Genomic DNA, 144,179 nt, shown 5'->3' on the forward strand with positions numbered 1-144,179 from the left:
TGAGAACACAGAAATGCTGGACCACTCTAACAACCACTATATGTCAAACTACACAGGGAAGCCATTGAAATCCACAAGCGTGTGGACAATTTCAACAAAAGGGAGGAAACCATGAAAATGAACAAAATCTGTCTACCAGTATTAAAAAAAAAACCTCTAAAATCAGAACAGTAAATAAAAAAAATGGGAATTCCAGACATGAAACAATCAGGGCCAACCGCCCAAGAAAAGGATTCCCCCAGACAGGAAGCAGCCAGGCTTTGAAGGTGCAAGGATTTTCAGTGCTAATCAAGGTGATTAATTGCACCATTCACACTTGCCTCCAACACACAAGAGTTATTTCCCCCACCATGGACCTTCCACAGGTATGTAAACCCCACTGACCTGGTTTCCAATATATCACACAACCTCTAAGGATGTCGGCCAGAGATGTGGGTTAAACATCAGGAGAGAATGCTTCTGAAACATGGCCTTACAGCCCAGAAAACTCACAGCAGCCCAATGTATAGTTCCTTTAGTGTTGTCCTGTCCCCTTTTTAATATTTATAATAGCTTTTTACTTATGTTTTGTGTTTAGCCCCTGAAGAAGGTGTTTCCTTATATAGCTCGAAATATATTGAGCTTTATAAAGGAATAAACACTAAACAGTTGTCACATGAGTTATACATTTTCCAGGCTGTATGGCCATGTTCCAGAAGCATTCTCTCCTGATGTTTCGCTCACATCTATGGCAAGCATTCGCAGAGGTTGTGAGGCATATTGGAAAACTAAGCAAGGGACTTTTATATATCTGTGGAAGTTGTCACATGGTTTGTTTGTTTGTGTGAGAAAGAATTCTTGTCTGTTGCAGCTAATGAATGTTAATCAAGGTGATTAATTGCAACATTCACATTTGCCTCCAACATACAAGAGTTCTTTCTCCCACCCTGGACCTTCCACAGATATATAAACCTCCCTTGCCTAGTTTCCAATATATCTCACAACCTCTGAGGATGACTGCCATAGATGTGGGCGAAACATCAGGAGACAATGCTTCTGGAACATAGCCATATAGTCTGGGAAACTCACAGCAACCCAGTAGTGCCAGCCATGAAAGCCTTCCACAACACAGTAATATTCTATTTTCCCAGATATTCCTTAATGCGCATCAGCATACTGTTGTGTAAAGGATACCACACTGAGAAATTGGCTCTGCAGAATGCTAATATTGGCAGCTGAAGCACTCCACTGATGTGCACATTGTAGAGGAGTGAGTTGCAGATCCTGGAACGGGTTCAAGGCCAGGCTGTGCGGTGTGTGTCATCACCATCCAGGCCTGGAACTGGTTCCAGGATTTCCAATTTAATCATCTGCACAATTGAACCACTTTCTTCTGTCCTGGTTTGAAACTGACCTGAGAGGTCGGGTGTAGATGTGCCCCAGTTTGTACTCTGGCCAAAGAAAATGTTGGTCCAGGTTTTCCATGGAGGCCTCTTGCATGTGGAGGCACTTATCTGTGCAATTTTCTCTCTTTTTCTGTCGAGGCATCTCCCGGGCGTCTTCTGCCACCCCCCCCCCCAGGCCACCCACCCATCAGCAAAACAAGGGCTGCCTTACAGACACAACAAGCCCTGTTGTTAGGGCTCCGTCTCCCTCCCCTCCCGTCCCCACTCTCTCTTCAGAGGCTCCTCTTGGCTTGCCTGTTGGTGGCACTGGCCTGTTTTCTGCCCCCCATCGAACTGGGGCTGTCCAGCCCAGAGACCCTCGGCCCGTGACTCCTCTGAAAGGGGCAACCGCCGCCCCCAAAGCCCCCTCCCCTTCCCCTCCTCCTCCTCCTCCTCCTCTGGGCCATTTTGTCCTGCCGTTTGAAAGAGCAGGGATTCAACTGAACTAGCTTTGTTAGCCTAGCCATTCTTTTGGAAAGGGCTTTGGAAAGGAGAGGGCCGGGGGGTTAAGGAGCCCCGCGGTGGCCCTGCCGTTGCACACAGCAAACCTCCCATCTCATCATTTCCACCTGCATTTTTGCTTAGTTTTTTCTCCGTTTCCTTCCCTCTCCCGCTCCCTTCTTTCCACATCGCCCTGCCTGGGGAACTGGGAGGCTTCTAAAGGCGCTAAAACCAGATTTCTCCTGATTTATGGAGTTTACAAATGCCGAATTCGTCTTGTCAGGGGCGCTGAATAGCTTTGCCTCAGAGCGCAAGAAAAGGCTGTGTGTTGCTAAGCGATTAGATCAGATGTAATGAGATTTGCCTCAGTCCTGCTTTGCCCTTTCCTATCTCCAGCAAACGGGGTGTCTGCCTGCGTGTGTCTCCCCCATACTTTGGGACAACGTTGCCTCTGGCTTCATAAAGTGGGGCATATGAGAGTAAGGAAACAGTGGTCCGCATTAGACTCATTTACACTGCAGAATTAAGGCAGTTTGACTCCACTGGGTTGCTGTGAGTTTTCCGGGCTGTATGGCCATATTCCAGAAGCATTCTTTCTTGACTTTTCACCCACATCTATGGCAGGCATCCTCAGAGGTTGTGAGGTCTGTTGGAAACTAGGCAAGTGGAGTCTATATATCTGTAGAAGGTCCAGGGTGTGAGAAAGAACTCTTGTCTGTTGGAGGCAAATGTGAGTGTTGCAATTGCTTACATTGATTAGCATTGAAAAGCCTTGCAGCTTCAAAACCTGGCTGATTCCTGCCTGGGGGAATTCTTTGGGGTGTGTTAGCTGGCCCTGATTCTTTCCTGTCTGGATTTCCCCTGTTTTCAGAATGTTGTTCTTTATTTACTGTTCTGATTTTAGAGTTTTTGAATACTGGTAGCCAGATTCTGTTCATTTTCATGGTTTCCTCCTTTTTTGCTGAAATTGTCCACATGCCCATAGATTTCAATGGCCTCTCTGTGTAGCCTGACATTGTGGTTGTTAGAGTGGTTCAGCGTTTCTGTGTTCTCCATAATATGCTGTGTCCAGGTTGGTTCATCAAGTGCTCTCTTGTCTGTTTGAGGCAAGTGTGAATGTTGCACTCAGTCATCTTAATTAGCATTGAATAGCCTTGCAGCTTCAAAGCTTGGCTGCTTCCTGCCTGGGGGAATCCTTTGTTGGAAGAAGCCAAGCTATTCAATGCTAATCAAGATGATCAATTGCAACATTCACACTTGCCTCAAACAGGCAAGAGTTCTTTTTTTTTCCACCCTGGATATGCCACAGATATATAAATAAATCTCACTTGACTAATTTCCAACAAACCTCACAACCTCTGAGGATGCCTGCCATAAATGCAGAGGAAACGTCAGTAGATAATGCTTCTGGAACATGATCATACAGCCCGGCCATGAAAGCCTTCGACAAGTTTGACTCCACTTTAACTGCCTTGGTTCAGTGCTATGGAATCCTAGGATCTGTAGTTTGGTGAGGCACCAGCCCTTTTTGGCAGAACCTTGTAGAACTACAACTCTCACGACCCCATAGCATTGAGCCCGGGCAGTTAAAGTGGGGCCAAAGTCTATGAATGTAAAATAGGAAGGGAAACACTGCTCTCCAGCATCCTAAGGAAGCATTCACCTTATGCTATGTTTATTCAAAGCTATAAAACACCGGCTTAGTTTTCTTTGCATACCTTATCTCTCTAGACTTGTAAAAAACGAAGGAACAAATCACAATTCGGGGGCCCGCCTTTTTCTTCCTTCCTTCCTTCCTTTTTTGAAAACACACACGGAAAACGGAGGCCTGCTAACCGTTATGATTTCCCTAATTAAACAATAGTCCCGAGATGGGCTGCAACAATGCGCGCTTGTCTTGAAGTCGTGGGCCATCGAGGGATGCCTTTGGGCTTCCAGACCCTCCCCGCCAACGTATTAATAGGGGAAATGAGGGAGAAGGGGGGGGGGGGCGAAGAATGTATGGCAATGCGATGCTGACACATTAAATAAAATTCCGCTATCCTCTCTGCGCAAACAATGCGGGCGTTTTAAAAACAGCGCGGGATTGCAGGGGCATTTTTTAAAAATCTGATTTTTTCTTTTCTTTCTATTTTTTTAAGGGTGCGTTTGGCATTTTCCTTTCCGCCTGGTTTGGTGCACGCCAACTGCATTTGCAAGCAAAGGGGTGGCGAAAGGGGGGGGGGGGCAAAGGAACCCGAGGCGGATTCTAGTCACGTCTTTACTAACCGACAACAAGGAGAGTCGCCAGAAAAAGAAAGAGAGAGAGAGATGGAGAGAGAGAAGGGGGAATAGGTGCGGGGGAGGGGGAAGAGACCCAATTTCTTTTTGAATCTTGGTAATTGGGTACTTTTACACGCAGATCACGCTGTTGGAGGAAGGTAAAGGGGGGAAACTCCCCTCTGCGTTTTGAATCTGAGCGCACATTTCTGCTTCACTGCCTACTGGCTTTGGCTCGGCTTCTTGTTTTTTCTCTTCCCTCCATCAAAAAGCACTTGTGTAACCCGAATTGTATGTGCGTTGCCTGATAACCCCCCCCCCCCCACACACACACACACATACACACACATGATAGGATGATCGGATAGTGAAATTGTTAGATGTAACAGTCCTATCTCCTCTCCTGCAGGACCAGATCTCCTCCTCATTCTCTCCTGCTTTATCAAAAAGATGGCCCAGTGGTCAGTACTGGAGAAAGGTGTATGAAAGAGCTCCCTGGCTTGCTGTGAGTTTTCCAGGCTGCATGGCCATGTTTCAAAAGCATTCTCTCTTGACGTTTCGCCCATATCTATGGCAGGCATCCTTAGAGATTGTGAGGTTTGTTGGAAATTAGGCAATTGAGGTTTATATGTAGAAAGTCCAGGTTGGGAGAAAGAACTCTTGTCTGCTTGAGGCAAGTGTGAATGTTGCAAATGGCCAGCTTGATTAATCATAATAATCATCATCATCCTCATCATCAACAGCAACTTTATTTTTATCCCACCACCATCTACCCGAAGGGACTCTGAGCATGTTACAAAGGCTCTGCAGGGTGCAACATATAACAAACAGCAAATAAAAATTGTACATAAGTATAAAACAAGTCACTTAAAATTATAACAACCCCTGTCAGCACAGATAGCATAAAATCAAAATAATAGAATTTTAAAAACAACAGTAGATAAAGCTGCCATCAATTCACAAAGTGCCAAGTGATTAGCATTCAATGGCCTTGCAGATTCAAAGACTGGCTGCTTCTTGCCTGAGGGAATCCTTTGTTGGGAGGTGTTAACTGGCCCTGATTGTTTCTTGTCTGGAACTCCCGTTTTCTGAATATGTTTTTTTTTTACTTACTATTCTGATTTTGGAGAGCCCGGGTGGCGAAGTATGTTAAAGCACTGAGCTTCTGAACTTGCAGACTGAAAGGTCTCAGGTTCAAATCCTGGGAGCGGAGTGAGCGCCTGCTGTTAGCTCCAGCTTCTGCCAACCTAGCAGTTCAAAAACATGCCAATGTGAGTAGATCAATAGGTATCGCTCTGGCGGGAAGGTAATGGCACTCCATGCAGTTATGCTGGCCACAAGACCTTGGAGGTGTCTACGAACAATACTGGCTCTTTGGCTTAGAAATGGAGATGAGCACCAACCCCCAGAGTCAGACATGACTGGACTTAACATCAGGGGAAACCTTTACCTTTACCTATTCTGATTTTAGAGTTTTTTAAATACTTGGCGCCAGATTGTGTTCATTTTAATGGTTTCCTCCTTCCTGTTGAAGTGGTCCACATGCTTGTGGATTTCAGTGGCTTCTCTGTGTAGTCTAACATGGAGGTTGTTAGAGTGGTCCAGCATTTCTGTGTTCTCAAATAATATTCTGAGTCTTCATCAAGTGTTTTGCTATGGCTGACTTCTCTGGTTGAACTAGTCTGCAGTGCCTTTCATGTTCCTTGATTTGTGTTTGGGCAATGCTGCATTTAGTGGTCCTTATGTAGACTTGTCCACAGCTACATGGAATACAGAATTTGAATCTGCAAGGCCATTAAATGCTAATCAAACTTACCATCTCAATATTCACATTTGCCTCAAAAAGACAAGAGTTCCTCCTCCCAACCTGGACTTTCCACAGATATATAAACCCCACTTGCCTAGTTTCCAACAGACTTCACAACCTCTGAGGATGCCTGCCATAGATGTGGGCAAAATGTCAGGAGATAATGCTTCTGGAACATAGCCATACAGCCAGAAAACTCACAGCAACTCAGTGTTTCCAGCCATGAAAACCTTCGACAACACAAAGAGCTCCCTCTTTGTTAGGAATTATTCCTTGGAGAAATGTGTTCAAGGGTACAAAATACTACACAATCCACAAAAGAGTAATGTAGGAATTGTATAATCTCTTCTGCAAGTCTAGAAATCTGCATAATTCTCTCCTATATGCCCTATTTTTTCTCTCAAAAGGTGGCCCACATCAGCACCAGTAAAGATGTAGAAAAGAGCTCCCTCTCTGTTAGAAACCATTCTTTGGAGAAATATAATCCAAGATCCACAGAAAGTGATACCTTATCACATAGGAGAGGGGGGAAAAGTGAAGATATTAGAGCCACAGGCCTACATTCTGCCTGAGATGTTTCTCTGTTGTCAGTTAAGAGTGTACTAAGGGATTTCAAGGCAGGCAAAGGCCACTCCTTCTTGGCCATGTGAGGCTTGGAACAAAGGGCAATAAAAGCCAGGTAATAAAATTTCAATTCCATTAGCAACACAAAAGTAACTTCACTTGCAATCCAGCTGTCCTTGTTCCTTGAAAACTGGTTGCTGCTTTCTTAGAGAAAACTGAATTTCTCAAGGAGTCTCTGTATTGGTTGGCTTATAAAAGTATCATTCTTCTTTGTGGATTTTGTTGCATTCTTGGAGGAAAGCACTCTAAACGCACAGCAGGACGATGAGACAGGCTTCGCTTAAGCAAATTCACATTTGGCAAACAGAAAAACAAAGAGTTTATTGCAAGATTTTTAAAAACTGTGTTGTTGAAGGCTTTAATGGCCAGAATAACTGGTTTGTTGTGAGTTTTCCGGGCTGTATGGCCATGTTCCAGAAGCATTCTCTTCTGACATTTCATCCACATCTATGGCAGTCATCCTCAGAGGTCATGAGGTTTGTTGGAAACTAGACAAGTTGGGTTTATATATCTGTGGAAAGTCCAGGGTGGGAGAAAGAACTATATCTGTTTGAGGCAAGTGTGAACATTGCAATTGATCACCTTGATTAGCATTTCATGGCCTTGCAGATTCAAAGCCTGGCTGCTTCTTGCCTGAGGGAATCTTTTGTTGGGAGGTGTTAGCTGGCCCTGATTGTTTCTTGTTTACTTTAAACTTCCAGATGAATCCTATACACCCCTCTGCACATCCCACCCTCTGCTCTCAAAGGGCCTTTCACCTCCTTGACGTTTGCCTTTTTTCCTTCAACATACCATTCATTAATGACAGAAAACAATCTTATACAAGATACAGAATCAGGAAGACATTTTTAATGGAAAACAAAAGTTTTATTACCAAACTAGCTTGTATAAAACATGGTTATACATGACTTTTTGTAAGTTTGTAATAAAACCACATTGAAAAGGCAGTGGTAAATGTTTTTCTTCCCCCCCATCTTTTCTTTTTCTTCAAAAGGCAGCAGCTTGTAAAATAAATAGCTGCCATTTTGTGTTTGGACAATAGCTGCATAAACTTTGTTCACTCTGAACATTGTTTAATAACATTATTAATACATTAGCAAAGTTGCTTTAAAAAAGTAAGACACATTGGTGCTAAAGTACATCTGGAGGCATTTCCAAGTCCTTTACAAAACCACATAACAAAAACATGGCAGTTGTAAGGTCAAGTTGACTACGCATCTAGATATGAAGAGGTAATAAGCATTACATATTTGTAAAAAGTTATCAAGATATACACATTTTAAACCATTTGTACAAAAAGGTCTATAAATTTCTCTGTCTCTTATATACAAAAATAGCTTAATATATCCCCCAAATTGGTTAGGATTGATACAAATAGACTTTTTATATAATAAAAAGTTCACAAGAAAAATTGGAAGCATTTTAAGCTGGGAATGGTAAACAGGAGAGTGGACACTTCAGAGGATTCTTTGAATACAGGGTAGATTTGATTTTCAGAATCTCCACTATATTAGGCAACTAGGGTTCCAATTCTTTTTACATTTGCTTAAGAATAAATCTTACTGAATGTAGTAAGTGTGCATAAGATCAGTCTGTACGACCGCAATCCTAAGGTCACTTACTAGGAAATAGTTTCCATACATCTGCTTGAGATTGCACTGCAATTTGGGAATATAAAGCAGTGAGCAAGCCCCTTTGACAAAAGGGGCAATACTGTGTTTATTTTGACAGGAAGGGAAGCTCATGGCTCTACTGAAGACTGATATGGAACAGGCAGTGTTCTTTAAAATTTTGCAATAGAGACTAGGCAGATCGATGCTCCAACATATCATTGGTCCCTTGTTGGTTCTAATGCAGCTGAACCACTGCATGTTTACTTGGGAGTAACACGAATCCCACTGAATTCAATAAGGCTTACTCCTGTGCAAGGTTGAAGCCCTTAAGCTGAACACTTGTTATGCACATTTATTTGGAAAGAGGAAGCCCCATTCAACTCAGTAGGCCTTGTTCCCCAATAAACCTACAAGAGATTGAGCTTCATGCCATGCCAAACAGCAGGGAGTGCAAAGGCAGAATCCCGGAGTGCTTCAGATTTCTTGGAGAAGTCCAACTCCTTCTGTGCTTCACTGTTCGACTGTATGCTCCTTTCCACAATGAAAAGGAGAAAGTGGCAGTTGAGATTTTCCAACAAGTTCTGTACAACCAAAAGAAAGAGAGAAGGGGGAGAAAGGTCAGTGTCAAAGCTTAATCCAAGATGAAAGGCAGCAACTTCCAAGAACAGTAGTATTTGGACAACGACACAATTGGGTTTGGCTTGTCAGCTCCCTTAACCACTCAATGAAGCAAACTAGTTTCATAGCCAGGTCCATAAGTCAGTTTAGCTGACTAATGATACTTACGGTGGGAGTAAGTCCTAGTGAACAGTGGGCCCTATTTCTAAGCAGAAATCTACAGGACTGTACTGCAGGTTGGTATGTTTGGATTTAATTTAGGTATGTTCAAGGAAGCTGTTCAAAACTACAGTCTAATTCCCAGTGAATACAGTGTTTCCACATCAAATTTCTATCTTAAAAACACTTGACAAACCAATCCCATGAATATTTACTAAAAGAGAAGAGTCATTGGGTTCAGTAGGGCCTACTCCTAGGAAAATGCCTATAAGACTACAATCCTAAATGTGTTTCCTTGTGTTATCCATTGATTTGCGCCCTATAAAGGACTTACTTAATTAGGAAGTAATTTATGTGTTTCTCTTACAGAGGTCCTCAAGGTGGTATGCATATGCACAGTGTTCTCAAGCACTGACCAAACCCAGGCTGTAAGTTATCTCTCTCTCATACACTGTGCTTATGATCAGCACTTGTTCTGCTAATGCTAGCAGGGGAAGTATTCAGGATGCTGAATGCACTGGAGTTTGTATTATCTATATGGTTGTGGATCCTTTAAGTTCAATATTCTGTTCAAGTAAATGGGTTTGTTTGGTTTTTGGACAAGGATGCTAGTCAACAGGAATAAAGATATGTCTACTTATGATTTATGGGTTTGTTTGTTTTTTACTTCCAGAGTGCAAATGATGCACTCTATGACTGAACCAATGTCTTATTGATTGACTAAATGGTTGTGATACACTTCTTGTTTAAGAGGAGATTGGGAAATCAATAACATGTTTAACACATTTCAGACTATTGTGGGCCTAGCTTTCAGTCCAATCCACAAGTTACTCTACACTAGTTTCACTGTTGTTCCCAATGGAGCATTTCCAGGCCTACTGTCCATTTTGTGGCATACAGAAACCCAGGGTCCTGCTGTTTTACTGATTGATCCCATTCAATCTACTTCAGCAGTACTTCCAGAAGGCTTACTGGTTTACAAAATTTCACCACAAATGAAGGCCAAAAGTTGACTTCTTTCCCACAAATTACACCTAGAACACTAACCAATTGACCCTCCTTACAAGCTTTGGAAAATTGAGCCCACCACCATTCCATCCAATGGGCAGAGGAGCTTTTGTGGAATACTGATCTTTCAACCTCCATGGAAATTAATGGAATGGCAGTCTCCTCATGCTAAGGACCCATAAAGACAGCCTTTGCTGGGCTTTATGATATATTTTACATTAATTGTTGTTTTAAATAAAATTGTTGGGTAAATTTTATTGTTACTGGTTTTTATCTTTTTGTATCTTGTTGTATTTGTATATTGTTGTACTATTGGGTGCTTTTTGTGAGCTGCCTGAGTCCCTTCAGGGAGATGATGGTAGGATATAAATAAAGCTTTATTATTATTATTATTATTATTATCATCATCATCATCATCATCATCATCATCATCATCATCATCATTTGCACACGGGTGTCTTGTCCCATAGTGTTTTTGGATTGTAGGATCCAAGCAGAGACCTTGAAAAAGCAGTCTCCCCAGAATCCTGTATATTGGTATTCCCATGTTTTTCCACACAATACTGTCAATGCAGCCCTCAACTCCCACTTCCACCTGCATCTCACCCAAACTCTGCTATTTGTCCCATCATGTTTTGGACTGTAAGACTCTCCAAGCAGAGACAATTTCAATAGTGTCTTGTGCACTGGTAGCTTTATGCATCTCCAGATAATATTACCAATGGGGCCCTCAATCTACTCTTGTCTGCTTCCCCCTTAAACACCAGCATTTGTCCTATCAGGTTGTAAGGTTTTCGAGAGGCACTTTCCCCAGCGCCCTGCACATGGGCTGTTGGAAATAACAACCTCCCAGGCCTTTCACTATTCATTTGTTAATGTATATATTTGCTAACCTGTATTCTGTGTGTATGTTGATTTGCCAGTTTGACTGTACCACTTTGGTGTGGGTGGGATTATAGACATGTGATTATACTGAGCACGTTCAGACTCAGGACTCCATTTTGTGTAAGCTTGGTGAACACTTAATTGGAAGTGGATGTGTCTGCTTAACACCTCAGCAGAGATGGATGTATGTTGCTGTTTTGAATTTCAATAGAAAAATATGACTTATGGACTTCAGTGAGTACAACTATACCTAAAGACTATGGACTATTGATTAAGAGTGATACGCTGTGTACTCAAGACACAGAGAAGTACATCCTATCTATAACTGAACTTTAATAAGAAATGTGCCTGTATGGTGAATTAATACAAGATGTTTATGAGTAAACAAGATATGTTATTTTTCAAAGAAGACTTTGTTTTTTTATCTCTGAGTGCATATTTTAAACTAAGAGGTTTCAAGGGAGTGTATATGTTTTGGGCAATTTCAGCTTCAAAGAAACAACCATCCTCTGCTAGCCAAATATATTTTGGTAGTGACATGTCTTTGTCCTTGGCAGTTCAAAGACATGGTTCTTCAGTTTAACAGCTGGGTTACCTGTGTGCCATTGCATGAATGTTTGTGAATATCACTTGCTCAAAGGGTTGACTTTTAACAAGGTCATGCTTTTCTTGCTTTTCTCCCCCTGAACATTAGGAAGAACTTCCTAACTGTGAGAGCTGTTAAACAGTGGAAGTCTCTGCCCCTGAGTGTGGTGGAGACTTCTTCTTTGGAGGTGTTTAAGCAGAGGCTGAGTGGCCATCTGTCGGGGGTGTTTTGAATTTGATTTTCCTGCTTCTTGGCAGGGAGTTGGACTGGATGGCCCACGCGGTCTCTTCCAACTCTATGGTTCTATGATTAGTGGTTTTCAGAAGCTGGTCTCCACATGTTCATGGAGATTCACAGATGTGACATCATTTTTTCCTTTTCAATAAGGTTATGATTGCCAATTATTTCCATAAGATTATGCCGCCAGAGAGTGGTTGCGGTTATTTCCGAAATGTATCTCCAAATGATATTGTCCAGAATTCCCCCTCTACCTGCATCTTCTCCCACCACATGCACCATAAGGGTTTTGATTGTAATGATGGCGACCTCAACACTCAAAATGATGGCGACCTCAACACTCAAAACATACAAACTCTGCCACGTTTACCATCATGTTTTGGACTGTAAGGTTCTCCAAGGAGAGACACTTTCCCTTGAGTCCTGTGAAGTAGGCGCTCTATGTGCCTCCAAATCAGGCATGGGTCAACTTGGGTCTTCCTGGTGTTTTGGACTCCAACTCCTACCATTCCTAACAGCCTCAGGCCCTTTCCTTTTCCCCCTCAGCCGCTTAAGCGGCTGAGGGGGAAAAGGAAAGGGCCTGAGGCTGTTAGGAATGGTAGGAGTTGGAGTCCAAAACACCTGGAGGGCCCAAGTTTGCCCATGAGGCTGTTATGAATTGTGAGGAGTTGAGGAGTGGAGGGCCCAAGTTGGCCCCTGGCTGCTCCCAATGCTCTTGCCCCTGGAAGAGCCCCCCAGACCCACCTGCTCAGAACCAGTTGGTGAAGTCGAGCAGCTCCTGCTCCTCGGGGCTGAGCGGATCGTAGGAGGCCTCGTCGGAGGAGTAGGAGGAGACGGGCGAGGCGGCCATGGAGTTGAGCCCGTGGGGCGGCTGCGGCTGCGCCGAGTAGCGGGAGGGCGAGGCGAGGGCGGCGGGCGAGAGGACCCCGGCCTGGAAGGCGGCGCTGACGGCGTCGTGCTCGTCCAGGAGCTGCTGGAGGGCGCGGATGTACTCGACGGCGGAGCGCAGCGTCTCCACTTTGCTCATCTTCTTGTTGGCGGCGCCGTTGGGCACGTGCTCGCGGAGGGTGGCGAAGCCCAGGTTGACCAGCTTGACCCGGTTCCGCTCCCGCTCGTTGCGCCGCGCCACCGCCGCCGGCTGCTGCTGAGGGAGGCTGTAGCCGAAGCCGCTGAAGTTGAGCCTCCGCTTGCAGCGCATCAGCTCCGGCGAGGAGGAGCGCGGGCGCTTGAGCTGCGCCGCCGGAGGAGGAGGTTGAGGCTGCGGCTGAGGCTGCTGCTGCTTCGGGGCCGCTTTGCAGGAGGCGGAGGAAGAGGAGGAGGAGGAGGAAGAGGGGGAGCCCTGGCTGCTGCTTTGGCTGCCCGCCGGGCTGAGCTGCGCCTGGGAGGCGAAGAAGCAGGCGGGCGGCAGGAAGGAAGAGGGCGGCGGCGGAGGAGGAGGCTGCTGGAGGAGGAGGGCGCTGTCCATCTCGGAGGCTCGTGGCGCTCGCGTGTGGGGAGCCCGCTTTTGCCAAAAGAGCCTCGGAGATTGTCTCTCTTATAAGGGACGGGGCTCCCCGCTTTGCCTTTTCACACTCCGGCTCCCCCGCCCCCTCCTCCTCCTCCTCTTCCTCCCTCCCTGATGCACCTTGCGCCTTCCACACTCCCTCCAGACCCCCCTTTTCGTGAGGGGAATGTATGTTGGGGATGGATGGACGTTCTCTTCCTCTCCCCCTCCCTCCCCAGAACCGCCGCACGAGGCCCCTCCTCCTCTCCCCCCTCCCTCTCCCAAGGTTTTGTTGTTGCAAGTGCGTGCGCCCGGCGCGTGCCGTTGGCCCAGCTGCTGAATAAACAATTGGGATGGGCCACCGCGTGGGGAAGGGAGGGGGGAGGGGGAGGGAAGAGCGCAACGGAGAGCGCTCATTGGCCGAGGGGGAGGGGAGGGGGGAGGGGCCGCCGAGGTGCGCGGGGTTGTCCAGGGTGCAGAGGAAAGAGACCCGGGTCCGGCCCCGGCCCCAGACGCCTCCGCCGGAGAGAAGGAGGAGAAGGAAGGAGAAGGGACGGCGCCCGTGGGGCAGGAACATCCTCCGGAGTGGGAAGAGGCCCCAAACAACGCTCTCCCGACAGTGAGGCATCCGGGCTCCATTTAAAAGCCTCCAGAGAAGGGAACAGAAGTTCTAATACCTCATAGAATCCTAGAGTTGAAAGAGATGACAAGTGCTGTCCAGTGCAATCTTTCTACCATGAAGAAACACAGCATCTAGACTAGTGGTTCTCAACCTGGCGTCCCCAGATGTTTTTGGCCTTCAACTCCCAGAAATCCTAACAGCTGGCAAACTGGCTGGGATTTCTGGGAGTTGTAGGCCAAAACACCTAGGGTCCCCACAAGTTGAGAATATTAGGAATATTTTTATTTATTTATTTATTATTCAAACTTATATGCCACCACTCCCCTGGGGCTGGAGTGGCTTACAAGAATATATATTCATAACCTGTTAGGATTATGATACCAATATGGTTAGATATTGGTGCAGAGTAGCAAAAACGCAGAAGACTAGGGGCTTATGTGAGCAGAGGTGAGAAAACGCAAAATAGCCAGCCTCCTTTAAAAGAGTCATGTGCATAAAATAAGCATCAGAGACATCAAAAGTAAAATAGCAAAAAATATGTTTACTCACAATATTGTATGATGATGGTCATACAGGTAAAAACATCTTAGTTCCAAAAGAATACAGTTCAGGATGCTACATATCTCTTAACAAAGAGTAACTTCAGCATGGCATGGCAGGATGAGCATGAAGAGCCAAAGAGAGCCAAAAAGAGGAAGAACAAAAGAAAGTCTCTCCTTTTATGCCCCAAATTTTAAAGGCATATGTCACTTCCTGTAAGTCTCCAGGAAGTATACTCCTATTTCCCACATTTCCCATTTCCCTAAAATAGTACCATCAACTTTGGAACGCAGCTTGGCTCAGGTTACTAAGCAACAAACAAAACTAACTACACAAACCATCCCACATTTTAAATGCATGCATGATTGCTTAGATAACCCAACAAGAACCACTGATAAACACTCCTGATAAACGTCCATCCAGCCTGTATGAGACATCACCAGAGAACTTGTCCATGAGGAGACCATCACCCTCCTGGGCACCATATCCCACTGCTCAACAATTCCACCCCTCAGGAAACTCAGAATCATGGATTCATAGAGTTGGGTGAGACCTCATGGGCCAGGCCTGTAGCCAGGATTTTGATGGGGGGGGGGGAGGGGGGCTGAGTCTGGGTGAGACAGGATCTACCCTAGCAAACATTTTGTATTGTTATCCCAATACCCCCTTGCATATGGGATATATTGAGCATGGTGATCAGATCATGATATGAATAAACATAACAGTTTAAATAATACCAGTAAGGCCTTCTCGCCGACCATCCTGAGAATTTGGGGGGGAAGGGCTGAAGCCTCTCAAGCCCCCCCACCCCCCGCGGCTACATGCCTGTCATGGGCCATCTAGTCCAACCCCCTGTCAAGAAGCAGGAACATCGCATCCAAAGCACCCCCAAAAGATAGCCATCCAGCCTCTGCTTAAAAGCCTCCAAAGAAGGAGCCTCCACCACACTTGCTTTATTGTTGATTGATTTGTTTTATTGTTGTGTTTTATATTGTCTGTTTTGCCTGGGCTTGGCCCCATATAAGCCAGATGCGGTGGGGTATAAAAATAAAATTATTATTATTGCAGGCCAAAATTCCATTGGCTTTTTTGCCACTGGATCACATTGTTGGCTCATGTTTAACTTCTTGTCCATGAGGACTCCAAGATCTTTTCCACGTGGAGAGAGAAGGGAGACTGCGCTAAGAGTGCCAAAGAAGTTCTAATATTTCATAGAATTCTAGAGTTTAAAGAGACCACAAGGGCCGGTTAGTGCAACCCCTTTATGCCATATAGAAACACAGCATCTAAACCAGGCATGGGCAAACTTGGACTCTCCAGGTGTTTTGGACTTCAACTCCCACCATTCTTAACAGCCTCAGGCCCTTTCCTTTCCCTTCTTAACTGCTTAAGCAGCTTCAGCAGCTGAGGGGGCAAAGGAAAGGTAATGGAAGGTTTTTATATTTATTTTACCACCTCAGTATTCTCATCCTACTGCCTGTGTGGTGTATGTTCTGATCTATCACAGAGAGGCAACAACTGGGGTGAGATGAAAAGAAGCCAAGCCTTGCAGTCTAATCAGGAACAGGTCCACACAGTCAGGACTCTGGACAAGACTAGAGATGCTGAGCCAGTTGCAAAGTTTCAGGACCATAGCTAGCAATTTTGCTGCTGAAGCAAGCAAGAAAAGACTCACCTGGAAGAACAGGCAAAGTCTGATTCTCTCCCAAAGAGCACAATAACTCTCTACCCTTTCCCCTAACTGACATCTGGCTTTCATTAAAGGGCTTGTTCTTTTTTGCACAGTCTCTTGGTTTGTTTTTGGAATGTATTTTAGATTTGTGGTAGCTACGTTCAAAGCAGATAATCTGGATTTTATATGGCAGTGTAAAAGGGGCCTAGGATAGAGGTTGTATATATGTGGCTCTCCCAACATTGCTGGACTGCATTGTCCATCTTCTCTTACCATTGGCTATGTTGGTGGAAGGTGATGGGAGTTTCAGTTCAATCCAGCAGAAATCCCATCTATTACCTCCTTCAGCCTGGAATAAGTGACCATACTTAGAACAAAACAGGAGCAAACTTGAGAGATCCTTGATTCTGACATCTCCAAAGTCTCACAGCCCAGGTCATGCCAGAACAGAATCTAATATGCATACAAAATATTTGGTTTTAAACTATACTAACATGGATCAAAATGCCTGTTTGTAATAGGATTAATATATTATTGGTCAGCAAAGAGCCTTGTTAATATACATGATCAAACTGGGGTATTCTGAATATGAACAAAACACACATATTGGCATCAGGTTATAATGGATGGCTGTTGTGGTCTCTTCCAACTCTACGCTTCTGTGCCCATATTCATAGCAATATTTATTTATTTTATTTATTTGCGACATTTATATACCGCCCTTCTCACCCCGAAGGGGACTCAGGGCGGTTTACAAGTATATATACATACAATATATTATATTATACAACTATATCGCAATATTATTAGTAATATTGCATGTAATATAAATATACAATTATAATAGTGAATTATAATAATTATTACATTGTATTACATCATAATATTATTATTAATATTACATGTATATACAATGTATTATAATATTAGTATAGTATAATATTATTATATATCATTATATCATTAAATTGATACAGGAGACATGGTGGAAAGATGTCTTCCCGGCCCCGCCTTCTTCATTCTGCTCCAGATATAAAACTAGCATAGCATGTTATTGCGGATAGGGGCCTCTAGCTGATGTAAAGAGGCAAGATGGAAGTCTCTTCATGGCCCCCTCTTAGCTCTGGCACCCGAGCGTCAGTTGGAGATGGTGAGAGAGGCCTCAGCCGATGCAAAGAGACAAGATGGAAGTCTCTTCATGGCCCCCTCTTAGCTCTCAATATACCTGTCTGTTCATGTGGATGGGCAGAGTACCAGCACAATCCATGAAAAGAGAGTGACAGTGTAATTCTATGTGTCTCTTGTTATTATTAACTGCCTTTAAGACATAGTGACCCTATGAATAAGAAACCCAAACCACTTTATAATCAATAACCGTACCCAGGTCTTGTAGATTCAGTCTATCCATCTTGAATGCAGTCTTCCTCTTTTCCTGCTTCCTCCTAGTTACTAAGCATGCTAGCCTTTTCTAGTGAGTCATGTCTAACCAGTATATGTTCAAAGTACAACAGCCTCAGTTTACTCATCTCAGCTTCTAGGAAGAGCTTAAGTCTGATTTGTTCCTGGATCTTTTTATTTGTCTTTTTTTTAAAGAGTATCTGCAGAACTCCTCCCATGCAACACATCTCAAATGAGTTGATTTTATTCCTATCACTTTTTTTCACTGTCCAGTTTTTACAACTCCAGATAGAGAATACAACAACATGGACCATCTTAACATCTTAACATATTCCCAGATTTTGTCTCTACTTAAAAATAATTTCCACTGAGTTCAAGAGATTTACTTCTAGATAAATAGGACATGTGATTGTAAATGGGATTCTAATCATGTATTTAAAATTTACTATTATTGTACATGTTGCTGTTTTTATGTGTGATAGTATGCATACCATCAGCTAAAATATCAGGAGAACAGTAGTTTGAGACTTCCAGGCTACGTCACTGTGCAATATTAGATTTATTTTTTAAAATGACATAGGGAGTAATTTGAATGGAGGAGCCACGCAGTATTTTCAAAACATAAGAACTTTAAGAATCAGGAATGATTAGCGTATGCATCCCATCTCAATACCGTAGGCAAATTATATCTCAATGTGATAAGGTTCTGGGACTTATTTTTAGTAGAAAACACGGCTACTGCAATTGCACTGTGAATGTGCCTGGGGACTGCAGGCTAATATGCATTACCTTCATAAATATTACAAAGACAAGTGATTTATCCCAAGAAAGTTTTGTGCCAGGATCCATTGCAAACTTTTACTGATGGAGAAGTTTTCAAACATCCATTATTACTTTGAAATTCTGATCTCCAGTAGGTATATGAGCCACCAGTTATCTTTTTTTTCCTTCAAAATCCTGCTTCTGAATTAGTTTGTTTGCTGTTTCCTCCTCAAATGACTGATGAGCGTGAAGTAGCTATTGGAGTTGGAAAAACATCATTTCTCTCCCTCTCCCCTGTAGGACCCTTTCATTAGCTCTGCACCTGCAGTGAAGAGTCCTTAATTTTCCCATAATGATAAATTTTCCTCTCCTGCTTCCCTTAAAGAAACCCCCTCCTCATTATTTTGCTGTTGTTTCTGAAGGGTGAAGTGCAACCAGGGGCCCTTGCACTCTTCTGCACCCCCTTCTCTCCCCTCTGCTTTTGATTATATTTTAAAGCTGCCCTCTCTGTCTTAACTTACTGCATGATGATTAAATGCCCCATCACCTCTGGCAATAAGTCGTTAATCTATAAGAAGTTTCCAAAAGCACAAGCCAACAAAATCAAACTTTTTGTAATCATCAGAAATGAGAGTAGCACAGTTTAAATCAATTTTATGCTGATTTTAAATATGTCAACTTTTAAAAATATGACAAATGTTACATTAGAGCAGAATACTGTTAGGCCTGCACATTTCACATCATATTTGTGTAACACAAGCCAACAAGAATTTTTCTTCAGATATAATTTTAGGTCATTCTAATACAGTTTTTTGTGCTGAATTCAGATCTGTGTTTATGTTTCTCTATCACGTGTAGCTTTGAGATTTTTTTCATGTCAGGAGCAACGAGAAGCTTCAGGTCGCTTCTGGTGTGAGAGAATTGGCTGTCTGCAAGGACGTTACCCAGAGGACACCCGGATGTTTGATGTTTTACCATCCTGTGGGAGGCTTCTCTCATGTACCAGTTTTTGTGATGAGGCTAATTGAATAATTAATACACTTACACACTGATACCAATAGAATCTAATTAACCACAAGCCCACAAGTATTTTTCACCAGATATAGTTTTAGGTCATTCTTATGGAGGTTTTGTGCCAAATTCAGATCTGTGTTTTTTTCTATCATGTGTAGTTTTTGCAATGAGGCTAATCAAATAATTAATGCATTTACGCACCAATATCAATAGAAGCTAATTAACCACAAGCCCACAAGTATTTTTCATCAGATTTAATTTTAGGTCATCCCTAGAGAATTCTTTTGCACTGAATTCAGATCTGTGTTTATTTTTTCTCTATCACATGTAGTTTTTGCAATGAGGCTAATCGAATAATTAATATTATTTTTTATTATTATTGACTTCATTTCTATCCTGCCTTTCTCCACCCCAGAGGGGACTCAAGGTGGCTTACAAAGTTTAAAAAACATCTCAACAAAATATCAAAAATCTAAACATGAGCAATTAAAACACATATCAATCAATTAAATAGATTAAAACCAAATAAAATGCCGAGTCATGATCTCATAACCAAATCATTTTCCAAACTCCATAGTTCATTATTCAAGCTGTTAAAGTCTCATTTAGTAGTTTCCTATTCACCAAAACACCTGTGAGAAAAGCCAGGTTTTAAGATTTTTCTAAAAACCAGAAGGTATGGGGCCTGCCTGATGTTGCGGGGGGGGGGGGGGGAGTTTCACAGCCAAGGGGCCACCACTGAGAAGGCTCTGTCTCTTGTCCCAACCAGCCGTGCTTGCAAAGAGCTTGAGACAGACAGCAGGGCCTCCCCAGTTGATCTTAAGCTCTTATAGGCTCATAGAGGGAGATGCATTCAGTCAGGTAAGTTGGACCAGAACCGTATAGGGCTTTATAGGCCAAGACCAGCACTTTAAATTGGACTTGGTAGCAAACTGGCAGCCAGTGGAGCTGATGTATCTGAGGAGTAGTACGCTACCGTTGGACTAATTGAAGCTTCCAAGCTGTCTTCAAAGGAAACTCCACGTAGAGTGCATTGCAGTAGTCTATATGAGATGTTACAAGAGCATGGACCACTGTGGCCAAGTCTGACTTCCCAGACATAAGCAATGATATCAATAGAATAGAATCAATATCAGTGCATAAATGCATTAATTATTTGAATAGCCTCATCGCAAAAACTGCACATGATAGAGAAAAAAAATAAACACAGATCTGAATTCAGGGCAAAAAAAAACCTCTCTAAGAATGACCTAAAATTATATCTGATGAAAAATACTTGTTGGCTTGTGGAATCAATAGATTGGGAGCTTTTGGAAAGGGGCGGGAGGGACGATTTGTTACACTGGGTTTTGTTACAGTAGGCCAGGCAGCTTGGGACTGAGGCACATGCCCTTTCCATCCATCCCCCCATCCTTTAAGAGTGAAAATAAAGTAAAAGGTTTTTCATGGTAAACACATACACAAAACCCCCGCTTATTCTGCACATAGAAGGCATGAATAGCTGGGTTGGAGAGAAGAGAAGAAGCAGTAGAGACTGGGTGGGGGGGGGGAGGCCGTTGACAATGCCCAAGACATTTTCTCCCTCTCCCTCTCCCTCTCTGCTGGGCAGAGTATTGAAGAATCGGTCCATTTTTTGCTCAGCAAGAGCGTTTAGAAAAGAAGCGTGGGGGTCCATTGAGGGAGCCGTCTCCCCCTTGGCAATTGTGGGCTTTATGAAACCTATCTTCCATGCCTTGTCAGGGCATTTTCGGGAGCCCAATTAGTGCTTTGTTGCGCACAGGAAAAAAAAAGCTCTTTTGCTGAATCTTTGAGCGGGTAAGAAGAAGAAGAAGAAGGGGGAAAAGAGAAAGAGGCGGGGGGCAAGGCGAAGGCGAGCGAGGTCTCCCGCTTCTCCCTCTTATTTTGACGATTTCGGTCATTACTCCGTGCAATAATTAATATGACAACTGGACGCCGGAGTTTGTATAGAAACACCTCGGCAACAGGCGAGGGCGCGCGGGGTGGGTGGCAAAGGGACCCGAGAGGGAGAAGAAAAGGGTGAATGAATGCCCCGAGAAGGAAGAAAGGGGGACGGAATAAAGATAAATAAATAGTGGGCACCGCTCGTCGGAAGAGAAAGGCGAGGGGAAAAGAGAGAGAGAGAGGCCAGGGAGGGACGCAGAGAAGAGAAGTTAACTTATTTTGGAATCCGTTTCCCTGCTAAAAGCCCGGATTCCCCGAACGTCGTCCAGAAACAAAGAATGTTCCGGGCAACTTGCCCTGCAGTTGGGTTTTGTAGCGCGCCTGCGCGTGGGTCCCTGTGGGGATTTATTTTAACTTTATGAAAAATCTTGCAAAAGTTGGGACAGAGTTTGCGCCGGCGTTGGGTTGAGGTTGTACAACTTCACTAGAATTAAAGCACCTAAACTGGGCTCTCCAAGCCAATGGAGACTCCACCACAGACACCAGAAGAGCTGCAAGGCCAAGAACAAGCCAGGAGAGTAAAGACAAAGATCCACCCAGAGGAAAAGTGTTCTTCCCATACATCAAGGGAACCACTGACCACGTAGGGAAGCTGATGAAGAAACACAAACTACAAACTATCTGCAGAAACTGAGAAAATCCAACAAATGCTACATTCAGCAAAGGACAAGAGGGATCCTCTCACCTTTGGAAGAGTCTACCCTATACCATGCTGCTATTGGCAAGTCTACATAGGGACCCCCAAATACAGCGTTGCCAAAACATGAATCAAGGAACATAAAAGACACTGCAGATTAACTCAACCAGAGAAGTCAGCCATAGCAAAGCCCCTGATGAACCAACCTAGGCACAGCAGATTATTTGAGAACATGGAAATGCTGGACCACTCTAACAACCACCATGTCAGACCACATAGAGATGCCATTGAAATCCACAAGCATGGGAACAATTTCAACAGAAAGGAAGAAACCATGAACATGAACAAAATCTGGCTAACAGTATTTTAAAAAGCTCTAAAATCAGAACAGTAAATAAAGAGCAAGACACAAAAAGCAGGGAAATTCCAGACAAGAATTAATCAGGGCCAGCCAACACCTCCCAACAAAGAATTTCCCCAGGCAGGAATCAGCCAGATTTTGAAGCTGTAAGGCTTTTCCGTGCTAAACAAAGTGATTAATTGCACCATTCACACTTGCCTCCAACAGACAAGAGTTCTTTCTCCCACCCTGGACATTCCACAGGTGTATAAACCTCACTCACTTAGTTTCCAACAGACCCCTCAACCTCTGAGGATGTCTGCCATAGATGTAGGTGAAACATCAGGAGAGAATGCTTCTGGAACATGGCCATACAGCCTGAAAAACTCACAACAACCCCGTGATTCTGGCCAAGAAAGCCTTCGACAACACAATCTTGCAAAAGTTGGGACAGAGTTTGCACTGGCGTTGTACATCTTTAGTGTAGAATGTATTGGAAATAACTGCACCCAGTCTCAGCGAGTGTCTCTATATATCTTAGGTAGAGGTAAAGGTTTTCCCCTGACGTTAAGTCCAGTCGTGACTGACTCTGGGGTTGGTGCTTATCTCCATTTCTAAGCTGAAGAGCCGGCTTTGTCCGTAGACACCTCCAAGGTCATGTGGCTGGCATGACTGCATGGAGCGCCGTTACCTTCCCTGCCGGAGTGGTACCTATTGACCTACTTACATTTGCATGTTTTCGAACTGCTAGGCTGGCAGGAGCTGGGGCTAACAGCGGGCGCTCATTCTGTTCCCAGTATTTGAACCTGGGACCTTTTGGTCCGCAAGTTCAGCAGCTCAGCGCTTTAACACACTGTGCCACCAGGGGAAAAGTGTTTTTTTTAATTTAAGGCATTGGTTTGTTGGTTGATACCCGAACAGGGGATAGGCTGGAGATGTCATTGCCTTGGTTCTTTATTGGCTGTTATTCCCAGTGGATGCCAGGTGGTGCATTATCAGCTAAACAGGATAATTTTCCAGTGGTGTGGGACACAGAATACCTCAGCAAAAGTGGCAGGCTAAAACCCAGAACCAAAAGCCATGGCTGATACCGAATGAGAAACTCCCTCAAGGGCATACAGAAGACTGGGCGACTTGGAAGGTACTGAATAGACTGTGCTCTGGTACCACAAGATGCAGAGCCAACCTTAAGAAATGGGGCCACAAAGTGAAGTCCATGACATGCGAGTGTAGAGAAGAGCAAACCACAGACCACCTATTACCATGCAACCTGAGTCCAGCCACATGCACAATGGAGGACCTTCTTAGAGCAACACCAGAGGTACTCCTGTTAAACTGAAGAACCAGGTCTTTGAACAGCCGAGGACAAAAACATGCCACTACAAAAATATATTTAGTTAGAAGAGGATGGTTGTTTCTTTGAAGACGAAATTGTAGTTGCAGTTGCCCAGAAGATAAACACTCCCTTGAAACCTCTTAGTTTAAAATATGCACTCAGGGATAAAAAACAGTTTTCTTTGAAAAATAACACATCTTGTTTACTCACAAACATCTTGTAATAATTTACCATACAGGCACATTTCTTATTAAAGTTCAGTTATAGATAGGATGTAGTTCTCTGTGTGTTGAGTACATGGGGTATCATTCTTAATCAATAGTCCATAGTCTGTAGATATAGTTGTACTCACTGAAGTCCATAGGTCATACTTCTCTACTGAAGTCCAAACATGCATCCACCTCCACTGAGGTCTGATGCAAACATGCATCCAACTCTTCTGAAGTGTAAAACAGACACACATCCACCTCCAATGAGGTGTTAAGCAGACTGAATACAAAATGGAGTCCTGAGTCTGAACATGCTCAGTACAATCACATGTCTATAACCCCTCTCACACCAAAGAGATACAGTCAAACTGGCCAATCAACATACACATAGAATACAGGTTAGTATATAACAGCCTACCGGCTGTTAGGGATTGTGGGAGTTGAAGTCCAAAACACCTGGAGGGCCGAAGTTTGCCCGTGCCTGCTCTAGACCTTGTTGAGAACCCCAGGGGCTTGGTTCGTCTTCTGGGTGAAAGAATGTCTCTCCTCCTCCTCCTCCTCCTCCTCCTCCTCCTCCTCCTCCTCCTCCTCCTCCTCCTCCTCCTCCTCCTCCTTGCTGCCTGCCTTCAGGAGCTGAGCTGGCGGCCTCAGGCGGCTGATGGACGCGGGGCGCGTGGCCGCACAATGGAGACACACGACTGACCTCCGCCAAGTCGGCCAAGGAGGGAAAAGGGAGGTGGGCAAACCTTCAGGGTCGGGACCACTTCTACTCCCAGCGGCAGACACTCGGGGAAAGAGAGAGGCAGACAAGAGATACTGTTGCAAGCGCTTCTAACGCGGGTGGGAATGTCATTATTCAATTGGAGTCCAATTGCTTCCCTTGCACCCCAAGACTCATCGTGTTCAGGCTTCGAACCACAACACAGAAGTATGTGCCAAGGTCTCCCCCATTAACATCAAAAGAAGGAAGGAGAAACGATCCCAACGCCACTTGCTTCTGAGAGAGGAATTGTCCCCGGTGGCTGCACTGAGGTCAAAGTCACGGCCACCGGCTTCTGGCAGAGTCAGCTCGGGAGGGCGAGAGCAATTCTAATCTCGGTGGAGAAGGTTGTGTGGGTATTGAGTGTCCACGCGGGAAGGGGAGGGGCAGGGTTGTTGTATGTTTTTCGGGCTGTATGGTCATGTTCCAGAAGTATTCTCTCCTGACGTTTCGCCCACATCTATGGCAGGCATCCTCAGAGGTTGTGAGGTATGGAGTGGCACTTTGGAGGGTCTCAGCTGCCCTTTCTACCTCAAGGCCTTTCTCACCTTGAACGGCCATGGCTCAGTACTATGGAACCCTGGGAGTTGTAGTCCGGTGAGGCACCAACAGTCTTTGCAGAGACGTACACAATCATGTGAAACGACAACTTTCAGGATTCTGTAGGACTGAGCCATGGCAGTTGAAGTGGCGCCAAACTACACTAAATCGACAGTTTAGAACAGGCATGGGCAAACTTCGGCCCTCCAGGTGTTTTGGACTTCAACAGCCTACTGGCTGTTAGGAATTGTGGGAGTTGGAGTCCAAAACACCTGGAGGGCCGAAGTTTGCCCATGCCTGGTTTAGAATGATTTGGCCATGTGTTGTCGAAGACTTTCATGACCAGAATCACTGGGTTGCTGTGAGTTTTCTGGGCAGTATGGCTATGCTCCAGAACTCTTTTCTGTTTGAGGGAGGTGTGAGTGTTGCAGGTGGCCACCTTGATTAGCACTGAACGGATTTGCAGCTTCAAAACTTAGCTGCTTCCTGCCTGGGGGAATCCTTTGTTGAAAGCAGTCAAGTTTTAAAGCTGCAAGGCTATTCAGTGCTAATCAAAGTAATCACAACTTTCACACTTGCCTCAAACAGATAGAGTTCTTTCTCCCACCCTGGACCTTCCACAGATATATAAACCCCACTTGCCTAGTTTCCAACAAACCTCACAGCCTCTGAGGATGCCTGCCATAGATGTGGGAGAAACATCGGGAGAAAATGCTTCTGGAACATGGCCATACAGCCCAGAAAACTCACAGCACCGCAGTGATTCTGGCCATGAAAGCCTTCGACACCACTTTGATTCCACTTTAACTGCCTTGGTTCAATGCTATGGAATCCTGCTATCTGTAGTTTGGTGAGGCTCCCAGCAAAGGATTCCCCCAAGCAGGAATCAGCCAGGCCTTGAAGCTGCAAGGCTTTTCAATGCTAATCAAGGTGATTAACTGCAACATTCACACTTACCTCCAACATACAAGAGTTCCTTCTCCCACCCTGGACCTTCCACAGATATATAAACCTCCCTTGCTTAGTTTCCAATATACCTCCCAACCTCTGAGGATGCCTGCCATAGATGCAGGTGAAACATCAGGAGAGAATGCTTCTGGAACTTGGCCATACAGCCTGGAAAACTCATAGCAACCCAGTAAACATACCCAGCTCCCCAAACTGCTCTTCATTGGGCTTGGCTTCCAGAAAATTGACTGTTTTAGCCACCCCTCCCTGGACATGTTCCAGCTTGTTAATATCTGCTTGAATTGTGGTGTCTTCACAGAATTGTGTCTTCATGGTATCATAGGGTTGAAACAGACTACAAGGGCCAACCAGTCCAATCTGCTGCCATGTAGGAACACGCCAAGTTGACCCCAGTCTATGAAGACCCTATTTACACTGTAGAATCAATGCAGTTTGACACCATTTTAACTGTCATGGCTCAATGCCAGGTAAACCATGCCCTGAAAAGTCACAAATTTTGATTGAAGTACCTTTATCTTCCCTCAGTGCTATTACAGCAGGTTTACATGAACAAGAACCTCTAGGTTTGGGATCAAAAAGTTGATTATTGGTCATGATATCTCTAAATGTCAAAGTCAGAAGCATTATATACTGGGAGTATTTATTATTTATTTATTTACAGTATTTATATTCCGCCCTTCTCACCCCGAAGGGGACTCAGGGCAGATCACATTACACATATAAGGCAAACATTCAATGCCTTGACATAGAACAAAGACAAAGACAAACGCAGGCTCCGAGCTGGCCTCGAACTCATGACCTCTTGGTCAGAGTGATTGGTCTCAGCTGGCTGCTCACCAGCTTGCGCCACAGCCCGGACCTAGCGACAAGAGATGCAAAATGGGTCCATTCCTCCCCACAAAATCACCCCCATATAATTTTCTTTTAGTCTCCAAATTTGAAGCACTGCAGAAAGTGAGATACTAAAAATCATTCCTCTTTAAAACTTGTATCTTTGCTGTTCTCTCCTCTTGATAACTTTACATTTTTTGATATCTAAACCCATTTCTAAATGCTCAACTGAAGTTTTAAATTACTGCAATGCTAGATATATGAGTCCTGTTGAAAGACTTATTTTAGGAGGGAAGAAGTCTTATTTGGGAGGATAGTGTTCTCCATTTTATTGCACTCACCTGGAAATTATACCCCCTTAAATATATTATCTCTGGGAGACATGAGCAGCAGGTCCTGTCCAGTTTGCAGGCTTCCAAAGATTTGCCTACACAGACCTTCAGTTGGATCTAGCATGGATCCTCCTCTGCTCTTAAAGGGTACCTTGGAGCAAAGGTTCAAGTTAGGAAATAGCTTACCTACATGTAACAAACTGTTCATGTCAGCTTGGTCTCTCCAAGTAGTGTGACTGAAGAAACCTTTGTATTCCTTTACACTGTAATCCTGTATGATGCACCGGATTAAAATTTAATTGTCAGATTCCAGAGGGTCAAAAGCATTAAAGATTCCTAATAATCTACTACCTTAAACTGTAAATAAATCAAGATACCTGCTAACTTAGTGACCCTCATTAATTTCAAGGGGTTTTCTTGTGCAAGGAATAATCAGAGGTGATTTTCCTGTTCCTTCCACTAAAATGTAACCACCCTGAGTCCCCTCAGGGAGATAGATACAGGATATAAATAAAGTTTTCTCCTCCTCCTCCTCCTCCTCCTCCTCCTCCTCCTCCTCCTCCTCCTCCTCCTCCTCCTTCATCATCATCATCATCATCTTCATCTTCATCTTCATCTTCCTCTTTTAGACCCAGACACATAATATTTGTTGGCAGTCTTCCATCCAACTATGAACCCAGTTTATTGTCCATGATCAGATGAAATTTGGTGCATTTATGATATGTACTTGTTTACTAAATCCAATTGTAGTCCCAATTAAATAGTGTCACTGCATCAAATGAGAATTTTATGAGTCAGCATTTGATTAAGTTGGGTTGATTCAATGGGTCTAATCTAGTTGGAACTGTCAGTTGCATTTGGCCCTTAACTTGTGTATAAAGCCAACACTGTGTGCACAGTACAATTCATCTGTATGAGTGAAGTGGGCTACATACAGAACTGAAGCTTTGAATTATTAATCTGAGATGAGGGAATAGAAGGCCCATTAGGGAACACAGCTTTGCAGGTCTTAAGATCTTCTTTGCTGAGGATCTCAGAACAGATTGGAGTTGTGACATCACATTAGAGTAAGCACATCAGACTTGTGAATGAGCCAAGGCTAGAATTGCCTGCTTTTGTTCCTGATCTATTCTTTGTATGGCAATTTGATCTGTGGCAATTAGAAGGTGATATTAACTCATGTCATGAAAACTTCCACCTACTGATATCTCCATAGTAAAGGTGACAGGTTGCTGTTGTTTTCAATCGTGGCCACTTGGCAAAGCTAGCCAAAGCTGGCCTTGTCAGAGAGGTGAAGTTGGCTGTGTTTGGTATCTTATCTTATTTCAACAAAATACTGGATTAAGGGACTTCCATTGCTGTAATTATTTTTCAATCAAATTATCTTTGCAGGAGAAAAAAGGCACATGTACTTCTTTAGTTCTTTGAGAGTGGGAAGAAGAGAACAAGGGATTATTCAGATTTTCAAAGTGATCTATGTAACAGCATAGTGTAATTGTTTGAGTGTTAAACCAGAACTCCAAGAGACCAGGGTCCAAATCCCTAGTTAGCCATGGAAACCCACTGGATGACCTTATGCAAGTCACATACTCTCAGCCTTAGAGGAAAATAATGCCAAATCTCCTCTGAATAAATCATATCCCAAATCCTTCAAGTTGATACTATGTATTGGAGTCAACTTGAAGGCAGAAAAGCACTGTTAAACCAATGTCCTTAGCCTCTGCCACATTTTAGACTTTGAATACTCAGATTCAGGGAGAGTCATGCAATGTTTGGCATGCACCTAACAGATAAAAAGCAAGGACCATTGAGATGGAAGAGGGGGAGAATTGTACGGGTTTTGCCACTTCGGTTTTAAGGGTTATAATAGAGTAGCTATACCACTGCTTTCCTCCTCCTCCTCCTCCTGGTTAGTAATGGAGGCTAATGACTCAAATGCCATATCTGGGTTTTAGTCTAATGTTTAAAGAAGCCATTCAAAATGGCTTCTTGGATAACTTCATCAGATTGAATATAGACTGAATCCCAGCATGGATTCATCAGCCATTGGTATTGGAACCACCAGTTACCACTGTTTTTAGAGGGTATGCAGGCTTTTGTATACAACAGAAGAAGCATTCCTCCTAGAAAGCGCAAACTACCAGAGATGTTGAAGCTGGCCGCTTTAAGAGTGGTCTCTACCAATTTGCTGAGCCAAAATCAGAAGATTATCCACCAGGACTGATATTGACATAACATTTATTGTGTTTATTTTGGTCATGTTAGCCAGTTTCCACTCCTACACTCAGTACTCAATCTTTGCAGAGTACTGAGTTCTAGTTCACAGCATTCATTAGGCTGTTAAGCTAAGAAATAGGACTCTTGATATCATTTCTAATTTCTCACATAAGTTATGTCATTCATCTGTGATGGCATATTCAAATAGCAGAACCTTAAGAATTGGAAGGGACTACAAAAACTATCTAAATTCCCTGCAATGCAAGACTTGTGTTGTCGAAGGCTTTCATGGCCAAAACTCACAACCTCTAAGGATGGCTGCCATAGATGTAGGTGGAACATCAGGAGAGAATGCTTATGGAACATGGCCACACAGCCCGGAAAACTCACAGCAACCCAATGCAAGATTTGTTTAGAGGAGATTTGTCTTTGGTTCTCTTTGAGACTCAGGGCCCATCCAGAGAGGCCCAAAAACTGGTACCTGTCTTGGTTTTACCGGAGGTATCCAAACAACACTTCCTGTAAAACTGAATTAAACACCTGGTAAGATCCAGGTCTTATGATAAGATCCAGGTCTTACCAGGTGTGGGTCATGTGTGGATTGAGCCAGGGAACTGCACCATGTGATTCCCTGGGTACAATCCACACAGCCATCTCAGTTTGTCAGGCTCCAGGAGCCCGAAAAACCAAAGGGGCACCCACCCCCTCTCCCCTAACACAAATGTACCCCTAAAAACAAAATAGACCTTACTTGGCCACCATTACATTCCTCCTCATGCCCTCCTGGCACAAGGAAATGACATTCCAGGAGACCCGGGGAGGGGTACATTTGGGGGACGTTGATGTGTCTGCATGTAGCCACCCCGCCGGAAAGCCCGGGTTTTTTGGGGGGGAGTGAGGATGGTAATTCATGCCAAAGCAGATTTAGTGCCTGTCTGAAAGTGCCCTGAGAGAATGTGATGTGCCTGAGATCACTAGTGTGTTTCTATGACTGAGCTGGATTAAAACCCTGGTCTCCAGAGTAATAGTCCAACATAGTCCAACATTCAAATCACTGGCTCTCTTTCTCTATGATTTGCACAGGCCATATTTATTGAACATGTTGTGACTACCTACCACTGAAGTGTCAAAACTAATGCACCAATAAGACCATGAACCATGCAGGGATTCACAGCCAAATTCCAAAGAATTAAGTACTCAAAGTTCTAATGCAGGATAACAGTAGCAACACTGATTTTTAAATGGATTGTTTACATCTTTAACATCAAGGAATTTGTGAATTTGATAAATTCTCATAGAACACAAAGCTCATCCAGTTTAACCCCATTCTTCCATGTACATCACTCCCAAAAGATGGCATCTAATCTTGGTTTCAAAATCTCCAGAAAAAGAGACTCCAACACATTCCAAGGCAGCATATCCCATTGTTTTTTAAAAAAAATTCCTAAAGATCAGTGAATGACCCCAACATTTTGAAACATGGGGGGCTTACAGTTGTAAATGTGTCCTCCAAGTGTGGCCATTTTTGTCCTGATAGCCCTAAAAATAACGGAAAGAGGAGCCTCACAAGTTCCCCCACTGTCATCAATGGGCCGGATCTTCCCAGAACATAAACAGAACTTCTAGCTGCCAGATCATGGAATGAACCAAAATACCTTGATAGTGGCATCCCGTGGTATGGATGGAGATCCTAGAACAGCGGTTCTCAACCTGTGGGTCCCCAGATGTTTTGGCTTTCAACTCCCAGAAATCCTAACAGCTGGTAAACTGGCTGGGATTTCTGGGGGCTGTAGGCCAAAACACCTGGGGACTCACAGATTGAGAACCACTGTCCTAGAAGAAGTGTCCTGTCTTAGCTTAACACAATTTACAGTCAACGCATGCCACATCTCTCATCTGTGTTGTATTAAAAAGGCTAAGACAACCCAGAATCTTATGTGGACAGAGCACCATCTACTGGTTGGTGATCATATTAGGAAAAAGCCACATCTAACATGTCAAAGTCAAGCGCAGGTTTGGAGGCCAAAACTATGGATTTTGCTATGATTCATTGATAAATTGAGTGAGCTAGGTATGTTTATAAGCAGAGGCTGGATGGCCATTTGCCGAGGGTGCCTTGATTGTGCTTTTCCTGCATGGCAGGGGGTTGGGCTAGACGGTCCATGTGATCTCTTCCAGTTCTATGAGCTGGTGCTAGAAGGAAGTAGTACTAACAATGCAGTGGTCATAGGTTCTAGATGACAATGCGGTTGCTGTTGCCCACTTTTGGTCTAAAACTATTTAGTTGCTTGTGATTTCCTTTTTCCCCCATCATTTTAAAATGTATTTGTTTATCCAATGCTTTTGACACGAAATAAATAAAAACCAGAGAGTAAAAGGGGGACAGCAGTGAAAATTCTGATAAAGCTGAGTGAGTATGAGATTTTTGGTGAACATAGTCTGCACCAGCACCAAACCCTAGACTCACCTTGAATGAAAGGCTTGCTGTATTAATGATGCACAGCTGTTTCCAGTGAGAATTCCAGGCATTTTGTTTGTTTCTTGTTTGTTCAAATTAGCTTTGCCCTCCAGAATTTGCAGGAACCTCTACAGTACCCTGTGGCTTTGGGGCAATCTGGACAAATAAGATTGAGAATGATTCAGCCCAACCCATTCTCCAGACTGGACACTGGCACCACCACCCTTTCGTCATCAGTGCAGGGAAAAGAGAAAGGGATTGTGCCTGTGTTGCTGCCTCTGCCACCAACAGAGCTGTGTGTGTTCTCCTGGCCCTTGCGGGTGCCTCTTTTAACATCAGAGCAAAGATTCTGGATCACCAGCATGATGAGGTATGGTTCCCCCTCATAGGTACTTTCTTCAGGCATCCACAGAGGTGTCCACATAATCAGACAACCCCCCCCCCCCCCCCGTTCTTATGGGTTTTACATGAAAACTACTCATATCTTCATTTTAGGACCCAGTGCTGTTGGGATATCTTGATTTCTGTGTTTTGACTTTTGTACAACCCCAACAGCAGCCGTTGATGTGGCTATATATTACCACAGCATCTGGTAGAGCCTAATTTGAATCATCCTGTAGCATCCCAAACTTGCCAACCCTGAGCAGCCTTTATCTCTAGCATATCAGCAGGACTATCACTAAAGGCAAACTAGAGGGTTTCAGCACTAACAACCCTATCTTTGGGCCCTTGCACACTGCTCTTTATCTCAGAATCTGATCTCATATTATCTGCTTTAAACTGGAATATATGAGTCCCCATTGCCAGATAACCTGAGATAATCAGATATTCTGGGATCAGATCCTGGGCTAAAGGAGCAGTGTGGAAGGGCCCTTAGTCTGAGCCCTTCTACACAGCCATATATCTTATCAAGGCAGAAAATCCCACAATATCTGCTTTGAACTGGGTTATCTGAGTCCACATTGCCATATATTCCAGTTCAAAGCAGAAAATGTGGGATTTTATTCAGCTATGTGGAAGGGGGCTCAGGCTGCTTTTAAAACCACCTAGCTTAATGAGCTCTGGAGAACTCAAAAGTTTGCATCCCATTTTGCAGGTTTTTGGAACTAGCCTAATAAAATTTTCAGCCATATATGGATTTTGGGGCCCTTTTTCTTCCGTTCAACAACATGGTTATCTTTTTGTTTTGGCCTAAAAACAGTGCCTCTAAATGTTTAATAGAAATGTTTGCATGTTTCTGCATGTGGGCAATGACAATAGAAGGAAGAAAGCTCTTAATGGGGTGTGTGGTGGGGGGAGGGAGATATGCCAATTAAAACATTGCTGTTTCTTGCTCATGTATTGCACTTGGTGTTGGACTTTTCTTATAAGATTTTACAAAAATGGCAATAGAAAGAAGGCATTATATGATGGCCCTGGATAGTCTATTTTTCTGTAGCACCAATATGATTTGGGCCTTAGTGCTTGTTATACTTAAATGGTAGTTTTGCTGGCAGGGTTATGGTCAGCCAGTCCCCCTGCCTTTGCCAATCAGTGGTAATCTCTGTGGTTATTGCATTAGACACAGTCTCAAGTAATCCTGCAACTCATGTCACATTTTGGAAAACTTGGTAGTACTGGTTTGCAAACACCAGTACACATGGTCATTGTTGTAGTTGTGTGCCTTTAAGTAATTTCTGACTTATAGCAACTCTGAGGCAACTCTTGGTTTTCTTGGCAGATTCTGTTCACAGAGGATTTGCCTTCTTCTTCCTCTTAGGATGAGAGTGACTTGCCTAAGAGAGTGATGTGCTTAACAATACACAGTGGGCTTCCATGATTCTGCTACTGTTCAACACTGGAACCACTACACTACGCTGGCTCTCTACCCCTCCATTACAATGCATCAAATTACATAATATAATCAGATATCCCTGTCTTTAACATCAGATAAATCCAGCCAAGCATATTCATATCAAATCCAGATGGTATTAATAGACTTTCTTTCTCAATTGTGGTTTGCAGTTATAAAAAAGTACTCGTCCAAAAACGTTAGTTTAATCATCAACAGTTGTTTTGCCAACACAAGAAGTTTTTTTTTAATGGAGACAAATAAGCACACTAGTGGATAGAATGGTTAACAGATTTATTAATGAGTAGGTGAAATTTGCAAAGATGGAAGGCTTAACAGAAATTAAGGAGCAAATAAAAATTTACATTTAAACCAAGTCCCACTGAGCAATGTACAACCCTGTTCTGTTGTTGATAGCCTAAGGAAAGAAATGGCAAAGACATTCCCAGCTAATTCTTCTGGTGTGCACTGAACTCTTCCAGGGGCAATCTTAGAGGCTTTTTTATACACAGAACTTCGGATCTGTTTGTAACCCTCCACTCTCAATCTAGCACAGCTGGGCACATCAATACTGACCCTTAAATTGGACCCAATACAATGTGTTAGATTGCTCTCAAGAGGTGTCCACAGAGGGACTCCCCCAGCTACCATGGCTATCCTAAAAGCCCCCTCTCACCCCCCTCATGTTTCAATGGTCTCTGACTGCAACATAGCAGCTACCTGTTCCTGGTCACTTACTTTGATATTAGTCAGAGCGACAGGAGGGGGGGGGGGGAAAGAAGAGGAAATCCCTTTTCTCACCACCTTGCTTTCCAGCACTCCTGTTGCCCTTTCCAGCACTCCTGTTGCCCGCACTGACATCAGGGTAAGCAAGAGGGAATGGGTAGGTGCCATGTTGTAGTCAGAGAGGAGACTACCATCCCATGTCCCCAGGCTCACTGAGTCTGGGGAACCTGAGCTGGCAGTGGGGACAGTTGTGGCTGGTTCTGTTTGGGAATCAGTGTAACTGTCCCCATTAGCCTTAGGTCAGAGGACAGCCCAAATTCCAATACCACGATGCTAAACAAAAATGAAAACGTTCTGAACCAACTGCAAAGCAAAACCCTATTATTGTTTGTTCATGGGGGTGGTAACAGATTTTCAAAGCGCTGAAATTGAAGTATTGCATGATGCAAAATCCACTGGAAGAAAATCAATCCATGCTGCCCTCCCAAACAGCAAACACATGTGAAGCTTGATGGTGTTCCAGTTTGTGCCCCGTATTGCACACAGGGAAGCAATCTGGGCCTCCAGAGTTTGAAGGGGGTTGATTGGTGCAAAAGAGGGATGTGTCAAGAAAACTCCACCTCTGTCCAAACTCGCCAAAGAAGAGAAAAGATCAAAGAAGGGGGCTGATCCTTCAGCTGCTCATTAAACTTTATATATCTGTGTATGTTGTGTACACAGACATTTCTGCAAACACAGGAGGATCACATTTCCCTGTTCCCTGCAAGCAAAGCCTGATAATTGGGGTAAAAATGGCTAAAGAGGTCCACATCATGAATGGAGATGCTTTACAGGTAAGTCCCAAATAAAAACTGAACCTGGTTACAGGGTGGCATATGAATGCAACATAAAGTATGACAAGTAGCAGTTTGCTATTGGTTTTACACTTTTTCAACCTGTCTCTGTATCTTTGACATTAGTGATGACTCGATGTACAACAGATGTGACAAGCATGCAGCTTCTTGGTATTATTGGATTCTAAGTCCAGGCTTTTACTTAACCTGTAAGTCCTTAACTTAACTTAACCAAGGGTGAGGAATGATGGGATTTGCATTCCAACATTTGGAAAGTTCCACGAGTCCCATGCCTGATGTATACCAATAGGTAGGTTTGTCAGAAGCAAGCTGAGGGTACAAGTTGTAATGTATTTGAAAAAACAAAGTTTTTAAATAAAACTTGGCATTATACTAAATGTCCTTTGACCAGTAGCTGGCCTCTTGGAGTGTCTCTAGTGTGGCATGTTTTTGTCCTCAGCTGTTCAAAAATCTGGTTCTTCAGTTTAACAGGAGTGCCTCTGGTGTTGCTCTAAGAAGGTCCTCCATTGTGCATGTGGCAGGGTTCAGGCTGCATTATAGTAGGTGGTCTGTGGTTTGCTCTTCTCCACACTCCCATGTTGTGGATTCCACTTTGTAGCCCCATTTCTTAAGGTTGGCTCTGCATCTCATGGTGCCAGAGAGCAGTCTATTCAGCGCCTTCCAAGTCACCCAGTCTTCTGTGTGCCCAGGAGGGAGTCTCATCCGGCGTCAGCCACTGATTGAGATTCCGGGTTTTAGCCTGCCACTTTTGAACTCTCATTTGCTGAGGTGTTCCTGTGAGTATCTCTGTAGATCTTAGAAAGCTATTTCTTGATTTAAGGCATTGATGTGCTGGCTGATACCTGAACAAAGGATGGGCTGGAGATGTCAATGCCTTGGTCCTTTCATTGCTGGCTGCTACTTCCCGGTGGATGTCAGGTGGTGCAATGCTGGCTAAACAGTATAATTTCTCTAGTGGTGTGGGGTGCAGACATCCTGTGATAATGTGGCATGTCTCAATAAGAACCACATCCACTGTTTTAATGAGGTGAGATGTATTCCACACTAGGTATGCGTATTCAGCAGCAGAGTAGCAAAGCGCAAAGGCAGATGTCTTCACTGTGTCTGGTTGTGATCCACAGGTTGTGATGTAGGTGATAACAATTCTCTCCTTCCAGAGGAAAGATTTCATCACCAATCCCTGTATATTTTTTGCTGTTAAATTCACAATTCTAGAATGTGGTTCAATTTTTCCTATGGTTCATAGCATTTTTCCTATGTGAAAAATTGTTATACTGAATGGGCTGGATGGCGAATAAATGATGGGGACATAATTGGACACTTTCCCGCCAGCCAGTAAGTGATTGTTTTGGTGATGAGTGGCCACCTTAGCGCATAGTAACACACCTCTCATCTCTGTTGGAGTCCCATGATCACAACAGGACTTCTGAAATTCAAGAGAGACTTGTCTCCAACCTTCTCCTACATCAGAAATCTGTCAACCCCTGTAAATAAACATGCATGGCTTATTTTTCCTTCTCATTTCTGCTTTTTGTTCTCCAAACCATTAAAACGGTCAGGTGAGTTTCTCTTTTGTTCAGCTACAGTTTGCTCTGAAAAAGTATTCCTTTCCCACGACCCAAGTGAATGGTCTGAAGTTAGAAAGCCCTAGATTATGTACTGCTAATCATAAAAACAATGGGCTACTTACTTAATAAACTCAAGTAGTGTACAAGATATCAAATCCACATGGAGCTAGGATAGATGCCCAAACAAACGTTTTGTTGATGTATTTAAGGTTTTCCAAACAATATTGTATAACCCAACCTCAGTCTTTGGTTGTCTTTGATATCCCACTCATTTCTTTAGCAAAACTGTGAATGGCTTTTATTAATTTTGCATGCCAAAGTATTTCTTAATCCTCATACCCTCAAACCAAGATCAAAGTTTCCATAATACAGAGTTTGGCACATGTTTGCATTGGCCAATTTTCCTCCTTATAAGAAACATTTCACAGGAAAAGAATTCTAATATTTTAATTGTTGATGTTATGTCCCTTCAAGCTGATTGTGACTTATCCTAGAGTTTGAGAGGCAGGATTTAGTCAGAAAAGGTCTGTGATGCATTGTTTTTCTCAAAAGCTGAGAGAGTGAGGCTTGCAAAGTGTTTTTCCTTGGCTGAGCTGAGATTTGGACCTTTGTCTCTCAGAATGCTAGTCTGGAATTTAGACCCTTACATCACACTCTTTAATTACACTTGTTAGCCATCTAATCTGGCTCAGCAGACACTGTTCCAATTGCTACTATACACAAAAGAGTCAGTAGTTAGAATCAGAGCTTGGAAAAGTTACATTTCCCAATGACAACACCCAGATCTACCCCAACCCCCATCCATCCAACATTACCACTGGCCACAGTGACTGGAGGAATTTTTTGGGTAGTTCCCCCCAAAGAGCTTTTTCAAACTCTATCACAGATATTGGCTGTACCTTTAATACATGTGAACAGGAGGATAGGGTGCTGGATTTTAATGCTGAGCTATGACTGGAGTCTGGGGGTTCAATTTCCTGCTTGGCCATGAAAATTCACTAGATGATCTTGGACGAGTCACATACTCTCAGCCATAGAAAACTTCATGACAAGTTGGAAACATAACAACAATGGTGTTTGCTTTTTCTTGTTGCTGCAAAAAAGAGATTGCCAAAATTTAAAATATTGAATATATTTTACAGATGCATCACTACATCAGTGGTTCTCAACCTGTGGGTTCCCAGGTGCTTGGCCTACAACTCTTAGAAATCCCAGCCAGTTTACCAGCTGTTAGGATTTCTGGGAGTTGAAGGCCAAAACATCTGGGGACCCACAGATTGAAAACCACTGACCTACATCTTCAGAAGAATCCCCTCTAAAACCACGCATCCTACTTAAACAATTAATAGTCAGAAATATTTTATCTCGTGTAAGACATTCAGATATCTACCATTTGATCCAGAAGAGACCTTTCTCCCATTCACTTGTGCTCTTGCTATTGGTTTCACTAATTTACAAGACATGGAACAAAGTTAACTATGCATTTGTCACATAGGAATCCAGCTACATTGAAGAAAGCAGTACCCAGTGTGATGCCATCTCCTTGATCTTTTCTCTCAAAGAAGAAGTTGGAGCTTTAGCAAAAGTTCTCCGCATATTTGAGGTATGTATTTTATTATGTGAGTATTAGAAAATAAACCACTGCTGTTCCAGAAGCAAAGTCTTCATGAGTTGTGCACAAATTTCCCCAAAACACCACTGATTTTGTCATGCATCTACTTTAATAGTCACAAAATTGACAGTTAATTATGTTCCATTCTGACTTGCTGGAAATTTTGAAATACCCAGCTTTACATGTGGCTTTAGGTTGTTTTCTTTAATAATGCCATGTCTGCTCCTAAAAGAATACATCTGGAAAGGAAATTTGTAAACAGCAGCAAAATGTGGAATTAAACTCTGCCCCATTTTGGAGGAAAAAATTAAGCTAGTAAACAATAGAGAAATACAGTAGGAAAAATACCAAAAGCTGTACCAAGACATCTTCTATTTGTTAACCGAGGGGAAAGTTAATTATTACCACAAAGTATGAGAATTCTGAAGTGTTTTTCCATCATAAGAGGGTTTTGTGTATGTGTGTGTGAGTGAATAAGAGAAAGACAGACAGAGATAGAGTGCATGCATGCACTCACACACATATGTCTGAATGCAATAATTCCAGAATTATGCAAAGACTACACACCGCATTTTTCTACATATGGCCTTCTGTGCTATATGCTGCTTCAATCTATTTTTAAAGGATGCCAAAATGGCAATTGCCTATTAGTATACAGAAGGGGCCCTCTTTTTTTGTTCTAACTATGAAGGCAACACACTTCTCTGTTGTGGCATCCAAATTGTTGAATGCCCTTTTCATAGAGATCTGACTGGCACCAATATTGGATTCATTTTAGTACCAAGTTAAAATGTGGCTTTTTATTAAGCCTTTAATCCCTAATGATTTTATCCATTTTGGACGCATAACTTGTTGCATAATTAACATGTTTTTAGGCTGTATTTTAATTTTTTTATTGCAGTATGAATAATTACAGCAAGAAGTATTAAAAAAATCAGCAATCCAACAGCCATGGACAGTTAAATTTCTTCAGTAAAACAGATATTACAATGCAAAATCCTTCCGGGGGCATCTACACTGCAGAATTAATGCAGTGTAAAATGCTCAGTGCTATGGAATCCTGGAAGTTATAGTTTGGCGAAGCACCAGCACCTTTTAGCAGAGAAGCCTAAAGGCCTTGTAAAACTACATCTGCCATGATTCCATAGCAGTGAGTTGTGGCGACTAAAGTGTTGTCAAACTACGTTAATTCTCAGGCATAGATGCACCGCTAGAAACGAGTAAGCATTTCACAGACTTCTGAAAAGGCAAAATTAAGCATCCCCCAGGAAGAAGTTTCAGGTCCTAGACACTATTAATAAAAGATATGGAAAAGGGGGCAGGGAAGAGGAGATTTGAGACCCCAGGGCTGTAAGCAACCAATGGCCCAATATCCAAAGGCCTCCTCAAACAAACAGTTCTGGTACCTATCAAAGAAATTTGTCCTGTTCCCTCCTCACCTGTTCACCCACTTGGCAAAAAGGAAGAAAAAAGGGATGGGAGAAGACAAGAAAGGGGTCAACCAATTGTGACTGACTTTCAGGCTCCACCTAACATTCATCTGGCACCACTTACCAACTGTGAACCCCACCACTGGTAGCATACTGTTCCCGACAGATGACTCCAGTGAGGTATCCAGACGTTAACACAAAAGAGCACTCTCACATCTAACACAGAAGCTTCCAGTGTGCAGGATAATTGTTAACAAAGGTTGTTTCCCCCTGACTTCAAAGCATAGTCTATCTCTTCAAATATTTTGGATGCGCTAACTCCAAGCTATGTTTGCTTTAGTCAGTGAAAGCATTCTAACCAGCTTGAAAGAGTCATACGTGCAGCATGGTTTGGCATCAGGAACACCGGTAACATTGGGTCCCCTCCAAAGGGGAGTGGTGTTTGTATATCGATACAACTAGCGTCATCATTTGCTGTCAGGTATCTTTTTTTTCTTTTGATTAGCTAATAATTAACTGTGTCGTATTTCTAAAGTTGGAATGTATCTATAATTTAAAAAACTCAATTCAACTGTAGTCCCAAGAAGAACAGACCAATAGCAACAGAGGGATTTATATAATAGTTGGCTTACTGTTCAGTAATTGGTTCAATTGGTTTGTGTCACTTGCGATTAATTGGATTTAGGCAATTGACTTTTTAAAACATAGGACAGCATTTTTATTAGATGCAAATGTTTAAGTGGTTATATGTAACTGCAGGATGATTCCTAAAAGAATAGAATAAATAAAATCTTCCGAAGCATTGCACTAAAGGTTTATAGACAGTCATTTTGGTTTCATTCCCTCTGATGGTGTTACTTGGAGCAGTCTGCCTCTCCTGTGCCCCCCAGTGACACTACTGAAGTGTTTTTCTCTAATCCAGTGGCCTTCCCCCTCTCTTGGAGAACAGTATTGTGTTCATAAAGCAGCCCATTCTGCATTTTCTGGACTGGTCTGATGCCTTCAGTTGTGGTGTAGCCCCTTGGACCTGTATATGTAAGAGAGGGGGTGCTGTCTTGTCCTTTGCCTTAAAAAGGAAAAGGTTTCCCCTGACGTTAAGTCCAGTCATGTCTGACTCTGGGGGTTGGTGCTCATCTCAATTTCTAAGCCGAAGAGCCGGCGTTGTCCGTAGACACCTCCAAGGTCATGTGGCCAGCATGACTGGAATGCCGTTACCTTCCCGCCAGAGCGGTACCTATTGACCTACTCACATTGGCATGTTTTCGAACTGCTAGGTTGGCAGAAGCTGGAGCAACAGCTGGCTCTCACTCCGCTCCCGGGATTTGAACCTGGCACCTTTCGGTCTGCACGTTCAGCAGCTCAGTGCTTTAACACACTTCACCACCAAACACTTCGCCTTATACTGCAAATATTTTGGGCAGGCCAATACAATCTTGTTTTCTTAGAGCGGTGGTTCTCAACCTGTAGGTCCCCAGAAATCCCAGCCAGTTTCCCAGCTGTTAGGATTTCTGGGAGTTGAAGGCTAAAATATTGGGGACCCAATGGTTGAGAACCAGTGTCTTAGAGCCACGACTTCCCAGTTTGAATAAAATGAATAAAATGAAGGAAATACAGATACTGGAAGAGTTCATGATTTGTTTAGTCAGTTGTGCAAAGGAAGATCAAAGAGGTTGTTTGTGTACCCCAGAGGTTCATTTGTTTCGTGGTTTATTTACCTCAAGTAGAAGTCTGAATGCAGTCACTATGTAAAGTTAATAAAGAACATGGGGATGGTTACAATCAGCTAGGTGCAATCAGTATTGCACGCCTTTGCAATTCCCAGAAAACTTTGTGAAGGCATCTATTGTGAAAGATGCAAATGAAGCTGTTTAGATGGGGGCAGATGTCAAGAGGTTGAGGTGCTTTTTGCTGTTTCCTCTTCAATATCCAAACTACATCACTGTGATCCTGGATTATTTTCTGACAGTTTCCAGTACCAATTGCAACATTTTATTCTCACCTCTGACTATATATATTTTTAAATTCTGACACAAATCAGAACTATTTTTATTTCTCTTTCTCTTCTTTAAAATTCAGTGAAATTGCACTTCTGCACTGTTAGTCTCTTAAGTCCAATATATATACATATATATTAAATCAGGGAAGATAAATTTGTTTTTAAACCATAGGATCACTTCTACAAAGTGCAAACCATAAAAAAGACTTTGGAAGAACTAGTAGAGAGGCTACATTCAGTAACACGGGTGAACAGAGGACACTGTGATGGCCCAAAGAGACAGCTGCAGTCTCAGCCTATATAAGCACCTGCATTGGAGTCAGCACATACATGCTGGATCCAGAGCTTGTTGAGGGCAGATTTAGACCAGAGTCATCTGCCCAATGTAGATGAAGCCAAGAACTTGGAAGGGCAGCTATGAAGGAACTAGACAAGACTCTCAAATGTAAAGATATATCACTGAATACTAAAGTGATGACGTGTTATATAGTCTAAGCAGCTTCACAATATTTTTGATAGCTTCAGCAAGGAATGTAAAGAGGACAAGGTCCCACTGGAGTACTGGTGAGGTGTACATGTCTGTAAATAACTTTGACACTGGCTTGAAGGAAAAAGCAATTTCTTCTTTCTCAGGTGCACAAAGACATCTGACTACGTGCAGAAGATTCTCAGAGTAAATAAGTGGCCAGGAGAAGATCTGTGCCAAGCTACAGTCTGAAGGCCTTTGGGCACCCATGGCAAAGACTTTGCACAAGGAAATGCAAGCGAAGCTAATGAATGAATAACCTGTGTGCCAGCTTAGTCCCCAGAGTACAGAAAAACAGAATGGTTTCCAATTGGCAAGGGGTCAGGCAAGGTTACATATTACCACCCTATCTAATTCATATGCTGAAAATATCATGCATTAAGCAAAATTATATTTGGAGGAAGAAAGCAAGAAAACTGGAACAGAATAATCTAAAATAAGCAGATGACCTCATAGTAGTAGAAGAAATAGTAAAACCTAGGAACTATTACTGACTAAAGTAAAGGAAGAAAGTGCAAAAACAGGTTTATATTTGAACATTAAGAAAACAGAAATAATGACCACAGATGAGTTACATAACTTTAAGTTAGATGATTAAGACACTAAAGTAATTCAAGATTGTCCATATCTTGGCTCAGTCATTAATCAGAATGTAGACTGCAGTCAAGAAATCAGAAAAAGACTAAGACTTGGAAGAGAAGTTATGAAGCAACTAGATAAGACCCTGAAATGTAAAGATATACCATTGCATACTAAGGTTAGGACTGTCCATGGCATTGTATTTCCAAGTTTTGTGTATTGTTGTGAAAACTAAACAGTAAAAAAGCCGATAGAAAGAAAATCAATTCATTTAAATTGTAGTGCTGGAGAAAAAATTACAAATATTGTAGACTGCTAAAAAAAAACCCCCAAAACAATAAATGAGTCATAGAGCAAATCAAAACTGAATTATCCCTGAAAGTCAAGAGGAGGCCATCATACTTTAGGCATATGATCAGAAGACATCACTTGCTCAAGATATGATAGTGATTAGTAGAATGGAGGTCAGTAGGAAAAAAGGAAGACCACATTTCAGATGGACAGATTCAAGCAATAAAGCTGTGACCTGAACAGAGCTGTGAATGATAGGGTGACCTTCAAGTCACCCTATTCATAGGTTCTTCATAAGTCAAAATCAACTGAATGGCAGATAAGAACAACAACAATCAGTAGGATTTTGGCCATTATCTCCAGCATAAATACATTACTCCCAGGATGATCAACACTTCGAACAGACTGTGGCTTACTGGGTCTGGTCTCAATCAAAATACATTTTTGCTTAGAGCAACTGTAACTTTCCCATCTTCTGGAGTCCTTCAGCAATTTGTGAGTACCTAATTAAATGGTTCATACAATGCATTGTCTGTTTGCTGTACAGACCTTTAGAGAGCTAAAACAACTTGACCTAAGGGCTCAGTTGAGTTAAATGCGTTCTTAGCATGGAGGCTGGTTCAATTAGGAGAACATCTTTCCTGAGACACAGGATTTGAATGCAGTCCTGACCTTTTCAACTTCTTGTATTGGTATGTGTGGCCAAGCAATTTCCGTTCATCTCTAATGTCCATTGTAAGGACATAAATAAATGACTGCCCCATGGTATTCTTTGCTGCCTTGGAGGGTAACATTCCAGCTTTCTGTCTCTCTCTCTCTGATTGTATATTCTCAGCAATGTGCAAAGGTCTTTGGATATATTATAGGGTTGGCGTCTCCCACCTTCTGCTGTATTGATAGATAAATCTATCCGTTTTTCTTGTCCTACATTCACATTTTTTTAAAAAAAATCTCATTCTTTTGATTACAATTCTGAAGAAATCTGAAGATTTGAAATTTTTAAAAATAAATAATAAATAATAAAATTATATTCTCAGCCTTCTTCTCTGAACAATTTCAATGAATCTAAATATTCTTAGTGCAGCACTGATCATACTGTCTCATCTATATATATAAAAGAGTGATGGCATCACGGCGACTCACAAAACAACAAAAGTACAGGCCCCGTAACCTCGAAATTTGACAACACAACCCATCATCCATGCCTCCAGGTTGATACAACAAAAAGAAAAGAAAAATCCTAATTAGAGGGAGAGCAATAATTTTTTTTTATCCAATTGCTGCCAGTTTAGAGGGCTAATCTCTGCCCACTTCGTCTCCTAGCAACCCACTCCTAGCAAGCCAAGGGACAGCCAGGGTTCAGTTAGGGGACAGGCAGACTTAGGCTATCTAATTTGCACTGGATTATATGGCATTGTAGACTCAAGGCCCTTCCACACAGCTATAGAACCCATTTATAATCTTATATTATCTGCTTTGCACTGGATTATCTTGACTCCACACTGCCATATAATCCACTTCAGTGTGCATTTTATACAGCTGTGAAGAAGGGGCCTCATATAATCCAGTTCTAAGCAGATAATATAAGATTATCAATAAACAGTAGACTCTCACTTATCCAACATAAACAGGCTGGCAGGATAAGTGAATATGTTGGATAATAAGAAGGGATTAAGGAAAAGCCTATTAAACATCAAATTAGGTAATCGTTATACAAATTAAGCACCAAAACATCATATTATTCAACAAATTTGACAGAAAAAGTAGTTCCATGTGCAGTAATGCTATGTAGTAATTACAGTAGAGTCTCACTTATCCAACACTCGCTTATCCAATGTTCTGGATTATCCAATGCATTTTTGTAGTCAATGTTTTCAATATATCGTGATATTTTGGTGCTAAATTCATAAATACAGTAATTACTACATAGCATTACTGTGTATTGAACTACTTTTTCTGCCAAATTTGTTGTCTAACATGATATTTTGGTGCTTCATTTGTAAAATCATAACCTAATTTGATGTTTAATAGGCTTTTCCTTAATGCCTCCTTATTATCCAACATATTCGCTTATCCAATATTCTGCCAGCCCGTTTATGTTGGATAAGTGAGACTCTACTGTACTGTATTTACAAATTTACCACTAAAATATCACAATGAATTTAAAACACTGACTACAAAAACATTGATTATGAAAAGGCAGACTGCGTTGGATAATCCAGAACATTGTATAAGTGAATGTTGGATAAGTGAGATTCTACTTTAATATGAAATAATTACTGGGATAGAATAATGCAGAACAATATAATCTCTAAAACCAGGACAGTAAATAAACAGGGGAATTCCACACAGGAAACAATCAGGGCCAGCTAACACCTCCCAACAAAGTATTCCCATCATCAAAGTCTGGCAAATCCTCTGTTTTCTCAGGGCCACAGACAGTAGAAGCACATAAAATATTGCAAACAACACCACTCTGAAAACAAGGGAATTCCAGACAGGAAACAATCAGGGCCAGCTAACATCTCCCAACAAAAAATTCACTCAGGGAGGAAACAGCCAGGCTTTAAAGTTGCAAGGCCATTACATCCTAATCATTTTTCCTTATTGCAGCATTCATACTTGCCTCCAACAGACAAAAAACAAAAACAAAACCCAATCAGAAATATTGTATATTCACAACCTTTAGGAAATAATATCCCCTGATGGCGCAGCGTGTTAAAGCGCTGAGCTGCTGAACTTCTGGACCGAAAGGCCACAGGTTTGAATTGGGGGAGCGGAGAGAGCCCCCACTGTTAGCCCCAGCTTCTGCCAACCCAGAAGTTCAAAAACATGCAAATGTGAGTGCATCAATAGGTACTGCTCCAGCGGGAAGGTAACGCCACTCCATGCAGTCATCCCACATGACCTTGGAGGAGTCTACGGACAACGCTGGCTCTTCGGCTTAGAAATGGAGATGACCACCAACCCCCAGAATCAGACATGACTGGGCTTAATGTCAGGGGAAAACGTTTACCCTTGACCTTAACTACCACCAATTCCTCAATACTTTATTTCCCATACCACCAAACTTCGCCACAGCAACGCGTGGCTGGGCACAGCTAGTCCTTCTATATAGCTTTTCTAGAAGCAAATATGGCATCATCCTTCACTAACATGGTTGCATGTGCAAAGATTAAAAGTCAGACTTAAGCATTTGAAGTCATCTGACTGGATGAAAAAATATATCAGTTTTTCAAATTCCCAATAATTGATCCTTAAGTTTGGGGATTGACCTTTTGGTGAATTTATGAAGAAATGTGAAGATTTGGATGGTTCCTTATCATAAGGACAAATCAACTTAATAAAGAAATAATCCAGATCTTAAAGCAAAACATTTTTCTCAGTCACTTTGTGGGCTACCTTGAAAACAGTGACATATTGACATGTTATTTTGTTCTAGGAAAGGGGGATAAACCTGACCCACATTGAGTCCAGACCTTCGCGACTGAACAAAGATGAATATGAGTTTTTCATCAACGTGGAAAGCAAGAACATACCTGCTCTTGAGAAAATCATCAGGACTTTGAGAGATGACATTGGAGCAAATGTTCATGAGCTCTCACGGGAAAAGAGGAAAGATGCCGGTAAGAATATATTGTTGAAAACAACAAGGTTCCTTTTCAACAACATACAAGTGCTGAGCAAAAATTACCACCAGGATACTTTCTGGAGGGCTAAAATGCCCATTTTAAAGTAAAAATATGAAGGGAAATTTGGTGAGGGATTATAATGGAAAGCTGGGAGCATGACCCTACCTGATGGAGCCCATCATGCAGTTTCCAACAGTAGCAAGACAGACTTCTGAGAATCCTTCACATGGGTCCATAGGATCACCTGTTTGTAATCAGTACTAAATATATGAGATTTATTTATTCAGTGCAAAGAATAAATAAGCAGGCACTACAAAATGATAGAGAAGTCCTCTGGAGAGAGCCAAACAGCTACCAAAGCAATCATTTCTGGATATAGAGTCTGAATGCTCAGTGCAGCCTCTTCTTGATTTCACCCACATCCATCCCATTCTTATGAATATAGCTTTTGGGACAACAGATGTGATCCTAATAGGATTTCAGTTAAGGCTGACTTTCAGTGCTTTAGGTCTGCTGCCTCTTCTTCCTTCCTGGGAGGAACATGAAAGGGCAAGAATATCTCCCTGAAGTAAATCCTGATAATCTCCTTACCCTTTCCTTTGTGTCCTACCCATGACATTGCAAAGGGGAAGAGAGAAATATTTGGAGGAACTGGACACCATTATCCAGGAAAGGAAAATGAGAGATAATACATTATGGCTTGGCAGGGGGTCACAGTCACCTAAAAGCAAAGGTTTAATTACTTTTCAAGTTAGAAGGATTTAAAAAAACCTCCTTCTTAGTTATAATTTTACTGCCTCCTTCAAAAGGGAAGACCAAAGTTCTACATCATTGTCATTGTCAAGCATCCCAGGAATGTTTATTTGGCAACAATACAGTTTATTTGTCAACAAGAAAGCCTTGGCTTTTAAGCAGAGGCTGGATGGCCATCTGTTGAGGGTGCTTTGAATGTAATTTCCCTGCTTCTTGGCAGGGGGTTGGACTGGATGACCCATGAGATCTCTTCCAACTCTGTGATTCTATCATTCTATTATTCTATGATTATTTGGTTAAGATTTGCACACTATTTAGTCAATCGTGAAGTTTCTATAAGCAAAGCCAATCTTATTTGGAAAAGGTGCACAAAGTGGCAGATTCCAGAACTGATGTAATTTTCCTCCCTGTTTTCAAATGCTGTGGTTAATCTTAACTGTGTTATGAAAGAGGAAATCAAGGTCAAGCCCTGGCTTTAGAAGCTGGCTTGTAAATCTAAGTTTTGGTTAATCAAAAACATCTTTGGATCAGTGGTTGTAAATGAGGGGGGAAAGGAAGTGCAGAAGTACAACATTGGTTAAGTTGTTGGTTAAGGCTGGTAACACCCAGCAACTAGAGCAGGAATAGAAAATGGTGTGGAGATCTGGGGCTAATTCTACCTTGATCTCTTTGTGGCATTAATCTCACTGCCAGTGGTCTAAAAACTTTAATCCTTCAGTAATTTTGGACTTCTGCGCTAAGTAGCTGCCCAGTAGCTCCAGCTAGTTTGGCCAACAGTCAGGAAATCTAGGAGGAGAAGTCCAAAACACCTGGAAGATAAAAGTTTGGGAAACTTTTGGGATGTTTAGAGTCTAAACCACTGGTTCCCAACCTTTGGGCCTCAACTCCCAGAAATCCCAGCCAGCTTATCAACTGTTAAGAACCGAAGTCCAAAACCTTTGGAGGCCCAAAGGTTGGGAACCACTAATTTAAACACTCCAAACAAAATCATATCCTGGCAAAAAGGCAAAATTTTATTATTTCTAGCCACAGTATTGATATTTCCAGAAAAAGGAGTTAGAGGAAGGCAAGAGTTCTAGATAAAGGTTGGGGTTGGCATTGAATCTTGTTTTCATGGGGGCAAAATCATCTAAAATGACACTTGATATTTTTGTAAAAATAATAATTCAGAGAGTTGTGTAGAGCAGGATGTGGGGTTCTGATACCACAAAACTGGAGTCCAAAGATTGCAAGTGGCCACATACTGCACTTTCCCCACTCTTGACCTAGACAGATGGATATTCTCTGTTTCTCTGACATCTGAAAACAGCCACGGTATCTGCAAAGTTACACTAAATGCAGGATTTTTAAAGAAAGAGTTCAACAGATATGTCATGAAAACAGTATATGGGTTTTTAAAAAGTCCTTTTGTAAAAAATTGGGCAACTGCAAAAATAGTGTTAGACCCATTGGAGCCCTGAATATAAGGATTAAGTATAATTTAGCTTGAGTTTAGAAAGGAAGAGATGATTTATTGCTGCTCAGAGACAACCAGCCTCTGTATAAGTGTTGTTTGCTGGAACCCTGGGGGTGACCAGAGCAGTTGGCTCTGTTATTTTTTTTTTAAGGACTCAGACCTGTGCCTAAGAAACACAATAAATTTTCAAGTCCTACCTTTGACCCCTCCCCAGAATGGGTAGAGATCTGCAGAATTTCTGGAGCCCTTTGAATTGGTGGTCCCTCATATAAACTGCTAATTAGCATCCAATTAAGCATCTGACCCCCACATTAAACTGGTCACTACTTGGGTGTCCTCAGCGGGACCATAAAACACGGCTGTTCCTCCAGCAAGCAAATCAATATTTATTACTGATCAGCCCGGCGTGTGCCCTGCAGAGCTTCACAAGGGGTCAGCATTGCAACAGCACAGCCTGGCCATTCATTAATAGCAGCAGGAAGGGACGTCGCCACAGCCACGTCTGGTGAACTGGGGCACAAGAAGCCATGCTGAAGGGCCTTGTATCTCACCATTCAAAGAAAGTGACACATTTTATCTACATATTTATTTATTTATTTCACATATTTGTATCTCACCCTTCTCACCCAGAAGGGGACTCAGGGCAGCCTTACAGCAAGCAGCAATTCAGTGCCAATATGTATAAATATAAATATAAACAAATACAATTTAAATCATGCAATTGAACATTAAGTATTAAAGCATTGATTAAAATCACATATACACCTGCTGAGGAATTTATTCTCCAGCCACCTATCTATTGATCAATTTGGCTATAAGTAGATATAAATTATATTGCTATAGTTATATATTAAAAGGTTTGCTTGGTTTTTTGTTTTGTTTTTTGCTATGTCACTGCAACAGGATTTGGGCTTAGAATGAGCCACATAGTCCAAATTAGCCTTTGTACAAATTGACAATAATAGAGTCCAGCCTTCCCCACCAGATATGCAGAACTACAACTCCCATCATCCTCAGAACCGCAAAGCTCCAGAAAGCTGAGAATTGACAATGCCTGGAGGTGATAGCCAATTCCTAACTCTATTTTAGTTTTAGCTATATCTTGGAACCTGATGGCAACTACATTTAAATATAGAGACTCACATATTTACATTGAAACTCATTTTCATGAAAGTAAGTACTGATGAACCTAATGGTGCTTGTACATATATGTACTTATGCTTAAATGTGTATTTATGGCTTTTATGGTATCACTTTATATACCATACAATTGTATACCTCATACAAAGCATTTTATGCAATTTTAGATAGGAAGACACAGACACAGGCTCGATTTACACTGACATAGCCACAAACATTCATATAATTGCTAAGTGGGCTCCATTAAAATGCATATGTAATGCAATGCAAAAACAACATTTAATAGGTTTTAAAATTAAATGTAAAGGTAAAGATTTTCCCCGACATTAAGCCTAGTCATGTACAACTCTGACAGTTGGTGCTCATCTCCATTTCTAAGCCAAAGAGCCGGCATTGTCCATAGACACCTCCAAGGTCATGTGGCCAGCATGACTGCATGGAGCGTCGTTACCTTCCCGCCAGAGCAGTACCTATTGATCTACTCACATTTGCATGTTTTCGAACCACTAGGTTAGCAGAAGCTGGGGCTAACAGTGGGAGCTCACCCCAGAAAGAACTGGCAAAACCACTGCTGAGTATTCCTAGCCCAAGAAAATTCTACAAAAATGCATAGGATTGCCACAAGTCAACAGGCGAATTGAAAGCACATGGACACACACATCAATAGCTCCCTGCTGCTGCCCTCTAGTGATGGAATCATACATATTTTCTAATTTTCAGAGGGACATTCTTTTTTAAAAGCATGGGTGCTCTCAGCAGTGTTTACAAACAAAGGCTTTTAAGGGCTATGTAAGAGAAAGAAATTCTCTTTCATATCACAGATATAATGCATGTAAAACATCTTGAAGAAGTGCTAAAATGTTTTTATAAATGCTCTCTATAAGTCTCCCTCTATTATGCTTTGGTCAGACCTCACCTGGAATACTGTGTCCAATCCTGGGCACCAGAATTTAAGAGAGATTATGGAATAAATATTGGGAGGTTTAGTTCAACACACCCATTAGAGAAGTCTTGCTTATTTAATTATTTAAGCAAAATTACATAAAATAAGACATTTTGTCCTTATGTTGTATGGGCCTCTGCCCCATGTAAGCTGCCCCGAGTGCCCGCGCGGAGATGGTGGCGGGGTATAAATAAAGTTTTATTATTATTATTATTGTTGATTCCATAAATACTAACACAGTTAGAAAAAAGTATCCCAATACATTGGCCAGTCTGAAAGATGCTAGAAGATCTGTCCATACCATCTCTCCTGGTTAGATGCCTATTTATACATGATATATTTATTGAGAAATAGTGTGATATAGTTTATAGTTTATTTTAATCCTTCCTTCTTGTCAGCATTTGTTTCATTGAATTGTCAGGTAACTACTAATCAAATGGGTAAAGATTACAGCAGTCGTGGCTGGAGGTTTTCGAGTCAATAGGATGGTGATGCCACTCCAGGTTTTGCAACAAGCATAAAAAGGGGTATCCAAGGTGCTGAACATATTTGGCAGATAGAGTTCCAAAGCCTTGACAGATCCATTATAGTCTGCTGCAAAATCTGGTGCAAATTTACCACCTTGTTTACATATCAGACTCCACTCCTCACCAGATTAGGCTCTCATTTTCTTTTTATATGAAGTGGTCAAAACAACAACAACAACAACAACAACAACAACAACAACAAAAGAAATTTAAGGGCAATTCATGTTTCTTTCTTCTTCCTAGTACCATGGTTCCCAAGAAGCATACAAGAACTGGACAGATTTGCAAATCAGATTCTTAGTTATGGAGCAGAACTGGATGCTGATCACCCAGTAAGAAAAATAAGTTTGATATATCTCTAAATCTTTTTGTGCAAATTCTGATATAGTGAATGCAATGCACACTACCTGACTGTATATAGCTGTTCTTGCCTATGTGTGCTCTAGAACAGGTTACTTGTTCTAGAGCAATGGTTCCCAACCTGTAGTCCTCCAATTGTTTTGGATTTCAACTCCTAGAAATCCAACCGGTTTACCACTTGTTAGGAATTGTGGGAGCTGAAGTCCAAAACATCTGGAGGACCAAAGGTTGGGAACCACTATTCTAGAGCATACAATATGGTTAGTTGTTGTGTATAGAAAATAGTCATGATTTCAATGAGCAATGACAACAGATCACCTTGTGAACACATTTAATGAGCCTGAACACATTGCTTTAAGAAATAACTTTCCAGACTTCAGGGATGTTTCTCGCCATCCTACAACAGCCTACAACTGTCAGACAAGCTAATTTTAATATGAATAAATGTTTAATGGAACTCAATTTAGTTAGAAATCTGTTTTCTTCACTAACCTTTCTTTCAGATAGCAGTTGTAAAATATCTATAGATGGTCTTGTAAAATAAGGAAATGTTTGATCTGCCTTTTATTTCTGTGTCATTGTCTTCTTTTTATTGTTATATTAGCATTTTATTGTAGTTTATTATTTTAGGCATTTGTGGTTTCATGTTTTTCGGTAGATTGTTAACCTTGCTGAACAGGATATAAATTGAAATAATAATAATAGTAAAAATAATACCCAGCATCAGCATCATCCCTTAACACTCATAAAGACAGGAAAGCGTACTTTATTTTGATGTCAGGAGATGCAAAATTACTGCTATTGATTTAACCAAACCTGAGTACTTGAAAATAAATTACATGCCCTGCAGAAAAAGAGAAATAATAATTACTGCTATTACACTAATTGATGCAGAGTGATTAGCCGTTCGGTAGCTCATGAGTTTCATCTAAAATGAGCGACATGTTCTCTACAATTATTTAGTGTACGATATTTTGGCAGAATCCTAGAAGAAAGCATGTGAAATGAAAAGACCCAATTGCTCTGAAAAACAGAGTGAATCAAAGAGCCCTCTCAATGCTTCTCTCGGGGACAAAATAATGCAAGCAATCCTTGAAAGCAAAATAAAAACCATCAACAAACCCAAACCAAATCTCAATGAACTGAAAGGAAATGCGTAGTCTACATCCATCTGCTAGTATTAATTAGGCAACAGTTATTTTCCTCTGGTTTGTGGGAAGAGAGAATGCAAACACACGTAGACTGAAATAACATTTAAGATGTCAAAAAAACTATCAAGGTAACATCACTAATTTTGTTGTCTACAATGCTGAAGACCTTTCATCAGCCAAAGAAGACTGATTTTGTGTTTTTAACTGGACACTTGAAAACCCTTCTTGGTTAATTTGGATTGAACACTAAATTGGTTTTATAATGGTAATAAGTAAAATGAAGTAAGTAAGCTTGAAATACTGTACTTGGTTTCTGAAGTGCTCACAAAACAATCATTTTCATAATATTTCTGCAGGGGTTCAAAGATCCTGTTTACCGGGCCAGAAGAAAGGAATTTGCAGATATAGCATACAACTACAGACAGTGAGTATGAACATTTGTGAACATGTATTGTGAAAAAAAAACTTGGGTCATTAATAATAATAATAACAATAATAATAATAATCTTTATTTATATTCTGCTCTATCTCCCCGGAGGAACTCAGAGCAGATTACAGAACACATATAAGGCAAATATTCAATGCCTTTTTACACAATGACATACAATACAGACAGAGGTAAAGATAAAGGTCTTCCCCCTTTTTTCATCTCCGGCGTCTGGAGGCAATGCTCAACTTCGGGCCATGAGGAGTTGCTCTTGTTCCATTTTTCCATGCCTAGGAGCCTGTTATTTGTAGATTCTCTGATCTGTTGCAGGCATGTTTTTGCATATCTGCACAGGGCTCCCTTTTACCTTCCTGCTGAGGCGGTACCTATTGATCTACTTGCATTGCATGCTTTCAAAATGCTAGGTTGGCAGTCGGGAGCTCACCCTGACTCACGGCTTTGAACTGCCAACCCTCCGGCTGACAGATTTTCAATCTTCTCATTCTGGCAATAATGTAGAAATTGATCTGGGAATCCAAGCAATTGTAAAGATGTCATATGCTTTCATTTACTCAATGATGTCAGTTGATCACTGTCTCAGCCATGCAGTGGTCTTTACTTACACATATTATAGGATTTGAAACAGAGGAAAGACCTTCTGTTTTACTTGAGATAGTTAATGGAAGTTCTACCCCTCAAAAGGGTGCAAGAAATCTAGACCTGGAAGTTCCATGCCAGGTGGATATTCATCCTCGGCTTGATAATGTAACAAGTTAATTGGTGGGTTAAATCCAACCTCTATCGAATGGAGGGAGACTTTCATTGACTGGCTTCTAAAACTCTGCAACAAGTTTTTATAGTTAGTCTGTGTAGTGCAGGAATGAGCAAACTTGGACCCTCCAAGTGTTTTAGACTTCAATTCCCACAATTCCTAACAGCCAGTGGGTGTTGAGGTCCAAAACACCTGGAGGGACAAAGTTTGCCCATGCCTGGTGTAGTGGTTAGAGTCCTGGAGAAAGCAGGATTCAGGTGCTTTTTCAACCATGGAGGAGGTCATTGTAATGACTCCATATGTCTCCTTCTCTCAACCAAAGTCTTCATAAAGATTCCTAGGTTGGCTCCTAGGTGTCTTGAATGAGGGCTGATATAAACATATCAGGGCTGATATAAACCAATCATACTTCAGCATTCATTCTGGATTCATAGTGTTATTTTAATTGGCATATTTTGTAGATGTGTTGCTGAAACAATTACCAACCTGAGCCCTAACAGAGGAAGCCGTTTACAAAACAATATTACTTGTTAAACCATTATAGGGTTTGTAAAAGTCTAGCCTTATTGAGGTTGGTCCTTAGAAAAAGAAGGAAAAATTAAGAAAGTGCTCCATGAGCCCCCTTTAAAAAAATCCCTTGGCCATTCATCTTTATCTCCCTGTACCATTAGCATCTCTGATTTCCTGTCTCCCTCTTCTCACCTGCTACTCCAAGCAGTGGTCTATTGATCTCAGCTGCTTTTCAAATTGGTGTCTGACGGTGTTTTAAGCCCCTGCTCTTTTCTCCAGGCCCATGAAGGTGGCCTAAGGATTAATTAGGAAAGGTCAATGCTATAGAAACCAAAGCGGACCCAGTTTCCCCTTCTCAATCATTCAAAATCACGTTTAAAGCTCCAGAGATCAAGGAGGACTGGTGCAGAGACATAGAAAATTGCACACTTATTGGGGGGCTGCCTCCGGACTAGGCTAAAACTGAAGGTAAAGGGAATGGAGGGGGTATCACTTATATTTTGACAAAGGCCCTGCCGCTCTGGAAATCCCTCACATTATCTCAGCAGTGCTACAGACCGTATTAAATTGCTGGAAAAGACCATTTGAATTTCAGGGAGCAGGGTGTTGAATAAGAAGAGATATCCTAGTAGTGTTGCCTGTCCATTTTTTAAAAAAATACATTTTTATGTAGAATTAAGCTCCCTCAGTTCTTATGTCAAGGCAACAAAAGCGAGAAGGTCAAAAGACTTTGGCCAGACTGGCAGTGCTGTAACTGTATTTAGAGTAAAAGACAGATTTTGCCTCCCCTGCTGGGCAATTGCCTTAGCTGATTCTTAGGAGCACAAAATTTTAGGGCCAGAAGCGATCTAAAGAGCCAACTGCTTTATGCTTTCCCCCTATTTTCTACAGCCCTTTCATGTCAGATTTATGGTTTTCCAGAGTACCAAATCCGCAAAGCAAGACAAAGAAAGAATGAAATCCACTAATTAGGTTGTTGTTGCCAGTCAAAGGAAAAACAATAGTGTAAATGGTTGTGTAACTTGTTGCAGCGTTCTGCATTGGGAAGGAGCTAGTTACAAGTTAGTTAAATTTAATTAGGCCTTTCGCCAATTACTCTACACTAATTATAATATGTTTTGATGATTACCAAAAGAGGGGTATCTTCACTTCTTTTTCTGTGCGACTGTTACTTTATAGCAGCATTATTCCAGAGGTGTTGTGTTGTTTCTGGGCTGTATGTCCACGTTTTAGCAGCATTTTCTCCTGACATTTCATCTGCATCTGTGGCTAGCATCTTCAGACGATCATATTATTCCACTTTAACTGCCATGGTTCCATTCCATGGAATCCAGGGATTGCAGGATAGAGAAAGGCTTTTTGAATTCTCAGCCCAAACTATAAGCCTTAGGATTCCATAGGATGAAACTATAGCAGTTAAAATGAAAATAATAGTGCTATAATTATATAGTGTGAGTGGGCAAAGCTTACTCATTCATAATCAAGTAACTCCACAAGAATAAATTGTTGCTGGGAATATTCAAAGTCACTAACTACTGTAAAGATTTCAGATGAATTCAGAAAGTTTCGGAAACCTGAAATTGTGGGGGACTCAAAAAATGGGTGACAGAGCACATTGTCTCAGCTAATAAAAAATCCCCTGGAGTTCTGACCCTGCAAACCCATGATCTACACCCTACTCATTTTAAGTCATTTATTTGTTTTAGTGGCCAGCCTATCCCCAGAGTGACTTACACGGAGGAAGAGAAGAAAACATGGGGAACAGTTTTCAGGGAGCTGAAGACTCTGTATCCTACACATGCTTGCTATGAACACAATCATGTCTTCCCTCTCCTGGAAAAATACTGTGGTTACCAAGAAGACAATATTCCACAGCTGGAAGATGTCTCCAACTTCTTGAAAAGTAGGTAGTAGTGCAAAGTTAGGCCTTATATCATCTTATATCATTGACAAACATTATCAATATAAATCCTGCTGCTTAAATTGTAAAATACTACATCGGGAATGGGACTCATGCAGACCTTCAAATGTTATTGAACTGAAACTCCTGGAGACTGTTGGCATTTTCAGTCTAGCCAAATCCAGAAGATTGTATAACTCTCTCCCCTGAGTCCAATTCCTGGTCCCCCACTAAAGTAGACCCCTTGTTTACTGAGGTATTGACTTACCACTCAGTAACTCAAAAAATCAGCATGATGTAGTGATTTGAGTGTCACACTAAGACTCTGGAAACCAGGGTTCAACTCCCTACTTAGCCATGGAAGCCTATTGGGTTATCTTGGGCAAGTCACACACTCTCAGCCCCAGAAAACCTTGTGGTAAAAACTTAGGGTCACCATAATTTGGAAATGACTGGAAGGTATACACCAGCAGCAGCAGTCATACAATTCAGTGCATCTGCTATAGTTGGAACTAGAAATTGGATTTAGATTTAGAAACCCAGTTGTATTCATACTTATCTGGGAATAAATCCTATGGAACATGGACTTTTGAACAGATACATATGTGATTGTACTATGTAATAAACCAGAAAAGTCTAAATCTGTCAGGATGTAATTTAAGCCAGGCTCTAACCTGTCTTTCTGTTTCTTTAAGGCTGCACTGGATTTCGCCTACGTCCAGTGGCTGGCCTTCTCTCATCTCGGGATTTTTTGGGTGGCTTGGCTTTCAGAGTGTTTCATTCTACCCAATACATTCGTCATTCATCAAAACCAATGTACACACCAGAACCGTAAGTATTTGGGCTAAGAGGTGTTGCAAACCTGAAATATTTTATACAGTCACAACATTTTATTTTATTTGTATGGCCTGAGGCAAAATAAATGTGTACAACACAAGGGATTATTCTGGGTACTAGCATTTTATTTATTTACTCTCTTTTGAGATGTAGGCTCACAACATTTTTTTTCATGTCAGGAGCGACTTGAGAAACTGCAAGTTGCTTCTTGTGTGAGAGAACTGGCTGTCTGCAAGGACGTTGCCCAGGGGATGCTCAGATGTTTTAATGTTTTTTCCATCCTTGTGGGGAGCTTCTCTCATGTCCCTGCCTCGAGCTGGAGCTGATAGGGGGAGCTCACCCACGCTCTCCCCCGGTTGGATTCAAACTGGCAACCTTCAGGTCAACAACCCAACCTTCAAGTCAGCAGTCCTGCCAGCACAAGTGTTTAATCCACTGCACCACCGGGGGCTCCTACAACAAATTGAAAGAACTAAAATCTTATTATTCATCTAAAAACACAATTAAATGAAAAATTATTAATAGTACAAAGTTTAAAAAATTAAAACATTTTTAAAACATAAAAAAGAAATTAAAGCACATCATACCACACAAAATAACTTTTCTCCCATATGAGGTAATAGTCAAAACCCTGTCTGGAAAGATGCTGGAAAGAAAGCAAAAGACAAACAACTAAGAAAGAGTTCTGTAGTGTTGGAGAAAGGCACTAAGAAGACTGTTGTCTACTCTTCCCAAATGTGATGATCTTGGAAACAAGGGAAAGCCTCTCCCCACAAGGATCTTTAAAAACTTTGCATCCCCAGGATCCTCCAGAGGTGCCTCTAAAGTGTCTCTAAATGCCAAGATTGGCTCCAATTCAGACTTACTTTGGAATGGTCCAAATTGGCTTAATTCATTGACGGATTCAGAACAGTCAGTTGCATAACTCTAGTCCAAACCTCAGCTTTTCAAACTTTTTGATATGCATATGGTTGTTGGTTTTTGTTTTTTTTTTAAAAAAAAAAACTTGCACAATCCATGCCTTTTTATTTTTCTTTTAGTGATGTTTGCCATGAACTTCTAGGTCATGTTCCTTTGTTTGCTGATCCCAGTTTTGCTCAGTTTTCCCAAGTAAGTAAAGGCTTTATTTTATTGATGGCACCTAACAGGAAAGATCATTCAACCATACATGAAACTGTCTAATTCTGTGATTCTTACAGTCATACATGCATGCAATAAAAACCCCATCCTTCAACATGCGGTTACTGAGACTTAAGACTACAATCTTAGGAATTTTTAAAGGTGTGCTATTTATGTACCCATTTAGGTCAATGTAAGTCCTGATGAACTCATGTATACACACATTGTTAGTTATTTTTTAAACCATAGAAGCTATGCAGTCAAATTAAATTTCAAAATCTTTACTATGAGCTCTTGCAAATGAACTCTATTTCAAAATGTATTGTCACATTGAGGTCATAGTGTCACTGATATAGCAGGATTTCAACCTGCTCATTGATAATTGCAATGCATTGTTTGAAAGAGTCTCAATATTGGGTAGACAAATTTTAGATAGCTTATGCAAGGGAGGGAGCAATGAATCAACCTGTTTTTGGTTTGTGCCAGTTGTTTATTAATTCGTTCCACTGGTTTCTGCATGTATGTGTGTTTTCAAGCCACATAAAAATTAATATATAAACAGCAATGAATGGTAGCCTCCATTTAAATGAGATGTGAATGTGTTCCATTTTATCTGTTTTCAACAAATTTTCAGCACCATGGATAAGTTCCTTAAAGTCAGGACCAAGAACTGGAAATGATTCACCATCTCACTTATGCAGAAACTACTTAACTGCCATTATATACAAATATGTATTTAAATTACATGTATCTTTTCAAAAAACATCAAACAATAATACATTTTCATTTCTACAGGAAATTGGATTGGCTTCCCTGGGAGCTCCAGATGAATACATTGAGAAACTTGCTACGGTAACTGTTTGAAGAAAGGGGCACTTTTAGAATGGCTCTATCCCAAATTCAGGATAAACATTGTACAAATACTGAATGCTGAATATGGAACGATGTTGAAATATTTCTATACAACTTGGGAAATAACCTCAGAAAATGTATCCACAGTTTTGCTTCCCTTCACCTGGGGAAAAATCGTCTCTCTACCCATTATCTAGGTCCTCCGGGTAATTTGATCATATTTTTTCCCAGAAGTTACCACCAAGTTGTGCTAAAGGACCTAGCAAATTCCTGGAGGGGTCACTTTGCTAGGAATTTCTAGGTCCTCTAGCACAACTCTATGACATGGTGGGGCAGGAAGTCAGGTTATATAATGGTATTTAGTCATATTCATATTTTCATGCAACTGACTATTATGTGATGAAATACAGTAATTTATGTTCATAGACCATGTATGGCTACATTATATCACTAAAGCAGTTCACAGATTTAATCTTATTAATGTTTGTGGCATTAAGATGTTACAATCACGGGAGTCTTAATAATTTATGATGTGTGCAGCAGCCTGCAGTTAATGGTTACACACTGGACACGTGCAAAAAGTAGTCATTTACTATCCGAGTAGAAGAGAGAATTTTAAGAAATGCAGCTTTTTGGATTCATTTGAGGATACAGGCAGTCTCCAAGTTACAAACATCCAACTTACAAATAACTCATAGTTAATAATGGGGGTAAGACAACAGGAAGTGAGAGAACTCTACCCTTGCGAAGGGAAATCCACTCCTGAAAGAGTTATCATGGGGAAAAGATATCTCCATTGAAATTTTATCAGCAAGCTTTGTTTCCACAACAAGTCAAAATTTTCAAAATCAAATTCTCACAGGGACAGAAAGTGAGGTGAAATCTTCTGAACAGGGGCACAGACAACAGAACAAACACCACAAAAGTGTTAACCCCTCCCTGTGCTATCCAAAGCTAATATTTATATAAATATGGCTGGAGTTACATTTAAAAACATACCTGTTTGGACATACAAATCCAACTTAAGAACAAATCTACAGAACCTATCTCGTTCGTAACTTGGGGACAGCCTGTATAAGAAAATACCTCCTTCTTTGTGATCAGGAATTCCTTGCAGGTAGGCAAGACACCTGGGATGGAGAGACTTCCCCACAGCCAGCATGGAAATGCAGAGAACTGATCACAAAAAAAGGACTAAACAAACTTTTCAAGCATCTTCAATTTAATGCTATGACTAACTTTAATTGCTGCATAAATATCATATCTGGCTGAGGTTTGTCATTGCATTGTGAGGTTTTACAGCCATCTTCCTTCAAATTCCTGGATGTTAAAAAGGGAACAAATATTACCTGCATTTCATATTTATTGAAATAGCAATTCATTACTCATTACATCATTGGAGCAGTGAATCTACAACAGATTTTGATTAGATAGCAAAGAAGTGGTCCAGAGTACTAAATTCTACCTCCAAAATATGGTTAGCACCTTGAATGCCTCTTTAACAGTTTAGGCTAAAATCTGGGGTGAATTAATTGTCCTGAAGACACAGGAGCCACCAATTGCTGCTTGTTTCTTGGAAAGTGATGGTGTGCGAGGTGGCATATACTAAATAGAATAGCATTCTTATCTTTCAATTGTTCAATCTACCAGAAGCCCAACACTGAGAGATTGGACATTCCTGTAGTGCCCTAACATAAGACGCTTTGGTTTAGCTTAATCTGGAATTTTGTACATAACCAACAGAAATAGTTTCTTCCCTTACTTTATACTAGGTTTACTGGTTTACAGTTGAATTTGGGCTGTGCAAAGAAGGCAATGCTATTAAAGCCTATGGAGCTGGTTTGCTGTCATCATATGGTGAATTACAGGTATGGATTTCTGAATGTTTTTGGTGTTTTTTCAAATCAAGCACACTTTCCCCACCCTTTCTCCTCTCTCTCTCCCTTTAAAGGATTCAAATGAAATTTAGCACTTAGGATAAGTAAAGGTAAAGATTTTCCCCTGACGTTAAGTCCAGTCATGTCTGACTCTGGGGGTTGGTGCTCATCTCCATTACTAAGCTGAAGAGCCGGCGTTGTCCGTAGACACCTCCAAGGTCATGTGGCTGGCATGACTGCATGGAGCGCCGTTACCTTCCTGCCGGAGCGGTACCTATTGATCTACTCACATTGGCATGTTTTCGAACTGCTAGGTTGGCAGGAGCTGGAGCTAACAGCGGGCGCTCACTCCGCTTCCGAGGTTTGGACCTGGGACCTTTCGGTCTCCAGCTCAGTGCTTTTACACACTCCGCCACCGGGGCTCCCTAGCACTTAGGATACCTCCTTTAAAGCTAGAGCTCAAACCTTGTGGAGCTTCACCAGCTACCACTACAGTAGAAATGTAGCTGTGATGACTAGCCATCATGAACAGCCTTAACTTTTATGGATTTGTCTTACCGTCTTTTGAACTCACATCCACATTGAAGAGTGCAGTGAGTTATTTGATAGGCATAAATAACTACTGTTTGGAACTAGTTACTTCTAAGCTTTTGGGATCTGGTCTGGTTTGACATTGTATAGCTGTGCTTTTAATTTTAAATTTTTGTTATATTTATTTGTTTTTTGTTTATCATCACTTTGTTGTTATTTTAAGAGATGACTATATTTCATATTTTCCTTTTAAATGTGTAATGTGAAAATATCTCATTGCACACAGGAAATAGAGAATTGAGAGCCAGAATGGTACTGTATAATGGTTTGTGTGTTGGTGTGTTGGAGACCAGAGTCTGAATCTCTGCTCAGCCTGGGTGACCTTAGAGAAGTCACACTCTTTCCGCCTCAGAGAAAGGCTATGGCAACCTTGCCCTGAATGAATCTTGCCAAGAAATCCCAATTATTGTGTCACCATCAGCCAGATTCAGCTTGAGGGCACATTACAATTACAACACAAAGGAGAAATTTCTACACATATTGCCTGCTTCTTCTACTTGTACATAGTAAGCCTGATCAAGATTGCTTTGGTATTTGCTTTGGTCAAGTGAAGAATAAAATCTCAGATGCACATTTGACATAGACGTGAAGCCTATTGATCAGTTTTAAATATAGCAGACCCACTAACCTATACAATTCATTCGTTGTATGGCAAGCCACCTTGTCGGTAAATCCCATTGATTCATTGGGTCTGCTCTTTTTGAGACTAGTAATAGGAAACAGACCATAGTGTGCAATTTAACCCTTGGTGGTCTTGGCTTAACTACTATCCTGATGGCCCTCACTATTTGACCTTCCTGTCAGAATTAGGTATTAACTTATGCTATAGAAAAAAATAATCCTAATGTTTTGCTAATGTTCAAAATCCTCTGCCTTTCTCATTTAGCATTGCTTGTCAAATAAACCAGTGATTGAACCTCTCAACCTAGAGAGGACATCCATTCAGAAATATCCAGTCACTGAATTCCAGCCTATTTACTATGTTGCTGAAAGTTTTAAAGATGCAAAGCAAAAGTTAAGGTAATTATTTAATTTCTATGAAGATTTATATCTCTAGATAGAGATGGTCCTGGATGGAGATATGCACTGCTACTTAATAAACATACAAGGTTAGGTCAAAACGTTTTGCCTCCTGTGTCATAAAAACATTATGAATGAACATATAGCAGCAGAAGTTGCTACAGATCATAGCCTGAAATATTCTCTACACAAAACTACCATTCAACATAGTCACTATCAATTTGTACACATTTGCGCCATTGTTTAACCCAGGCATCACAATCATTTTGGAAAAATTCAGGGTTTTGCTTTGTGACCCATGATTTTAAAGCCATTTTAACGTCATTCAAGTCATTGAATCTGAAACTACGTAGGTTGTCTTTTTGGACCTCTGAAAGACAACCTACGGGATAAAGGACTAAATGGAAAATGCCACCAGAGGGTGCCAAAGAACATATGAGAGAAGCCCAAGAGCATTATACACCAAACAACACATGGAACAGCCACTCTCCAAGTGATCTCTCATCCCAAATCAAGCAGGGGATGTGGATGCAAGCATGTCACCAGCCACAATTGCTTTCAGTGTTATCTATTGCACACATTTTCTGTTCCATCTTACATCCCTCCATTTCATACTAGGCATAAAATAACTTTGTATAATTTAACTATGGTATCCAACAAAAGCACATCCATCTGGATGCATTAAAGTTTCTGTTTTTTCCTTCAGGAAATATGCCTCCATCATTCCTCGTCCATTCTCAGTCCGGTACAATCCATATACTGAAAGGATTGAGGTTCTGGATAACACCAAGCAGCTGAAGAATTTAGCAGACGCTATCAACAGTAAGAACCTGCACTGATTTTTTCCCCTTCAGGCACCAAATCCAAAGCTCTTTGTTGGCTTGCTCTGATGTCCAAAAAGAACTCTTGCATGCCCCAGTGTCTCAGTCTCTGCACACCAGAGCTACAACCATCAGATGAAATTGTTGAAACAGAATTATTTCTATGTTCAGAACAAAAAAGGCATTCAGTATTCCAGTAACAGTAACAGTTTTATTCACAGTCTACCAGTGGCATCAATAGAGGGGTGCAGACCATACTGGGTAGCATAAAAATGACTTGCAAATTTTGTGCAGAAATTTATTATTAGATATTACCACAAAAATGAGCCTACCTTATTATAACCACAAAAATATTCTCCAGCACTGTGTCAATATATCTACAAGGCTAAAACACCGTGCTAATTAACTCTCTTAACTTTCTAATAGCATACATATGATCCAGTCAGATATATCATTATTACTCAAGTTCTATGACATTTCTATTGCATGATTTCGTCAACATGCACCAGAAGTCCACACTGTTGTTTTAATTGCTACTGGGTTCTTTTACAGTCATTGATTTTGTCAATTTTTCTTGTGTTTTTGCTACAAAATTCTGGCATGGTCTGGAATGGGAAGAGGTCCATGGAGGTGATAATGAGTTACTACACTTGTTGGATACCAACCCTATTGATGCCACTGAGATTTTGGTAATCTATACCACAGGACAATATCTTAGGTCTTCCAAATGTTCTTGGGCTATAAGTCCCATAATTTCTGGCCATTGCTCATGCTGGTTGAGACTGATGGGACTTAGAATCCAACTGCTATTTGAAGGCCACCACAATTACTACAGAAAATACATAAATTTGGTTTGATTTCACATTAAATGTGCCTGTTAGGGGAATTGCATTTGTCCTACACATAGAAACACAAAATTTCAGGGTAGAAAGGCCAGGCTAATGCTGGTGCACTATACCACAGCAAACTGCAGAAGAGATGTGCAGAACTCATCTAATCCAGTTTGGCAGCATTAAGACTTTGTAGGTGTTATGTATTCTAGTCCATGTCAATACCATATTTGCTGTTAGAGGCAGGCTTAGACTGAACATAGAACTTTCATTGGGGAGACTGAAATGGAAATCCATGTGCTGCCCTTTTGAATAATGAAATCTAACTGCTAGTGCTATTATGAAGATACAATTTGAATGACTCCATACACCTTGCCTCGTGTTTGTTGATGGAACATAAATGAACAAAAACAAAGCAAAACATAGAATTTCTTTTTTTCTTTTTAGATGAAATGGGACTTCTTTGCAATGCTCTTCAGAAGATCAAATGAAGAAAATGATCTCAGACTTCTCGCATTGGTTCTGAAAGCCAAAAGACCAACACTGAAACAAACATCAAACTTTTAAACAATCATCATGCCAATAATTAACACAATGTAGACATGTATCAGATATATCATTTGCTTACTATATGTATCATATTAACATATTTGACAAATTAATTAGCAAATTCTTCCATTGTTACCTGTAACAAAAAATGCCAGGTTTAGTTGCTAGACATTCACACTTTGACAATGCCCTAATATGCATGCCTATTTAGAAGCATGTCTCATTTGGTTCAGTGGGACTAATGTCCAAGTAAATGGGATTGCAGACTTGTAAACTATCAGTGGTAGGTAATTCTCCAGTTCTTCTTCAGCTGCAGCTCCCATAAGTTCTTGTTACTATAACCAATGACAAGGGATGACAGGAATTGCAGTCAAGCAATATCTCATGTGCTCTCCACCAACTGCAGAATGGCTGTTCAGATGAACTATTGCAGCAAAACTATGGGACAGAGGAGAAGAAGCATTGGTCCTTGCAGATGGTGGAAGAGAATGCCACCCTCTACAATGACCAAAACAAGGTCAGTGTCACCTTCAGCACATCACTCTTCTGTGTTTTACTACTAGTTTCCCCTAAGAAAACCCTATGAAATTTATAATATTCTCACAAATTGACTGTTATCACATATGCAGGAGATTTGAAAGCATATAAGACTTTGGGAGACATTTTAAGCTTTTAGAAGAGGCAAAAATAAACATCTGTACAAATGATGGAATATGGTGTGACTATCTGCAAAAGCCCAGAGGGCACAACCACAACTGAAGGAAGGCTATACTCGGTTTTAGCCTTCCTTCAGTTGTGGATGTGCCCTCTGAGCTTTCACAGATAGTCACACCATATTCCATCATTTGTACAGCCGGAGATTCCTCACCTCTGATTTAGAGAATAAGATAGCAGATCCATAAGCGTAAATCAGTCTTATACTTTTCCTCTCCATCGGATCTTTTATAAAGTTAGTCTCACAGTACATCAGAAAATATTCACAACTATATCATGGTGCTCAGAAAATCCAACCCTCCCATGCACTTGCAGTTACTTCAGATACTGCAGGAAGGATCAGAGGGAACAACGGAGCTAGTGGGGAATGGGGAATGATATTATGTATATGTGGGTACATACTTCAAGTCAACTGTTGAATTATAGTGACAAGGTGGAATCCTCCAAGTGGGTTTTGCCAGTTCCTTCCTCTAAAATAGTTTCTAGCACCTGGTACTCATGATCTCCTTTCCAGATACTAACTAGGCCTGGCTCTGCCTGGTTCCAAGATCAGACAGTACTTGGTGCCTTTAGGGTATTTAGGCTGACTGAAAAGATGTACTAATTTAATATTGATCGTTCTAATCAATTTTATCATCTTATTTGCTCTATGAAGTCTGGATCTAAAGAAATGCACGTAGTTCTATATGTAAAAGGGAACTCTTAAACATGTATCTTAAACAACAATCTCAGAAAATTACAAATCACTTTTGATATACAAGATATCTAGAAACTATCCAATCTGCTTATGCATAGTCCGAGCACTTATAGTAATTTATATGAATTTCACAGGCGTTTCTTCAAGATGTTGTAGGGTTTGACAAAAATCCTATCATGCTATCACAATTTGAGGTACCCTGGTGGCATTAAAACATCACCAGTAAAAACTGTCTAGATATGTCAAAGAAATGCACTTTCAATGGAAATGTTTCACCAGAAAAAAATACGTCAGTATAACTGGCAAAACAGGAAGAGAATGAGTGTGGGGTGGTGAAGAATACAAGAGGAGGCAAAGCTAAATATTCTGAGCAAATGTAGCTTCATGTATATCTCTAATAAAAACCAGGATAAAAAATCCTTGTATTTTTTAAAAGTAAAATTAAAAATATATAATTATTCCATGTAAATAAAATACATTTATTGTCCCAATTGTTGGCATTTGCATTTTTTCAAGGTGAGCTTTGATGCCAGTACATACAAACACACACAGAGACTTGACAGATTTGAGATTCATTTGAACAGAAATGCTGATGGCTAATTTTAAAATTACCTTTCCCCACTACCATTTCAAAAGGGATAGCCCTTTGTGGTTGAGCCCCTTCATTGTGTATATCTGGAGGTGGCTTTAAATGGTAGATTGAGAGTTAATAATTGAAAGATGGAGTGCCATATTCCAATTCAGCAACAGAGGAGGAGGAAAGGCTTTGAAGTGCAAGTCCTGTTTTTGTTGATACTAAACATGTGCTTTTCCATCTGTGTTAATACAATTGAAATGAATCATCTTAATTATAGGTATTGGTTGAACAAAGCCTTTGAGAGAGAGTACAGAAAGGGATGATCCAGGCAAAGCCTTTAGACGGATTTAGAAAGTAATTTCCTGGCAGTAAGTTCAACAGAATTTAGAGTGTGTCTCCACTGTGGAATTAATGCAGTTTAACACCACTCTGATGGCCATGGCTCAGTGTTATGGAATCATGGGAGTTGTAGTTTGATAGTCCACCCACAGACTTTGGAGGACTTAGAGAGGCCTATAAACACTTCCAGGAGGGAATATTTTTTGGAGTGTGGATAAATAAAACCATGGCTATCAAGCCCGTGGATAAGGGGGTCATACTGTACTTTCACATAGAGAACTGTATCACAGCTAGTCATTCATAACCTGGATTTAATTCTCCGCCCCCTCCCTGAACACAGATATTTATGCTGGCTTTAGCCTATAAAGCTTTAAACGGTTCCGGTCCAGCTCACTAGTCCAAACGTATCTCCCTCTATGATCCACCCCAAAGGTTAAGATCATCAGAGGAGGTCCTTTTCTCAATCCCACCACCCTCGCAAGCATGATTGGTGGGGACGAGAGACAGGGCCTTCTCAATGGTGACCCCTCATCTGTGGAACTCCCTCCCCAATGAAATCATGTCAGCCCCTTCCCTTCTGTCCTTTCAGAAAAAACTCAAAACATAGTTATGGGACCAGGCATTCGGGCAGAAAATGCAGCAATAATAATATGTATTTATGTGACTGATAATGGATAGACCCCAGACTATGATTTAGACTTGTGTAATTTTTAAATGATGTTTTGTAATTGATGTTTTAATTATCTGTTTAAATTGTAATTGTTTTTATAACTGTGTGTTTTTGGCATCTAATGACTGCTGGTTGTGAAGCCGCCCTGGTCCCCCCCACCCCCACCCCAATGGTGAGGACAGAATACAAATGTATGAAATAAAAAAAAATAATGTTTTAAAAAAACAAGAAGAAATGCTTAAAAATATTATTAACCCATAGCTTAACTTGTTTTATATTTTACTTCCAAAGAATTCATGAGAAGCTGCTCACTAACTCCCATGTATGTTACTTATCTCTAACTCCAACATGTGGTATTATATATAGATATATATATATATAGATAGATAGATATATAGATAGATAGAGGGGCCTCTAATGACGCAGTGTGTTAAAGCGCTGAGCTGTTGGAACTTGCAGACCAAAAGGCTGCAGGTTCGAATCCGGGGAGCGGAATGAGTGCCCACTGTTAGCCCCAGCTTCTGCCAACCTAGCAGTTCAAAAACATGCAAATGTGAGTAGATCAATAGGTACCGCTCTGGAGGGAAGGTAACGGCGCTCCATGCAGTCATGCCAGCCACATGACCTTGGAGGTGTCTATGGACAACACCGGCTCTTCGGCTTAGAAATGGAGATGAGCACCAACCCCCAGAGTTGGACACAACTAGACTTCATGTCAGGGGAAACCTTTACCTTTATATATAGCTAGATAGATAGTTTAAACAAGCAAAAGAAACAAGATAATTCTATAAAATATTTGCGTATTCTTAGGACCAACAATGGGAAGAACACAATGTCATACTTTCTGTCTGAATCCTATTACATTCTATCCCACTCATACAACTGCAAAATTATCATTTATACTTGAGGCCTTAATACCACTTGGTACTATACCCACATAGGTGAGTTTATAGGCATTAAAGCTCATGCAAAAATAAAATAAAAACCAGTCTTAAGGGAGCTGTCACATAATCTTAAGGGAGCTGTCCCTGATTATGTTAAAGATTCTTATTCATTATTATTATTTGCTTCATTTTTACCCTGCCTTTCTCGGAGGAGGGGGGGACCCAAGCTGGTGTACAAATCTGGCAAAAATTCAATGCCGCACAGGTAAACAATAAAACACATCTCTTCACAATGTAAGCAATCTAAACATATAAGCAATTAAAACACATATCAATCCATTAACAGATTAAAACGATATAAAATTCCATATAAAAGATTATAAACATGCTTTCAGTTTACTCAATCCCAAATGGCAAGCAGGCAAAGGTGAAAGACTAGCAACACTTTCAGAAGCATTCCAAATTGGAGAAGCACAGAATGAACAACTTTGTGGGTTTCAGCCTCTGAATTTGAATTAGAGGTCTGCGTTTCAGTACCTTGGACAGCAACTCCACGGTGTTAAGACCACCTAGAGCAGGGGTCCCCAAACTAAGGCCCGGGGGCCGGATGCGGCCCTCCAAGGTCATTGACCTGGCCCCTGCCCTCAGTTTACAACTTAGGCTCACCCAGAGTCTGAAATGACTTGAAGGCATATAACAATAGCAATCCTAATTAACTTGACTATCTCATTGGCCAGAAGCAGGACCACACTTCCCACTGAAATCCTGATAGGTTTATGTTAGTTCAAATTGTTTTTATTTTTAAATATTGTATTATTCTTTTATTTACTTATATTGTGATATGGTAATAATAATATGTATTGTGTACCTATATACATATAATATTGATAATAATAATATAATGTAATACAATATAATACTAATAATAGTAATACAATATAATATTAATTATATGTTATATATTTTACATGTAATATTACAGTATAGTGGTATAGTTCAATATAGTAATATATAATGCTAATATTGTGCTAGGCTAATAATATAATATATTGTATGTACATACAACTAGTAAACTGCTCTGAGTCCCCTTCGGGGTGAGAGAGGGTGGGGTATAAATGTAGTAAACAAACAAACAAATAATTGTTGGGGGTTTTTTGCACTACAAATAAGACATGTGCAGTGTGCATAGGAATTTATTCATTTTTTTTCAAATGATAATTCGGCCCCTCAACAGTCTGAGGGACCATGAACCGGCCTTCCACTTAAAAAGTTTGAGGACCCCTGACCTAGAGTAAATGTTGAGTCTTTCATAATGGAGTCTAGACAGGGAACATGATAGCTGTTTTAATCTTGTGTTGTGGAAGGCTTTCATGGCCAGAATCACTGGGTTGCTGTGAGTTTTCCAGATTGTATGGCCGTGTTCCAGAAGCATTCTCTCCTGACGTTTTGCCCACATCTATGGCAAGCACCCTCATAGGTTGTGAGGTGTTGGAAACGAGGCAAGTGGGGTTTGTGGACAGTGGATCTGTGGACAGTTCAGAGTGGGAGAAAGTGTGAGAAAGAACTCTTGTCTGCCTGGGGCAAGTGTGAATGCTGCAATTGGCCATTTTGATTAGCATTGAATATCCTTTCAGCTTCAAGGCCTGGCTGTTTCCTGCCTGGGGGATCCTTTGTTGGGAGATGTTAACTGGCTCTGATTGCTTCTTGTCTGGAATCCCCGTTTTCTGAGTGTTGATCTTTATTTACCGTCCTGATTTTAGAGGGTTTTTTTTGAAAAAAAAAATTCTGGTAGCCAGTATTATAAATGAATAAAATTTGGATACCAGTACAGTAGAGTCTCACTTATCCAACATCAAATTAGGTAATCGTTATACAAATTAAGCACCAAAACATCATATCATACAACAAATTTGACAGAAAAAGTAGTTCCATGTGCAGTAATACTATGTAGTAAGTAATTACAGTAGAGTCTCGCTTATCCAATGTTCTGGATTATCTAACACATTTTTGTAGTCAATGTTTTCAATGCATTGTGATATTTTGGTGCTAAATTCGTAAATACGGTAATTACTACATAGCATTAATGTGTAATGTGTAACTTTTTCTGTCAAATTTGTTGTATAACATGATGTTTCGGTGCTTAATTTGTAAAATCATAACCTATTTTAATGTTTTTCTTAATCTCTCCTTATTATCCAACATATTCGCTTATCCAACGTTCTGCCGGCCCGTTTAGCTTGGATAAGTGAGACTCTACTGTATTTTTAAAAAAGCTCTAAAATCAGGACAGTAAATGTATACTATTTCAAAGGCAAAGCAGGAAAACGAACATAAACGAATGAACTGAACATCAGACATTGAGGTGACATTATGTTTTGCGGGTTGAGGCGAAAACCAACGGGGAAAACGTTCACTTAAGAGGAAGAAACACTATGAGAAACAAATCCGGAGTGAAGCAAGCGCGACATCGACGCCTGGATGCAAGCGAGATTTCCCCTCGGGAAGCAATGCAAAGATTTCGTTTCTCTTCCTCTTGCTTTTAAAGGAGAATGGCCTTTCAGAGCAAGAGACAGGTGGAGGGGAGAACAAAGATAGTAGGTCTATGATAGCTAGATGAACAGCTGGGGAATATATTTGGCATGAGGAGCTTCCCATCTTTTCGGTAAATACCAAATGATCCGCGAGGTTTCATAATTTGGATCAGGCATGGGCAAACTTGGGCCCTCCAGGTGTTTTGGACTTCAACTCCCACAATTCCTAACAGCCGGTAGGCTGTTAGGAATTGTGGGAGTTGAAGTCCAAAACACCTGGAGGGCCCAAGTTTGCCCATGATAGATAAGTCGATGCTATATTTTGGACGAGGACTTTCCTGTTTTCTGGGGAAATAACATACGGTGAGATTTTAAAAATCTGGAAGGACAGAATTAAGATTTTCCCTGAAAGATACTGGGAAGGCAGAAAATGTTGAAGAGAGATATTTATATGAAAGTTATGGATGCTGTTGACAATTCCTCACCATGTGCTATTTTTACACTCGGACTGAAGAGAGATATGGACGGTATATCGTTTGAAATTTTGAGGGTTTTTTCTTTCACGTGATAGCTAACATAAATGTTTTTTAAAAGTGTATAAATTCGGGTTTTAAGTTGCATCAAGTGCTAACCTTGTTCTTTTAAAATGTCTTTACCTGTCCTGCACTCTCCCGCGTGGGCTGGGAGATAATATGTAAATAATTATTGAAAAAAGATGAAATAATGTTGTCGAAGGCTTTCATGGCCGGAATAACTGGGTTGCTGTGAGTTTTGCGAGCTGTATGGCCATATTCCAGAAGCATTCTCTCCTGACGTTTCGCCCACATCTATGGCAGGCATCCTCAGAGGTTGCGAGGTCTGTTGGAAACTAGACAAGTGCGGTTTATATATGTGTGTAATAATGTCCAGGGTGGGAGAAAGAACTCTTGTCTGTTGGAGACAAATGTGAATTTGTAACCGGCTAGCTTGATTAGCATTGAATAGCCTTGCAGATGTGGTGTTGGAGGAAAATCCTGAGAGTGCCTTGGACCGCAAGGAGATCCAACCAGTCCATACTCCAGGAAATAATGCCTGACTGCCCATTGGAGGGAAGGATATTAGAACCAAATATACTTTGGCCACATCATGAGAAAACAGAAAAGCTTGGAAAAGAGAATGATGCTGGGGAAAATGGAATGAAAAAGAAAGAGGGGCAGAGAAAAAGCAAGATGGATGGATGTTATCCTTGAAGTGACTGGCTTGACCTTGAAGGAGCTGTGGGTGGCGACAGCCGACAGGAAGCTCTGGCGTAGGCTGGTCCATGAGGTCAGAAGAGTTGGAAGTGACTGAACGCATAAACAACAACAAGCTTTGCAGCTTCAAAGCCTGGCTGCCTCCTATCTGGAGGAATCCTTTGTTGGGAGGTGTTAACTGGCCCTGATTGTTTCTTGTCTAGAATTCCCCTGAATTCTGAATGTTGTTCTTTATTTACTTTCCTGATTTTAGAGTTTTAAATTTTAACAGAAACGAAGAAACCATAAAATGATCAAAATATGCTTACTAGAGGTGTTGGGAGGTGTTAGCTGTCCTAATTGTTTCCTGTCTGGAATTCCCATGTTTTGGGTGTTGTTCTTTACTTACTGTCCTGATTTTAGAGTTTTAAATTTCAACAGAAAGGAGGACACCATAAAAATGATAAAAATCTGCTAACCAGTATTAACAAACTCTAAAATCAGGGCATTAAATAAAGAACAACACTCAGAAGACAGGAGTATTCCAGACAAGAAACAATCCGGGTCAGTTAACACCTCCCAACAAAGAATTCCCCCAGACAGGAAACGGCCAGGCTTTGAAGCTGCCAGGCTATTTAATGCTAATCAAGCATTCTCACTTGCCTCAGGCAGACAAGAGTTCCTTCTCCCACCCTGGACATTCCACAGATATATAAACCCCACTTGCCTTGTTTCCGACACCTCACAACCTCTGAGGATGCTTGCTATAGATGTGGGCGAAACGTCAGGAGAGAATGCTTCTGGAACATGGCCACACACCCCGGAAAACTCACAGCAACCCAGGCATGTATAATGACTCCAGTTATCAATTTCTTTCTGTTATGAATCTGCCAGGACGCTGGTCCTTCAACCAACCTGAGCCAAGAATGAAGTAGAACACACACTATAGAGAAATGAAATGAAATTGTGCTCCATTTGTCGTTACTGTTTAAATCAGGGGTCCCCAAACTAAGGCCCGGGGGCCGGATGCGGCCCTCCGAGGTCATTTACCTGGCCCCCGCCCTCAGTTTTATAATATAATATATTGTATATACATATAATATTGATAATAATATTATAATGTAATACAATGTAACATTGATAATAATAATACCATATAATAATATTAATTATATATTCTATATTACATATAATATTACTAATAATATTACAGTATAGTTCAATATAGTAATATATAATGCTAATATTGTGCTATGCTAATAATATAATATATTGTATGTACATATAATGTGTAAGCCACTCTGAGTCCCCTTTGGGGTGAGAAGGGTGTGATACAAATGTAGTAAATAAATGCAGTAAATAAATAAATAATAAACAAATACATTTTAGACTTAGGCTCACCCAAAGTCTGACATGACTTGAAGGCACACAACAACAACAACAACAACAACAACAAGAATCCTAATTAACTTGACTATCTCATTGGCTAGAAGCAGGAACACACTTCCCATTGAAATCCTGATAAATGTATTTTGGTTAAAATGGTTTTTATTTTTAAATATTGTATTGTTCTTTCATTGTTCTTGTTGTTGTTGTTTTTGCACTACATATAAGACATGTGCAGTGTGCATCGGAATTTGTTTGTATTTTTTTTTTCAAATGATAATCCGGCCTTTCAACAGTCTGAAGGATTGTGGACCGGCCCTCGGCTTAAAAAGTTTGAGGACCCCTGGTTTAAATTCAGTACAATCCGACTTTGAGTTAAACCTCAGGTAACAAACCGCAGACCATTTGACACTTCCAAACATCCTTTGAGTTCTTCTTTTCAAACGAACCTTTGCTTCTTAACAGATGCGCTGAAAAAAGATGTTAAGATCAAGCCTGAGGTTTTATTGTTCTCATTCAACATCGTAAAGCACGATTGGCGGAGGAATAAAAACGGCTGTGAAGTCATGTCAATCCTTCGTGTATAGCCCAAAAAGCCAGGGTATTTCATAGTCATTTTAAAGACATTTTAAGGAGAATGATGGAAGTGAAGCCGCAAATGTCTGAAGCACTAACGTTGGAGAACTACTGCTCTAAGAGACAGCTTTACAAACTAAAAAACCGAAACGTCAGGAGAGAATGCTTCTGGAACATTACTATATAGCCCTGAAAACTCACAGCAACTTAGTGATTCCGGCCATGAAAGCCTTTAACAACACATTAAAAATCCCAGGATTCTATAGAAAGCACAGTGAGGGATCGAAGTGGGATAAAATTGTTATAATTGTGCAGTGTAGATGACTCAAATCAAAATAAACTCTATATTTTCAGGATATATTTTCTTACAGAAAAAAAACAGTGTGCTTTTGCTGCCTGAAATCCTGCCTGTTTCCAGTAAAAGGAAAGATTGGATTGATTGGTTGATTGGTTTGTAAATGTGTAAATAGATAAATATGTAGGAAGCACACTAACATAAAAAAGTTGTTCAGGGGACAAATAATGGAAAAATTTTAAGAACTCCATCTAAAAATGAAGGAGGAAAAAAAAAGAGACCAAGCTATGGATTCTAAGGATTCTATACTACCATATAATCCAGATTATCGCATCGGATAATCCACATTATCTGCTCTGAACTGGATTATGAGTCTACACTTTCTTATAATCCGGTCCAAAGCAGATAATCTGGATTTTATATGGCAGTGTAGAGGGGGTCTGAAATTAAGCCAATATAATATTGCGCATTTTATGCCATAGTTTCAACAAGACTGAGGGGGTTGTGGATATTTAATCATGACGAGGAATTCAAAGAGAACGAATGGTCATTATTGATCATGGATTGGAGCCCCCGGTGGAGTAGTGGGTTAAAGCCTTGTGACTTGAAGGTTGGGCTGCTGATCTGCAAGTTGCCAGGTTCAAATCCCACCCGGAGAGAGCGGATGAGCTCCCTCTATCAGCTCCAGCTCCATGCGGGGACATAAGAGAAGCCTCCCACAAGGATGGTAAAACATCAAAACATCCGGGCGTCCCCTGGGCAACGTCATTGCAGACGGCCAATTCTCTCACTCCAGAAGCGACTTGCAGTTTCCCAAGTCGCTCCTGACACGAAAAAAATAATAATCATGGATTGATCGTGGGCCGCTGGCGTCTTTTTGACTCTCCTCACTGGATCATATCCATCCCTATTTGCGAGACCTGGAGGCGGAGAGCGCTTCCTTCCCCTGGTGCCACCCAGAAGCGCAGGGCGGCGATTCCTATCTTCCCCAGACGTCGGGGAGAATGGGAATTGAGGTCGATCCCCTCTGACGCATCCTGTCGCCCTCCACCTCCTGCCTCTTCAAAGGAGAGCTTGATGCCCTTTCGGGGAGGGAACCAAATCCTCCCAGGAGACCCGAAGAAGCCGTTCTTCCAGGGATGGAGCCGTCGAAATTATGGGGAGACCGTCCCCGCGCCCCCAAAGAGGCTGAAAGAGAGAGACTTTGCCTCACCTTCGCCCTCCGCGGCGGGAAAAGAACAGGCATCGCCCGCGCAGCCCAAGCCTTCGAGGTACCGCTTTGCCTTGCCTTCCTTGGCCCTTTCCGCACCTTGGATCCCGAGAAACAGGGCTTTTCTCCCCCCGCCAACCCTGAGCTTTCCACCTCTTGGAAGAGCACCTTGCATGTATGCTAACTGAGAGAGCGCTAAAAGGGGGTGATTTGGATAGCCAGTTGTTTCCTTCCGTGTTCACCTATACATTCCTTTGATCTGGGCAGTTTACTAAAAGCACAGCTCTCTTTGCACCTTCTTTGTTTTTTGTTTTAGAATCCCAAAGTTGGAAGAGACCCCCAACCCCATTCTGCCATGCAAGAGCACACAATCAAAGCACCCCTGACAGATGGTCATAGGGCAAGGGCTGCAGTCATATTTTTTAAATTTACAGCATTTATATTCCACCCTTCTCACTCCGAAGGGGACTAAGGGAGGATCACAGAACACATACATGGCAAACATTCAATGCCGTTATACACAGACAGGACAGACAACAGTACAGATAGAGGTACAGTAGAGTCTCACTTATCCAACACTCGCTTATCCAACGTTCTGGATTATCCAACGCATTTTTGTAGTTAGTGTTTTCAATATATCATGATATTTTGGTGCTAAATTCGTAAATACAGTAATTACTACATAGCATTACTGTGTATTGAACTACCTTTTCTGTAAAATTTGTTGTATAACATGATGTTTTGGTGCTTCATTTGTAAAATCACAACCTAATTTGATGTTTAATAGGCCTTTCCTTAATCTCTCCTTATTATCCAACTTATTCACTTATCCAACGTTCTCCTGGCTCGTTTATGTTGGATGAGACTCTACTGTATATAGAGGCATTTTTCATCTTCAGTGTCCTGGAGGTTGTGCTCAATTCTGGCCATGCTGTTGCTCCACCTTCCATGTCGAAGATGTCTTCCATGTCTTCCATGTCCATCTTCCATGTTCACAGACTTCCCTCTTTTTTGATCTCTGGCATTTTTCTTGTATTTCCTTATGGTACCATTAAAATATCTCCCCGCTTAAGCGGTACCTATTTATCTATTCACATCTGTTTTCAATCTGCTAGGTGGGTAGTGAGCTGGGCTGAAGGTCGAGTACTCACCCCCCCCCCTCCTTTTAAACTGCCCACATTTCAATTAGTAAGATTTATTGCAGCTGGTGGTTAACCTGCTGTGCTAAAGCCACACCTTCATGGGAATGGATCTTATTCACTTCAGCAGGGCAACAATCACATGGCTTTTCAGATGCTGAACTAACTCCTTCCATTCCTCACCATTGGCTATGTTGGCTAAGGTAAAGGTAAAGGTAAAGGTTTTCCCCTGATGTTAAGTCCAGTCATGTCTGACTTTGGGGGTTGGTGCTCATCTCCATTCCTAAGCTGAAGAGCCGGTGTTGTCCGTAGACACCTCCAAGGTCATGTGGCCGGCATGACTGCATGGATCGCCATTACCTTCCCGCCGGAGCGGTACCTATTGATCTACTCACATTGGCATGTTTTCAAACTGCTAGGTTGGCAGGAGCTGGAGCTAACAGTGGCCGCTCACGCTGCTCCCGGGGTTTGAACCTGGGACCTTTCGGTCTCCAGCTCAGGAATTTTGAGTGGGGGGAGTTGAAGGAGGAAAACCATTTCCCCCATTTTCGTTGGTTATTCTCCCCCTCCCCCCATGTCATAAATATTTGTTGTTTTGATCAGGCAACATGGGGGGGGGGGGACAGGAACACAGGGAGAAATGATTTAACTCCTTCAGGTCCTACTTACCTATCTGACCACATCTCCTCATACCAATCTGCCCAAATGTTATGTTCTTTTAGCGAGGCCCTCCTTTAGTTGCTGCCACTATCACAAATGTGTTTGTATGAGAGAGGGCCTTCTCGGTGGCTGCTCCAACTCTTTGGAACTTCCTCCCCAAGGAGGTTAAAACAGCCCCTTCCCTGACATCTTTTAAAAAGCAGCTAAAGACCTTCCTGTTTGTTCAAGCTTTTGATGAAGACACTCAGCTGTAATAGGAAGGCTAACTCTTATTGAGTCGTGCTAATGTTTACCATCTGGCTTGCTGAGTTGCCTACAATAACTGTATTAGACAAATGTTTTTAAATATGTTTATTTATTTCTTATTGTAAATTTGTTTTTATAAGTTATTGTTTTACATATGTATATTGTTTTGCATTGTCTTTTATATAATAGGCAAACTTAGGCCCACCAGATGTTTTGGACTTCAACTCCCACAATTCCTAACAGCCTCAGGCCCTTTCTTTTTCCCCTTCAGCCACTTAAGCTGAGTTGAAGTCCAAAACACCTGGAGGGTCCAAGTTTGCCATGCCTGGTGTAGATGCACCATTAATTGGTTCTTTTGAGGCAGAAGGGGAATTGTATTCCTGGTTTGCTGACTTCCTTGTTATTTTGTTTTTACTTTTGGGAGCACTTTTTAACAATGTCATTGGACACACTGTATAATACATTTGTTTGACCATGACTGTCTTCTACAGCTATTTGGAGTCAAAATCGACCACCTGGAAACGAGGCCCATTAGAATTTGGAGAAATACTGATGAGGATCTTGAGGTTTTTGTGAGGTGTGAGGTTCCAAACTGTAAAGTCAGCAACCTTATCAGTTCTTTAAAGGAAGTGGCTGAAGATGTGAAGACAAAGAGAGAAGAGAAAAGTATGTAAGCCACACTTTGGCATTCACTTGAAACAGAAATCATACATCAGAAAGAAGCACCAAAATCCCATCAAAGATGCCAGAAGCATAGGGTCCAGCCCTCCTTTCATTTAATGTGTGTCTTAAGATGGAATTAAAAAGGGATTAAAGACAAAGCAAAACAAACAAAAAGCTGATAAAAAAATCTAAACACAAACAGCCTATCATTAAACCATTTCTAATTTTAAAAAGTCTGATATCATTTAGAAACACAACCAGAAATATAAAAATACAGCAGACAACCCTATCAAAAAGACTGACCATAGATTACTGATTTCCTTCTCTCTCTCTTTAAAATCTTACTTGAAGGGGGGAGGAGATGAACAGAAGTGGACTTGACAGAGCAAATCATACAAATCTTCAGTAACTAACTTTGCAAAAACTGCAAGTCTTCCTGTCCACCTGGTTGATAATGCTTGTGCTCTTGTATAATGTCCAGGAAAAATACAGACACTATATCCTCACTATGCTATTTATATTCTTGCCAACAGCTCCCTGGTTCCCTAAGAAAATAAGAGATCTTGACCAGTGCCATCGCCTGATCACCAAATATGATCCAGGTTCAGATCATCACCACCCAGTAAGTTATGGGTATACTTTCAAGGGTATCTAAGCCTAAAGGCAATAAAATGCCTATTAAATATGAACATGAATAATTAGCAATAAATCGTTGTAGTTAAAGTGCTGTCAAACTGCATTAATTCTACAATATAGATTTATCCTTAGAACATTGCACAAAGAGATATTTAGTACAGTAAATAAAACAATGAAGAAAAATCTTGTTCTGTCAATGCTATGGCTCTATTGCCAAAGTTTTTCTTGTGGGAGAAGTGGTAGTGGTGTCAGGAACAGTAAGAAAAAGAAGGAGAAAGTGATAGCAACAACAGGAGGATGAAAAAGGTAATAAGAGGGTGAACAGTCTGGGTCTGAGTTGTCTATTCCATGAATACTTGACTTCAAGGCGTTCCTAAAACAAAGTATTTGCCATTCCACACATTTTCCAAACCATCCCTTCCATAATGCCTTGCCTTTGAGGACTCCCAAACCCAGAAATTCATGAAGCTCAGAGTCAGCCCCCAATTCCCAATGCCTCTTTTCTTGCTGATCACCCATATAGTAAGTGGGTTGATTGTAAAACAACACACAAAATAGTCCATTGACAGTTTGCTACAGTAGGATCCTGGGCAAGATCTCTGTTATCTTCATAAAGTGTTATTAAAGAGAAACTCGTGAATTGAGGCTATCATACTTAGGCCATATCATGACAAGAGATGACTCACTAGAAAAGATGCTAATGCTGGTGAAGTGGAGGGCAATAGGAAAAGAGATAGACTGTAATCTAGATGGATGGACTCAATCAAGAAAGCCATGGCTCTGAGTCAGCAAGATCTGATCAGAACTGTTGAGAATAGGGTGACTCGGAGGTCTTTCATTCATAGGCTCATTATAAATCAAAGCTGATTTGATGGCTGTTAACAGCAAAAATAACTGTTAAGATACTTTACTCCATATTTTAAATTAAGTGTTGCTTAATTTCCAAATTCACCTCTCATTTTCCCAGCTAAATTCAAACTCTATAAGTGTGCATTTTTGGTTGATTTGACTGAAGAAGTATTTTCCTTCTATTTTTAGGGATACAGTGATCCAGAATACAGGAAGCGCAGAGCCTTTATTGCTGACTTGGCCTTTAACTTCAGACAGTAAGTAAAACAACAGTCCAGAATTAAACAAAAACATGTTTGGTTTTTTATTGTCCATATTCTCTTGTGGTATATGGTCTGGTTTTCTCTGTTTGCAAGTGTTTCTGGGATTGATGGGAAGTTGAATTTTAATTAAGATGTGTAGAATGCTTATTGCTGGAAAATTGGGATAATCACCAAAAGAAAGGGAGAATGCTAAAAGGTATTGAATCAAAATTCCTTGAATAAAATCCAAATACAGTAGAGTCTCACTTATCCAACATAAACGGGCCGGCAGAATGTTGGATAAGCGAATATGTTGGATAATAAGGAGGCATTAAGGAAAAGCCTATTAAACATCAAATTAGGTTATGATTTTACAAATAAAGCACCAAAACATCATGTTCGACAACAAATTTGGCAGAAAAAGTAGTTCAATACACAGTAATGCTATGTAGTAATTACTGTATTTATGAATTTAGCACCAAAATATCACGATATATTGAAAACATTGACTACAAAAATATGTTGGATAATCCAGAACATTGGATAAGCGAGTGTTGGATAAGTGAGACTCTACTGTAGTTGATTGTCCAAAACTCAAGATGATAACACCTAGTAGACTGTGAAACCAAAATAACAATAGCTCATTTGTGGTATCCAAATAGATTTGAATCAAGTGCTATCTCTTCTCTTCCACAGCGGAGACCCATTACCAAGAGTTGAGTACACTGCACATGAAACTGCTACATGGTAAGCTTATGATTTTCATAATGGTGTCTAGTGTGGTGGCCAACAAAATAGAGATGAGGATGTAAAATGTTTCCTTCAGTTTTGGTGAAGCCATCCATTTAGTTTTGGTTTAGGCGCAGCAGGGTTATCTTTACTAGTGGTTGCTCAGATCTACTGTTTGATCCCCACAGAGCACTGTGTGTTTACATAGTATCTTGTCTGATGCCATTTGCTTTGGCATTGGTTCTCAGCTCACTTTCTTTCCCAAACACTGTTACGGAACAAATGTCTTGCAGGTTTTTATTTGTTGTTGTTGTTGTTTTACAGCAGCAGAAGAAAGAGAAAATACAATATCCAAGCAGAAAAAAGGCCATTATATTTAGTCAGTCTTTCTAAGAATGATCTCAACTTGTATAAAATAATATTTACATATGAAATACAATCCCAAAATTGAATTTGAGGGAAAGAAGCAACCCCCCCCCCCCCGCTTTTCCATAGGCTTTCTATTGCATAATGGCATTGCATGAGGTGGCGTAGTGGGTTAAAGCCTTGTGACTTGAAGGTTCGGTTGCTGACTTGAAGGTTACCAGTTCAAATCCAACCTGGGGAGAATGTGGATGAGCTCCCTCTACCAGCTCCAGCTCCATGCGGGGAAATGAGAGAAGCCTCCCACAAGGATAGTAAAAACATCAAAACATCCAGGCATCCCCTAGGCAATGTCCTTGCAGACGGCCAATTCTCTCATACCAGAAGTGGCTTGCAGTTTCTCAAGTCGCTCCTGACATTTAAAAAAGAGGTTTTCAAAACAAACAATGTGAAACACTAAATATATTTTATGCATTGGAACAACATTCACATTTTTATATTAAAGGTGCAATCTTAAACATAGCTCCTAAGCAAGCATCAATATAGTGCACCCTTGGTATGTGCTGGGATTTGATTTCAGGACCCCCCTGTGGATGGTCAAGTCCCATTATATACAATGGCATAGTAAAATGATGTCCTTTATATAAAGCAGCAATTCTAAATTTGCTTTTGGGATATTTTTAAAATATTTTCAAGCCTTGGATAGTTGAATCCTTCAATATTGGTGGTTCCCAACCTGAGGTCTATGGACCACCAGTGGTCTGCAAGAATTAAAATATGATCCGCGGCTTCACTGTTACTACTACGGATAATAACACAGCCTAACCATTTTTTTTCTTGGTATCTTCTTGGGAACCACTGTTCAATATGAAGAGCTAACTTTACTAGTTTTGCATGTATCTGAGAATTTTATTCCGAAGAAGAATTCATTGTGTTCTTCTTTCTGTTGACTATGACTGCAAGGTAAAAACCAGAATTCGTATCAGAAAAACAAATGTCATGTGGCTTTACTACGGAACCTGTAACCAAAATGGTATATGAGTGATAGGGTAATTGTTGCATTCTTTCCCATCATTTTTGACTTATGACAGTCCTAAAGGAAACTACCATATAATTTTCTTGGTAGGATTTCTTCAGAAAAGGTTTGTTATTGCCTTCCTCTGAAGCTGATTGTGACTTGTTAGAGGTAACTCCATAAGTTTCCATAGCTGAGCAAGGATTTGAACATTAGAGTTCTAGTCCGTGCTCAGCTCACTGGTTCTTCAGTAATAGGGTTGCAAGATGAAATATAGGACAGTGGCCCTGTACTTTTCATAAAAACATAGAAGCAGAGTTGGAAGTGGCTTTCTGGGTCAGAGTTCAATCCATGCTCAGTGCAGAAACCCCAGCTAAAGCATCCTCAGTATCCAGAGAAAGAGAACCCACCACCTCTATAGGCAATTGGTTCCACTTCCAAACTGCTCTTTATGTTAAGAAGTCCATTCTGCTATTCAATCAAAATCTACTCTTTTGTAACTCCAAACCATTAGAGTCAATAGAGAACAATCTGCAAACTCCACATCCATGCATGTCCATAGACACAATGCCACAGCATGCACATCTCTGCTCTCACAATGTCAAACCGAATGCAAATGTTCTACATCAGATAAAAATGCCAAGTAGTTCTGCAGGAGAACTTAGACATGCGTAAGGTGCCAACAAGATTCTGCTTAAAATCTGCTCCTTTTCTCACTTGGCAATATGAACAGCCTGGTAATTAAAATCCCATAAGAGTAGGAATACTGCATGGGTCATATAAGCGATACTGCTCCTAGCAAAGTTAATAACCACCTAAATGTGGTTGTCTTCAGGAAAGAAATCTATCAGAAGCTGAGCAGTCTGTATCCCACTCATGCCTGTAAACGGTACCTGGAAGCATTCGACCAGCTTGAAAAATACTGTGGATACCAAGCAGACTGTATCCCTCAACTGCAAGAGGTTTCTGCATTTTTAACAGGTAAGCTAGTGTGGCACCATCCTTCCAACTCTAGCAGCAAGACCTTGGACACCAAGACAACTCTCAGACCTGGGTACTTTAGCAGAGACCATTAGCCCAAGGTTCCCTGCCTCTCTTCCCCTTATGGTTGGATTTGGCAGAGAAGCTTGCTATGGGTTCCCATCATTTTAAAGTTCCTTCAGTGCATAGGGTATCTGACCTACCCCATGCACTGAAGGTACATAGTATGGTCTGCTCTTGTTTAGTAGACCATAATAATAATAATAATAATAATAATAATAATAATAATAATAATAATAATAATAATCTTTATTTATACCCCGCCACCATTTCCCCAACGGGGACTCGGGGCGGCTTACATGGGGCCATGCCCAGAACAATACAATATAACAAAATATAATAGAACAACAAATCATAGCACATTAAACAACAATAAAACAACAACAATAAAAGAAAATATACACTACATTAAACAAGATCAAAAGAACAATAAAACCAAGGGCAATAAAACCACATGAGCACTAGGTTAAAACTCAGGGTGAGAAAGGAAGTAGGAGTAAAAACCACAGAGGACAGGGTCATAAAGTGGCGGTGCAATATGGAGGACAAATATTGAAGGAGAGCAGCAAAAGGGATTTATCTAGTGATTACTCTCCAAAGGCACAATGGAAGAACCATGTTTTCAGGTCTTTCTTAAAGGCTGCTAATGTGGGGGCTTGCCTAATCTCACCGGGCAGTGAGTTCCACAATCGGGGGGCCACAGTAGAGAAGGCCCTCTCCCTTGTTCCCACAAGGCGGGCCTGGGATATAAGCAGTGGCGACAGGAGAGCCTCCCCTGACGATCGAAGGGATTGGGCAGGTTTATGATAGGAGATACGGTCACGAAGGTAGGTGGGTCCCAAACCGTTTAGGGCTTTATAGGTGATGGTCTGCACCTTGAATTGGGACCGGAAAATAAACGGCAGCCAATGGAGCTCCTTGAACAAGGGAGTGGATCTCTCCCTGTAACTCGCCCCAGTTATTAGTCTGGCCGCTGAACGCTGGACCAATTGTAATTTCCGGGCCGTCTTCAAGGGAAGCCCCACGTAGAGCACATTGCAGTAGTCCAGTCTAGAGGTAACTAAGGCATGGACCACCGTGGTCAAGTCAGACTTCACGAGGTATGGTCGCAGTTGGTGCACGAGTTTTAGTTGTGCGAAAGCCCTTCCGGCCACCGCCGACACCTGCGCCTCAAGCGTCAACGCTGAGTCCAGGAGGACCCCCAAACTGCAGACCTGTGATTTCAGGGGGAGTGCAACCCCGTCCAGCACAGGTTGCCACCCGATACCCCGATCAGATGGGCGACTGACCAGGAGGGCCTCTGTCTTGTCAGGATTGATCCTCAGCTTGTTCCTCCTCATCCAGTCTGCCACAGCGGTCAGGCACTGGTTCAGCATCCGAGGGGCTTCCTTGGAGTCAGATAGGAATGAGTAGTGGATTTGCGTGTCATCTGCGTAGAGATGGCAACGCCCTCCAAAACTCTGGATGACCTCTCCCAGCGGTTTCATGTAGATGTTGAATAGCATGGGGGATAGGATAGACCCTTGCGGGACCCCACAGGTCAATGGCCAGGGGTCCAAGCAGGTGTCCCTCAGCTTCACCATCTGGGAACGACCCTCCAGGAAAACATGAATCAACACTCTGATGTGACAGCAAAAAAGACAACATAATTCCACAACATATTACAGCAATATCACAACTAGATCAAAGAAAGTAATTGTCCCACTCTGTTCTGCTTTTTTAGCAACAGCAGGAGAATGAAGAAACAAAAAATGGCTAATGGTGTACTCCCAAAACTGGACTGCAGGTGGAGTAGGATGAATATGATATTGGGTTATTTTAAAGCCCAATTCTGAATGATATTTTGGGGACTCTTCCAACGTGATCATCATGACAGTGCCAGTTAACCACAGGAAAATTTTTCTATATATCTAGGCACAGGAAGGCTGCATGATTTTCAAGTAATTAAATAGTATATGAGAGAGACCGTATTATTTTTTGGGCTGCATATATTGGTATACTGAAATGACTGGATTTTAAGGCAGGAGAAGTGACAGCCAAAGAATAAAAGCAGTTTTATGTGGCAGCAGAGTTTGGCAGCCAAGAGAATGGGGCTTTGTTTCTATAGGTTTCTTTAGGGCAATTGGTCATGACTTTTCTTTCAACTCTCTTTGGGTTTCCAGAAGACATTAAGCAATTTGTCCAAGAAGACCCTGTCTCACCTCCAGTTCTTTATTGCAAACTTATTTTTATTGGAGAGCAATAAAATATAAGTAAAATTTCCCATGTTACACATTAATAAAAACAAAAGTCCTTTTCAGCTTTGCTCCCACCTAACAGACATGGCAGAGTGAGAGCCCCTAGAGTGCCATAGTTTAGGAATACGAGCTTGGTTTTCTTCTTTGTTTTCTAATAGACGTGTTATCTAATTTTCAGATGACTCAATGAGGATTTGTTAACCTGAGAAAATTGGGGAATCATTTAGCTAAAAAAGCACAATGTTTGCATCGGATGGAGAATGGGAACATATAACTTTATTTCAAAGCTAAAAAGAAAGGGCTTTCCAAGAGAGAGACTGTATCCAACATCTGGGAAAGATATTTTTATGGCATTATAGAATGCATGAAAATGGTATGAAGCTAAGGTAGTAGCAGTGCCTTGTAGCTATCAGTCCATAAGTTTAAGATTTATTTATTTATTTACCAAAAATGTCTGCTTCCTTCCTAGCACAGAGTCTACCCTTCACCAGGTTGGCTGGTTTAGATACAATGACTAGTAGATGCTGGGTGAACAATTTCAGCATATCTGAGAACTCTAAAAACCCACCGGTAGTGAGGTATACAATACAGCCACTGTGACAACATAATGTGGAAATTTTGTGGTGCTCCTTAGAGTCATCAACCCCCTTCCTGTATTATCTTAAAATTAAAAAGGTACATCAAAATGTACATTCTCGGAAAATTGTGTTTCCGAGAATCTAATTCACCATTTAAACAAGGAATATATTCCCATTTGCCTTGCTTTAAACAAACAGGGAGGGAGGTTGTATCTCCATTATTATGCCTCCACAGCGTTATGGAGAACACAAAATAGTGAATCTCACATGCGGCCCACAAACAGTATATGTCTATAGTAGAGTTGGAAGGAGGCTTAAGAACCATCTAGTCCAGTGATTCTCAATCTGTGGGTCTCCAGATGTTCTTGCCTCCAACTCCTAGAAACTGACTGGGGTTTCTGGGAGTTGAAGGCCAAAATACCTGGGGACCCACAGGTTGAGAACCACTGATCTAGCCCATGCCATGCACAACTATCCATTTTGAAGTGTGGCTACTCTGATATCAGGCTTCCATATCTCTTCTACAAGTAAGGTAACCACTCTGCACTTCTTCCAGCCATAGCACTCTCCACCATCTGAAAAATAAAACCCAAAAACAACAACCATCATACAGATGATGAAATAGCTCCCTCATTATTTACACTTCTTATCCTATATAGCACTCCAGACTTCCGCTAAAAACAAATGTCCCTGAAAAGTGACATTTTCCTGTTTACTGAGCTCCAAAGTCCACTTAGGCTGCAGTTATATGGTAGCAGCCTTATGGAACATTGCCCCTCCTCAAATAAGAATACTATTCTCTGGTGAATTTTTCCACCAATCTGCAAATGTTTAGAATTGCAGTAACCAAAACTTTAATTGAGCAATTGGAAATATGCTTTAGATCTCCATAGAATTGGGCTGTGAATGGTAACACATCCCATATAGCAGTGGTTCCCAACCTTTGGTCTTCCAGGGGTTTTGGACTTCAAGTCCTAGAAATCACAGTGATCTCACCAGCTGTTAGGAACTGTGGCAGCAGAAGTCCAAAACACCTGGAAGACCAAAGCTTAGGAACCACTGCTACACAGTATGATCCCCCTCCCATATCCACAGAGAATACATTCACAAACTTACCATGGAAGCAGGAAACCTTGGATAATAGCGAACCCTATTGAAATGAATTACTTCTTTCAGGAGTTACTGTAGAGTTGCCCTGGAGGACTTAGAAAATGCCTATAGAGGATATATTTTGCCAGACAGAACCATGAGTACTTGTCTTACAATGTGAGGGTTGAACTGGATAAGAGTTCTAGATATAAATGATTTTCAGTGTTTCAAACTACAATGCTAGATATTTACAGAAGGAAAATTTCATTGGCAATGGAAGGAAAATTTCATTGAAGGTCAGAATTCTTATTTGGAGGCTGTATTTTCCTTCCCCCGCCCTTGCTGATGCCACCCGGATTGATGTCATGCTGATTTCATTAACATTTCTCGATTTTATATACACTTCAATTTATGGTAATTGCTCTGTTAATTTTTCTTCCAGAAAGGACAGGATTTAAGTTGAGGCCAGCCGCAGGGCTTCTATCTGCTCGGGACTTCCTTGCCGGATTGGCGTTCCGTGTCTTTCAGAGTACACAGTACATCAGGCACTCATCGTCCCCTATGCATTCTCCCGAACCGTGAGTAGGAGTGAGGTGGTCCTGTAATAGCTCTCAGCCCTGGCTAACAAGGACAGTAGTGGTTCCATATACATTGGACTGGCGCTTTGCATAAACATGATATTTCAGTTTTGCCAGGACTGGGACGTGAGGAAAGTAGCTTGGAGTGGGAGGAATATAAAGGAAAACTTCAGGGTTCTCACACACTTTGGCATGAGTTTTATTTTCACTGTCAACTTCAATTATTTATGACATGTTCACACACAACACCCTTCTCTGTCCGCACCAACCCTTCTCAGATCCTACACTCCTTTTTTTGAGGAGGAAGATCCATATTTTACTATATTATGCTTGTTTTCCGAATGTTGACATTAGAGTCCAATATCAGCATTTGAATTGCCAAAGTCCACTTAATTTTTTCAAAACTTGTGGAAATTTGTCTTAAGTTCAAACCACACAGGAGGCTGATCATATGTAATGCTCCCCCCGCCCCACACATACACATACAATGCTACATTTTTTGGACCAAATGAATTGTCCTTTGGTTGATTAATATGTAAGACATCATACAGCTGCCAGCTGGTGTTCCACTTTAAAATGAACACACACACTTGCACCTCATGTTTTCAAATAAATGTGGATTTGACACACCTCATGTGTCAAATCCACAAATGTGGAGGGCCAATTGTAATGGTAAATTACGTATGCATTCATGTATATAATCGGTTAGTACTAGAATATGAGCAATAATTTGCAGGCAGGTTTAAATTCTATAGAGGGAAGCCATGGCTTTTCTTAAAATGCTGGGATGACTTGATTTGCTGGATTAATAAACATTATCTTAAGGCAAGATTGATCAGTTTGTAGAGATTTTAGAATTTAATGTGAAAAAGCTCAATGTTTTCTCATCCCCTTGGGTACAGATGCAGGTGAGACAGGCTGCTTCTTGCTCTCCTGAGTTTCCACCCTCCCCTGTCCCAAGCCAATGAGAAGCTACAGTAGAAAACACCACCAACATTTGTCCAGCCAGCTTTACTGTTGCTTTAGGAGAGATGTTCTGCATGGTGCTAAAGGGATTTATGTTTTGTGCACCATCCAAAACAGCATATACACATGCATAATGTAGAGTCAAACACATGTATGTCATGAGCAAGATTCCAACCAGTACAAGGATCTGGACATCAGCAGCTGTATGGACTCTGATGCTATCAGTTTCACCACTGATAGTTCGCCCTACAGCAGTGGACAAGAAGATGGGGGAAAAGACATTCAAGTAAAGCAATGGAAAATTCCAGAGAAGATCTATTATTACAATTTGTTTATTACAATATTTATATCCTGCCCTTCTCATCCAATAGGGGACTTACAATAAAACACATATATAAAATTGTACAATACATTGTGAATCAATTAAAAAGTTATTAAATTACATCAGACATTCATAAAAACACATAAAATACAGATGGGCATGTTCAAGTCTAAAAGACTGGGTCTGTCAATTGAATTCCAGATCTATGTACATTTTCTGGATTTGCAACACGGCCACCACATGTTGCCAGACAAAAAGGAAGAAACTCATTTTATGACATGTTTTAAACATAGTTTTGTTTTCACAGGGATTGCTGTCATGAACTGTTGGGCCATGTTCCCATGTTAGCTGATAAGGATTTTGCCCAATTCTCACAGGTAATGTTGCTGTTGTGCAGACAGAGAGAAGCTTAAGAGGTTTTGTAAGTGGAAATATTCAAGTTCAACTCTTGGAATTTGCACCAAAAATGATGATATAGTGACAGGAAGATTCTCCATGATACCCTGAAAATCAGAGTAGAGAACATGGAAGGGTAATCAGAGTAGTTATGAAATGTATAGATTCTGCTTTCATAAACTGACAGTGTAAAAAGACAGGAGGAATGACAGAAACATGTCCTTTGGAAATCCTAGGCCTTAATGAAAAGATTAGTAGCATATGTTTGGCACTGTAATTGCAGCATACTACATTTGTTATTGCCACCTGGTGTCTTGGTTTTTAGGCCTGTTTCTGGGGTTATTTGGGGTCCTGATTCAGAAAACAGCATTAGATTGACTGCATCAGTTCTAATTTCTTAAATATGGTTATCATGGTTTTCTGTGGGCAACCAAATGGAAACTGGTAGTTGGCATACATTATGTATCTCAAAAACTAGAGCTCCTGGGGGAAACCAGTGCCATTTTTGGAACCTGTAGGTCAAATATACCCAGAAAGAGGGCTGACATTTGAGACACCAAAATGTGTGTTGACCAGTGTTATTTTTCTTCCCTCTGTGTGTATGAAAAGGGGAAGCTCCTTTAATCTATGCATAGGGACGCATTCATATGCTGTTGTTGAACAACGTGCTCCAGAGCCTTGCCCAGAAAGGGGAGGTTTGATACTGGCCGATAATTGTTTGATTGGGGGGGATCCAGTGATGGCTTTTTAAATAATGGTCTGACAACCACCTCTTTCAAGCTTGCTGGAATTTTGCTGCCACCACCTTCACCCCTCCGCCAGTCCCTCTTGTTTGATTAGCCAGGATGGCAGGGGTCTAGAGCACACGTAGTAGGCTGCTGTCCCCAAGGATCTTGTGCATGTTTTCCGGCTGAACAAGCCAAAAAGAATACATAAGCAAGTGCCTGAGTCATATCCATGGAAACAGTATTCAAACTTATGCCAAAGTCAGAACAGATCTGAGCGACTTTATCTGCAAAGTACGGAGCAAAAGCTTCACAGTGAGCTGTCAACTGATCAGGGATTCCAGTCTTGTGATTCGAAAGTCTTCTGACCAGTCGAAACAGCTCAGATGGACGGTTCTCTGCAGATGCAATGATAGCAGCATTATAATACCTTTTTGCCATGGGATATAACTAGCACTAAAATTAATTATAAGGGAACAACAATATAAGATTTTGTGTTAAGCTGAGAAATGTTGAGCTATATAGCTGCGTACCATGTGGATCTCAAATATTTAATGATGGTTTCAGGCCTTGCTTAAATCACATAGATATGGTAGATTAGGAAAGACTTTATATTAGAAATTCTGTGTGACAAAATAGAGATTCCAATATGAATCTGTTGTATTTTATGTTGTATTTTGGCTTGGTCTCTATTTGAGCTGCCCCAGGTCCCTCCGGAGAGATGGGGCGGGATATAAGAATAAAGCTGTTGTTGTTGTTGTTGTTGTTGTTATTATTATTAAACACTCTTATCTCAAAGCTAATTTCCCATTGAAATGCTATTAATCTCTTCCAGGGCCCTGACCCCCTCCATTTTTTGTTACATGTTTTTAAATAAGAAAAGGTACTTTAAAAATAACATATAATGTATAAATGCACAGTCACATGGAGCAATAAAAAATAAAGATCAACTTTGAAATGGTAGAAGCACAAAGTTGTGGCAAAGGAGCACAAAATGAAGAAACAGAAGCATCATTTTCTTCATACTGTACTCATTCCAGCCACCTTTCCTCTTTTGTTCTCTCTCCCCCTCTCTCTCTGCATGAAGCCAAATATACCAGGAATAAAAACCACAAAAATCAACTAACCTAAAGTTCCTTAGAGCTGACAAGCACAAAGCAGACAGCTATCTCCCAAAGTGGACAAGAGCACGAGGCACGGAGGCTGCTCCCCTGAAGCCCTAAAGCCCTGAACTCTGGTGCTAGTTCTTAACTCAAAATGCTTTTATATTGGGGCACTCTTAAGTAGAGGTTCCACTGTATTATGAACAATTATGATATGATCAATTCAATCAAAGGTGGAAGTGATTAACAGGTCTGCAAAACTAGGTTGAAGCTAAGGATTTATCCTTTGACTTTATAACCCAAAAAGACTGTGTTTTCACCGATATGTGCACAGTAATAGAGAGTACATGTAGCAGTTGGAAATCCTGTCTAAAGAATAATATAATAATATAACAACAAGCAATTAAGACTGTCTGCTTCTAGCATACTTTTCACCATGCTTTAACCTGCCTCCTTTCCCACAATTGTTGGTGAATTTTTAAACTGCTCCTTACATTTTCACTTTGCTGGTAAAACCATTTCTGTATAACAGCGTTGCTTTTACGTGGCTATTTTTGTTGATTTGATTGACTGTTTCTTCCAGTATAGCAATAATACAATATTTTTGGTTTAGGATATTGGACTGGCTTCCCTTGGAGCATCTGCTACAGATATAGAAAATCTATCAGCTGTGAGTATGCATTGCATTGTGATGGTGGATTCATGGAATACCAGCATGCCAGACTCCTTCCATATATAAGACTGCTTTTTAAATTTTTAATTATCACATTGCTATCTTGTAAACTACTTTGTATTTGCCAAAAGTTTTAGTATTTGAGCTCGAAAAACCAAAGCACACATTCTTTTAATCTCCATTATTCCAGTTTTCTTATGAATCAGGATGCTCTGGCATTCTAGCATGATCAAAGTAGAAAACCAACCATAGGTTTAGCTGCAGTTGAAAAATTGGGACACTGCAGGAGAACAGAGGGTTAGGGATAAAATGAATAAGCTGCCCCACCAAATAAGAATAATGTTCTCAAATGACATTTTCTCTCTCCATTACACCAAATTTCTAGCATTGCAGTAAGTCAGACATATAAAATTATTCACTTCTAGAACTCTTACATTTACTGCATAGTAAAGGTAAAGGTTTCCCTTGACGTTAAGTCCAGCCATGTCCAACTCTGGGGGTTGGTGCTCATCTCCATTTCTAAGCCAAAGAGCCGGCGTTGTCCGTAGACACCTCCAAGGTCATGTGGCCGGCATGACTGCATGGAACGCTGTTACTGCATATTCCTCAGTATTTTTCCAGCCACTTTCTTCTGAAAGCTTAATCCTTATTTCTAAAAACTCTACTGAACTTTTTAAAGTGACTGCAGTGGTAGAAATTTGTGTACTGAATGAATATTACATTTGGGAGCCACAATTCTCATAGGGAAGCGATTTCTTCATTTTGCTCCTTATTAGTTGCATTCCCAAAGTGGCGCAAACCCTTGTGCCAGCAGGATTGCTGACTTGAAGGTTGGGTTGCTGACCTGTAGGTTGCCAGTTTGAATCCGGGGAAAGTGTGGATGAGCTCCCTCATGCAGCACCCCATGCAGGGACATGAGAGAAGCTTCCCACAAGGATGGTAAAAACATCAAAACATCCGGGTGTCCCCTGGGCAACATCCTTGCAGATGGCTAATTCTCTCATACCAGAAGCGACTTGCAGTTTCTCAAGTCCCTCCTGACATGAAAAAAAAGTTCAATTTTCACCACCCATTTAGACTTATAGGATCTATATGTTAAGAATAATCTTGCTATCTGTATGTGTAATTAAGACATTGGTCTTAGGCACACGTGCAAATACACCAATTACTCTGGAATCAAAAACTTTTAATCCTGACCACTTGCTGCCCTTAACCTTCTCTGTAGTATTGGTTCTTGGTGACCACAATTCAACTGCAGATCATTATTTTGCTTTCCCCATAGTATGCTAGGCTGATCCATTTGGGGGGCAGGGAAGAGCAATGACTCTTGCCAATAGAAGACCACCTCTCAGAAGCACAGAAATATGGAGAGAAATGTATAAATCAGGAAACAGATGGATGCAGTTTGCATTCTCCATACCAAAATAAGGCAACCTGGTAGTGAGCAGCAGGATGCAGACAGTAGAGGGAGATATGATTTAGGGCAATTTTAAGGATCTCTTTGTGTTTCTATTAGCTCTACTGGTTTACTGTTGAATTTGGTCTTTGCAAACAAAATGGAGCTATCAAAGCCTATGGAGCAGGCCTCCTTTCCTCGTATGGGGAGCTGATGGTAAGTTTTAAAAGCATTTATGTTTCAGTTTTCAAGATATGGGTAACTTCTTCATAAAGATTAGCTGTCTCGAGATAACAGTATTAATTAGATAAGCCTACCAGTTATTATCACTGAAGGACAGTGCTGAGCTTTATGCTCAATTGTACATTTTTTGTATTTATTTGTTTACACAGAAAATAGCATTTTTTGCACAAGAAACAGGATTTATTTTCGTACAGAAAAAATATGATTATGGAAAAGACTGCTTCTTGTGCTGTTTTGTATGCAAAACAACTACATGTGAATTTTGCAGAGAATGAATCCCCACAGAAATCTTATACTGAATTGCAAATAGACTTTGAAAACTATGATTTTCAAATACTTTTTGCAGCAGGAAGAAAATATCTAATATTATTTGTTGCTTCCTTTCAGAGGAAAATTAGTCAAGAATTATATTCTTAGAAAACACAGTATATACTCTTATTTTAAGTTATGGAGATTGCAATTTCTTGTTGACCACTTTAGGTCTGGTTTTGCTACATGAGTTCTTAAGGTCACTCAACATTTTGTCCTTCAGAGTGGAAGAAAAGGTCTATACAACAATGTCTGAATCAAATTTTGGAAGTTACGTTTTTGGACTGTAGCTTTCAGAATCCCCAGTGAGCATAGTCATTGGCTATGCTAGCTAGAGGATCCTTGGAGTTACAGTCCCCAAAGGTAATGATCCCAGCTTCTAGCCTGTTCCCATAACTGACATGGAAGAGCCTGCCTTCTGGCCAACCATTTGTTTTCTGAGGAATAAGAATGTGCCTGAGACACTTTGTTTTGCTCTGTAATTTTTACTGTACTGTCAGCTGCTCTGCATTATATCAAATGAGGCCTCTGTTAACACCCAGCCTGGAGCTCAGCCTGTGTACAGTAAAATGCAACAGCCCATACTTCACAATTGGCAGACCTTACCCTTCTTGCATGCTTTGTTTGTAGAAACACAAGGTTCCCTCAGCTGCTACAAGGTTATATTGGGTCAATTCAACTTTTTGAAGTATAACTTCCCACAGCAAAAATGAAAGATTCTGCTGGAAAGAAATGTGCCTGAGATCCTAAAACCTTTCAGCTTGTATTCACAAGCTGAAACATAATATTGTTGCGTATTATGACTAAGGCATCTGGTTTAGATTTAAAGAGTGTCCTTTCAGAGGTAGCCTATGAACTATACAGTGCTAATGAAGAAATTAGTGTTCCATCTATTCAAAAGTTCATTTTGGTGCCATTTCTATGCAAAACAGCTTTCCCTCCCTCACAGATGTCTTATGCCATCCTTGGGGTAAATTCAAAGGTTGGACAAATTACATTTTTGGAATACAGCTCCCAGGATCTTCTAGTAATCATAGTCACTGGCTAGAAAGGCTGTGGGATTCTGGTAGCTGTTGTACAAAAAGTAACTTATCTTGGCTCTGGACCAACACATTATAAAAATGGGAGTTCTGTGCTTCCTCCAATCTGTTTAACTGAAGAAGTTCTAAAGGCAAATCATCTTTGGTGATGTGTTCATTCTGCTCAGATGGTGACAGTGAAGTTTTTCCAGACCATCTTGATCCTGCTGCTGGCATCCTTTCTCCACAATGGAGAATTGATGGAGAAGAAGAAAGAAACAAAGCAAAAGAATTTTGTGATGTCCTGGGCTGGCTGGGGAGAGAAGTTGTTTAGATTCTGTTGCACTTGTGATGCCCTAACTGGCTGTGTAACAAGGTTTCCATATTTAAAATAACATTAGTAATAACTCCAAACTTTTTTATAACTGGAAAGGGTGATTAGATTTTATCGAACCCACTTCCAAATAAAGTAAGTACAAATTTATCCACAGTTAGAAATATACAACGTTGGATACAAAATATGAGCAAGCCAAGTGAAACAAGCTTGCAGGCAAACATGAAATACCTGCAGGTCTACAATTTATATTTGTTAACTATGAGGGAATTGCTCATCTTGTGGGAGGTGTGGAGTAAGCCGTTCCTCCCTCTAGGGTTGACAATCCTTCAAGTCACATAGTATTCTTAGCATAGATCCCCTTTTTTCTTTCTAGGTCATTTTAAGACAGCATTTTGGATGCTGCCTATTTGCTGAGGTCCAAATCAGCACCTATGTAAACCTCTTTGACATATCAATAAATTACTTTTTAACACTCTCATTACTCTTTCGTGAAAGTATGCTCTATCAGAGAAGCCCGAATACAAACCCTTTGACCCAGATATGATGGTGGTCCAGCCATACCAGGATCAGTCATTCCAGTCCATCTACTTTGTAGCAGAGCATTTTGAAGATGCAAAATCTCAGCTCCAGTAAGTAATGAAAAATGAGACCAATCTGAAAACAATGAACTTGGGTCGCCAGATCTCAGGGCCTGGCCATGGGGCTCCAGTTTTATCTTCGTGAGGCAAGAGGGCAGACACCCTTCACTTTTAGGAAGCTAGGATCCTGGCACAAGGGACGGGCTCTGTGCTAATTTCCAGCTCCGTTAGTAGAGCTTTCTACAGTTTGGAAGGACTGATTCATTTGTTGCAACTTGCAAAAAACTATCCCGGCAACCTGTATATTTTTTCAGTTAGCCCCCCCCCTATTTTCTCTGCTTCCATTATGAGTTTGCCTAGAAGCAAAAAGAAGCAAATAAGCCAAATTAAATGTTCTTTTTCCCAATTGCTTGAGTAAGGGATAACTAATGACTCCCTCAATTTATCTTGATTTGGGAACAGTCCCTTTAGCTAAGAAATTTGTTTTAATTTTCAAACAAGAAAATAATATTTTGTGTTCTCTCTCTCTTTCTGTATTTGCATGACAAGTTGTGAGTAATTTAGTATTTGGTACAAAATGCACAACACTTACTTATTAGGGCTGTCGCAAAGTTTTGGCCCAGAAACCTCAGGGTCTGGGATGATTCTGGCAATGCTACAGTGAACACATGGTACACAGAGATGAGCTGGTTTTTAAAATATTTCCCTGTAAAATATACCATAGATAAATGTGTGGAGAGATACACAAAAGTTCTATAATTCTTGCTACCTTAGTGCTGAGTTTAGAAAGGTTTTTTTTGGACCCACAGTACCCCAAATCCCCAGCCAACCTCTGACCATGTTGTGCTACTCTTTTTTCCTATCCAGTTCACTGTGTGTCAGGAGATGGCAAATTTGCTGTTGAAAAAACAACTGGAAATCCATCTTTTGATTATAATTTCTCTCAACAGGAAATATGCCTTGACACTCAAGAAACCTTTTCCTTTGCATTACGATCCCTTTACATGCAGCATAGAAGTGCTCGATTCACCACGAAAAGTGAAAGAAGTCATCACTCACTTGAAAGAAGAACTGGGAAACCTGTGTCATGCTTTTGAAAGGTTTTCTTAAAAGGATTTGGATTTAATCTTTCATGACGATAAATGTAATGTTAGGAGACATGTACATTTTGCTGGCTTAAATAAATTTGGTATTCAGGTATACTGATGGCACAGCCTGAGAAAATATTTTTAAGAAGAACTGATTAAATGACCTGCTGAAGGCATGCATAACTGGGCAGTAATAGGAAGGTGTTCATCTGTGTACTACAGCAGGGCTTCTTAATTTTTTTTCCAATTGCAACACCTTTCTGCCTGAGAAATTATTATTTGACCCTGGTTATATGTGTATATAAAATAAGTATTAGAAAAATCAAACATTTACCGATATCAAATCAGCATTGGCAAGGCTGGCTAAACAGGCTCCTATTTTGTGGAGCATAGCTGAATCATCCTCTGATTAAGGTATCTGCGAATCTAAGGACCAGACTAATATTGTCACCAGCATTTTAATGGTTGAATTGGGCCACGGCTGGGATGCTGTATTATTCATTTTATGGCAATTTGTACTGTGTTTCCTTTATTTTGAAATTGGACTTTTTGTAATGTATTGTTTTTATCTTAACTGTTGTTATCATTGTTTAATATATGATGTTATTTTACCTCTAATTTTATGTGTTATGGCACTGTATGTGCTTCTGTAAGCCACCCAGAGTCCTTCTGGGAGATGGTGGTGGTGGGGGGGTATGTTGTTGTTGTTCTGCAGAATCCACTAGAAATGCTACACAACAGATTTGTGTAAATGTCTAAAACAGCCATTAGATGACATTTAGAAAACATTTACTGTTGCCAATGTTTTCATGACCCCAACATTGAACTCAGGAACCCCATTTGGGGTTGGGAGCCACAGTTTAAGAAGTGCTGTCTTACAGCATCATCCTATAACTGCTCAGTTCTGGAGAGCTTCCTTGACAAGTGATTATATTCCTTCTTAAAAGTAACATTCCAAGCTATAGTAATGATTCCTAGAACAAAATTGGTTAGCTAGACATTGAATGTGAGTGTGAAAAGCAATATGTTCTTTAAAATGCCCTGAATATTCAGGCTGCCACTGTTTTTTTAAGGGTGCATGGACAGTATAGGATTAATGTATTTTGGCACTACTTTAGCTGCCATGGCTCAGTGCTATAGAAGCAAGGGAGCTGTAGTGATACAAAGCCTTTTCTGCCTCACTAGATCACAAATCCCCCAGTTCTGTTTCTTCCAATGGGATTAGCAGGGTGGACATAATAAGCTGAGAACCAAAGTGTGTGCCCTGGTTCTCCAAATGAGCCTACTTTGATCCTTGCTTCCAAGGGTCAGTCCCAAGATTTTCAGAGAGTCGTCAAAATAAGTAGAAACTATATATATATAAAAAAACTCCCAGCAACCAAGTTTTCATGCAGCTCTAAACTGTTGGTCACTGGCTCAAGGTCAGAAGGTGGGTATTTCCTGTACGGAGGAATGTGCCTATATAGGCTAATAAGAATGTGAACAATCTGTAGTTGAGATGATGTATGATTGTGTTGTAATTTGACAATATTTCTGCTATAACCACCAGATGGCAACGTAACATTGAGAGTCACAATTTCTGCCCTCCCCAAACTGCAATGAAGTAACTTTCCCCCCTTCTTTTGGATTATTTTTTCAGTTAATAGAAAATATACTGTTTGACGTATTGAAGGCAAAAACATGTGTATGCAAAGCTACCGATTTGCTTCACTTTCTCCTGATATGACTTTATCATTTTATTTTTTATTGCCTCTGTGCCCACTATCCTGAAAGGTAAAAAAAATTCTGGCACTAGCCCACGAAGGAGAAGTTCTGTGCTAATAAAAATTGGAGGCATTGTCAAAACAAGGTGTAGATATTGCTCAGTGTTTTTGTCTTACATAGCAGACACATCCACATCACCATAAAAGGGAACGGCCACACTCAGTAATTATTTGTGCTTTTAAGTATTTTCATCTGTGGTCTAAAATGCCATGGGCAGGTTCTTGACAGGAGACGATTGCAGAAAGTATGTAATTTCCTTGTTAGTTCAGCTCTATTGGTTATCACTCTGCACTGGCTTCTAGTCTTGGCACAACTAAAGTCGATATTTGTGACTTATAAAGCACCATATGACTTAGATCCTACTTGAAGGACTCTATTCTATAATAATCATCATCATCCAAAAATACATCACACAGTCCTAGACACTTGGGAAGTGTTCGACTTGGGATTTTGTGATACGAAATCCAGCATATCTATCTTGTTTGCTGTGTCATACAATGTTGTTGTGTCAATAATAATAATAATAATAATAATAATAATAATAATAATAATAATAATGTATTTATACCCCACCACAATCTCCCATAGTGAACCTGGGGTGGCTTACAAAATAGCACACAAAGATGCCATACATAAAATACATAATACATAAAATAAAATACATCAACACGAAAACAATAATAACATTACATAAACCCAATATATAAATTAGATAAAACAACCTCTATTAAAATAGAATCAGTTAAAAGATCCATAGCAGCCCAGCTGAATGCACACAATATAGATATAAAGTGTTAAGTGATTGGCAATCAGGACTGTGCAGAAGGGGCCTTAGTGGCTGCTCCAAAGTATAGGCTGACCCATTCCCTCTTGTTCTTCTATTGCCTAGTAAGCTATTTTATTCAGACATCTTCCATTTAAATGAGGTTGCTGTTGAAAGGAGTTTGAACAAGTTGACTAATATTGTTTTTTCCCCTATGATGTATTTTCATTGTGCATGTGAACAGTTTTTTGTTATATTTTTGTTTTCCTTTATACCTTCCTTTTATACCTTTAATGATGCTGTGATGTATGCTGATGATCAGAATAAAAGGCTGGGCTGTGGCCCAGCTAGTAAATCACCAGCAGTAATAAGAACTACCAACCGAAAGGTGGCCAGTTCAAAGCCCGGTCGGTGTGAGCACCTGACCGTCAAGCCCAGCTCACTGTTTACCTAAGCAGTTTGAAAACAGCTTATAAGCTGTAAGTAGAGAAATTAGGCACCACAAATTGCAGGGAAGGTATTTTATGACACCATAAATAACAAGACCAGAAATGCGGTGACTGAGAGGAAGGTGGAAGGAGGAAGTCCTGATGGCTCTTCATCATAGAGAATGGAGCAACAGCACGCCCTGTGACAAAATCTGAGCGCAACCTCAACCTCCAAGGCACCAAAAAAACTGGACTTCAAGACTACATACCTCCTTCTGTTTGTCTTGTTCTGTCCGGTCTCCAAACAGCATTGAATGTTTGCCATGTATGTGTAGTGTGATCTGCTTTGAGTCCCCTTGGGGAGATAGGGGGGAATATAAATAAAGTATTATTATTATTATAACCCATAACCTATGTAAATTGATTGTCTTCAGTTGTCTTGGTCTTGGTTTATAACAGGGCTTCTTAAACTGTGTGTTCTGACCCCATATGTGGTGCCCTTAGCTCAATGCTGGGGTAACATAAAATTGGCAATAATCAAAGGTTTCTGAACACCATCCAATTACACTAATCTGTTAGCAACAGTGTGAAGTGTTTATGATGGACTCTGCAGAAAATGCTTCAGTTGTACTCCACAAAAAGAAAATCAGCTTGTTTAGCAAGCCTTGCAAATGCTGATGTATTATCAGTAAATATTTTTGTACCTATTATGTATACCTGGAATCATGGGAAAAATTCTCAAGTGGAAAGAGTTTAAGAAACCCTGGTATAATATAAGAGCACATCTCATGATGGAGAGATATGTCCCTCAAGATGTTGTACAGTTGCAACTGCTATCATCTGTTGCACAACCAATATACTCCAATAATATCTGAAGGATCTTGCATGTTGCCGATTCTTGTTTGACAAACAGCTAGACAAACAAATCTTCACCTACAGCTGCAAAACCTATTTTGTGCCTTGCCAAGTGGTGCAGGAGAGCCTACAGGGTCAAAACGTGTCCATTCATCCTCTCACCCAAGTAGAAGAGCATATACCCCCAACTGTATTAGTTTGGCAGGGACCATGTTGATTAATCCCCACTTTTTCAGCTTCAAAATAGCCTCCACTCATCTAACTCAGCAGGAGGGAAAGGCGAGGTGGAGTGAAATCTTGCCTGGCTTGTAGAAATCGGATTCAAGATTCTGTTGTCAAAGAAAGATCTGGGAAGCTGCTGACTTCAGAACAAAATATTCTGGGTTCTTGCCCTGTGGTAATGGAGCCTGGTTGCTTTTATTCCAGTTCTGTTTGGGTGGCTTTTGAGTAGATCAAGGTCCAGCTGACAGACAATGGGAACCTTCATTGCTTTGGCAAGGAAATTTTTAGTCGACTTAATGGGAACAGAGCAAAATGAACATTGAGTGCTTCTGAAAGTCTTTGGTAATCTCCAAAATATAAGTGTGCAGCTTGAAATACCAAGGTTTATGCAAACCCTCAGCATTGATAAGTGTAATAAAGCCAAACCAGGACAAATTGCATTGTGGAGAAAGTATTATGGGAAAGTATTATGGTCCCATTTGAGGAATCATATAGCCAAAGCTTATAGTTACATTTTTGGGCTATCACTCCCAGAATCCCCTGTCATTGGCTATGCTGACTGGGGGACTATAGGAGTTAGGTCCAAACAAGTAACATTTTCCACATACTACCCACACACATTTACCTTCAAATCCCTTATTTACTAGGTTTATTGGAGTTTACAGCTGGCAAGGACTTGGAGATGAAATTTGAACAACAGGGAAAAGAAAGGGTCCTGAATTCATAGGTTTTCTTTAAGAAGTTAGCCACTACTCACTAGTGCTAAGAATATTGACAATAGAAGGGTTATTATATTCTGAAAATGCAGAAACCTATCTGACTTAAGTTTTTGTAGACTGCAGTCCATTTTGTCCAATGTATAGGGTGTTGTTTCAAGGAAGCTATGATACATATAACTGTGTGGGTGAAAAGACTAGGGTCCCACCTCCAACATATCTTATTATGTACATATCTGCAAATACAGTAGAGTCTCACTTATCAAACCTTCACTTATCCAACGTTCTGTATTATCCAACGCAGTTTGCCTCCTGCCTAGATTCCCACAAGGCGGGCCAACACGGCCAACAACAACACAAGTGAGCCACACTCCCAAACAAGTGGTAGACTTGTAAATCATGATGTTTTGGTGCTTAATTTTTAAAATCATAATGTAATTTGATGTTTAATAGGCTTTTCCGTAATCCCTCCTTATTATCCAACATTTTCGCTTATCCAATGTTCTGCCAGTCTGTTTATGTTGGATAAGTGAGACTCTACTGTACAGGTATTCTAAAATCTTTAAAAATCTGAAATCCAAAACTTTTCTGGTTCCAAGCATTTTGGATAAGGGATACTCGATCTGTATTAACAGAGGACCAGCCTGATTCAGTGTATATTAATGCATAAGAGTGGAAACATGGGGATGCAAATCAGGACAATTCTTCTTCCCGTTTATGCCTTGGTAGTTAGGGTTCCCAGATTTAAAACTACAGAGGTTCCCTGTATTTTTAATAGTTTTTTGTAGAAGAAGGAATTGGTGTCATTAGGTGTTGCTTGTTATCTGGTTGCATGATAAGAAATCTTGCAATCATACCAGTGGTGTATAGCTTTGAGTCATCAACACAGCGCTATTTGTGAGGGACAAGATTATGGCTACTGTATCCTTGGACGTGAAGAAATTGTCATCGCTGGTCACCCTTTTCACAGAAACATGACTCACTTTATGAAGAATTGGCTGGCAAGGAGGTTCAAGCAAACAAAAAAGTACAGACTAAATAAACTGGCATGTTGATCATTTAGACTTATGGCCTTGCTTATTAGCCAGAAAGTTAACCCCATGGCAGGTATCATCATTACTAAATGGGAGGAGCTCAGGAAAGAAAATGCCTTTCTCTCTTCTGATGAACTTGGGTGACAATGTTTTATGTTTCTATACTGAGCTCCCTTGCTGTCACACAAGAGTCAACAAGCAGCAGAGAATCAACCATCATGGGAAACTGAACTATCTATGCTCAGCATCCTTGGAGGGCTGGTGTAGTCACCATTGCCAGGCAAGCAGAAGTGTTGTCAGCAATGTATTACGAGCTGGTTGTGTTCCATCACTCAAATCTTTCAGTATCAGGATACTCTCAGAGAGGGCCACATGGAATCTGAGACCTGGTTTTCCATTATTAGTTATTCGTTTGTTTTAAATAAGCCCTGTTCTTGAATAAAACTCTTAAAGAAAATCTCTTCATTAAGACCCTAATACAATAATCACAATAAAACTGAAATGTACAAACATGGTTATGATTAAAAGAAGATTGCTAGAATTTTTTTTAAAACAATCTTAATTGGTTCATCATATAATGATTTACTATTTAAGCAGTTACATAATGAACAGATGCTGTGTCAATCTCCATGTGCATTCAACTCAATTGCTTTGAAGCAACAAGCATGCATGCATTGCAGCTGGCAGAACAGGCTTGGGGTTCTGGGAGGTCATTTGTTGAGGTGACTGCAGAGTGCTGGTGAATGAAAGTAACTCTCTTCTTCTTTCTTTCACTGTGACCCATTTGCTTGCCAATGATTTTTTTTGGTCTTGTCTGCAAAGTCACCCAGAGAAGAAGATCAAGGCAATCCTCTCCTCATTTTTCACCTCTGCTGAGTCAAGCAGTGGTGAGAGTGGGGGGCTAAACTAGCAGTAACAATGCTTTCCAAAGTATGGTCTATATAGTCAGCCCTTCACATCTGTGGGTTTACCTTCTGCAGGTTTGATTTCACAAATTTGATTAGCACAGTCTGTGTTGGAGTCCCAAGAGTCACATCTACACTGACCACTTACGACCTCATCAGATGGGGGACTTTTGGTGGCATGAACCAGTTCCTCTATTGTTTTATGACAGAGACCATTGGCTCCCATGCCACTTCTGCAGAGCTGCATCGTAAAACTATAGAGGTGGATGCCACTGCAGCAGCAACATGGGAAGCTTCCCATGTTCAATTGGAGTCAATGGGAGAAGCCAGGCATAAAACACTTCTCCCCGTGTGATGATGTAGTAAGGAAGCTGGGCAATGCAGGGCATGGGGCGACGGGTTCCCCTCGCTGGGTACCACTTGATTCACCATGATCCATAACAATTCCAGCATCCCCATCTGATGAAGTCCATAATGTGGGGTGAAACCAGTTTGGGAGCCAAATGGTGTTTGCGTGCACCAGTTACTGGCCTTAAACTGATTCGCAGTATCACAGCTGCAGAGAATCTAGGAAGTTTTTTCATGCTCATGTGGAGCACTTTGAAAGTCTTCAGAGCAATTCGGAGTGGAAACACTTGTGCTGTGTGAGATGGTTTATAGTAGAGCGTATTGATGCGCACTGTAAGGTTTATTTTGGAGTATCCCCCAACTATGCCTATCCGGGTTTAAAGGTCTTAAAGTGCGCTGCATCACATGTTCATAATGTTCACATTGTATAACCACTATGCTTTGAAGCTGCCTTCAAACTCAGGTTAAAAAATGCTTTTTAATTCATGTTTGTTTCACTTTCCTGAGAGTTTCTTGGTTGCTACAAGTAGTCTGTGATCAGTTTGAATCATGCATCATAGTTATCCACATGGAGGAAGCAGAGAGTTACTTATAATTATCCAATCTGAATATTTTTATGAACTTAGCAGCTTTGGACCAGCCAAGCCTATAAACAAATGAAGATACGTCTATGCCAAAATCATTCCCCCCCCCCCCCCCCCAGAATTTTGCTATCCAAGTCAAGAAATTGTTCATTTTAAGGAAAAGTACAGAAAAAGTCACTGTGTAATAAGTGGAAATGCTTGTTTAGAAAGGAGACATTGAAGGAAAAGTATGGGGTTTTTAAATCATAAAAACCAATTTTAAAGGAAATGTGCACAAAACACATTTTCACCTGAATTTTCTTTTGGCGAATGTTGCTATGCTTGCCAGTGGATGCAAGTGTGAGCCAAAGGGTACAGTCACTTGGGAAAGTGAAAAATTTAGTGAAACCAAAAACTGATTTTTTCCCCACTTGTGAGAAATTCTTAGAGGTCTCAATGTCATATGTGGAACTACTTTGGGAGATCAAATGTGAAGTTTTTTGACTATCAGAACTGAAAATTTAGTTTTTGAGGCTATAAACATCAGTAGCCATCCACCAGGATGACCACTGGCTACACTGGATAGAGAATTCTGGGAAATATTGTTCAAAAAAGTAATATTTGCAAATTCTGCTTTTATTGGAATGCACTGATTGTAGTGCTCAATCTGAAGATTCTGTTTTATTGTAGTGCTGAATCTGGAAATTATTGTCCATAAGAATGTGGTTTAATTGATTTGCTATTTGGTTTCATTGTATTTGTGGCGTTAGATCTCTTAATTTTATAGAATGTAAAAGATGCTCATTTTTTCTAACCTGGAAGGAAAAATATGACTGTAGCATAAATAAATATATAAATAAGTAGCATAAATAAATATATAACCCAAGTTCTGCTGCATCTGAGATGACTTAGATGGTGTACTCCACATTATTCTCTATTATATTAAATATCCCTACATTTATACAACTCTCAAAATTGCTGGAAAATAGAAGTTACAATAAAAATACAAAAATAAAAAGAGAAGAAGCTATTAAACACCAGTAGAGTTCGAGTTAGATTGGTTTTGAACATATATGCTCACACAAAGATTCCACATACAGTTCAGGCCATGGATTCTCCTAACCAGTGACATCTGCTTTGTGAGCATGGCACATCATGTTGAAAATGAATCTTACCACATTAAAAGCACGAGGCCCTTAACTGAGCTGCATGTTCAGACCTAAATCCAATTGTTGGTCCCAACTAGAACAAACACACTGGATTGTTGTGAACATGGTGGGACAACATAAATACATTCTTTTTATTTAATGGACTTATTCTATGTGGGACTAACAATTATATTTTAGGATAAATTCTTCACAGATGAAAAAGAAATATTGTTCCATGGAAGAGAATGTCATTTGGGCTAAGAAGTCAACTCTGGATTTGTGCTGCAATCTCACCCTTCTGTGAAGGAGAGTTGGGAAACCACCAGCCTCACTTCTCAGTGGCAGCAGCAGTTGTGAAATCTCAGGAGGAGGATGCGGCCACCCAGAGTGCGTCAGTTTATCAGCTAGACAGCTGTGATGTGTCTGCAAATGCCAAAGCATAAGCTTCCTGGCAGGGGAAGCAGAGATTGTGGCCAGCACATACAGAAGAGATTCCTGCGTTTCTGTTACACTTGAGGTTGGAGCCAGCTTTTGGACCTGCTTGTAATCATATTGAACCACCCCAGTGGCATAAAGTTGAAAGGACTACAGAAAAACTGTGTTTAGGTGGGTGGTGCCAGGGAAGCTACTCGGCTGGTGTTCACTTGTAGGATATGTTCTCATATTCAAGTAATTGCGTAATGTGTCAACAGGGTGCTACAAGCAGATGTTTTCTCTTAAGAGTGAAGAACAAGAGATAGGCAGGTGGAAGAACAAGGTGCATGAGGACAAATGAACAAGAAGACCTCTGCCACCACAACCACACATGCAAGGTGATTTTGGGCTACTGGCAGAGAAGGCACCAGCCCATGTCCCATAGAACTTTACTTAAGTTAATGTAAGTAGGAAGAAGATAGAAAAAGGAACAAGGAGATCTGCTGTCCTAGGGCCCTCTACACAGGTCATATAATGCAATTTGAAGCCATCTCGAGGTTGGGATGCCCAATGTGCCCTGCATCCAGCCAGAAATATTATTTAAAAAACTAACAGGAAATTCTGGTCCAATCCATAAAATCTGATGATAATGGTTAATGTATAGTCAACACATAGTAGGAACCTAAGACCAAAATATGAAGTGCTTGTGAAGACAGGACTAGTGCTAAAGCAGGGGTCCTCAAACTTTTTAAGTGGAGGGCTGATTCATGGTCCCTCAGATTGTTGAGGGGCCGAATTATCATTTGGAAAAAAATTTAACCAATTCCTATGCTCACTGCACATGTCTTATTTGTAATGCAAAAAAAAACAAAAACAAAAACAAAACAACAACAACAACAACCCAGCAACATTTATTTATTTATTTATTTATTTACTACATTTATACCCCACCCTCTCTCACCCCAAAGGGGACTCAGATCGGCTTACAAGTTGTATGTACATACAATATATTATGTTATTAGCGTAGCACAATATTAGCATTATATAATACTATATTGTACTATACCATTATACCGTAATATTATTAGTAATATTACATTTAATATATAATATATAATTAATATTATCATATTATACAATATTATTATACTGTATTATTATTATTAGTCACCCTGAGTCCCCTATTGGGTGAGAAGGGCGGAGTAGAAATACTGAAATAAATAAATATTATATTGTATTACATTATAATATTATTATCAATATTATATGTATACACAATATATTATATTATTACCATATCATTCATTCACAATATTTCATTTACAATATTAGTAAATGAAAGAACAATACAATATTTAAAAATAAAAATAATTTTAACCAACAAACTGTAAACTTATCAGGATTACAATGGGAATTGTGGGCCTGTTTCTGGCCAATGAGATAATCAAGTAGGATTGTTGTTGTTGTGCCTTCAAGTCATTTCAGCCTTTGGGTGAGCCTAAGTCTAAAACTGAGGGCGGGGGCCAGGTCAATTGCCTTGGAGGGCCGCATCCGGCCCCCGGGCCTTAGTTTGGGGACCCCTGTGCTAAAGCATTTGGAGGAAGAAACTAGATACTTAGCTTGGCTGGAAGGTAAACAAACACCCCCCCCCCCCCCAAGAAGAAACCACAGTGTTCCCATGGGAATGCTTGCTTTCCCTTCCTTGCTTTCATCTAACACTGATCTTCATTGAACAGGCTGCTTTTTAGCAGTACAAAGGCATAAACCAGCAGTGAGTGACTATAGATTTTCAGTGGCTGCTAACTCTAACATAAGTTACACCTAAATAAGGTTTTCAGGGCAGCTTGAAAGATAACAGCAAATGAGAAGGAGAGAGTGAAGGTATGGAAGAAGCTGAACTCTTCTCTTTTGTGTGTGTGTGTGTGTACCTTCAAATCACTTGTTCCCTTATGATGACTCCATAGGGATTTTAGGGCCAGGAATACTCAGAGGTGCTTTGTCTTTTGATGTAGCCTCAAATTTAAATTCTCAATGTGTGTTTCAGATGAGCACATAGTTTCTCTGCTTTATTGCCAATCCAGCAAATGCATGCTTCTGGTCTATAGATACAGTGAAGAATGGTTTTACCTCTCAGGAATTTATCATCTTTGCCAAGAGAATATTTGGAGCTGGCAGAATACAATATTCCTCCAGCATACATATGTGTAGGTCCCACAGAGGTGCAAAGAGGTTGAGAAAGTGGTCAGCTGGGCTATGCCACATTTCCCTCTTAGACTTTTTGATGGTTGTTTGTCCTTGGGATAAAGCTATGCTTGATTATTGCACCAGCAGGCAAAACTATTGCACAGGAATATGCAATATCTATTTACGCCACATCTGTGAAAATGCATAGATTCTTAATATAATTCAGTTATGCTAATGTAAGTCACAAAGAAGATTCTTCCCACTTTAGACAATAAAGAGGAATATGTTAAGCTGTGTCATACATATTGTCTGGGGCATCTATGCTATTTTAGGCTAGAAAGAGAATCTCAGAAGCTGTCTGCATCATCTAAACACAAATGCACACACACAGAGATGGTTTACTCCCAAATTCCTGCTTTGCCTTATCTTAAAGTCAAGGTGGAAAGTGTCAAAGTGCCAGAGCAAAGACTCAAAGAAGAATGTTGATCTGATCATGAAGAAAGATGACTTTAACAGAGGCATTCTGGAATACCTGCAATAGCAACTAATTATTCCAAACATTGGCACATAGGCCTATAAACAGAGACTGCTGTAAGGGTATTGAAATGTACTTTATTTTTCAACATTTATACTCTGGTCAAAACCACACTGGCACACTTAAATCACCCCTTTGTTATCAAAACTCCCTTGCGCATTGATGTCTGCATTTGGCCTCTACTTTGAATTTTATGTCGTCTGGAGCTGACGTGTGGCTACTTAATTTGATTTTCATATTTTGGATTTTGCATAAAGCTTGCCTGAAATTCTAGTTATGTCATGCTTTTAAAATAATGATAATTTTAGGTTTCACATTATAAGTCTAAAAATAAAAGAAGGAATGTGTGACGTACATGAAGAGTTCCATGCATATTTTGTAGCCACCATCAATCATGGCCATGGAAAAAGACTAAATAATAGCTAAATAGAATGGTAAACAATAGAAGTATTTATTTATTTTATTTATTTATTTATTTCAATTATTTATACCCCGCCCTTCTCACCCGAGGGGACTCAGGGCGGCTTACAACTGGCAATTGATGCCGTTACACGGATATACAATAAACTAAAATGATTAAAACAGTTAAAACAATCATAAAATAGTCATAAAATAGTCATAAAATACAATATACAAAGTTTAAAACAATGCAAAGTGCTTATGCCATTCATCCACCAGACGTTATACAAGAGCCGTAATTCAGACCGAGTCGAAGCCAACACATGCTTATTCTTCAAATGCCTGTGTACATAGCCAGGTCTTCAGTTTTTTTCTGAACCCCAAAAGGGATGGGGCCTGCCGAATGTCACTGGGGAGGGAGTTCCACAGCCGGGGAGCCACCACCGAGAAGGCCATGTCTCTCGTCCCCACCCGCCGTGCCTGTGAGGCGGGTGGGACCGAGAGCAGGGCCTCTCCAGAAGATCTTAAGGTTCTTGTGGGCTCATAGGGGAAGATACGTTCGGACAGGTAAATTGGACCAGAACCGTTTAGGGCTTTGTAAGCCAAGACCAGCACTTTGAATTGGGCTCGGTAGCATATCGGCAACCAGTGGAGCTGGCTTAACAAGGGAGTAGTATGCTCCCTGTAAGCCGCCCCAGTTAACAATCTGGCTGCCGCCCGTTTTACTAATTGGAGCTTCTGGGCCGTCTTCAAAGGCAGCCCCACGTAGAGCGCGTTGCAGTAATCCAGCCGGGATGTGACCAGAGCGTGGACCTCAGTGGCCAAGTCAGACTTCCCAAGGTACGGGCGCAGCTGGCGCACAAATCTCAGTTGTGCGAAGGCTCTCCTGGCCACCGCCGAGACCTGGGGTTCCAGGCTCAGCGATGAGTCCAGGATCACCCCCAGACTGCAAACCTGTGTCTTCAGGGGGAGTGCGACCCCGTCCAACACAGGCTGTAACCCTATACCCTGTTCAGCCTTACGACTGACCAGGAGGACCTCTGTCTTGTCTGGATTCAATTTCAATTTGTTAGCCCACATCCAGTCCGACACAGCGGCCAGACACCGGTTCAGGACCTGAACAGCCTCCTTAGTGACAGGTGGAAAGGAGTGACAGAGCTGGACATCATCTGCGTACAGATGACACCTCACCCTGAAACTCCGGATGATCTCTCCCAACGGCTTCATGTATATGTTGAACAACATGGGGGACAGTATTGAACCCTGCGGGACCCCACAAGTCAATGGTTGTGGGGCCGAGCAGGTGTCCCCCAATGACACCATCTGGGATCGACCCTCCAGGAAGGACCGGAGCCACTGCAGAACAGTACCTCCGAGCCCCATCCCAGCAAGGCGCCCCAGAAGGATACCGTGATCAACGGTATCGAAGGCCGCTGAGAGGTCCAGCAGAACCAGCAGGGATACACTCCCCCTGTCCAGCTCGCAGCGTAGATCATCGACTAAGGCGACCAAGGCTGTCTTGGTACCATGCCCCGGCCTGAAACCAGACTGTGCCGGATCTAGAAAATCAGTGTCAACCAAGAATGCCTGGAGTTGCGCGGCCACCACACGTTCCACGACCTTGCCCAGAAAGGGAAGATTGGAAATAGGCCGATAGTTCTCCAATTGAGTGGGGTCCAGTGATGGCTTCTTCAACAGCGGTTTGATCACAGCCAATTTAAGGCTCGCTGGAAATATGCCATCCCGAAGGGAGGCATTCACCACCGCCTTCACCCACTCGGCCAATCCCCCTCTGGCTTCTCTCACCAGCCAGGATGGGCAGGGGTCTAGGATGCATGTGGTAGCCCTCGCCTCTCCAAGCACCTTGTCCACATCCTCGAGCTCAACCAATTGAAAAGAATCCATCAAAATGGGACAAGAAGATGCTCGTGTTACATCCCCGGAGACTGCCGTTAATATGGTGTCAAAGCCAGAACGGATCAGAGCAACTTTGTCCGCAAAAAACCGAGCAAATGCTTCACAGCGGGCTGCCGAGATGTCAGGGATCCCATCTTGAGAGATGGGATTTAACAAACCTCTGACAACCCGAAACAGCTCCGCCGGACGGTTTTTTGCAGACGCAATATTAGCTGCGAAGAAAGCATTCTTTGCAGCATCTATTGCCGCGGCATATGTCCTTAGGTAGGAACACAGCCGTGTTTGGTCTGATTCGTTCTGCTTCGAACGCCACACACACTCTAGTTCCCTCTTCTTTCGCTTCATCGCTGCCAACTCCTCGGTGAACCAAGGAGATGGTTTAGCTCGGGTACTCAAGAGGGGACGTTCCGGAGCGATAATGTCTATTGCCCTGGCCACCTCCCCATTCCAGAGAGAGACCAGAGCATCGACAGGATCACCAACCGAGGCAGCGGGAAACTCCCCAAGAGCCATCAGGAATCCATCTGGATCCATAAGCCTCCTGGGGTGGACCATTTTAATAGGTCCTCCACCCCTGCGGAGGTTAGGTGGCACAGTCAGCCTAAACCTGATCAGGTGATGGTTGGTCCATGGCAAAGGGGCGATGGTAAGCTCCTCCACACCGCCACCTTCCTCCCATCCCTGGCAGAAAACCAAGTCTAATGTGTGTCCCGCTCTGTGGGTGGGACCAGATACCAATTGGGACAGCCCCATGGTTGCCATGGTGGCCATGAAGTCCTGAGCTGCACCAGACAGGATGGTCTCAGCATGGACATTGAAGTCCCCCAGCACCAAAAGCCACTGGGACTCCAATGCCAGGCCTGAGACCACCCCTGCCAGCTCAGGCAGGGAGACTGTAGTGCAGCGGGGTGGTCGGTACACTAACAGAATCCCTAATCTGTCCCGGTCACCCACCCTCAGATGGACACATTCGAACAAGGTTGACTGCGGGATGGGGCACCTGGTCAGGGGGATGGAATCCTTGTAGACCACTGCAACACCGCCTCCCCGTCCTCCGGATCTTGGTTGGTGCTGCACAGAGTACCCGGGAGGAAAGAGTTGGGTAAGATTGACCCCACCCACCTCATCCAACCAGGTCTCCGTTATGCACGCCAGGTCTGCTTGCTCCTCCAAGATAAGATCTTGGATAATTGCAGTTTTTCCGTTTGTAGACCTGGCGTTCAGTAGCACCACCTTTAGTCCGGAGGAACCGCTAGCCTGGGTATCCAAATTTACCATATCAGGAGGCCATTTTAGATCTACGAGAAATCTTGTTCTCTCCCTAGGCCGAATTAATTTTGGCCTCCCTTTCCCGTATCTCCCCCTCCCCTGAATTACTTCGATGGGGCCCCTCCGGCCAGTGGACTCCCATCCCCCCCTTACAAGGCCCCTCTCCCTTTCCTCCAACATCTGGCTAGCCCTGGCTGTAGATGTAAACAGAACCACAAGAACCCTGTTATTAAACTGAATCCTGCTTTGCTCTCCTTTGGAGCTTAAGAAGCAGTAGAAGCAGTAGAAGCTTAAGAAGCAGTAAGGGTTCACAGTTCTAAGGTGCCAGTGGCTATAGCAGCATCACACAGTTTATGATAATAAACTAGAAGAGGTCCCACACTGTGGCGCTCGGCCGGGGAATGGCGTCGTTTGTAAAACCAACCCCTGTTCTGGCAGCAGGGCCAAGGCAGCAGGATCAAGCAGTAGGCCTGTTTGGCAGCAGTCTTTGCAGTTCTTGTGGTCCAGAAGGCAGGCAGCAGGAAAGATGTAGAAGCTCTGACCTTCTGGACTGTTTCCAGAAGTAAAGAAGATGAATGCCTAAAGTGCACTGACATTGGCTGAGATCTTCTATCAGTTCATGATAAAATATTGGTTAAAAACTTCTCAACTATCCTCCCCCCACCTCTCCCTCCTCCTCCTCTGAATGACAGCCCACCATGAATGCAGGTCACATGTTAGATGGAAAAGGGTGTCAAAAATGTCCACAAGCTTGTTTCTACTTTAAAAAAACCCAAAAGAGTGGGAGCTTCACATTTTTAATTAGCATAAGGCAACATACATTATTTTGGGCGAGAGTTGTATTCCACACAGGCTATAATGAGCACAATCCTGATAGTTTTGCACATAAGATACAGTTGTGTAGGAGTGATAGGTGGTTTTAGAGGTCATGCAAAATAGGGGCAGGGGTGTCTGCCAAATCCTATATTATTGTTTTCCTCCTGTTGAGCACCTGTTGAATATTGGACTATTGAGGGAAAACTACATGACAATTTCAAACTGAGGAACTTATGATTGTTTGGTCTTCTTGCATATAAAATAGAAAGATAAGTTGGCAAGCAGGCAGATTCCAATTTCCTCTGCTTTGTACTCAAACTGTGACAATTTTCATTGAAGGGGTCACTTGGCCTTGGCCAAAGTGACTCCATTTTAGAATGCCTGTCTGCTTTAAAAATCCAGGGATCAGTCTGTCCCCCATAAGTATAAAGTTTGCAAACTTGCTGTCTTAGGACATCATGTGTTTATGTTTAAGCAAGAATTCAGTTGTGGTCAGCCGATTCTGAGAAATGTATGCAATATATAAATTACATGTGTTTTGCTTGCACCTGTCGAAAGTTGTGGTTAGAAGTTGTTGACAACTCAGGAAATTCTAGCTCACCACAAACTGAACTGGGAATTTCCAGTAAAATTTAGTTCAGAAAGAGGAACTAGAAATCTGTAAACAACCAGGGTATAAAAAGGACCCCAGAGCTTGAGTCGGGGGAGACGATCTTTACTGACCCCACCACTACGTGTGGTCATCGTCTACCTGTAGCTACAAATAAAGGTGTTTTTGTCCTCAACCTTTGGACTCCGAGTGATGACTCATAACAGCTTGGTAAGAACCCGGCAATTTATAGAGTGATTGGGGGGAATTCCCAAATCACCCCTTTCATTTCTGGCGCCCAACGTGGGGCCCGGAATTTTGGGATTTGTAGTTTTGCCAAGACTCTGTTGAAGTCCACTCGGAGTTGCTCTTGGGAGCAAGGCGTGCTCCCTCCCCTTCCAGGGTGCTGCGTACGGTCCGCACCGAGACGTGGCCACGGCCTCTTAATAGAGGTAAAGACCGGTGGTTCCCTTCACATCACCCGAGGTAAGGGAAGGCGTGCTCTCCTCCAAAACAGAAGTTGTGAGACAACCACCACTCGTGGAAAGGCGGCCGCCGCGGGACGGGACGAAAATTAGGCAAGTATACCTCTTGAACCGCTTGTTGTTGTTGTTGGGTTGATCTTTCACACCCCAGTGGGTGGGAAAGAAGAAGCTTTGCGGGGAGGGAAGTTTTAAATTGTAAAGATAGTTCCAGGTCCCGTAGGAATCCCTTGGGAACCAAGAGAACCCCATAGGGAGAAAAGAGCTCTAGGAAAGACCTGAAAAGGGAGATCCAATCGGGTCTAGGAGGCAAACCCTAGTAACAAGACGTGCACGGGTGATCCAAACACGGTCCGGGGGCATACTCCATTAGGAAATTGGTTTTTTTACATACCACCATGGGTGGGAAAGAATCAAAAGAATCGGGAGGGTCCATGACCCCCCTCCAATGTATGTTAAATAATTTTGAGCAATTTAAGAAGTACACTACTGAGAAAGGAATGAGGCCAAATAAGTTGCGTGCGTTGTGTGAGTTAGAATGGGTCTCATTTCCCCTCACTCCCCAGTGGCCTTCCAAAGGTTCACTCGATCCTGTTCTGATTTTAAGTGTTTATAGATTTGTTGCAGACGTGCATCCAAATCAGTTCAAATACATCTCTGCTTGGTATGATGTGGTGCGAAAACAACCTGAATGGTTGGGAGAATGTGAATGCATGAATGTGGATGATGTGATGACCGAGAGGAAGAGAGGAGTTGGTTCAGGTGATTCCCAAAGGGAAATTGACACCCCAATGGGAAAGAAATGGGGAAGGCAGTACCTCCCCTATCCAAATTCAGGGGATCCGGCCCATGAACCTATGCCGGCTCGCCCATATACACCTGCCCTCTATCCTCCACTGTCACCACTTAAAGGGGGAGGTGCAATGGGGAGATTCCACCCCACTGCAGCTGCTAGAGTCCCTGTGCGGGAGCCTGTGATGGGTTCTAGCCTCGGACCATACCTACCCCCGGAAGAAAGTGAATGGAATCTGAATGGAGCAAAAGCACAGGCACTTGAGGAATTGGAGCAAATGAGAAGGGCTCGTAGGTATGGAAAGTTAAGTGAAGTTGAGTCACCACAGCTGGTGCCCATTTCTCCAGATGATCAAGGGAACCATAGGTTTGGAACTAGGAATCTGTTTCAGTATAAACCCTTCACCTCTCTAGATATTTTGAATATCAAAAAGGCCCGCCCCGCTTGGACAGAAGATCCAAGGGGCATGGCAAATCTGGTTGAAGGTATCATTCTGACACATAATCCTAGTTGGATGGATTTGAAGCAGTTGATAGAAATGTTGCTGACCGCAGAAGAAAGAGTGTTGTTGACTCAAGTAGGTAGACAAGAGGCTGTGAGAGAACATGCAAACTCAAATAGTTTAGATGCTGTTGATGTATACCAGGAAAAAGTGTTCCCAGTGAGAGTAGACCCTCGATGGGATCCAAATACAGCAAATGGTAGGGATTCCTTGAGATTGTACCAGAAGTTAATTGTTTGTGCTTTGAAGAAAGGAACTCCAAGAGTTCCCAATGTAAGAAGGATTTACCAGATGGAACAGGAGCAGGATGAAAGTCCGGTGGCATTTTTGGAGAGGCTTAGAGAAGCATTTGAGAAGTTTTCTCCTTATGATATGAAGGATTGGAATGATCATGCCGATGGAAAGATAGTGTTGAAAAGTGTTTTCATCAGCCAATGTTGGCCAGACATACGGAGAGAGTTGCAGAAGGAGGTGGGGTTGGCCCACCTGACATTAGAAAGGATATTGGAAATTGCAAATCAGGTTTATTTGTCTCGAGAGGCTATGCAAGTGAAACGGGAGGAGGCGAGAGCGTCTCATAGAGCCAAGGTTTTGGCTGCTGTGTTCCAGGGAGACCAGCCCAGTTGGGGCCCGGTTGCAGCCGGGCTAGTGGACCCAGCCCTGGATGTTTATGGGCTGGCGTCTTGTTGTTAAAATGTAATTCTTTAAGTCCTTAGTAGTTGATTTCGCCGAAGATGCCAAGGGTCTAGAGTTTTGTGATTATATACTCAGGGTGGGGGTGCCAACCACTGCTGAGAGAGTTGTAGAGGTCAGGCGTGCCATGTCAAGGGATGCAATCCCTAGGTACGGGATGCTCTACACATTGGGGTTGACAATGGCCTAGCCATTTGTTCACCAGGTGGCAAAGGCTCTGCCTTTGTGCACCAGGTCCTTGGGTGCCTAACTCAGTTGTTAGGAACCGCTTGGAAGTTGCATTGTGTTATTGACCTTAGTCTTCGAGGAAAGAACGAACAGGGCTCTGAAGGGAAGTCCAATCTCTGGACATGTTGTTAAAATAAACTATATAAGTATGCTGGTGTCATCCCTTTTCCCGTTACTGCGCTACATTTTTTCTTACCAGGAGACCAGGGTTGGCTGAAAAATTGGCAGTGTAATCCCCTCGGCTAAGGTGGAAAGAACCACTGGAGGCGTTCGACCACTGGAGGTGGTCCTGATAACTCCTACTACTGTGAAGTTAAGAGATGTGAAGCCGGGGTACATTACACTTGCATCAAAAAGGGACTACACCACCAAAGATCCTGACTCCTGGAAGGTAAACCTGCATAAGGACAATCCACTCAAACTCACACACCCTAAGGGTCAAGCTACCAAGAGCTGCCCTGAAGAGGAGGGGCCCGAAGCTACCTAGAGCTAGCCCCAGAGGTCAGGTTACCAAGAACCGCCTTGAAGAAGGAAGGAGGGTACACTTCCGAGAGTGTCCCAAAAGACCGAATGGACACTTGGGTTTGGGTGTGGGGAATTGTGGGTACCTGTGTGGGTTGTATTCTGTTTCTGTGTTGGCTAAAGTGTTGTAATATTGAGGACAAACACAAGGGTAAAGATGAGGACACAATTGTGCTTTTTAATGTTGATCATGATGCCGTTGGTGCAGGCACATATGGGTTGGGACAGGAACATGTTCCACCAACTAATTAAAGATATAGTAAAGGAAGCAGAAGTAAAAGACTGCTGGGTTTGTGCCCATAGCCCTCGTTCCCAATATGAGGGTTGGGTCATGAAAGCAGGTCCATTGCTGGATCTAAGTGGATGGAAACTGTTCACCCCTTGGACATACGCTGACCATGAGGGGTTGACTGATTCAGCTCAATTTATGTTGGCCCATGATGAATCTGCACCAACCGCATCAGCTTGTTTGACACGATCAAAAGATGGGATCTCAGAGATTGAACATAAGAATTATCCCCAAGCCACCCTTATAGAGGTAGGAGATTACCCCCATTGTAATTTCTCTCTCCCTGTATACTATGACAATATACACCATAGAGTTAAACAGCCACAACCACAAAGATTAAGAAGGCAAGCTTCCTCGCCAGAGGGTGATGACAAGACACCACCCTCTCGTCCGGCACGTAATGGGAAAGCAAATAACCCCCCTAAGATGTATGTGGTTAAGCCCGGGTCGGAGCTGCCTCAGGCAGCAATTCAGCCACCTGTGGCGGGAGCGGCGGCTCCACCACAACTGCCTGTGGGTGGTGCTGAACCTTCACCACGATCACCAGTGGCGAGAGCTGCACCCCCACCGCGGCAAGATCTGGTCCGGACACGAGGAAACTTCCCAATGGAATATCAAATTCCTGGTAGGCCAAGGCCCGGTATTTTGCTTGACAACCATGCCATGGGAGGATTGCCTCCGGGATATTTCTGGATATGTGGGAAGTGGGGAGGTAAAGTCTTGCCCCCACTGTGGGTTGGTACCTGCACCATTGGTACCCTAGTCCCCACCAATATTGAGATACACCCGCGAGAGCAGCCCCTGCAAGCATTGGGAGCAACTGACCGGTGGAACAGGCCTAAAAGATCATATGATGAAAAACGTGGCTACAATCCTGATAATACGTACCTAAATGAGGGAGAACGATTTGGAGCAATTCTGTTTCCTTGGGTGGGAGCTGCCCTAAATGTTAAACAACTGAGAAGGATTTCCGCACAGCTGGAAATTATGGCTAATCAGACTGTCTTTGGCATAAAAGCACTCCAGACCGAAATTGATTCATTGACAGGAGTTCTCATGCAACACAAGATGGCGCTAGATTACCTTTTGGCGGCAGAAGGCGGTTTATGTGTATGGTTAAATATAACCTGCTGCCATTACATCAATGAGTCTGGAGTTATTGAATCTGATGTGGCCAAGATTAACAGCGTTGTCTTCACCATAAGGGCTAAATACACCCCAAAGGGAACCGGCTGGATTGATTGGCTTTTGAATTTTTTTCCGGATATCTGGTGGCTGAGGGACCTCATCAAAATATTGTTTGTAATTTTGCTGATTGTAATTCTTGCCTTGCTTTTTCTGCCATGTATCATGTTGTGCTTGAGAAACATGGTTGCCAGACTGATCACTGATATTTTCACTCAGCGCAGGGAAGTTCAGCGTGTCATGTACATGCAGTTAAACACCATGGAACAAGACACCACCCCACTGTAATTGGGAAGGTGAAATAGCCTGTGTAACCAAGAAAATGTCTTCCTTGGTTACAAGAAAAAACGGGGGAATGAAGGGGTCACTTGGCCTTGGCCAAAGTGACTCCATTTTAGAATGCCTGTCTGCTTTAAAAATCCAGGGATCAGTCTGTCCCCCATAAGTATAAAGTTTGCAAACTTGCTGTCTTAGGACATCATGTGTTTATGTTTAAGCAAGAATTCAGTTGTGGTCAGCCGATTCTGAGAAATGTATGCAATATATAAATTACATGTGTTTTGCTTGCACCTGTCGAAAGTTGTGGTTAGAAGTTGTTGACAACTCAGGAAATTCTAGCTCACCACAAACTGAACTGGGAATTTCCAGTAAAATTTAGTTCAGAAAGAGGAACTAGAAATCTGTAAACAACCAGGGTATAAAAAGGACCCCAGAGCTTGAGTCGGGGGAGACGATCTTTACTGACCCCACCACTACGTGTGGTCATCGTCTACCTGTAGCTACAAATAAAGGTGTTTTTGTCCTCAACCTTTGGACTCCGAGTGATGACTCATAACAGCTTGGTAAGAACCCGGCAATTTATAGAGTGATTGGGGGGAATTCCCAAATCACCCCTTTCATCATAATGACATAACTTGACTGTCTCTGTTCCATGGCCAGTCCTAAAACCAAATTGAAATGGCTTTATCTATTTCATCCTGAAATCCTGTAGCTGACAGGCCATGATGCCTAAAAATGTAATGTTTAGAAACTGGGCAATAATTGTCCAGAATGGTGTTGCAGTAGACTATTGGGATCCTTTGGGATTTGGTTCCAGCACCCTCTGTATGTACCAAAATCCATGGATGTTCATGTCTCGTTACATACAATAATGAAGTAAAATGGTGTCCCCTATATAAAATGGCAAAATTAAGGTTTGCTTTCTGAAATATTTTAAAAATATTTTCAAGCTGTGGATGTTTGAATCTGTGGATAAAAAGTCTGTGAATATGGAGGGCTGACTCTTTTTCCATACTCACTTTCCTAAGCACACAAAGCAGCACCAATAGCTGGATAGTAAAGCATTCAGAAGATTATCTAGAATAAATGCTCTGCATACTTCTTAGCCTACAGCAAAGAGCTGCCAAAATCCACCCAAATTTCAATTATATTCCAATTCCAAAGAAAAAAGAACCAGATCTCCTTAAGATATGCTATTCTTTTCATAGAGTTACATATATACTATAGTTCAAGACTTCATCATCTGAAAATGTTGTCCAGAAAAAAAAATCATCCACTAGGGCCAAATTATGAACCTAAACTTTCCCGTAACATTGTGTGGCTAGCTGCCCAAAGAGGCCAAGAAAATGAATCCATATTAAATGTCACGCAAACCAGCCACATATGTATAGAGTTTTTTTTAATGTGTCACATTAATTTTGGTTTCAAACATGATCCTTCCCAAAGGTGTTACCAATTGCAGCCTTTAAGCTAGAGTTCAATGTAAGGACAAGGATATTTGGCAGCTATCTTCTTTTTGCTCACTGGGATAACAAATGTGCATCTTATGTGATACTCATAACTAAAGGGTCAGTCCTGCCCCCTTCTGATACTTCCCCTTTATTGTGCTCTACCTAATTACAGATGAAAATGAATGCAGGAAAATATCAAAATCAATTCCCTTAATTCAAACTTGTTTGCAATTCAAAACTGATCAGATCCTTGGCAAACACTTTACACATCCAATTTCTTTGGTTCACTCCCTGGCATTTCGGGACCAATTGAACCCGTTGAAAGAAAATTTTCATTTGTATGTATATGTATTGTTTCTTAAAGGTTAAGGTTGTGATTACAATTATGTCCAAGGCATGTGGGATGTGGAAGAAGGAGATAACCACTAATTCTTGGTTTATTTGTCTGTTTGTTCATTTAGACAGCCTTTATAAACAATACTGAAAAAGGCGAGTTAAGGTCACTTGGACCTCCAGTGACAGAGGGATCTGATAGGATCTGTAACTACAAACCTGCTCTTTCAGCAGAAGGGCAACCCGTCCAGAAAAGGGGAAAGATCTGTGCATCCTCAAGGATTGAAACACTTCTTTGTAGGAAGGTGTGCACTATTTATTTGCTGGAGACTTTTTTTTCTTCTGATACATATTTCCTAGCTGACAATAATTTTGGGCCACATTTTTGTTAATCTGTTTCTCTTGTAATATTTTGGATTTGGTTGTTTTGACTTATTTTCCCCTCTTCCAAAATCTCTGACATGGAGCTGTTCACAAATTGTATTAATGAAATAAACCAGGCAAGATTATGCATCGTACTTGCTCAAACTTTCCATGTGTTCAGATCAAAGAATTGTATGTGAGAACAAGTGTCGGCATATAAAATGCTTTCTATGCAGTCAAGAATATTGATTTCTATCTCTTCCTCCAGTTCCCAGTCTTTATTCCTTTTCACCCCAAAAATCTGTGGCTGATTCTTTCTAGCTTCCAGGACTGCCTTTTATTTAATACACATCACCATCCCTTCTTCTTCCTTGATTGCAATTCCATGATGTATTTCTAGACCAGAATATATTTCTGGCCAATGAAATGTCAAAATGGTCAGCCAATGGGGAGCAGATTGTTTCCATGAAAGGCTACTAAATCTTTCTGCAGAAAGGAAAACTTCAGCTGCAAGGCTGAAGTGTTTGCTAATATTTGTGCGTTGGTAGAGAAAATAAGGAATTCTGCATGAGCTGTTTTGACTGGGTCATGAACTGACATGGCGTTCACTTTCAAATGGTCTTTTGGGGATGACGCAGTCTTAAGCCATTTTGCATATATATAACTATTGTGCATTTTATCTTGAGTTTCTACGGAAACGTCATACATAACCTTTATTAGAATGCCAGGTTCAACATTTTGGTAAATACCAACATTGTAGCAATGTCTTTATAACAAGTATCAAGGGTTTACATACAATAAAAAGAGAACTGGATGTCCTGAAACTGACCACATGGATGAAACTTTAAAGTGCAAGCAGTTTACTGGAAACTGCTGTAACTTTCTAGTAGCCTTGCAGTAATTTTGTATAATGGTAAATTTCCAAACATTTTTCAAGATCCATTTGGAAATGATTAGGCTCATGTTACTTCCCACTGTGCTATTATTTAAGAAATGTCTCTAGGCTAAGACATTTTCAGGCATTCTCAGATGGAGCACTGGAGAAATAAAATGGTGCCTTTTCCTATAGTAATAGTGTCTTCTTCCATTCCATGCATAATCAGTTGGACCCAGATGGGCTTTTCTGAATGGAGGCCTTCTGCATTCATAGGAAGGAGAGCTTGTAGGTTAACAAAAATGTGACCCAAAATTATTCTCATTTGGTGGAGAGGGGAAAACACCAATATGATTCAAAGGGCCAGCCACTTCTGCCGAACCATCATTTCCCATCTAAGTAATCAAAAACACCAGAAGTGGTGCCATGGCAGAGAAAATATAGGGGTGGATTCAGTGCTTCCCCAGGAGGAACTCAGCCTTCACCTTTTGCCACTCTTCTCAGAGATGGTTCCCTTTTTGATGAAATATGTGCTACAGTACTTACATTGTTCTGTGAGCAAGTCGAACCAGGTCTTTTGAGTTGAGACTAGACTAAAATGTGTATATAGGGAAATCAAATCTGCAAATATAGAGGGCCAATTCTAGAGCCACTACATATGGACTGCATTGACCACATACAGACTCATTGCTACATGGCTGGACAGAGATGAGGAGAGTGCTGCCATCTTAGCATTTTATGTGCAAGCATCCTCAAATAACTGTCTACTGTTGGGAACATAAGGCTAGTCATAATCTATCCTCAATCATCCTTAGTATGTTCTTATCAAATTGAGAGATGGTTTCTGTCACTCCTGTTTCCCAAGAACAAGATGAAGTGTCTTTGTCAATTCTCTGAAACAAGACTGTCTCACTCTTTGAAAGGAAATGCTGAAGCCAGGATAAAGTTCATCAGAACAGAGTTTAATGGCTCTTCCTCCAATTATGTCATTGGTTTTACATCTCAAGAGCAAAGCATAAAATCCTATCGGCAAAAGAAACATCACCTGCTGGGGTGGATACACTAGGGTCTAGTTCCCTGCTCTTGACCCTTTAGGGGCTACACTCAATGACAACGTACTAGGGGTGCGGAGGATGTGGCTGGAAGTCCACTGCTGATTCTGAAACAGCAAGGATTTTAAAAGGTAAAATAATGATAGACATGGGCAAACCCACTGGACCAGGGCCCCCGTACCTCCCATGTGCTGTACCTCCCCACACACAACAACAATACCAAATAATATATCCATTGTCATCTCTCTCAAAATGGTGAGAGGAAGCAGTGCTGTTTGACTTCCTGACATCATTTTGAGAGAGAATGCAAAGGAAAGCAATAATTTGGGAGTGGTACAAGGTTGTGGAGCACTTTATTGGTAGAATAGTGGAAAATATCCAGTTCTGCTGTTGGGCAAGGTTAGATTCTGGATCTTTATAGAGCCTGGGAAGTTGACTGTAGGATTAAAAGATCCCAGAATATCTAAACCAACATGGCCACTGGGACTCTGATAAATGTAGTCCAAAACAGTCACTTTTCCATTAGGGTTGTGCATTTGGAGGTAAACCCAGCTTTCAGTGGGAACCCCAATCCATTTTTTGGGGGCCTCCCAAAATCAGAAGGGCAGATGTCTGTTTTTGCTCTGGGGTGCCAAGAGATCCATTTTCTATTGGCCCATTCTTGGGGGGTGGGGTTTCCCAGGCTCCCCTCCTCGTCATTTTAGGCATTTAAGCAGTTCTACTCTAGAAGAGAGGCACTTGGCTGTAGGCGCTTTCTCTCCCGGGCCTACACACCACACACACTCTCTTTCCAAGGCATTTAAAGGAGGCAAACAAGTTCTTAAAACTGTTTCCTACTCTAGAGGAGACCCATGCACGCCAGCAGCCACACACTCTTTCCATTCCAAGGCATTTAAAGGAGGCAAGCAAGTTTTAATCTCAAAGCTGTTTCTTACTCTACGCCAGCATCCATGCACTCTTTCCATTCCAATGCATTTAAAGGAGGCAAGCAAGTTATTAAAGCTGTTTCTTACACTAGAGGAGGCATTCAGATGCAGGCAGGTGCATGTGCAAGCCAGCAGCCACACACTCTTCCAAGGTATTTTAAGGAGGCATCCCACTTCCAAGTAAGGAAAAACAATGACTTCCTGGAGAAGGAGAGGTAACTGATAGCAGTTTCCAGGGAATTAGGGGTTTATTTTTGTTTGCTGGGGGATTAATAAAAAAAATTAAATTGTGATGCTGAAAAGCAGATGAGCCACGATCAACTCCCACTTGCTTTCATGTCGAGCTGATTTTCATAGGGGGAGGGGCCTTCTCCTTACATGCTTCTGAAAGTAACGAAAGAATGAATGAAACAGAGCGAAACGGTTCCATGCATAACTCTATTTTCCATGCTCTGAGTCTTCCAGAAGGATAGATAATAATATATAAATCTGCTTAGCTTGGGGCACTCATTTTACAGTAAGGTTTTGAAGCTCTTCCCACAAATCCTGTCCAGTCAATGTTTACCCACACTGAACTTCTTCCTTCCTTTCTCTAAGTAATTGCTCCATCCAATGAACTCAGGGTAAGCAATCTTTGTAACCCCATATCTAAAGAGAGCTCTCTAATCCCAGTTGTTTCCATCATGGATCAAACTGGGTTACATGTTTTAATACTCAGCAATTGGCTATGACAATGGTGACCGAAAGCTGCTAATCCCTTGTTATTTATTGCCATTCACAGAAGCTACTGGACCATTTCCTTCACATTTAGCTTGCTGTTTAGAAAGGTTCAAAAACTATGACAGTTTGATCAACTTTTTCTCGAGTTCCAGATTAAGCATAAAGTTATACTAATATATTCTACACATTTTAGCAACTCTTTCATTCATATCCATAAACTGTCAAAGAAGTTTTCATAATAGCTACAAATGATGTCCAAACAATAAAAATAAAATACAGCATCATAAAATCTGTGAGCTAGTATTCTCTTCAGTTCTTACAATGACATAAGCTGAATTTACAACATCAAACATTTTGAAATTCATTTTTATTGTTACATCATTGAAATGACCAAAAGTGCCCCCTCCCTTAAAAAAAAACCCTACCCTTGAAGCTAGGGATTTCTGAAGCCTATGAGAGTATGGAGGTAAGTGAAGAAATATCTCATAAAAGCACCTCACTGCTGGATACTTCTTCATTTACTACCTCACTCTGCAGTATCTAAGAAGTTCCTATGTTGGTGAGATTGTCAGACTTCTAAGGTAGGTTTTCAGGGATCACATCAGCTGGCCTACAGAACACCGTCATTATAGTTACATCTCCCAGTCATTGCTTTCACATATAAAGGAGATCCATGCAATTAAAGGCATCATGGTTGGTTGTTACCCAAAATTCTCCTTGGAATGTCTTAGCAATGGCCTTACAACTGTCCTGTTCAGACCTTTTCCTTCTGCACTTGCCTCCTGAACTGTTGGTTTTAAATTCAGTGGCCATGCTATCTGGAGAATTCTAGGTGACATAGTCAAAAAATAAGTTCCCTAAGCTCTGGTTTGATACACTACTAGCCAAGATAGATATAGTTGTAAACTTTCCCCTAGTTTCTTCTTTGTGTATTTTAATGCAGGCTAACCAATGCAGTTATGAGTTATAAAAGACCAGGGGAGGCAAGGGGAAGGTTTTCCTTTGCTTCTCTTGTATCTGAAACTGTGCAATGCCATCAGATGCTTTGTCATGGGAGCTGTAGTACTAGTTCTTCTGTTTTGCTCAAAGACTGTTCAAGCTACTGTGACTGGAGAGTTCTTGAACAAACTGTACTAACATGGAAAATGAGTTCTGAGCATACTGAGTACATGTCAGTATACACAAACATGTCTTTGTATTTTATATATATCTAAATAATATAATAATAATAAAAACTTTATTTATACCCCGCCACCATCTCCCCAACGGGGACTCGGGGCGGCTAACATGGGATCATGCCCAGAGCAGTACAATATAATAAAATATAAAAACAACATATCATAACACAATTAAAACAATACAATAAATAATAATATACATTACATCAAGAAATAAAAAAACAGTAAAAACAAGGGCGGGCCGCATGAACACAGAGATAAAAACTCGGGGTGAGAGAGACAAAGGAGTACACCACAGGGGACAGGGACATATGAAGGTGGAGCAGTCTAGGGGATAGATGTTGGAAGGGAGTAACAAAGAAATATATGGCAGTAATTACTCACCAAAAGCACAGCGGAAGAGCCATGTTTTTAAGTCTTTTTAAAAAGCTAACAGAGTGGGAGCTTGCCTGATCTCAATGGGCAGTGAATTCCATAAGCGGGGGGCCACAGCAGAAAAGGCCCTCTCCCTTGTACCCACAAGACGGGTCTGGGATATAGGCAGTGGCGATAGGAGGGCCTCCCCAGATGATCGCAGAGATCGGGCAGGTTTATGGTAGGAGATACGGTCACGAAGGTAGGTGGGTCCCAAACCGTTTAGGGCTTTATAGGTGATGGTCTGCACCTTGAATTGGGACCGGAAGATGAACGGCAGCCAGTGGAGCTCCTTAAACAAGGGAGTGGATCTCTCCCTGTAACTTGCCCCAGTTATTAATCTGGCAGCCGAGCGTTGGACCAATTGTAATTTCCGGGCCGTCTTCAAGGGAAGCCCCACGTAGAGCGCATTACAGTAGTCCAGTCTAGAGGTAACTAAGGCATGGACCACCGTGATCAAGTCAGACTTCATGAGGTATGGTCGCAGTTGGCGCACAAGTTTGAGTTGTGCAAAGGCCCTCCCGGCCACCGCCGACACCTGTGCCTCAAGCGTCAATGCTGAATCCAGGAGGACCCCCAAACTGCGGACCTGTGATTTCAGGGGGAGTGCAACCCCGTCCAGCACAGGTTGCCACCCAATACCCCGATCCGACGAACGACAGACTAGGAGGGCCTCTGTCTTGTCGGGATTGATTCTCAGCTTGTTCCTCCTCATCCAGTCCACCACAGCGGCCAGGCACTGGTTCAGCATCCGAGGGGCTTCCTTGGAATCAGATGGGAACGAGTAGTGGATTTGCGTGTCATCTGCGTAGAGATGGCAACGCCCTCCAAAACTCCGGATGACCTCTCCCAGTGGTTTCATGTAGATGTTAAATAGCATGGGGGATAAAATAGACCCCTGCAGGACCCCACAGGTCAATGGCCAGGGGTCCGAGCAGGTGTCCCCCAGCTTCACCAACTGGGAGCGGCCCTCCAGGAAGGACTGGAGCCACTGCAAAACCATGCCACCGAGCCCCATCCCAGAGAGCCTCCCCAGAAGGATACCATGGTCGATGGTATCGAACGCCGCTGAGATGTCCAAGAGAACCAGCAGGGTCACACTCCCCCAGTCCAGTTCCCTGTGGAGGTCATCCACCAAGGCGACCAAAGCCATCTCGGTGCTGTACCCAGGCCTGAAGCCAGACTGCGAGCAGTCCAGAAAATCAGTGTCATTGAGAAACCCCTGGAGCTGCGTGGCAACCACCCGCTCCAGAACCTTGCCCAGAAATGGGAGGTTGGAGATTGGTCTGTAGTTGTTACAAACAGATGGGTCTAACGAGGTCTTTTTTAGTAGCGGCTTTACCACCGTTTGCTTAAAACAGGATGGAAATGACCCCTGACCCAAAGAGGCATTTATTATAGCCACAAACCACTCCAACAACCCATCTTTGGCCAGCTTAACCAGCCAAGAGGGACAAGGATCCAGAGCGCAAGTGGTCACCCTCACAGACCCAAGAATCCCCTCCACGTCATCAGGAAGAACAAGCCGGAAAGAATCCCACAAGATCGAACAGACAGGTGCCTCGGTTACCTGCGCTGAAGCCACAGTTAAGCTGGAGTCCAACTCACAACGTATCTGAGCAACTTTGCCTGCGAAATGGTGCGCGAACTCGCTGCACCGAGTTGCTAAGTCATCGGGAAGCTCCTGGGTCTCGGGAGGCCGCAGGAGCTCCCCAACAACTCGAAACAACTCTGATGGCCTGTTGGCCGCAGACGCTATGCGGGCAGTCGTGAAAGCTTTCCTGGCTGCTCGCAGAGCCACGGAGTAAGCCTTAATAGCGGCTTTAGCCCGTGCTTGGTCAGACACGTCATGAGATTTCCTCCAGATGCACTCTAGTCCCCTCCTCGCACGCTTCATCACGGCCAGCTCCTCACTGAACCAAGGAGTTGACGTGACTCTACGCAGCGAGAGGGGACGTTTGGGAGCGATCGTGTCCAATGCCCTTGACAGCTCACTATTATAGCGATCAGCCAGGACATCAACAGGATCGCCAGTCTCCAGAACAGGAAGATCCCCAAGAGACCTCAGGAGTCCATCCGGATCCATCAGCCTCCTGGGGCGGATCATCACCACCCCTGCGGAGGTTAGAAGACATGGCGAAACTTAAACAGATCAGATGATGGTCAGACCATGATAATGGAAGGATGTTTTGCTCTTCCACTCTGACTGTCCCACCGTCCACAATAAAAACAAGGTCCAGCGTGTGTCCCGCCTGATGTGTGGGCCCAGATATAACTTGAGTCAGCCCCATGGTCGTCATGGCAACCATGAAATCCTATGCTGCACCTGTTAATGTGGTCTCGGCATGAATGTTAAAGTCTCCCAAAACTATGAGTTGTTGGGAGACCATGACCGCATTAGAGACCACTTCTGCTAGCTCGGACAGGGAGACTGTTGGGTCGCAGGGTGGTCGGTACACCAGCAGAATCCCCAAGCTGTCTCAGGCTCCCACCTTCAGCAGGACACACTCAAACCTCGAAGATTGTGGAACGGCGCAATCCATATATTCTGTTCTTGGCAGATAACACCTTTGATTTTCCTAGAACCTGGAAGGCTGATCAAGTTGGTAGGGTGCCATTTTCCATGTTTAATGCTTGTAGTTGAAACTCCCATGCTCTGCTTGCAGTAAATTTTGTGTACTAATTTATTTTGCCATGCCAGTTCCACTACCGCTGTAAGGCCTTTTTTATATAACCCCCAGCATTATCTTCACTAGTATTATTGCACCTCTATAATGGTATTTCTGGTTTGTGTTGCAAGAATGGAGGTAGTAAAAGCATGGAAAAAACAGAATTTATCAATACAGAATTGACTAAACAGAATATGGACCACAGCTCTGTCTGATAATGTATTACTAATGATAGTAATGTATCATGTGCAATAAAAAAAGTATATTTAAAAAAATTGAAGGAAAAAAAGAGAATGTGATATGCAGTGTAATCTCATGCATATTTTCTCAGACTAAATTCCACTAAATTAATGTGATTTATTTCTAAACAAGCATGCATAGAATTGCAGACTAAAGGACACTGACAGGTCTGTGTGAAACCAAGTTGTGAGTGCCAGACCTGAAATATGGAGTGTTGAAACAAGTATCTTGATGTGACGTGACAAACTTCTTTCTTGCAAATGAAAGCATCAGTGTATTTTCTACACATCCTTCCCCTGTTCCGTGACTGGGTAAGTTTAGGAGGCCTTGCCCAAGGGTTTCACACAGACATTCAGCCTGGGTTAGTTTCTGTCACATTCCCTTTCACGGTTCCTGTTACATAAATGTGTTCCTAGTTAAATCCATTTCTTTGCTGTTTGCTGCTTTATCTCTTCCTGTGACTTCAGGGCAATAAACAAACTGTTTGTCATTTTGTTAAAGCAGTAGGAGACGTAAGTGTTCCAGAGCTATACAGGCATAAGGACATAATTTGTGGCTAAGCGAAAAACCAACAAAAATGGCTGTTGAAATGAAGAGGGGTGTTGTAAGAGCAACAGGAGCAGCCTGGATTGTTTTCAATCTCAGATCTTCAGACTCATTCCCAGAGACCATACTGTGCCCAGGAGGCTATGCAGGGGTGTCTGCCAAGTTGTTGCTGCTTCAAGGCGGCTTCTCCCTACATGAAAGTAAATGGAGCAATTTCCCAATTCACTTATTTGGGGGGGGGGGGACAAAATACATGGCAGGATAAAAGGATGGAAGAGGAGATGCCCACTCTCTGCTAAAACTCCCTGGGCAACGTGATTCTTATCTATGTGTAATCTTTCTCCTTTTCTGATTTTTGTTTCTTCAGATCTAATAGGATAGATCTGTTCACCTGAAAAATGAAGAGGTTCTGGAATTTGGTATGTACAGATTTGCTAGATCTGAGGAATTGACTCTGTATCTCAGGGCTTGGATTTTCAAGTCCAGTTTGCAGGGCAAAGAGGAGAAATTTCAGGACAAACATATTGCCTCAAATACTTATTTCCCTGTTCTGTTAGACCAAGCATCTTTATATAAAAGCACATCTTGTGCAACTATAACTGATGCTTAATGTATCAGACTTAAGACCTCATCAGACACAAAGAAGGAGTACTTTGGCCACATAATGAGAAAACAGGAAAGCTTGGAGAAGATAATGATGCTGGGGAAAATGGAAGCAAAAAGGAAGAGGGGCCAACTAAGGGCAAGAAGGATGGACGGTATCCTTGAAGTGACTGGCTTGACCTTGAAGGAGCAGGATATGGCGATGGCCGACAGAGAGCTCTGATGTGGGCTGGTCTATGAGGTCATGAAGAGTCAGAAGCAACTGAATGAATAAACAACAACAACAACAACAACAACAACAACAACAACAACAGACACTGGTGTCTCTCCATTCTCACACACTTGTAATCCATTTCAAGGACAACTTGCCATGGAGCCCATCAAATGACACCTCGTGACTTCTGGGAGTCATCCATTGTCTTCTGCCCTTGAAATTGTCTTGAAGTGTATTGAAAGGGGTGAGGGAAGGAGACGGGGAAAATTGCTCGTAAATGGGAGAGAGTGCTTTAAAACACATGGGATGGGATCTGTCCGATTCGCCAGTTGCATTTTGTTTTAGTGATTTAAAGTCGTAGGTGTTCCCATGTGTGGTATTCTTGGGAGCATTGACATGTCGATCCTTTTTAAAATATGTCACTGAAATAAATTGTGCAATAGAAAGATGCTGTTGTAGCTGTGTTCTGAGATTTTAAAGATTTTCAATTTTGGGGAAAGATTTTCAAGTGGGGAAAGCACTTGCCTGCGTGATGTTTCTGAACATGGAGAAGTATGAGGGAAAGGTTGAAGAACGTATACGTGTGATGGGAGCTGTTAAAATGAAATGATCCATTTTGGGATGAAATGCTAGGATTTGTGCTGCAGCAAAGAGGAATTGCTTTACTGAGCATTATTGTCTTTTCTCCAGCATGACATTAAAAAAAATTCCTTTCTGACCAGTTTTCAAATGTATGGGCAGATACTGGGAATACAGTGGTCCCTTGGAATCCGCTGGGGTTTGTGGAATCAAGATCTGTGTGCAGTATGTTCAAGTTCCATAATATTCGATGTCATAGTAAATGGTACACTTTATATAAAATAGCAAAATCAAGGGTTGCTTTTTCGAAGATTATTTATTAAAATTGTATTTTCAAGCCCTGGATCACTGAATATGTGGCTATAAAATCTGTGGATACAGAGGGATATCCAGAATTATCTATACCTTGTACAGTTGTATAATTACAATTGTATAATCACAATTACATACATCTGAATTCTTTCACTTGTTCATGATAAATTTATGCCATTTATTTAGTGTGACAACTCTTGTAACTGTAACCTATATGCTTTACAATATAAGCAACTCTTAATTTATCTGCTACATCATAGAAGGGTTTAAATGAAAGCACAAACAAATGGAAATACATATACAACAATTGTAATTCACTAGAAATTTAACTGGAGGATTCAGACCAAAGTGTCCTGAACAAATGCTGGTTCATCAGCATACAGTATCTACTGGAATTCCTTAGAGAACTAGTTCTAAACCGTGACATTAACCTAGTGACTCCGCTAATAGCAGAGTTGCCAATTTTTGATTCCAGGAATGCTTGTTTGGGATGAAGCCAGGGGACAAAGGCAAATTCTATCAGTCAGGGCCAGAGTATGGGGGAAAGGTAGATCAGGAATTGAGATAGTTCTTGGGTGCAGATGGGAGAACAAAATGTAAAGACAGATATTGGGAATAGAAGAATGAGTTTGTACTGTTTGAAAATCTAATTTGAGTTACATGACATCACTTTTTGTTTGTAAAGTGTTGGCTGGGAGGAGGTGAAAGAGGTACATACATAAAGGCATCTGAAAATAGAGTTGTTGTGTGTTGTGAGGATGCCTGCCATAGATGTAGGCAAAACGTCAGGAGAGAATACTTCTAGAACATGGCCATACAGCCTGGAAAACACACAACTCTGTGATTCCGGCCATTAAGGCCTTCGACAACTCATCTGAAAATAGATTGCCTAGCTCTGTTGAACAGCTATAACTATCCAGTAGATAATTTCTTTTGAAATCTTTTGAACTCTAGTCTCAATGTTTATTTGTCCCATATCAAATTTATCTGTGCTTCCCAGAAAATTTTGCCAAATTACCCAACCTTACTGGTGTTTGGCCAGAATCACGAGAAGTTAGCCCAAGTAGATATTGAAAAGCTTGTGATTCTTTCTCAGCAATATGCATGGATTAGAATGTAACTTTTGAAATGGTTGGATTGTATACCAGTACTAGCTTCCAAAGCTCTACAGCACTAATAAGGCTTTTATGCTGTTCTAAGCTATACTGATAGACATTATGAAGATCCTACACATCTCTGGTCAATTTTCTTTACAAAAGGGCGATAAACCTGGGGAAAGAAAGTGAGCAATCTTGATATCAAAAAATGTTACTTGGCAAACACCAAGAGAAAAGGAATTTAACTATCTGTATGCAACCTTTTATGTTAAAGTTTCTTGAAATAAGCATTGTTTGTCCATTTTGAACACCATCCAGATATGTCCTCCAACAAAAGTGGAAAGCATCCAGTAGGAGACACTTGCTGGGTAAGAGTGGATATAACTTGTGTTGATTTGTGGATTTGTGCCCCAGCTTATATGGCCAGTTATGAGGGATTATGGGAATTGTCCTCTGCTGTCCTCTGCGGGCTGTCCTCTGCTGGTGTAGAACATTGTTACCTAAAGAAGAGAAGCTGACTTTTTAATGTGTTTTCAATCATACACAAATAATCAATAATCAATAACCAGTGGTGAGCAGGAGGCAATTGAGAGCACAGGGCTGACAAGAATGATCAGTTTCGGAGGCTCTACCACCTGGTGTTTCAGGGCTGAGCTTGGCCAGAAAGCCATTGCAGAGCCCTGAAAAGAGCTTGCACTAGCTTCAGTATTATTAGCAAGCATGCTGCATCTGTTTAGGAGCTGACGTTTCCTTTTGTTGACTGCTGGAACTATTGGCTTTGTCTTAATTAAGAGCAGCTGCAATGGTTGCCATTGAAACTCACTGTGATTCTGACCAAGCAACACTCATAGTCAGATGTATGATAAGGAAGAGTTGGCAGGTTCTTTAGAGCAGTTCAGGCCAGCTCAATTAAACCACATCGTCAGCTGTGCCATTGAAAAATCCCATGAACAACAATTACACACCAAAGTAATAGAAACACTCTGTTGTTGCAATATTTACTTAGCAGTTTTTTAGAGATCTCTCTAGGTGACTTTGGACAAATGGCTGAACCAACTGGATAGCACCATGTAATCTGGATTAGTTACTAATGGATGTTGTGCAATTTGTGATGTATTAGTTAAAATGTGAGCTCAAATTATGTACTGAAGTTATGTTATTCACACAGCCTACATGTTCATAATTGTGACAGTATGGCCACAATCATAACAGGTTCCTGATTCAGCTTTTCTAGGCATCAGCCACTCTGAGCAACAAAGGTCTGTTATCCTGTTAACTGGGGAATAGGAGACAGATGCCCCCACTCCTCTCCTGCCAGCTAACTCCAGTGGGAACTTAGAAGCAGGATTCCTGTCACAATTCCTCTTTGTTGCAGAGATTACTGGTAGGAGGGGTTTGGAAGCATCAGTTCACTGCACCCCAATCAACAGGGACAAAGATCTCCATCGCTCACACCAGCTGCTGCCTTATAAAGCAGGACTAAGGTTCTTGTGCCAAGGGACACTAGTTAGTTAAATAAAGCACAAAAATAAAAAAGACAGGCTGCTTAAGAGGGATCCAGGATTTATTCAAGACAAACATGACTTCCTCAAAGCAAATCGGGCTGCTACCTAAATTCATGATGCCGTCTCAGTGGTACGAGATTATAAAATAATCTGATACTGTCTGTTAAAAATGACTACATTTATCTCTCCAGCTACTACAAAGATAACCACCTGAGGGCTAATCATGCCAAGACACAAGTGTGTGCTTTCCACCTATGGAACCGTGAAGCCAATAGGAAATTGAACGTTACCTGGGAAGGCCAAGAGCTTGAACATTGTTTCCATCCTAAAAATCTTGGTGACAACTTAGATCGAACACTAACATTTAGGAACCACTGTGCGAACACCAAGCACAAAGTAGCTGAACGCAATAACATCCTGTGGAAAATTACTGGTAGCGCATGGTGTGCAGGTCCAAAATTACAAGAACATCAGCCCTGGCCTTGTCTTTCTCAACTACTGAGTACGCCTGTCCTGCCTGGCACAAGTCTGTCCATGCGAAGCAGGTGAACATAGCATTTAACTAAACATGCAAAATAATCACAGGATGTCTAGCTGGCATTGCCCCCCCCCCCCCCCCAGCCGATGTGCGATGGGAAGTTGCTGCTGTGAGAGAAATAAGGTTGAACACTGTGAAATCCATCCACTGTATGGCTATCAGCCTCTTCCCAGTAGACTCAAATCAAGGAAAAGCTTCATGTGAACCACCACTCCTCTTAACCTTTCCCACAGCAACAGTAACTAAACCAGGAAATCCCAAATGTATGGCCCCCCACGAGGATCTGGCTCCAGGGGCAAACTAAGAATAGACAACTTGGAAGTCCCTGAACAGATTCAGAAGTGGAGTGGGCAGATCAAAAGACAACCTGGCAAAATGGCACTGCCTAAAAGAATCCTCCACCTTGTGTGACTGTGGAGCAGAACAGACATCTGTATGCTTGTCCACAATGTCCTGCCTCTTGTACAGAGGAAGAAACATTTGATGCTACAGGCAATGCAGTCACTGTTGCCCATTTTTGGTCAAAAGATATTCGTCCACTGGTGCTCCTATTTTTATCAGTTGTATCCTAATAAATGCAATGCTTTGGATACAAAATAAATAAATAAATCCCCCCCTCAAGCTGTAGCTTTTTAAAAAAAGCAGACAGAGAGGTGAGGCATAGGCGAGTTCTAGATACTGACAACTCACATTTCCAGGTTGGGAGTCTTCACACTCCTGGTTATAGTAGCATGTCATGCAAAGGATTCTGGGCCCTGATTATAGCCATTTCCAGCAGTATTATTCTTTGGAAGCAGGACACACAACAATAATCTCAGGTCTCGTCACTAGCCAAAACTGATTTCCTGCTCAGCTTGCCACTGTTGTCTTTCTGCCTTCTTTTTTCCTTTAGTAGTTGTAGTGACTGTTGTCTTGCCAGTAAAGATTAGTGTAATCTGAAAAGAAAACTATCTGAAGGTCACAAAATATTTCAGGAAGAACGAGTTACTATTTTGAGTGGAGGGGTAGGGAAAGGAGATTATGGGAGGAGTATAAGAAGTCCACTTTGTTGGGTTGAAAAGATCTCTCGAGTAAAATCCAAACATCTATATTGGGTTCTGCTAGACATCTGGAAACTTCGGTTAGTTTGTTACTTGAGTAGATTTAAAAACAATCAGTTCTCAACCACATAAAAGAGGTTTGGAACTAGAAACTTGATATTTTAAAGGGCTGAACATTTAGCTAATAAGCTTAAAATCTTGTAAGCAAATTTTTAAAAAAATGTTTTCATTCATCAGGCGCATTTATTTAATTTCAAAAACTAAAGCTGATCAGCCCTATTTTTAAAAAAAGCCATATTGGATTGGATCAAAGACCTATCTAGTTAGGCATACTGTTGCCACAATGATCTATGGGAAGCCCAAGAGCAGGAGCTCTTTCACACCATGATAACACCTTGATTCTATTCTAACTGTCGTGGCAACATACTGTTGGATACTGGGATTTGTAGTGTGGTGGGACACTAGAGCTCTCTGGCTAGGAATTCTAAATAATCCTCCTTAGACATTTTGCACATCCCAAGATTCCATAAAATGGCATCATAGCACTGTTATTGTGTAATGCAGAAAGGCCCCATAACATGGGTATAAAAAGGCTTGGCAGCTGTTTTGTTGTTGGTATGTGCATTTCTGATGGCCCATGAAGGAGAGACCTAAACCCAACAGCCCTGCTCAGGTCTTGCAGATTCAGGGACATTGCTTCTATCCAGTTGGAATGTAGTTCTATTTTCCTATTGTCTACCGTTTTACCAAGCATTATTGTCTTTTCTAGTGAGTCATTCCTTTATATGACCAAACTACAACAGCCTTGATTGGCTTCGGGGCAGGGGGGTTAAGACCTGCTTTTATTTGTTCTAGGACCCACTTTTCTCTGGGCTATTATGTACATTATGATGCATTGCTATCCTGGTACATTGCTATCATTGTTGTACTGTGGGGGCTCAGAAACAGCAACAATACAACCATCGTTTTTTATATGCTTACATGCACAAGTTGCATCCTGTGACTACATTTTGCCAAATTTACCTCTATTTTAAAGGACACTTCTTAAAGACTTCCACCTACGCATACAGGATTTTATCCCAGAATCCCCCAAACAGCATGGGGTTTTATTCCCAATATGGTTATATTGGCTGAAGGATACTGGCAGCTGTAGTTCAAAAGAGAACTTTGTTAAAGCTCTGAAATTTATAGACCCAGAAAAATCAAAAGGGATCTGGAAAGGAAGGACTGGAGAAGTCCGAGGTTAATGAGGATCTCTTTTGCCGCATAGTTTTCAACGCAAGGCTTTCCATTTGGGATTTTTCAAAGCTACACATGTTGGGGGATTTTTGCCAATATACACAGCTCAGGGGTGAGAAATCTGTCTGCCTCTTGCAGAGGATTAAAAGGCCAATAAGCAACTCCTTTGCCCGTAGGCTATGCCACTCCACAGAACACCTGCTCCCTGGTTCTTCTCCCTAACTCTGGCCTTTTCCCTCCTCCTTCCAAATTCTCCCTCTCATGTCCCCTTATCCTACAACTGTGTTACTGGTGGTCTGTTGCATGCTGACCAGATGTTTTCCCCATGCTATTGTAAGATTATTTTTAAAGTGGCTTCTTAGAACAGATGCTCTAGTATCCTTGCCTTGGCTGGAAGTGCTCTGCTTAAGAAGAGCAGATTGTGTTGCTGCTGCTGTTCTTTTGATCTAAAAGGCAGGAGGGAGGGAATGAGGGAGGAGAAGGGATAGAGGACAATCCCACACAAACGGCACTGGCTCTCAGCACAGCCTCTTTGGCAGAAGAGCACCAGGGTGGGTGGGTTTCTTCGGCTTCCTTGCTCCTCCTCACTGGTGTGGTCTGCAGCTGTTTCAGCTGGACCTTTCTTCTGAAGCTCAGGCTCCCCCACAATGACCCCATCCCTTGCTCCCACTGGTTCCTTTTTCACACATGCTCAGCAGAGTGTTAGCATTACGAGTTCCAAATTATTTTCTGGTGGCTGCCAGCGTTCCAGCTGCATCACCTGCCTGCTCATGGTGGCCAGTTCTGCTAGCTTGCCTGCTGATTGTTTCTCACACGTAAAAGTTCTGAGCATTAAGCAACATCACCTCATATCTTCCTGGCCCCTTTGTTTTGCATTAAGAAGAAAAAAGAAGAACAATCAGGCTGGTTCAGACCAAAGACCCATTAAATTCAGCATTTTGTTCCCAAAGTGGAAACCAGTGGCTTGTAAAAACCCAATCAGCAGGCAACAACTCATTTGCTCAGTGGGGATGGTCAGTGGGGATGGTCTCTAAATTACTTCTTTATTTAATTGGATTTACACCTCACCTTTCTCTGCGGGAGGGATCCAAACCAGTCTTCAAGAGTAATTTTGTGTTAATTTTTACAACTGGGTTGTAGGACTGTTTTAAGATGCTTTTGGGAGTTTTTGAAGAGTATCTGGTTGTGTTTGTATATGTTTTTGTTTACTGCTTTTATTTATTCATCAGCTTATGATCTGGGAGGCGTTTCAGAAATATTTTAGATGGATAAATTGGTGATGGATATCAACAAATGTATATCAACCCAAACTCTAGATCCTTTACGATCAACTGAAAAAGCACCAATGCTAATGGAGATCCCTGAGGAACCATACTGCTCACATGCTTTTCTTGCAGGAATCGGCCATTTATTCCTACTCTCTGTTTCCTGTTCTTTAACCTATTTTTTGGATCCACAAGAGGATTTCTCTTCTTATCCCATGACTGTTATGTTTGTTCAAGAATCTTTGTTGAGGGACTTTGTTGAAATCCTCTTGGGAGTGCAAGTAAACACTATCCGTGGGAGAACTCCTGTCCACATGTTTACCGACACTTTCAAAGAATTTTTAAAGGATACACTGGAGAGACTTACACATGTTTTCAGTGGAAAACATGTTTTCAAGGGGAATTTGTTCCAGGCATAAATTAAATTGCAAATAACTGTATCCCATTTGAATTATATATACATTAAGTCTGTAAAATTATCTGCTTACTTTATGTAAACTTACACGCATATTTTTCTGGTGTTGCTGGTCCAAGAGTCGAGGATTGTGCCAAGCTTTCTAAGCAGTTATGACCTTTGTTCCACTCTTCTTCTCCTTATTTGCTATTTTGCTGATGAATTTGTTATTCTGCATTGCTTCCAGTGGTTTGATACCATTTGGATGGTAATTACTCTGTTCTACACAGTCCATGATATATTTGTAGTTTGGTGACATAATTAGAACTCTATTTTAAATAGCTGTAATGTACTCTCCTGACCCACAGCAGAAAATTCTAGTCCCTGATACTTAGTAGGATATAATACTTTAGGTACTCTTTCACTAGATATGAGATTATTTTAAAAAGAAATAATTAGAGCTAATGTATGTTCTGAAAACATCCGGGACAGGGGGCACAGGTTTCCCAACTCTGATTTGCAAAATCAAATCTCAATTCCTATTTAACCAGTAACACCAATATTATTTTTCATTGCATTTAAAAAATACTGTTTATTCAAAAATGTATTTCAGGTTGGTTTTTTTTTGTGATGGTAGAGGGTATGTTCATTAGATGGAACAGAGCCTGGAAAAGTTATTTTTGGGATGGCAGCTCCAACAATACCTCCAAAAGGAAGAATTCTGGAAATTGGTTGAGCTGTTATCCGGAAATGTAACTTTTCCAGAAATGAACTGGAGATTTGCTGGAAAACCATGTCCCTCTATTTTAGGTGTGAGCAGGGTGACCATTCATTTTCTTTCACATTGATATTTAATTATCTTCATTTGAGATTCAGTGTCCTGCAGAAATGTCAAGAGAACATTAATAAATTGTGTTAAGCATAAAATAATTCTGTAGAAGATGTGATAAAATCTATAAGTGGGATTTAAAATAACAAATACAAGGCAGCTGACCTGCCAATTTTTTTCTGCTTGTGTGGAAAAAAGAAAAATTGCCAGCTAATTGGATTAGAAAAGATATTTCAGAAATCTTTATTTGTCATTAGATGCAGGATATATCTTTGAGTCATTGTAGCTGCACTCCCTACAGTTGTAGTTTCTTGATTTTGGTCACAAGGATAAATCCTGAAACATTTCATGAAAATTTTGAAATAGGAGGTATATTGAATGTTACTATGCCTTTTCAATTGTCCTGGTCTTCATTATAAGACACTACACGCATAAACTCAGGGAAGCGTTATAGGTGGAACATATGTTAAAGGTGCTGCATGTTTGAATTTGTTTGGTCAATAGATTCAACAAATAAGAATCCAATGAAAGATTACTGTCTTCCCCATACAGGTTGAACCCTTCGGGTCACTATAATGCCGATCATTCCCATATATGTACCAGAACAATTAAAATTCACTTTTATCATTATTACTGAATATCTTTGAGTTCATCTGGGGTTCTTTTACTTGGTCCGCTTTTTCATTTACTGTTCATTTTGCTTATTTTAACAACTTGCTTTGTTTTAAATGACTTTCTTGAAGGATAGCAGCATTTAGTTGGAGTCATTTGGGGTCAACAAGCACAAAAGCAGCTAGGATGGGACTGGTGCCATTTTTTTCATGTGCATGTCAAGGGAAGTTGATGATTGATTGTCCACAGCTTCAGTGGGGAAAAATGACATATATTCAAAATCCTAGGATTGCAGCATATCGCTGTTATATCATCTTTTGGCAAAAATAAAAATAGAATATCTTATAACAAGTGGCTACATTTTTTAAAGTTTCCTGTCATAAAATGTGCTTAGGGACAACTTTTATTTCCCCAGGTGGCTAACCTTTTATGCAATTTCAACTGACACCCGAGACATCATTCCTCAGTATTTGCATTGTGGTTTTCAAAATCAAAACTTGTTTTAGGTCTGATTGTCTCCCTGACCCCAAACATCAAGCAGAAACTAGGAAAAATACAGGGTGCTCCAAAGGTCTCCATGCATAGGAAAAAAATTAACAAACTCATATTTATATGATCTTTCCTCATCCAACTTTTATTTGTGGGACCACTTAAAAGTCATGGTGTACAAGGAAAAGATTAGAAACATGGATCATGGCCTTCAATTCCCAGAAATCCTAAGAACTGGTAAACTGGTTGGGATTTCTGGGAGTTGTAGGCCAAAAACAACTGGGGACCCCAAGTTGAGAACCACTGATTTAAAGTAATGCATTTGAAATGGAATTACTCGCATAACAATATATATTTTTGAAATGTTCACCATGAGTGGGGGAGAAGATTTTGTGTGTGCATAGAAAGAGGTAGCCAACACATAGAAAATATTTTGTAAATATTTTGTAATGAATATTTTGTAAATAAAGGTACATTTAGCTGCAATTTCCCAATTTCTCTATGTAGGCCAATTTTGGGAAGCCCTGTAGTATCACCCCAGTCTGACTTTATAGTCTTAGATCTCCAGATTTTATGGGAAATAGCCATAATTCCTGGCTGTTGGCCATTGTGGTCAGGTGGAGTTTGTCATTTATCAGCTTCTGGTGATCCCAGGTTGAGAAAGCCTGATGAAGTATATAAAAAGTTCAAGTCAAGTATCCCTTATTCAAAATGCTTGGGACCATAAGTGTCTTGGGTTTTGAATTTTTTCAGATGTTTGAAATGCCTGGGTTTGCATATATGTACCTAATGATATATCTTGGAAATGGGACCCATGTCAAGATAATTGTGTACAATATTTCAAGGATTTTGAGCATTAAACAAATATTATTTATGTGGAACCATCAGAAAGCAAAGTGTCACTCTTTGTCACCACCATGGACAACTTTAGATTTTGGAGTATTGTACTTTGGATTTTGGATCTCCAGATGAAGGGTTGAAAAAATATTTTCCTTGTTGAATTAAACTAGGTCTGCCTTGCTGGATGTTTTAGGCTACAATTCCCATCAGTCCCAGCCAGTATAGTCAGTAGGGAAGAATTATGGAGGTTGCAGGCAAAAAAAAAAAAAAAACTATCTGGAGGATCACAACTCCTGACTTCTGATAAACCACACATCTATTCTAGGATATTTTCTTTGCCAGTGACCAATTGGATAGGTGTGATCAAAATAGTCCTTTTTATATCTGCTGACTCTAAGGTAAGGTATCAAAGATGGAGGATCTGTGGGTTTTTGTTTTTTTTTGTTTTGTTTTTTTGCTATGAGCCTAAGAGTGACAAGCATGATGGGGTTGCAGCAAACAGGTGCAGTATCAAAGCCTATGGCAATGTGGTGGCCATAACAGGGAACAGTCAGTCTGACATTGTCCTGGCCTTGAAGTTCTCTGATTTCAAAGATATGAACATGTTATTAACTGAGCCTGGAAAGTAATAGGCAGCCATAGTAACTGATACCGTATCAGTGTTATGCTCAGTCCAAATAGCTGGTTCTGTAAGCACCCCAGTGGTTGTATTTGGTATCAGTTAACACTTCCAAGCTCTCTTTGAAGGCACCCAAGGTAGAATGGATTACAAAAGCTTTCTGGCTGCAATAATAGCATGAGTAACTGAAACTGTGCCTCCTTTTTCAAGAGAGGACCTGGGCTAATAAAAGGCAGTTTGAAATACTGGTGCCAAATCCAGGGCCGGCCGGAGATATTTTTTTATGTAAAGCGGGGGTGCTGAAAAGCGCCCCCGCCACCGGCGCCCTGGCCCCGCCCAGCGTGCCCTGGCCCCGCCTCCCACGCTGCGTGGGAGGCGGGGCCAGGGCGAATAGTGAGGGGGCGGGGCCAGAGTTGGCCCCGCCCCCCGTGCCCTGGCCCCGCCTCCCACGCAGCGTGGGAGGCGGGGCCAGGGCACGCTGGGCGGGGGGGCGGGGCCAGAGTTGGCCCCGCCTCCCACGCTACCCCCGCTCGCCCGTCTGGCCTTTTGTAGCAGGCCAGACTCAGTCTGGCCTGCTACACAAGGCCAGACGGGCGAGCGGGGGTAACGTGGGAGGCGGGGCCAGCTCTGATGCCGCTCCCCCCCCCCCGCCCAGCGTGCCTTGGCCCTGCCTCCCACGCAACGTGGGAGGCGGGGCCAGGGCACGCTGGGCGGGGGGGCGGCGTCAGAGCTGGCCCCGCCTCCCACGTTACCCCCGCTCGCCCGTCTGGCCTTGTGTAGCAGGCCAGACTTAGCGGAGGTTCCTCCAGGCCGCAATCGCGGCCTGGAGAAACCTCCGCTGAGTCTGGCCTGCTACAAAAGGCCAGACGGGCGAGCGGGAGTAGCGTGGGAGGCGGGGCCAGCTCTGACGCCGCTCCCCCCCCCCCCCCCGCCCAGCGTGCCTTGGCCCCGCCTCCCACGCTGCGTGGGAGGCAGGGCCAAGGCACGCTGGGCGGGGGGGGGGGAGCGGCGTCAGAGCTGGCCCCGCCTACCACGCTACTCCCGCTCGCCCGTCTGGCCTTTTCTAGCAGGCCAGACGGGCCAGGGCGCACTGGGCGGGAGGCGGGGCACCGTCAGGGCGGTGCCCCGCCTCCCGCCCAGCCTGACGGCGCCCCCCCGGGCCTGCGCCCGAGGCGGCGGCGTCAGCTGCCGCATGAGTGGGGCCGGCCCTGGCCAAATCCATAGATAGGAAGGCCAATCTTCCTAACTACATCTTTGGTCTCTCAAGGGGAATGAAAGCCCATCCAAAACCAAGTGCAAGCCTCTATCAAGACTAAAATATTTTCCAGTCCATCCCACCTCTATATTACCTGGATTGAACCTTAGCTTGTTTATAATGACAGAAGAGCTTCATATAATAAGCAGAGACTATTCTATTTCTACTTCTCATAGGCTTGACAAGTGAAATAAGGAACGGACTGTATGGAAAAGGGCATTTCAGCAGGTATTGCACTATTAAAGGTAAAGGAGTCCTGTCTCTTATTTTCCCTGGCAACCTTAGGTTAAAATAATAGTCTACTGTCAAGCAACAAGATTCAAAGATCTGAATTTGAATGTCCAGATATGATGGGAGCCCTTGATCCTGACTGCTGACAGTTATCTGCATGACCCACTTAGCTGCCTTACTCTTCTCTCCTTCACATCTGAAAGTATGAGCAGTCCATGGGAGATGGTGGTCAACATGGGGAAATACAGATCTGCCTGTGTATTTGCTATTTCAGAAATTGATGGATATGGCATATAGAATTGCTGTTTTGTGACTTTTGCTATTTTAATTGTTAACTTTCCCAGTTCTATCTCCAGTTCTTACCCCTCTTATCATAA

The 144,179-nt window shown here is 41.6% G+C and overlaps 3 protein-coding genes across 7 annotated transcripts; 2 read left to right on the forward strand and 1 right to left on the reverse strand.

The window, feature by feature from the left end:
* Positions 1–7,400: 7,400 nt before the first annotated feature.
* Positions 7,401–13,387, reverse strand: ascl1 (achaete-scute family bHLH transcription factor 1). Its single transcript, XM_062983046.1, has 2 exons — positions 12,406–13,387; positions 7,401–8,749 (listed from the first exon to the last, which is right to left on the reverse strand). The coding sequence occupies exon 1, from the start codon at positions 13,124–13,126 to the stop codon at positions 12,410–12,412; it is 717 nt and encodes a 238-aa protein (XP_062839116.1). The 5' UTR covers positions 13,127–13,387; the 3' UTR covers positions 7,401–8,749; positions 12,406–12,409.
* A 21,600-nt stretch (positions 13,388–34,987) lies between these two features.
* On the forward strand, positions 34,988–67,125 carry pah (phenylalanine hydroxylase). The gene is made up of 13 exons (XM_003220882.4): positions 34,988–35,133; positions 38,218–38,325; positions 46,599–46,782; positions 51,851–51,939; positions 53,475–53,542; positions 56,534–56,730; positions 57,423–57,558; positions 58,605–58,674; positions 59,479–59,535; positions 61,308–61,403; positions 62,890–63,023; positions 63,730–63,845; positions 65,122–67,125. The coding sequence occupies exons 1-13, from the start codon at positions 35,092–35,094 to the stop codon at positions 65,163–65,165; spliced, it is 1,341 nt and encodes a 446-aa protein (XP_003220930.1). The 5' UTR covers positions 34,988–35,091; the 3' UTR covers positions 65,166–67,125.
* Positions 67,126–76,183: 9,058 nt separating this feature from the next.
* LOC100562555 (tyrosine 3-monooxygenase) lies at positions 76,184–100,893 on the forward strand. 5 transcript variants are annotated; one of them, XM_062983047.1, is made up of 12 exons: positions 76,184–76,374; positions 78,850–79,024; positions 79,555–79,643; positions 80,696–80,763; positions 81,445–81,495; positions 83,691–83,836; positions 88,243–88,378; positions 89,974–90,043; positions 92,504–92,560; positions 94,080–94,175; positions 96,363–96,496; positions 97,396–100,893. In XM_062983047.1, the coding sequence occupies exons 1-12, from the start codon at positions 76,243–76,245 to the stop codon at positions 97,553–97,555; spliced, it is 1,314 nt and encodes a 437-aa protein (XP_062839117.1). In that variant the 5' UTR covers positions 76,184–76,242; the 3' UTR covers positions 97,556–100,893. The 5 variants fall into 5 exon arrangements, with proteins under 5 accessions (XP_062839117.1, XP_062839119.1, XP_016849139.1 ...); XM_016993650.2 differs by lacking the exon at positions 76,184–76,374 and adding an exon at positions 77,507–77,667; XM_008110579.3 differs by lacking the exon at positions 76,184–76,374 and adding an exon at positions 77,507–77,661.
* The last annotated feature ends 43,286 nt before the right edge of the window (positions 100,894–144,179 follow it).

The sequence above is a fragment of the Anolis carolinensis genome, chromosome 5 (genome assembly GCF_035594765.1).
Source record: "Anolis carolinensis isolate JA03-04 chromosome 5, rAnoCar3.1.pri, whole genome shotgun sequence".
Classification (NCBI taxonomy): domain Eukaryota; kingdom Metazoa; phylum Chordata; class Lepidosauria; order Squamata; family Dactyloidae; genus Anolis; species Anolis carolinensis.

Excerpts from the sequence above, each read along its gene's own strand:
- ascl1 (XM_062983046.1), bottom strand. The coding sequence starts at position 13,126 with ATGGACAGCGCCCTCCTCCTCCAGCAGCCTCCTCCTCCGCCGCCGCCC.
- pah (XM_003220882.4), top strand. The coding sequence starts at position 35,092 with ATGGCTAAAGAGGTCCACATCATGAATGGAGATGCTTTACAG. Across the intron at positions 59,536-61,307 it reads ACATTGAGAAACTTGCTACG|GTTTACTGGTTTACAGTTGA; the intron begins GTAACTGTTTGA and ends ACTTTATACTAG. Across the intron at positions 63,024-63,729 it reads GATGCAAAGCAAAAGTTAAG|GAAATATGCCTCCATCATTC; the intron begins GTAATTATTTAA and ends TTTTTCCTTCAG.
- LOC100562555 (XM_062983047.1), top strand. The coding sequence starts at position 76,243 with ATGGAGCCGTCGAAATTATGGGGAGACCGTCCCCGCGCCCCCAAAGAG. Across the intron at positions 79,644-80,695 it reads GTTCAGATCATCACCACCCA|GGATACAGTGATCCAGAATA; the intron begins GTAAGTTATGGG and ends TTCTATTTTTAG. Across the intron at positions 92,561-94,079 it reads ATATAGAAAATCTATCAGCT|CTCTACTGGTTTACTGTTGA; the intron begins GTGAGTATGCAT and ends TGTTTCTATTAG.